At 45.9% G+C, this 142,748-nt stretch overlaps 3 protein-coding genes and 1 long non-coding RNA gene across 11 annotated transcripts; 1 reads left to right on the forward strand and 3 right to left on the reverse strand.

The window, feature by feature from the left end:
- Window positions 1–14,520: 14,520 nt before the first annotated feature.
- C6H8orf89 (chromosome 6 C8orf89 homolog) lies at window positions 14,521–55,905 on the reverse strand. 5 transcript variants are annotated; one of them, XM_051843837.2, is made up of 8 exons: window positions 53,763–53,863; window positions 36,906–37,099; window positions 33,148–33,314; window positions 29,324–29,477; window positions 27,026–27,122; window positions 26,238–26,292; window positions 17,734–17,769; window positions 14,521–14,811 (listed from the first exon to the last, which is right to left on the reverse strand). In XM_051843837.2, exons 3-8 carry the CDS (start codon window positions 33,272–33,274, stop codon window positions 14,663–14,665), a joined length of 618 nt encoding a protein of 205 aa, XP_051699797.2. In that variant the 5' UTR covers window positions 33,275–33,314; window positions 36,906–37,099; window positions 53,763–53,863; the 3' UTR covers window positions 14,521–14,662. The 5 variants fall into 5 exon arrangements, with proteins under 5 accessions (XP_051699797.2, XP_051699793.2, XP_051699795.2 ...); XM_051843833.2 differs by lacking the exon at window positions 36,906–37,099 and adding an exon at window positions 43,592–43,630 and having other exon boundaries at window positions 53,763–53,861; XM_051843835.2 differs by lacking the exon at window positions 53,763–53,863 and adding an exon at window positions 40,051–40,707.
- Window positions 55,906–58,557: 2,652 nt separating this feature from the next.
- RPL7 (ribosomal protein L7) lies at window positions 58,558–63,531 on the reverse strand. Of its 4 annotated transcripts, none has more exons than XM_051843838.2 (7): window positions 62,662–62,801; window positions 61,760–61,865; window positions 61,304–61,470; window positions 60,687–60,824; window positions 60,468–60,577; window positions 59,945–60,154; window positions 58,558–59,179 (listed from the first exon to the last, which is right to left on the reverse strand). In XM_051843838.2, the coding sequence occupies exons 1-6, from the start codon at window positions 62,673–62,675 to the stop codon at window positions 59,946–59,948; spliced, it is 744 nt and encodes a 247-aa protein (XP_051699798.2). In that variant the 5' UTR covers window positions 62,676–62,801; the 3' UTR covers window positions 58,558–59,179; window position 59,945. The 4 variants fall into 4 exon arrangements, with proteins under 4 accessions (XP_051699798.2, XP_069931276.1, XP_069931275.1 ...); XM_070075175.1 differs by lacking the exons at window positions 58,558–59,179; window positions 62,662–62,801 and adding exons at window positions 59,563–59,630; window positions 63,034–63,531; XM_070075174.1 differs by lacking the exon at window positions 58,558–59,179 and adding an exon at window positions 59,563–59,630 and having other exon boundaries at window positions 62,662–63,518.
- Window positions 63,532–63,635: 104 nt separating this feature from the next.
- On the forward strand, window positions 63,636–92,341 carry RDH10 (retinol dehydrogenase 10). Its single transcript, XM_002710636.5, has 6 exons — window positions 63,636–64,608; window positions 66,217–66,452; window positions 87,773–87,871; window positions 89,054–89,199; window positions 90,746–90,877; window positions 90,985–92,341. Exons 1-6 carry the CDS (start codon window positions 64,320–64,322, stop codon window positions 91,106–91,108), a joined length of 1,026 nt encoding a protein of 341 aa, XP_002710682.1. The 5' UTR covers window positions 63,636–64,319; the 3' UTR covers window positions 91,109–92,341.
- A 39,667-nt stretch (window positions 92,342–132,008) lies between these two features.
- Window positions 132,009–138,339, reverse strand: LOC138849923 (uncharacterized). The gene is made up of 2 exons (XR_011389135.1): window positions 137,992–138,339; window positions 132,009–134,276 (listed from the first exon to the last, which is right to left on the reverse strand). It is a non-coding gene; the product is annotated as an uncharacterized lncRNA (long non-coding RNA).
- Between the last annotated feature and the right edge of the window lie 4,409 nt (window positions 138,340–142,748).

Below are 142,748 nucleotides of genomic sequence, written 5' to 3' on the forward strand. Positions count from 1 at the left end.
AGCTGTGAACACATACGTTTTCTGTGTTTAGCTTAATCCTCTGGTGGGATCACCAGGTACTGATGGCAATTTCTATATTTCTTTAAACACGAGCATCAATCAGGGTGCAGACTGTAAGCATTTTTGAAAACACCATACATTAAGAGACAAGAACTGCTTGAGGAATCGCAAATATTTATTCTAAAGCAGGTCTTGTTTCAGCTTTCTTCTGACTTGGGGCCGACTGTTGACATGAACCATTTATTCGGCACCCCGAGCCTGTTCCGATAGGAGCCAGCTCTTCTACTGCAGGTGGCAGTTTCCCGTATTTGCAAGTGCAGAAGATCCCAGATAGAAAAACCAGAGAAATGTTAAGCACTTGAAATTATATGGCTGCTTATATGAGTCTACAATGGGCCTAAGGGAAGTTTATAAGGTGCCCATGAGGACAACGTGTTGGGGGGAGCTGCCTCTTAGAAACAGTGTTACCTGGAGGGAGCCACTTGACTTGGGGACCCTCTGTTGTCCTCATCCACAAAATGATCCCCATGTCACATCCACACGTCACTCCATCTTCCAAGGCTTACAGGAAATCGGTGAGTGCCACAATTTGATTATGTTCCCTCCAAAATCCTGGTGATGCCAATGTAATAGTACCAGGACACTTTCAACAGCACTTGAACAAGTGGAATTAAAAGATCCATTTGTTTTGGTGAAAAAATTTTGAAATCCGTGCATTTTTTTTTTTTTGGTCACAATAGACATTTTCCATGAACTTTGAGAAGACCTCCCCACATGCATGCGTTTCAATGTTTTTGCACCAAACTAATCTTTTTATTCCACTTTTCCACAAATCTTTTGGAGAACACTCATATTAAGAGGTTGGGGGGGGGGGGGGCCGCTGTTGTGGCAGTGGGTTAAGTTGCCACCTGAGACACCTGCATCACATATGAGCACCAGTTCCAGTTCCCATTGTTCCACTTCCAATCCAGCTCCCTGCTAATGCACCTGGGAAAGGAAAAGAAGATGGCTCAAGTCCTGGACTCCTGCCACACACATGGGAGACCCAGATGAAGTTCCAGACTCCTGGTTTCAGCCTGGCCCAGCCCTGGCCATTGCAGCCATTTGGGAAGTGAACCAACAGATGGATGCTCCCTCGCTCACTCTCTTTCTGTCTCTCCCTCTCTCTGTGTAACTCTGTCTTTCAATTAAATAAATGAAATCTTTTAAAAAGAGAGAGAAGGAGCCTTAAAAAGTGCTGAGGGTTCTTCCCTTGTGAGTAGGATTAAGTGACTTATAATCTCTTATTTATAATTTATTTATAATCTCCTATAAAAGAGATTGGCAGAGGGACTTCATTCCTTCTGCCCTTTCAGCCCCCATCAGGCAACAACAGAGCAATCACCACCTACAAAGAACAAAGCATCGCCTTGGAAACAGAGAACAGACCCTCACCAGACACCGACGCTGCTGGCGCCTTGATCCTGGACTTCCCTGCCTCCAGAACTGTGAGCGATAAATTTCTGTTGTTTATGAATCTCCCAGGCTCAGGTATTTTGTTGTAGCAGTGCAAAATGGACTAAGACACTGAGTGAAAGCATTTATGCATCCATAAATCATTGCACAGATGCCAGGTGTCTTTACAGTTTTAGATTATCAGCGTTCTACAATATTTCTGCTTCTTTTCTGAGATGGGAACACCAGGTCTTCCCTCTGCTGAAGCTTGAGGTCCATGGCGGGATGAGGAAGAAGGAACTGGTGATAATCAGCTTTGTGTAGTTCTAATCCAGTGTTATACACACACACATATACACACGTCAATGAACGATGGATGAATCCGAGTCAGGAAAGTAGGGACCCATTCACAAGCCAGGGATGCAGAGGACGACTCTTTGAACTGGAGGGACATCAGAAATGATACATTCGTGAAAGTTATCAGAATCAAGATGGAGTTGCCTGTGTCATCCCTACAAAAAATTAAGGGGTCAGTATCGTAGCTGAGAAAGCTGCAGCTCGTGATGCAACGCTAGTATCCCATATGGGTGCCGGTTCGTGTCCCAGCTGTTCCACTTCTACCCCAGCTCCCTGTTAATGGCCTGGAAAAAGTAGTGGAAGATGGCCCAAGTGTTTGGGTCCCTGACACTCACATGGGAGACCCAGACGAAGTTCCTGACTCCTGTCTCCTTGCTCCTGGCTCTTGGTTTTGGCATGGCCCAGCACTAATCATTGCGGTCATCTGGGGAGTGAACCAGCAGGTGGAAGATCTCTCTCTGCCTCTGTCAGTGTCTCCCTCTCTCTAACTTTGCCTTCCAGATAAATAAATAAATCTTTTTTAAAAAATATTAAATAAAGTGGGGCTGGTGCTGTGGCACAGTGTGTTAAAGCCCTGGCCTGCAGTGCTGGCATCCCATACGGGCGCTGGTTCCAGTTCTGGCTGCTCCATTTCCAACCCAGCTCCCTGCTAGTGCTCCTGGGAAAGCAGTAGAAGATGGCCCAAGTCTTTGGGCCCCTGTGCCCATGTGGGAGACCTGGAAGAGGCTCCTGGCTTTGGATCGGCGCAGCTCCGGCCGTTGCAGCCATCTGAGGAGCGAACCAGTGGATGGAAGACCTCTCTGTCTCTACCTCTCTCTGCCACTCTGTCCTTCAAATAAATAAAATAAATCTCTAAAAAAATTAAATAAAGCCAGGAGATTATGAAGAAAAGGTTCTTAGGCATTACGGCTAGTCAGTAAGGATCACAGAAGTCTGCAGAGCCACAGGCTTGCACAGAGGCCACTGCCACCTTACACAAAAAGTACTACTGGGACCTCTGCCCAGCTGTTAGTCATTGTGGCCAGAGATTATTATTTCAAGATATCTGATGGACTCTTCCTTATTTTTGTCTTTAAAGACTTCTCCTCACCTCAACCTGCTTTGAATGCACCCATAGTTCACTGTGGTAGGCAGACTCCCACTGCAAGTCTCAGCTGCTCCCAGACAAGTATCCTGGCTCTCTGGGGACTCTCTTCCATCTTTCTGCTGTGCAGGTTGACATATCCAAGGAGGAGTGTATCGTCTCAGACAGACTTGGACTTCGGATGCAGGCAAGCCCAGGTTCAAATCCTGTTTCTACAAATTACCAGCTGTAGGAACTCGGGTAAGTTATTCAACCGCAAGGTCTTTGTCCAGGAAACAGGAAAATAAGACCTTGACTTTATCAGTCCTGGCAAGGATTAGAAAGAATGTGTGTAAAGCATTCATTTTGGATTTCTAGAGGTGCCTAAAAAATATGGCAAACCAGGTGGCTTAACAAGGCAGGAATCCCTTCTCACAGTCCTGGAGGCCGGAAGTCTGAGCTCAGGGGTGTGGCAGGGCCGTGCATGAGGGGAGCAGCACCTGTTGCCTCCTCCAGGTACAGAGGGCACCAGGAGATCATGGGTTCATAATTGTGAAACTTCAACCTCTGCTCTTGTCTTCATGCAGGCTTCTTCTGTGCCCCTTTCTCTATCTTTCATAAGGACATTGTCGGTGGATTTAGTACCCATGCAGATAATCCAGGATGATCTTGAGATTCTTAAAGGCATTTGCAAAGATCCTTTTCCCATATAAGGTCACAGTCGTATCGTAGGTCCCAGGGCTGAGGACACAGACATACCTCTCAGGAGGGCAAGGAAGTAGGAGCAGTGAATCCCATTAGCATGGGGTGGGGCTGACACTGGTGGTTGGGCCATGAAGCTACCTATGTTCCAGCAATGGCGGCAGGGGCTAGAGCCTAGGATGGTGTCAGGGTATAGATCGCACCATAGATAAGACTGCACCATTTTCCTAAACTTCCCCCTTTGTTTTTTACAAAGCAGGAGTTGTATGGGTTTACATTAGTCCCAAAAGTTCTGGGGCTATTTTAAATGCTGCTCTGTGCCCGCTGATGTCCACCTGCTGACTCCAGAGCCACTCTCTGTTTACCTTGCCCTGTGCCCAAGAAGCTGATGCCCCCATCCCCATTACCGAAGGACTTTTTAACATTTACTTATTTATTTATGTATTTATGTATTTATTTGAAAGGCAGAGTGCCTAAGTGAGAGAGAGTTAGAAACAGAGAAAGAGAGAGAGAGAGATCTTCCATCTGCTGGTTTATTTCCCCAAATGGCTGTAACAGCTAGCGCTGGGCCAGGCTGAAGCCAGGAGTCAGGAGCTCCATCAAGGTCTCTCTATGGGTGATAGAGGCCCAAGTACTTGGTCCATCTTCTGCTGATTTCCAAGGCATGTTAGCAGGAACCTGGACTTAAACTGGCACTCCAATCCAGGACGCCAGCATCACAGACTGCAATTTAACCCACCAGGCCATAGCACCCACCCCCTCACAGACTTTCAATTGGGACAAATGGAAGACACTTGCAGGAGGTAGAAAGTGGGGGTAAGGCCAGCGCCGCAGCTCAATAGGCTAATCCTCCACCTGCAGCACCAGCACCCCAGGTTCTAGTCCCGGTCGGGGCACCAGATTCTGTCCCGGTTGCTCCTCTTCCAGTCCAGCTCTCTGCTGTGGCCCGGGAGTGCAGTGGAGGATGGCCCAAGTGCTTGGGCCCTGCACCCGCATGGGAGACCAGGAGAGGCACCTGGCTCCTGTCTTTGGATCAGTGCGGTGTGCTGGCTGCAGCGCGCCGGCCGCAGCGGCCACTGGGGGTGAACCAATGGAAAAGGAAGAGCTTTCTCTCTGTCTCTCTCTCTCTCACTGTCCAATCTGCCTGTCAGAAGGAAGGAAGGAAGGAAGGAAGGAAGGAAGGAAGGAAGGAAGGAAGGAAGGAAGGAAAGAAGGAAGGAAGGAGGGAGGGAGGGAAGGAGGGAGGGAGGGAGGGAGGGAGGAGGAGGGGAGGGAGGAAGAAGGGGTAGCCAGAGCTGGGCACTTGATCTGCTCTCCATCGTGCCCTCTCTCGGGCACCCCTCCCCCTACAGCTCGGCTGAGCAGCCCCTCCTCCGGAGCCCCTGATCCCAATTCCTTCCTCTGAGTCCCTCAGCCCTAAGGGTGGAACCCTTTTCCACCGTTAGTCTCTGGGTACACGGCAATCTCGTGTGCTTAACGCTGTCCGTGGAGTCTCTTCATTTAGCTGTTTCCTAGCGGCTTTATTAACACATGGTCCAGCCACTTGCTCCCTCCACTCTGGGTGCTACTCCTCATGTCATACCTAATGTTCGGTTTCTCTGGGGAGAAGGCTGGGGGGTACTGCACTGCACCAGCCATGGCGCTGCCGAGAGCGGCAGCGTTTGTTCCGCGGTCGCAGACAGTGCTCACAGCAGACTCCTTGCCCACGGCAGAAGACAGCCTCCTTGCCCACGGCCGCACCCTGCCCGAAGGCAGCTCTCCTCCTGGGATCCAACCTCAGGGCGGAATTAGGGTGCAGCTTAGACAGGTGGAGCCTCCTTGCTTTAGAGTGGAACAGCCCTGAAGGGCGTTTCCAGCTCCGTCTTGGGGACTGGCGGAAGCCTCCACAGAGACACTTCGTTGCTTTGAAATCCTCGACCCCATCCTTCAGCGTGCTCCCCTGCTTGGATACAGCTACAAGCGGCATTCCCGTAAGCTTCCTGTACACTGTTCTCCAATTTGGGAGTCTACTTGCCAGGAGCTGTCCTTGGACAACGGGCTCCTGACCAAGGATTAGAAAGCAATCATCTCGGAACTACCTGCTGTGAGCCTGGGAGACAGTGCCTGCCAGACAAGACGCAATTTCCCTCTTCTGTCAAGTCCTAGCCGAAGTCTGCCACTTACCTGTCTGATGGTCTCTTATGTTCCCCACTGCTGGGAAATTCCGTCAGTTCATCCTTTTGTGGGGGTGGGGGACAGGCGGGGAGTCAGAGAGGGATAGGTAAGCTGGAACTTCTGCCGGCCTTCCATTGTAATTCTATCCCCTTACCCGTCAATCTAACACGCCCCCTTTCCCATGATGCACTTGTGTCTCATCAGGGACCAGGAAGGAGGGGATGGCCATGTGGAAGTTCAGTTCCATGTGGAGGTACCATGAAAAGCCCAGAAAGCTTCAAAATCACTGAACTCCACCCAGACCCCACCCTGCTTTTTTTTTTTTTTTTTTTTTGACAGGCAGAGTGGACAGTGAGAGAGAGAGACAGAGAGAAAGGTCTTCCTTTTGCCGTTGGTTCACCCTCCAATGGCCACCGCACCGCGCTGATCCTATGGCAGGAGCCAGGTGCTTATCCTGGTCTCCCATGGGGTGCAGGGCCCAAGCACTTGGGCCATCCTCCACTGCACTCCCAGGCGATAGCAGAGAGCTGGCCTGGAAGAGGGGCAACCGGGACAGAATCCGGCGTCCCGACCGGGACTAGAACCCGGTGTGCCAGCGCCGCAAGGCGGAGGATTAGCCTAGTGAGCCGCGGCGCCGGCCCCACCCTGCTTTTGCATTCAGTTAGGGCGCCACCCCCTATCACGGAAAGAGACTGATAATGTAGGCGGGGCCCTTCTTGTGCTCTTGACCCTGCTTAGGCATAATTTTCTGGACCTCCTCTTCCTCTCCTCATAGGCAGCTTTCTGGCCCACTCATGACAGGTATCTCTCCATGTGGATGGCTCATACTCACGCGGGAATGTATGTTCACTCTCTCTTTTACCTGCTGCCTTCGCTTGTGCACTGTATTTATGCTTCTTATCTCTGTGGAGATAAGAACATAGAATGAAGAATAATATACACAGTCCCATAACACCTTCTGCTTCTCCTCACCCCCAGAGTCCAGCATCTCTGGTCCGAACCATCTCGTCCAGCTGACCCCTCACTCTGGCATTCTTTCTTACATGGAGCATGGTGCCAGGCACTAGCAGCACAGAAATGAGGAGTTCAAATCTAACCTATGCCGCTTTACTAGCTATGTGACTTTTTTTAAGGAGACAGGGAAGACATGGCTAGAAGGATGGGAGCAGGACAGAAAGAGAATAAAGCTCTAGCAGCCGCCCTCAGAGAGGAGGGAGAGAGCCATTTTGGCGAATGCTGCTTGACAGTCACAGAAGGTAAAGTCTGAGCACTGTCATTGGCTTGGGCTACCGGGAGGGTACTAACACCTTGACAAGAGCAGCGTTAGTGCGGTGGTGAGGCCAACAGCTTCCATGGACTGGGTCCAAGAGAAGGAGGAGGTCAATGAAGCGGTGACTAAGTACAGACCACTGTCGCTCCCCGTCTTCGTGGAGGAACGACACAGGACCCTGCGCTGTTCTTTCGTCTGCTTGGCCCTCCCCAGGTTTGCTGCTGGTTCTTCCCGGGTTGGCTACCGACCCTTCCACCTCCGTGGAAGGGCGGTTCCCCCTAGCCACTTTCCCCACTTCCGCGGGGGAGCGGCACACCGCCGGCCGGCTCTCTCGGGGGCTGCTCAGATGTTCCTCAGGTGTTCCTGGTGCATGTTGTCTCTCTCCTCCTTTATAGTCCTCTTCCGCCAATCCCAACTCTGCTACCCACACGCCGAGTACGCTGCTCTCCTCCAATCAGGAGCAGGATCAGCTCCTGCAGGTCATCACTCAAGTTGGCGAGAGGCAGCTGCGTAGAAGTTGTTACTCCCTTCTCAGCGTCATATTGTGGGAGAGCAGATGCATAGAATAAGTCTTAATTCCAGTAACAGTCTAGTCCGAGTTGCTCCCCACAACCACTTTTTGAAGGAGTTCTAGTGTGAGGGGAACAAAGAAGGAGCAGCAGATCTCAAGAATATGTTGGGACGTTTGTTTCAAGACAGGAGATTTTGTAGCAAGTCTTCATGCTGCTGGGCGAGATCCAGTGAGGAGGAACTCCTGTGATGCTGTGGCGCCGGATCTGCTGCATCCGTGAGGGGAGTGCTCTTAGAAACAGGGATAGAACCCATGTGAGCGCAGGTCCAGGTCGGGCCATGGATCAGGGATGGGAGTGAATGATATTCTTTCTGATTGCTTCTGCTTTCGCAATAAAATAAGGAGGGTCATAAGCTCAGAGTGAGAGGTTGGGAGAAGGCATTGAAAATATGAAAAGAGATGTGAGTGACAGTCCATGGAATGAGACTGAGCTGACTAGGGACTGTAAAAGTCGGATTGTTGTGGCTGATGCTGTGGTGTAGCGGGTAAAGCTGCCACGTGCAGTGCCGGCATCTCATACGGGCGCCGGTTCAAGTCCCAGCTGTGCCACTTCCAATCCAGCTCTTTGCTAATGCGCCTGGGAAAGCAATGAAAAGATGGATCAAGTGCTTGGACTCCTGAACCCACATGGGAGAGCCAGAGGAAGCTCTTAGCTCCTGGCCCAGTCCTGGCTAGTCTCCCAATGTGGGAGACTAGGAAGAAGCTCCTGGCTCCTGCCTTTGGCCTGGCTCAGCCCTGTCTGCTGTGGCCATTTGGGGAGTGAACCAGCAAATGGAAGCGCTCTCTCTCTCTCTCTCCCCCTCTCTCCCTCTCCCTCTCCCTCTGTGTGTGTGTGTGTGTGTGTGTGTGGTTCTCACCCCCCCCATCTTTCTCTCTCCTTCTCTTTCTTTAACTCTGCCTTTAAAAAATAAATCTTTGTAAAAACTGAGTTGAGCTGATAGATGAAAAGCCTTCAGCACAATGCCCTGTACCTAGAAGCATGTAGAAAACATTTGGTACTGTTCAATCAACCTGGTGATGGTGATGATCATGATGCCTATAACCAGAGTGTTTTTGAGAACATAGAAGATGAGCCATTCTACAAGAGTTGAGGACTAACCCCAGAGGCAGTGAATTAAGTAAGGGCCTCTCTGAAGGAGGAGAAGGAGGAACAATTGCTTAAACAACACCATGTACTAAACATAGAACTGCTGCTGAGAACAAACTAGCTAGGGCCTTGTTTGTGTACATAAAAGTTTATAGGAACACAGTCATGCCCATTAATCCACAGATTGTCTGTAACTATTTTCATGGCACAATGTCAGAGTTAAGTAATCGCTCCAGGGATTATGTCTTGCAAAGCCTAAAATATTTGCCATACAGGGGCCAGTGCTGTGGCATAGCGGGTAAAGCTGCCGCCTGGGGTGCTGGCATCTCATATGAGCACTGGTTCAAGTCCTGGCTGCTCTTTTTCCCATCCAGCTCCCTGATAATGTGCCTGGGAAAGCAGTGGAGGATAGCGCAAGTACTTAGGCCCCTGCACCAATGTGGGAGACTAGGAACAAGCTCCTGGCTCAGCCCTGTCCGCTGTGTGGCCATTTGGGGAATGAACCAGCAGATGGAAGATTTTCTCTCTCTCTCTCTCTCTCTCTCTCTCTCTCTCTCTCTCCTTCCTCTCCCTCCCTCCCTCCCTCTATGTCTGTGTCTCTTTGTAACTCTTTCTTTCAAATAAATAAATAAATCTTTAAAATATGTATTTACCACCTAGCCTTTTACAAATAATAACTTTCTTTTAGAGATGCTACCTATTCGATACTAACCTCCTATGCAAGCCAGCTCTCCTCCCAGGCCACCTAGGTAATGGAAGTCAACATGGTGCCTTGCCTAAGGAGGTTCACACTTCCCTTAGGATATCTCATCCAGTACTGCATGTGAAGAGATGGATAGGTCTGGATCTCACATATTACCTGGCCATGCTTTAATGCCCACCTGATTATTTTCAAGCCCCTCCTGTCCGTTTCTGTTTGCTTCTCAATGGGAAAACTCCCTCCTGGTTTGGATGGCACCTTTCTTAGATTCTCTAATGACTCTTTTGTTTTGGACCCTGTGTATTTAATCTGCTTGTTAAATTCGTTTGCTTCAGGCAGTAAAATTCTAGATGGTCATGCACATGAAACCTCTAGTGGAGACACTTCCTGTGAGCCAGTGCTGCAGCCCCCTCAAGAGGCCACCTGCTGGAACCCTGCCTTGACCTTGGGTCCCTACTCCGCCCCTACTCGGCTTGAAGAACTCAGCTTCAGCCCTTGCCCAAACCCCTGACAGCAGCCAGGGTTTCCTTAAGTAGAAGGAGGAAATGACAGCCCAGCACTAGAAGCAGGCCAGACTAACTCCATCCCACGGCTCCTTGCCAGCACGTACACACTAACAAAACAGGAGTGTTCTTTCTCTTTGGCAACCAGCCATGTGGCCAGGACTCTTCTTTTCTAGCTCTCCCTTGGTCCTCATTTTGGCCATCTTTTCCACCATGGGAAACATTTCTAATTTCTCCTTTTATCTTCATAATCATAGTGCTCCTATCCTACCATGTATAATTAACATATTTCAAAAGTCCTCACAGGAGGGAATCACTGCTATATCCCAAGCAATCATGCAAGAACAACACAAGATTGAGATTCAATCAATCCGATCCCAAGTATGGATATCTCATCCGTGTCAGTGCCATGTATCAGCAGGAATTAGCCAGAAAGAAATCGGCACCCCATCTCCTTATCTATACTCAGAGTCAGGATTGATGGGGCAAGGCCATAAGCCTCAGCCATCTTCAATTTCTTGTTAGCCCTGCCTTCTTTCAAGAGACCAGTTCAGCCTTACACCCTGTATTGTTCCCCACCCCACCCCTGCATTCTTCCCTAGGTTCGGAAGCCAGTGGGCCAAACTTGAAGAACCAGTATGGAGAAGCTCATCTCTGCCTCTGCCCTCCGCCCCCACTCTTAGCTCACCTGAGATATAAAAAGGCCCAGGCTGCTGGGGTCTGGGCCCTCTGCCATGGGTTCGGGCTATGTACATGCTGGCAATCGGCCAACCTCTGGGAGTATTTTCTCTGAATAAATTCCGTCTAGCTATGGGAAAAAATAATAATAACAAGAAAAGAATTTGCTAATCTTTGGGGACATTGAATTAGATAAAGTTATTGTAGACAAGAAAATAAATAGGAGGCACAAATAGTATCATTATAGAACTAATAAATTAGGAACAGCAAAGAAGAAAAGAGACACCTCAGGGCCGATGTTGTGAAGCAGCAAGTGAAGTCAGCACTTGCAAGGCCAGCAGTCCACATCAGAGTACCCGTTCTAATGCCATCTGCTCTGCTTCCAACACAGCACCCTACTAATGACTCGGAAAAGTAGTGGAAGATGGCCCCAAGTGCTCTGGGGTCCTGTCACCATGTTGGAGACCTGGGTAGAGTTCCAGGTTCCTGGTTTTCGCCTGAACCAGCTCTGGCTGTTGCAGCCATTTGGGGAGTGACCAGCAGGTAGAAAATCTCTCTGTCTCTTTCTTTGTATATGTGTGGATGTGCCTGGCCCCCACCCCCATCCCATAACTCTACTTTTCAAACAGATAAATCTTTAAGAAAAAAAAAAAGAGAGAGCGACATCTCTGGAAACTGACCTGAAAAAAAATAAAATTAAAATAAAAACACTAAAATAATTAACAGTAAATGCACTTGGAGGAGGGAAAAAAATTAAAACAATCAAAAACAAAGCCAATATTATGAACAAATACCTATCTATCTTCCTACTCTCCAGAGACATAAAACAGATGAAGATGACCCCAAATATGGAGAATGATTACCTTTAGAGAACTCAAAAACATGGCAAAGAAAGAGTAAGTGTCTGAGACTGTAGTAGAAGACAGTCTCCCCCAAATGCAGAAAGAATCGAATCTGCAGCCCTGAAAGAACACTCCGTGTCCCAGGAAATGCTTGTCTGGGACAAACCACAATGAATCATATTCCGATTGTTTCAAAAATCAAGCAAATCTTCAAACAGAAGCAATGGGAAATAATCTAAAAAGGACCAAACATTGTGGGGAACGTTATTTGGATCTCTGAATATTTTGCACAATCCCTCAACCTTAGAAGAGTATTGCTCACACCTGGCTGCACCTGAGGATCCCTAGGGTTTTCACACATTACTCTCCTTCAGGCTGCCATCCCAAGCCAATTAAAACAGAATCTCTCAGGGTGGGCCCAGGCATCAGCAATTCTCAGTGATTCACCAGTGACTCTGAGTGTAGCTGACTGGGAGGTAAGGGGGCTGAAGGGGTGGCTGGGGGACCAGCTGCAGCAGGAGAGCAGCGCCTGGGAGCTTGTTAGAACCGCCAGTTCTCTCGGGGAGGGCGGTTGTCACAGCAGTTGAAGTCCCCGCTTGGGTGCCCACATCCCATGTTGGAGTCCCAGCTGCTCCACTTCTGACTCAGCTTCCTGCTAATGTGCACAGATGATGACTCTAGTACCTGAGTCCTTACAATCCACATGAGAGACCTGGATGGAGGTCCTGGCTCCTGGCTTCAGCCTGGCCCACCCCTGGCTGTTGTCGGAATCTCTCTCTCTCTCTCTCTCTCTCTCTCTCTCTCTCTTTCTCAAAAGCCAGTTCTCAAAGCCACTGCAGCCCCCACAGGGATCTGATGGATATTAAGCTCTCCAGGAGCTTTGGATGTATGCTTTAGTTTGAAGAGCCGGGCAGGGGACTTGTGTAGCAAAGACTACATCTAGAGATAAGTCTAAACAGATCCAAACACAGGTTTACAATACATGATTCTTTTTTTTTTTTTTTTTTTTTTTTTTTTTGACAGGCAGAGTGGACAGTGAGAGAGAGAGAGACAGAGAGAAAGGTCTTCCTTTGCCGTTGGTTCACCCTCTAATGGCCGCCGCGGCCAGTGCGCTGCGGCCGGCGCACCATGCTGATCTGAAGGCAGGAGCCAGGTGCTTCTCCTGGTCTCCCATGTGGGTGCAGGACCCAAGCACTTGGGCCATCCTCCACTGCACTCCCGGGCCACAGCAGAGAGCTGGCCTGGAAGAGGAGCAACCGGGACAGAATCCAGCACCCCGACCGGGACTAGAACCCGGTGTGCCGGCGCCGCTACGCGGAGGATTAGCCTGTTGAGCCGCTGCGCCGGCTAATACATGATTCTTTAAATTAACATTTGAACTTAAACAAGGTCCTTCATTTTACTGAAGTTGCTTTTTCTCATATCAGAGTAAAAATTGAGTTGAGTCATTTTAAATATGGCATGAATAGAATGAACCCATTGCAGCAAGTTTTTCTCTAGCTCTCTGCGCTGATGCAGAGGAAGATGTCCACCTGATGTTGCTTCTGAGTGGTGAGATTTGAAGTGCTTTTAAGACTTTCTTTTTGTACTTATCCACTTTGTTGAAATTCCTAAAAAGGCATATTATCTTTTCCGAAAGTACTAACGTGCTTTTTTTAATTTAACAGAACCAAACTTTCTCATGCATTATTTTTGACCAGGATGATCAGGATCTGTGCACCATTTCACCCCAACCAAACTCACAGAACAGTGATGCATAACTAACATGGCCTTTCCCCTGTTGTCTTCAGAGAGGGCATCTGCTTCTCCGTGGACAGAGACACTCGGGAGGCTACTCTCTGTTCTTGGGCTCCACGAGCAGAGAATTAAAGAAAACGAGTGAGTCTTGTTAGGAAATTTCTTTGAAACTATCATGGACTAGTGATTTGTCCTTCACTGCGGTAATAACTCTTTGTAAAGAATGGTTTTCTCAGCCTAAAATCAGGACTCCATCAACCCATCCCAAATATTTATCATAAGGCACAGTTTCTCATGGTTATGATTGATACTGCTTACACTGGAGGAACTTCCACATCACAAATACCAAACGCTCATTTCTGGCAAGATCGTCTTCAATCCCATCCGTGCAAAGCCACAATTTCAGAAGTCAGGCTTCTCGGCCGGCCTCTAAATCTTTGCTTTATCTCACCTAGGCATGATCTGAGCCTTCTGTTGACTAAGCACATACTGGTTTTTCTAAGAGCTGCAGAGGATAAAGGAGTAAACCTCTCATAAGGCGGTACAGCCTGTGGGCTTTCTTTTAAAAGAAAAAATATTTAATGAAAGACAAAAGTTAAAGTAAATTCAACCTCAAGGCTAGAAGGGTGATTAATTTTGTCAGCACATCTCATTTATTAAAAAGAAATAAACATTCCATAAACATTCCACTTCTTTGTTAAATTGGCCTGAGTTGGACTTTTTCATAGGGGAGTCTGGCGGGGCAGAGAGAGCACACACAATTATCCATGGACAAGATCCCAGCTGCCTACTCTGCTAGTGAAACTGTTCCATGATGTGTTAACGTCAGGAACTTGGGCTGGCGTTGTGGCGTAGCCTGTGACACTGGCATCCCATATGGGTGCGGATTTGAGTGCTAGCTGTTCCACTTCCGATCCAGCTCCCTGCCAATGGCCTGGGAAAGCAGCAGAAGATGGCCCAAGTACTTGGGCCCTTGCCACCCATGTGGGAGGCCTGGATGGAGTTCCAGGCTCCTGGCTTCAGCCTGGTCCAGCCCTGGCCATTGCAACCACTTGGGAGTGAACCAGTGCATGGAAGATCTCCCTTTCTCTGTCTCTCCCTCTCTCTCCATAACTATGCCTTTCAAATAAATCTTTAAAAGTAAATAACTCAGGAACCCAAATCGGTATTAACATATTTTTGTCTGTGGAAGTACTATCCTGCCCTAAACTTAAGTAATTAAATCATGATTTTACACACACACACACACACACACACACACACATATATATATGTAGCAACCAATTTTAAGGTTTCAAAAATCATTATTCCATGGAGTTTATGTATATGAGATTTAAATATAACTAATGTACATAAAATATTTTCCCATAAACCATAATGTAAACTGCTTTGAAATCTTAACAAAACACAAATGATTCCATATATAACACAAAATATTTATTTCCTATTTACATTTCCATTTTCATATAAAGCAGTTTGGTGCATCATACCACATATCAAAAAAAAAGGAAAAGAAAAGAAACATAACTCTTAGGAAGCAGTGAAGGAGTCCTACTGCGTGCTGTCAGCAGTCTCGTAGCTCTTGTCGCTTGCCTTTTTTGGATTTTCTGGTTGTTTCCTGACGAATGGTGTCATATTCCATTATGGCCATTTTTGAAAGTCTCTCTAAATATTGAGATGGTGCGCCAGTGAGAGGGTCACTGAAGGCAGAGCCTGGGTGGGGAGGAGGAGAAGCGTAGCTATTGAAATCACAAAGTTAAATCAAGGACACGTGAGTAATACTCATTCTAGAAAACACAGAGTAACAGAGTTATCACACAAATGACTTTTCAACTGTGCTAGTTCTTCATGTTTAGCAACACCAATGGTTACCTTCTTAAATGATCCAATACAGCACCCTACTAATGACTCGGAAAAGTAAATGATCATGACTATAATGCCAAGTCTAAAAAAAGTATCTAAAACTGTATCTACCTGCTGGTCACTCCCCAAATGGCTGCAACGGCCATAGCTGGTTCAGGTGAAAACCAGGAACCTGGAACTCTACCCAGGTCTCCAACATGGTGACAGGACCCCAGAGCACTTGGGGCCATCTCCCACGTGGGTGCAGGGGCCCAAGGACCTGGGCCATCCTCCACTGCCTTCCCGGGCCACAGCAGAGAGCTGGACTGGAAGGGGAGTAACCAGGAAAGGATCTGGCACCCCGACCGGGACTAGAACCCGGTGTGCCAGTGCCGCAAGGTGGAGGATTAGTCTAGTGAGCCTCGGCACCAGCCGTGCTTGTGTTTTAAAAACAAACAAAAATTTTAAAAGTTAAAAAAAAAAGTTTTAATTTAAAAAAATTGATAATGATATAAAAACATTTTGTATAGCTATACAATGTGAGGGGTTTTTTTTGTTTTTTTTTTTTAGATTTACTTATTTATTTGAAAGTCAGAGTTACAGAGAGGCAGAGGCAGAGAGAAAGAGGTCTTCTGTCTGCTAGTTCACTCCCCAAACGGCTGCAGCAGCCAGAGCTGGGCCTATCCGAAGCTAGGAGCCAGGAGCTTCTTCTGGGTCTTACACACAGGTGCAGGGGCCCAAGGACTTGGGTCAATTTCCACTGCTTTCCTAAGCACATTAGCAGGGAGATGGATTGGAAGTGGACAGCTGGGTCTCAAACCAGTACCCCACGTGGGATGATGGTGTTGCAGGCAGTGACTTTACCCACTATGCCACAACGCTGGCCCCTGTGTTTGTGTTTTAGGCTAAATGTTATTACAAAAGAGGCAAAAAATTTTAAAAATATAAAAGTTTATAAATTAGTCACAGTAAGCCATTAATGTATTATTATTGAAGATAAACTTTTTCTAAAGATATGTTTATTTATTTGAAAGAGTTACAGAGAAAGAAGGAGAAACACTAAGAGAGGTCTTCTATCTGCTGGTTTATTCCCCAAGTGGCCGCAAGAACCAACGCTGGACCAGGCCAAAGCCAGGAGCCAGGAACTTCTTCTGGGTCTCCCACATGTGTAGCAGGAGCGCAAGCACCTGGGCCATCCTCCGCTGCTTTCCCAGGCCATTAGCAGGGAGCTGGATTGGAAGCGGAGTAACCAGGACATGAACTGACACTCACATGGGATGCTGGTGTCACAGGCAGTGGCTTAACCCACTACACCACAAAGCCAGCCCCAAAAGAAAAGTTTTGAATCAGTGTAGTGTAGCCCAAGTGTACGGTGTTGATGAAGTCTGCAGCGGTGCACAGCAAAGCCCTAGACCTGTACATTCACTCGCCACTCACTTACCCACTTGCCCGGCGCAGCTTCCACTCCTGCAAGCGCCAGTCATGCTAAGCGCTCCACGCAAATATACCACTTTCCATCCTTTATACAGCAGCTTCACTGCACTTAGGTTCACAAATACTTACCATTGTATCACGATCGCCTGCACTATTTAGTTCAGTAACACGGTAGCCGAGAAGCTTATGTTAGTCTAGGTGTGTAGTAGACCACACCATCTAGATGTGTGTAAGTATACTCTGTGATGTTCACGTATGTCTCACCTGAGGAGACATTGCTTACTTTTTTAGTGTGGATTTTCCTTGTTTTGGTTTTTGTTTTTGTAGTTAGCATGCATTTCTTAGAATGTGCCCCCATTGTTAAGTGACTCACGAGTGAATGTACCGATACTTTTCTTTAGAAACATAGGGCTTTGAAAATACTATACCGACTCCAATTGTTTTAAAATACTATTGTTTAACTTCAAGTATCAGAAATACTGTCTTCAGTTCTCCAATGTGGTTGTCATTTTCTATTTTTTTTTTTGTTTCTGGGGGCAAAGAGTGAGAAGTCATGAGAATTAAGAATGCTTGTATGATGAGGATTCCTGTTCTTAGCAGTACAATGGACCTAATACTTTAGGAGACCCTCTGGCAGCAAAATTATGCATTTCCAGGAATCAAGCTAACCTGAAAAACTTTAAAGAATCAGTACAATACAGACAATTGCAATTAAGTTGAAGTTGTTGGCAATAAGATAAAAAAATTATCAAATGCTTAGTAATTTATGTACATATTCTAAATTATTCATCAATCAAAAAAGAAATGATAATAGACACTAGAAATATGTGTACATAAACAATAAAGAAAAATCAAAAAATGTGTGCAGAACAGCAAAAGTTGTACATTTAGAAGTGTATACCCTAAAAATTCCATATATATGTGTATATATATATATATACACACACACACATATATGTGTGTACTTAAAAAAGTTTGTAGAAAATGAAATTAAAAGATGCTGGTGCAAAAAAATTTTGAAATCCATGCAATTTTTTTCGCAATATACATTTGCTATGAATGTCCTGAGACCTGTTGTTCATCAGGAAAATAATAAATACTAAGAAAATAGAAGAAAAAAGTAATATCACAAAGAGGAAAAATCAAGTAGAAAACAGTATTAAAATAAAGAAGAACTTTTAAAAAGACAAAAGTTCTTCCTTGGAAAGACTGACAGGAAGGAAAATCTCTGGTGAGATTAATAAAGAAATAAAAAAGGTAAAAATATATAACACTAGGAAAAGAAGTAAAACTGAGCAAACCTTCTGCCACTAAGTCTGGAAAGAAAAAAGGCAAATATTTTTGGAAAACACAACTTACCAAAATTGATTGAAGGATGAGAACGCCTTAAGAGTCCTAAAATTAAAATGATTGGTGGGGGGAGAAATGATTGAATCAGAGTCAGACAATTTCCCCCCAAAAAACATATAACCCAGATGACTTTATAAATCAGTTCTCTCAGTCTTTCCAGGAAGCGAGCACTCCAATTTTAGACCGTATCTTTCAGAGACAGAAGGAACAGGAATACTCCCCAATCCATTCCATGAGACCACTACAATCTTAACACTCCATCCATCCAGACAAGGACAGAACTAAGAGCAACATGAATGACAATCTCATGCACAAACATAGATTTTTTTTAAAATCTCAAATAAAACATTGCCTAATTAAATATAGCAGTATGTAAAATAGTAAGTCAGGCCTAAGCCGGTTGGTCCCACGAAAGCAAGAGCAGCTTAACATGACAAAATCTGTTTACTATTGTTCTTCACATTGAAAACATAGGATATCTTAAACAATTTATCAAAATCATTTGATAAAATTCCACTCTCATTTATGAAAAAAAACTCAGTGAATTAAAGGGAACTTCTTTAACTTAATAAAAGATATCTACTCAAAACCTAAAGCAAGCATCCTTCATTCTTCAAAGACTTATTTATTTGAAAGGCAAAGCAACATACACAGAGAAAGGAAGACACATACAGAGAGAGAGATCTTCCATCTGCTGGTTCACTCCCCAAACAGCCACAACAGCCAGGACAGGGCCAAGCAGGAGCCAGGAACCTGGAACTTTTCTCCCACACGGGAAACAAGGGCCCAAGTACTTGGGCTATCATCTGCTGCCTTCCCAGAAGGGAGTTGGATCAGAAACAGAGCAGCCAGAACTCAAACCAGTACTCTGACATGGGATGCTGGCATCACAAGCAGCAGTTTAACCTGCTGCACCGCAATGCTGGACCCACAAGATCGATCTTTCTTTCTTTCTTTCTTTTTCTTTCTTTTCTCTTTCTTTCTCTCTTTCTTTCTTTCTTTCTTTCTTTCTCTCTCTCTCTCTCTCTTTCTTTATTTTTTTCTTTCTTTCTTTCTTTCTTTCTTTCTTTCTTTCTTTCTTTCTTTCTTTCTTTCTTTCTTTCTTTCTTTTAAAAGATTTTATTTATTTATGTATTTGAGAGACAAAGAGAGAAAGAGGTCTTTCATTCACTGATCTACTCCCCGAATGACCACAATTGCTAGGGCTGGGCCAGGCAGAGGCCAGGAGCCAAGAACTCCATCTGGGTCTCCCATGCAGGTGGTAGAGGCCCAAGTACTTGAGTCATTCTCCACTTCTTTCCCAGGCACATTAGCAGGGAGCTGGATCAGAAGCAGAGCAGCCAAGATTCAAATTAATACTCCTAAATGGGATGCTGGTGTCACAAGTAGCAGTCTAATCCACTGTGCCAGAATTCTGGGTCCAAAAAATAACTTATTTTAATTTTATATTTTTGAGAGGCAGAGATGGGAGGAGAGACACAGACAGAAATATAGATACAGACACAGAGAGAGACATTTCCCATCTACAAGTTTATTCCCCTATAGGCCACTATGGCCAGGACTGAGCTATGCTGAAGCCAGGAGCTGAGAACTCAGTTCAAGTTTCCCACATGGGTGGCAGGAACTCAATCGTTTGAGCCACCATTGCAGCCTCCCAGGGTCTGTCTTAGCAGAAAGCTGGAGTCAGAAGCCAGAGTTGGGAATCAAACACAGATACTCTGATGTGGAATGCAGGCATGTCTATCACTGGGCTAACACCCATTCCCTCAAGTATCATTCTTAATGATAATAAGTCAAAGATGCCCACCATTCCTTCTTATTTTACATTGCATTTGTGTTTCCAGTCAGCTTAGTAAAATGATAAAAATTAGGGGATAGGGTTTGGAAAGGAAGAAACAAAACTGACATTATTGACAAATGAGTATGATAACCTGCATAGGCAATCCAAAATAACCTATATGTTAATTAAGAAAGAGTAAGAATATTTGGCACAGTGGTTAAGCTGTCACTTAGGATGCCTGCATCTCATACCAGAGTGCCAAGGTTTGAGTACCAATTCCATTTCCAATTCCAGCTTCCTGTTAATGTGCACTCAGAAGGCAGCACATAATGGCTAAAGTATTTGGGTCCCTGCCACCCACACGAGAGATGCAGACTGATTTCAGGCTCCTTGGTGAGATGTGGCTATTTCTAGCTTTTGGAGAGTAAACCAGTGGATGGGAGATCTCACTCTGTCTGTCCTTGTCTTTGTCTCTCTGCCTTTCAAATAAAAATTAAATTTTAAAATTCTTAAAGAAATACCTATGTGGAAACTATAAGATCAAAATACGTGTAATAGAAAGTTAAAATTTTAATTTAGAAAGAGAACTGTGGCAAACTACTAATCATTTTCCCAGAATTTTTTTATCTCCTTTCTCCATTACTGAAGTTTGGCTAAGCACATTGTCATTCAGGTTTAGATTAGATTTCTCAGCTAGTGCTTCAGAGCTAACCATAGCTTAGTTACCAATTTACTAACAGAAATAAATTTCTATAGTTTATGAGCTACCCAGTTCATGGTTTCTTGTTCTAACAGCCCAAGCAGACGAAGCCATCTGAATCATTTGTGGGTCAGCTTCTATTATCTGTTTCTTCTCTTGGCTTTTGTTGTCCTTCTATGCCAGGTAAGTTTTGACTGAATGTTAGACGCTGCATATGGAAACCTGTAAGGCTCTTATTCATCATACAGACCTCCAGAGAGAATCTTATTTCCTTCTGGAAGGCAGACCACTTTAATTCAGTCAAGACTAGGCTTTGGGCTTTTTTTTAAAAGTGATTCTATTCTTGATGTGCCTCTCTTCATACACAACCTCTTCAAGAGTTGCAACTGAAAACCTGGTGTTTACCAAGGGTGTTCCAGCTTGGCAGGCTTTAAACTGTCTCCTCGGTCGCTGCAGCAAATGCTAAGTTACTGAAATCTCTGCTTAGTTCTTTAGCCTCCAAGAAGCTGATTTCTGCTTTATCTCTTGAAATACTGTCTAGCACGCATGCCACTTGGGAACAAACACGTGGAGGGAAAATGGCTCACAGAATGTTGGGCTCTCAGGTCCTCTCTGTTGATCATGTTGCTGTGATAGAAGCTATTCCATCAGAGCCAGGGGTGGAGGCTCTCAGGGTGAATTTTTTTTAAGGTGTAACTATTGAAATAATTGATGGCTGCCACAATGATCCTTCAGAAAGTAAAATCATATTAATCATTCTTTTGTTAAAAGAATTCAGTGGCTCTTCATTTCAATGAGTCAGGTAGCAAGTCCTTATGAAGGCCCCACGTGATCAGACACTCTATCAGTTCTCTTTTCTCATCTCCAGCTAAGCCATACTGGACTCCTGATATTCTTCCAGCAGGCTGGGCCCCATCCTACCTTGGGTCCTTTGCTGGTCCCAAGAGAATAACTTAAATCCCTCACCTCCTTCCTCATTGCCCAATGACTACCTTGTCAGTTAAACCTATGCTGACCACCCTATTAAAATTGTAAAACTCCCTTTTCTGCCAGATCCCCTGATTTCTCTTATCCTGCTCTATCTCTGTTGTTTCTATCATACTCATGTACTCTTTGATATCTAAGTTAAACAGCCCTTATCTAAATTTCTTGGGACCAGAACTGTTTGGGAATATTTTTTTTTATTTTGGAATATTTTCACACACACCAAGATTTCTTGGGGATGTGACCCAAGTGTTAAAAAATTATTTATATTTCATAAGCACCTCATACACATAGTCTGAAGGCAATTTAATATACAATATTCTTAGTACATCTGCATTTTGATTGCAACCCCTCACATGACATTAGATGTGGAATTTTCCACTTGTGGAATGATGTTGGTACTCAAAAAGCTTCAGATTTGGAAGAATTTCAGATTTCTGGGTTAGGAATATTCAATCTCTTCTATATGGTGTACTCACTAATTATATTTAGCATTTGTTGGCTGTATTCTCTCACTAGAATGTAAATGCCACAAGGCCAGGGATGTTTGTCCTACTCAGGAATGTGTCCCTAAGTTCAAGTGCTTAGAACAATGCCTGGCACATAGTAGACACTCAATTCATATTTAGTAAATAACGAAATAAAACTGCCGTTTCACGTGAGCTTAAAGGAAAAGAATTTTCAACAAGTATTTAATAATGACTCAATCTGTTACATAAATTGATATAGGTATTGCAAGAGATACAGAGGTGAAATAGACACCTCACCTGTGTCAGCCTTCCTGCCAGTACCAAAAATAAATAAATAAATAAATAAATAACAAAACAAAAAAACTTCTACTGGGTAACTGATAAACAACAGAAACTTATTTCTCACAATCTGGAGATGAAAATTCCAAGAGCAAGGTACTAGAAGATTCAGTGACTGGAGAAAATTATTGTCTACTTCCAAGATAGCACCTGCAGCTGTGTCCTCACATGGTGGAAAGGCAGAAGGGCAAAACGGGGACACACACTTTGTCCTCAGAGAGCAGGAGAGAGGGAAAGGGAAAAGGTCAAAAGGGGACAACTGCTGTGTCCTCTTGTGATGGAACAGATGGAAGGGCATTGGGCTTACCTGTCAATCTCTTAAAAAAAAAAAAAAAAGATTTATTTATTTGAAAGGCAGAGTTACAGAGAGGCAGAGAGAGAGAGAGGTTGGTCTTCTATCCACTGGTTCACTCCCCAGATGGCCACAATGAAGCCAGGAACCAGGAGCCTCCTCCAGGTCTTCCCACATGGGTACAGGGACCCAAAGACTTGGGCCATCTTCTACTGCTTTCCCAGGCCATAGCAGAGAGCTGGATCAGAAGTGGAACAGCTGGGACTTGAACTAGCGTCCATATGGGATGCCGGCACTGCAGGCAGCAGCTTTACCAGCTATGCCACAGTGCCAGCCTTGTCAATCTCTTTTTATAACAGCACTTATCCATCCATAAGGGTGGAGTCCTCACTTGCTTCCCCAAAAGCCCCACTTCTTATCACATTAGGAATTAGGTTCCAATATGTGAGTTTTGGAGGAGCATATACATTCAAATCACAGCAGTACTCATTCTGAAAGACCCAAAAAAATGAACTACTAGAAAATAGGCAACTAATTAGCATTCATATTTTTATTTCAATTTAGTTTATTTTTAATTTCTTTTTTAGATTTATTTATTTATTTGTAAAGGCAGAAGAAGAGAGAGAGACAGACAGAGAGAGAGAGAGAGAGAGAGAGAGATCTTCCATTCACTGATTCACTTCCTAAATGGCAACAACAGCAAGGTCAATACCAGGCCATAGCCAGGAGCCAGGAACTCCATCCTGATCTCCCACAAGGGTGGCAGGGACCCAAGTACTTGTGCCATCTTCCACTGCCTTCCCAGGTGCTTTAGCTGGATAGGAAGTGGAACAGCGGACTTGATAGGAAGTGGAACAGCGGGACTTGAACAGGTGCTCCAAAATGGGATGCTGGCATCAAAGACAGCAGCTTAACCCACAGCACCACAATGTCAGCCCCTATACTTTTGTTTTATGCTGCCTGTTGTCTATAAAATATGGAAATTCAGAGAAAGAATATATCCAATGAAAAGTCCATGAACATTTAGATCTTATGAACTTTCAAAGATTGAACTTGCAAAGCTACTATCAAGTCAATACTACTATCTTAATTTTTTTTTAATTTGAGAGGCAGAAAGAGATGGAAGGGGGTGGGGGAGTCACATCCACTGGTTAACTTCTTGTTCCCACAATGGTCAGAACTGGGCTGGCCAAAGCAAGGAGCCAGGAATTCAAACACATGTCTCCAATGTATCAGGAAGCCAATCACTTAAGTTATCACCACTGCCCCCCAGGGTCCACATTAGCAGGAAGCTGGAGTTGGATATCAGAGTCAGGTACTCCAACATAGGATATGGGCATCTTAACTGTCATCTTAACCACTAGGCTACATGCCCACCCCCCAGTCAATTCTGACTGCTACCAACAGTGTAAATAGGGGCCTTACTTGGTAATTTTTTTTTTTTTTTTTTGACAGGCAGAGTGGATAGTGAGAGAGAGAGACAGAGAGAAAGGTCTTCCTTTGCTGTTGGTTCACCCTCCAATGGCTGCCGCGGCCCGCGCACTGCAGCTGGCGCACCACGCTGATCCGCTGGCAGGAGCCAGGTGCTTCCTCCTGGTCTCCCATGGGGTGCAGGGCCCAAGCACCCTCCATCTGCACTCCCGGGCCATAGCAGAGAGCTGGCCTGGAAGAGGGGCAACCGGGACAGAATCCGTGCCCCAACCGGGACTAGAACCCGGTGTGCTGGCGCTGCAAGGCAGAGGATTAGCCTAGTGAGCCGTGGCGCCGGCCTAAAGGTAATTTCAATTTTTATTATTTTTTGAAGTGATAAACGCACCAAGAGAAGACTACTATGATTATGATAAAAATAAAACAAAAATAAGGTTTTAAAAATCTTAAACTTAAAAACTAATCTTAAAAAAATCTCAAACAGAAAGAATTTCTGCACATAGGAAAGAATGAGGGGCCAGCGTTGTGGCATAGTGGGTAAAGCTGCCTCCTGTGACACCAGCACCCAATATGGGTGTCAGTTCATGTTCCAGATGTTGCACTTCTGATCCAGCGCCCTGCTAATGGCCTGGGAAAAGCAGTGGAAAATGGCTCAAGTGTTAGGGCCCCTGCACCCACAAGGGAAACCTGGAAGAAGCTCCTGGCTCCTGGGTTTGGCCTGGCCCAGCCCCAGCCAATGTAGCCATCTGGGAGGTGAACCAGTAGATGGAAGACCTCTTTCTCTCTCTCTCTCTCTTTCTGTAACTCTGTCTCTCAAAGAAATAAATCTTTTAAAAAATAAAAACATTTTAAAATTTTTAAACAAAGAATGACCACTTGATAATCTGTAGGACAACTAGCAAGTAACAAATCATGTTAAAGATGTTATGTTTAAACCAATGTTTTCTCAACAGGGGGTGATTTTACTACCCTGGGAACATTTGGCAATATCTGGACGCCCTTTCTGGCTTTCACAACTGGGATGTGCTAGTGGTATGTTGTGGGTAGAGGCCATGGGTGCTGTTAGACATCCTACAATGCACAGGCTAGATTCCCCCCAACAAAGAATTATCTGGTCCAAAATATTAATACTGACACTTGAAAAATCCTGGCTTAGATGATAATCAACAAAAGACAAGGTAGATAAGATGAGAAAACACAGGTGATAAAATGGAAATCTTTTCACTATACAGCCCAAGAACCTTTACCATTAAACTTGAGTTAAATTACAACAGGAAATGGCTGAGTTTCCTGTAGAAATGAAGTCCTAGACAAATGCAGTATATCACATACGATCTATGATTCCCTTGGTCTAATGCCCCAGTGAGTCTGTGACACATTAACACAAGGGATGAGGCAGTGAATATAGCTCTCAATCTAGGAAATTCTCTAAAATCCATACACATCACAAAAGGTAAAATCATCTATCCCAATAGATTTTTCCCTGTCTACTTTAGGAAAACAATATTTTGATTAGATATGTCAGAAATGTAGAGGTGAGACTGCCTGATTTTAAAGCTGGGGTGGGCATTTGGAGCAGCAGTTAAGAGGACACTTGGAATGCCTGCATTCCATGTTAAAGTGCCTGCACTTCACTCCCAGAGTGAATTCCAATTCCAGCTTCCTGCTAATGCACACTCTGGGAGGCAGCCATGATGGCTCAAGTACTTCAGTTCCTGCTGCTCATGTGGGAGGCCTGGATTGAGTTTTGGCCTCCTGGCTTTGGCCTGGCCCAGCCCCAGATATTGCGGGCATTTGGGGAGTGAACCAACACAAGATTCCCTCCCCCCACCTCCTTTGCAATTTTTTTTTTTTAATTTGACCATAGAACAAACATCTAAAAATGGTAGAATGGTAGAAAGAAACACACCAAGGTGCCTACAAACCCTCTTCAGTCACTATGGACTTAGGAATAAAGTGACTTAAAAGTAGTTTTTTGAGACCCAACTGTTGGTATATACATAAGTTTCTGTATTTGGATGTCTTAATGCACAGGATTCACACACACATACACACACACAAACAAATAAAACTGGAAAATGAGGCTAGAAAGGAAAGTTAGAGAAAGATGATAAAGTGTTCAATGCCAGACTAAGGAGTTTGTACTTTAAGACTGGGGTAATGAGGATTATTTGGTTTTCAAGATGGGAGTAACATGATTAAAGGTCAAGGTTTTAGACTCTAGTCGTGGTGTTACAGGATTCCAAAGGTCAGAGACTCTAAACAGGAACACCAGTTTGCAGGCTACTGAAATGGCCCAAGCAAGAGCCAGTAAGGGTCTGTTCCAGAGTCCTGAGATTACAGAGATGTGCATATATAATGAATACACACCCATTAGATTTACAAAATAAATAAAGTTGAAGACGGTAGTAACAAAACAGACATTTCTATTAATGAAAAGAAAGTAAAAAAAAAAAAAAAAAGACAACTAGGTGACATGTTGACAAACAAGTGGTAGGGCTAAAAGGTCAGCTGGCTTACCTTTTGATCTCTCCTGAAGTGGTCCCATGGTGCATGTCTCCTTAGTCTTCTTTATCCTAAGATTACATATTATCTTAAAATCACTTGAATATGAATCCAGGGTCCATTAGTTTTAAGGGATACAAAAGGGGCAAGCAACAAACTTTCAGTGAAACTCATCTGTTGAATAGTATCACATGAAATAAATGTGAAAGAAAGAAAGTGCCTTCCATCACAGTTAATCCAATCAGAAGCAGATATGCACCAACCCAGTACTTTGGTTGTTAGGAAACTGGACCAGTGGATGAGTGCTGAATGTAACTTACCCCACAGCATAACTCAGGCAATACTAACAGGAAGGCAATCAAGATTAGTAAATAACTGGATATTGCCTACCAAAGATCACTGCTTGTGTATTTTTTATCCATCACCCTCTACAATCTGAATTTTGTCACAATTAACTTTTGCTCCTGCTGGAGTACACCTAGACTAGATTTTAGGGTCAATACATCATGATTGAGTCTGCTGTGGGTGAGATAATTCACTGTAAGAACTCCAAACATCCTACAACCTTATTAAAATTTAAAACTCAGCAGCAGTTATCGAACAGTCTTCACCTATACGATTGCTATCAGCAGTTATATTACCAGGGCATACTTGGAGATTCACTGGACAGTTTTTATTACTGTTAAAGACATTGGGAGAAATATTACACTTTTATAGGAATCTTTAAATCAAGTATCTACATATAGAGGGGGAATAATGGAGGATAAAGTGTTGTAAATAAAGCAAACAAAAATGAATACTTCCCTGTTTTGCCAAGGCTGTTCTTTCACAGGGCATTGTGCAACACGCAGAGGAGAATAAAATACTGGCAGGTAACTTTGTACCTTCTCACCAGAAGGGCTAAAATAAAGAGACTTGTATCAAAGGCAGGAAAAAAGAACCAATATTTAGATTGCCAAACACTTCATAGAGATTATGTTACTTAGTCACCACTATTCTACTTTATGTGTGAAGAGCACTTGCCAATAGGTATGTAAAATGTATTCAGATTATCCTTCACTGACTTAAGTAAATTCACACTCATGTTAACTTGAAATGTTTCAGAGTAATTTCACAAACAGATAAACCACAATGAGAAACAAAAAAAATTGAGATGGGTGGAAACAGTAGGAAGCAAAAATGATGACTCAAAACTAAGGGGCGGCCTGTGCCTCAGCTCAATAAGCTAATCCTCCGTCTTCGGCGCCGGCACCCTGGGTTCTAGTCCCAGTCGGGGTGCCAGATTCTGTCCTGGTTGCTCCTCTTCCAGTCCAGCTCTCTGCTGTGGTCCGGGAGTACAGTGGAGGATGGCCCAAGTGCTTGGACCCTGCATCTGCGTGAGAGACCAGGAGAAGCACCTGGCTCCTGGTTTCTGATCAGCGCGGTGCGCCGGACGCAGCGCACCGGCTGCAGCGGCCATTGTGGGGTGAACCAACGGAAAAAGGACGACCTTTCTCTCTGTCTCTCTCTCTCACTGTCCACTCTGCCTGTAAAAAAAAAAAAAAAAAAAAAAAACTAAGGGGCAAAATGGGCTAATACAGAGTGCTTTCCAGTTCCCAGGTTCTTTAAGATGATCAAGTATATTGAAGAACGGCAACAAGACTGATCTGTACTGATACAAAGTTCATTGCCACAAGCAGCCCTACACATTCTACTCCCACACTCTCCAAATTGTACTGTGACCCCTGATGACAATGACAAGAGTAAGTTGTGAGGGTCAGGGACTTTAAACCTTCAATGCTTAGTAGTAGGTTTTATATTCCTGTTTCAATGATCCCTCCTCTGTCTGCATCCCTGCCATCCCTCCACTTTGACTTTGGCTACCATCTGCTCTATTAGTAACTACTATCTCTCTTCCACCACCACTGATTCCAGCTTGTCTCATTATAATTGTATTTCAGAAAGAGTTGCTTTTTACTTTTTTTTTTTTTTTTTTTTTTTTTTTTTTGGACAGGCAGAGTGGACAGTGAGAGAGAGAGAGAGACAGAGAGAAAGGTCTTCCTTTTGCCGTTGGTTCACCCTCCAATGGCCGCCGCGGCCGGCGTGCTACGGCTGGCGCACCGCGCTGATCCGATGGCAGGAGCCAGGTACTTATCCTGGTCTCCCATGAGGTGCAGGGCCCAAGGACTTGGGCCATCCTCCACTGCACTCCCTGGCCACAGCAGAGAGCTGGCCTGGAAGAGGGGCAACCGGGACAGAATCCGGCGCCCCAACCGGGACTAGAACCCCTTGTGCCGGCGCCGCAAGGCGGAAGATTAGCCTAGTGAGCCGCGGCGCCGGCCCTGCTTTTTACATTTTTATAGCTTGAAAATCTGTCTTCAGATTATATGAAATATGGTGAGCAAGGCTGTTCAAATGATATTATTTGTTGTGGTGCCATTTACACAACCTCAAAAGTCAATGATAAGATAATCTATGGATCCATCAATGAAATATGAGGGGCCTTCACAAAATTCATGGGAAATATATATTATGAAAAAAACTATGCATGGATCTCAACATTTTTTCCACCAAAATTTTTTTGCCATAAAACTTATACTACCTCATTGTAATAGAACTGAGCAGGATCTAGTTTGAGGCATTAAAAATATTAAGACATCAGTTTGTAAAGATGGTAATTTTCTGGCAGCCTTTCCTGGATGAATAAATCATTCCTGATAATCAAGGCAAGGGCTTAATTAGGCTGACATCTTATTCAAAATCTTCCTTCACTCTAATTCAGTTTGACTAGAAATAAAAGACAAGTTTCTATAGCCAGGGTACACACAACTGATAACATAGCAGAGTTGGTTGTTTCATTTTTAAAAGTTCCAGAACTCTCATGGAAATTACCTAACTTAGGGCAATCACGATTGTTAAAAGAAAATCCTCAAGTCCTTCCTGCCAATGTCACTTGAAGACAGAGAAAAGTGCCCACTTTTTCAAACTGAATAAAATGGCTAACTTGGAATCCAAATCAGTAGGCAAGGAAGAATTCCATGCACTAGCCAGAGAAACTTCCTCATTCAGCAGTATTACCACAGATAATATTCCACAAAGAAAGTTGAATAGCAGCCATCTACCTGAGTGTGGGCATTTCTGTGTCCGCTCGCAGCAGCCTTTTATGAACCTCTAGTGGAGTTGAATTTACATGTTTTTGGCAACTTGGAAATCTTGGTAAATATGGCATTTTGACACCTTCTTTGAACTCTTGTAGACCAAATGCTGTGGTGTATTCTAGTTGAAATATTATCATATTGTCTTGGTTAAATGAATACTTTTTTTTACTACATGCTAAAACATATAATAAAACATACTACATCAGTCATCAAGAAAATTAGTGAACTGTAAACCTTCTAGCATCCTTCCTAGGAGAATGCCTTCCGGTTCCTACCACAGGGCCTGTAGGCAGGAGCTGACTTAGAATAAGGACAAAGCGCAGCTCCACAGATCTTCCACAGCCATCAGCATCCTCTGCCTCCTTCATTTAACTTAATCAGAATTGCCATGGTATTAGATGCATTCACACCGAAATAAAAATCACTTTCAAGAATCCTATCTACTATTTTGAGTCTTTCTACCATCTTATTTTTATGTAAATAATCATGAAATATGAATATATAATCATTTGAGCTGACAAAATGATACAAAAAGTTCTACTTCAGGCATTGATTTTCATTTTTTCTCCACAAAATTCCATATAAAATTAATAAACAGCAAAACTGAAGCATCAAGATTGCTTCTTCTACAGACCTCACATATCATTAGACAAAAGGATTGCTGAAATGTAATACACACACAGACACACACACTCAATGTCCAGTGTTGTGACACAGCAGGTTAAACCTTGGAACCACGTTTTGCATCCTGTTTGACCCACTTCTGATCCAGCTCCATGCTAACATGCCTGGGAAAGGAACAAAAGATGGCCCAGGTTCTCTGGCCCCTGCTACCCACTCGGGAGATGTGGGTGGAGTTCCAGGCTCCTGGCTTCCACCTGGCCCAGCCCAAGTTGTTGTGGCAATTTGGGGAGTGAACCAGGGGGCAAAAGATATCTTCCTTTCTCTGTCACTCTGCCTTTCTTTTCTTTTTAATGATTTATTTATTTGAAGGACAGAGCTATAGAAAGAGAAGAAGAGAGAGACAGAGAAAGATTTTCCGTCTGCTAGTTCACTCCCCAAATAGCCATAATGGCCAGGGCTGGGCCAGACAGAAGCCAGGAGCCAGAAGTTTCATCCAGGTCTCCCAAGCTGGTGGCAGGGGCCCAAGCACTTGGGCCATTTTCTGCTGTTTTTCTCAGGCCATTAGCAGGGAGCTGGGTGGTGTCGCTCCCCCTCTTCGTGGAGGAACGACACAGGACCCTGCGCTGTTCTTTTGTCTGCTCGGCCCTCCCCGGGTTTGCTGCTGGTTCTTCCCGGGTTGGCTACCGACCCTTCCACCTCCGTGGAAGGGCGGTTCCCCCTGCCACTTTTCCCCACTTCCGCGGGGGAGCGGCACACCGCCGGCCGGCTCTCTCGGGGGCTGCACAGGTGTTCCTTCAGATAGATGTTCCCCTTAGATGTTCCTGGTGTATGTTGTCTCTCTCCTCCTTTATAGTCCTCTTCCGCCAATCCCAACTCTGCTACCCACACGCCGAGTACGCTGCTCTCCTCCAATCAGGAGCAGGTCCTACAGTTTATTGGTTGAACTGGAGGCAGCTGTGTAGAAGCTGTTACTCCCTTCTCAGCGCCATATTGTGGGAGCGCAGATGCATAGAATAAATCTTAATTCCAGTAACTTAGTCTAGTCCGAGTTGCTCCCCACAGGGTGGGAAGTGGAGGAGCCAGGACACAAAACAGGCGTCCACAGGGGATGCTGGTGTCACAGGCAGAGGCTTAACCCACTACGCCACAGTGCTGGCCACAGTCACTCTGCCTTTCAAATAAATAAAACACATCTTTTTCAAAAATTTAAAATGCAAACATGAAGTGGAAAATAGTAGATAAAGAGGTTAAAGTTTTGGTGGTCTTTAAACTAAATATAGAGGTTTTTTTTTTTTTTAAGCTTGTTTTACTAAGCAGTCTAGCACAGCAATAAAAAATAGACTTGAGTAGGATTAGCGTTACAGTAAATTTTCAAAATGCTATTTTGCAACCAGTGATTTTTCCTCTTTTGAAAAAAAGAAGTCTCTCTTGATCAAACACTATAGAGATTCCCTTTTTTTTTTCTTTTTTTTTTTTTTTTTTGACAGGCAGAGTAGACAGTGAGAGAGAGAGACAGAGAGAAAGGTCTTCCTTTTGCCGTTGGTTCACCCCCCAATGGCCGCTGCGGCCGGCGCATCACACTGATCCGAAGCCAGGAGCCAGGTGCTTCTCCTGGTCTCTCATGCGGGTGCAGGGCCCAAGGACCTGGGCCATCCTCCACTGCCTTCCCAGGCCACAGCAGAGAGCTGGACTGGAAGGGGAGCAACCGGGACTAGAACCTGGTGTGCGGGCGCCACAAGGCGGAGGATTAGCCTAGTGAGCCGGGGCACCGGCAGAGATTCTCTTTTCAACAACTAGATTTGGTGGGCAGGGCAGTGGGTAAATGAGTATCTTCTGAGTATCTGGAATGGAATGAGTAGAATTTGTCACCCCAAAACTCAGGCAGCTATTTAAACCCATGTCTTCATGTTAAAGGTTGACTGATGAAGGGTGGAAACGTGATCTGATGCTGGTGTCTGAGTGGAGCCTGTGTGAAGTCTGAGTCACTGGGGCATGAGGGTGGTTCTCAGGAGAGAAAACTCAAGCTCAGCCTAGGCTCTCTCTGCTTGCTGCCTCCACCAAACGCCAGGCTGTGGGACTGCCTGACCCTGTAACATTCAACTCAGAGCTGAAAGACACCTGTTCTTTCCTAAGGAACCTCCTCTTGGGCATTTTGGTTAAAGTAATGGAAACATCACTTGTACAGTAATTTTACTGAGAACCTGGTAAGAGAGTTGAAAAAATAATAAAGCAACACATTCAAAATCAGGAAAGATGACATTGTTGAGTAGTTTGAATTTTTGAAGTTCTAGAGTTATATCTCCCTTAATAAAGCTGAAGGCAAAATCCAGAATGAACAAGGAACATAATTATAAATTAAAAGGGAGAAAGCTTTTAATATATATATATATATATCAAAGGTTCTCAAATCAGTCTATATTGAGCAATCATGGGATTTAAGATACTCTCCAAGTACGTCACAAAAAGTAAAGTTTGGGTCGAAATTAACTTAGTGGGGCCAGCACTGCAGTACAGCAGGTTAAAGCCCTGGCCTGAAGAGCCGGCATCCCATATGGGCACAGGTTCTAGTCCCGACTGCTCCTTTTCCAATCCAGCTCTCTGCTATGGCCTGGGAAAGCAGTAGAAGATGGCCCAAGTCCTTGGGCCCCTACACCCACTTGGGAGACCCAGAAGAAGCTCCTGGTTCCTGACTTCAGATTGGCTCGGCTTCGGCTGTTGCAGCCATCTAGGGAATGAACCAGTGGATGAAAGACTTCTCTCTCTGTCCTTACCTCTCTCTCTGTAAATCTGTCTTTCAAAATAAATTAGAAATTAAAAAATCTTTAAAAAATTAATGTTGTACGCCATGGTATTAGTAAAAATTGAGTGTCTTCAAATACAAAATCACCTTGAGGTATTTAAAAGGAAACACTATGGAAACGAGTGTGTTCCAACAGACAATACTGCACTTTACATTAAAAGATGAGGTTCTAGAAAATTTGCTTATATCATGAGTCACAGAATTACATTAATTGTAACTGACTTCCATTTTTCTTTTCTATAAACTTAAGATATTATCCATATAGAGATGTCACAGAAGTTACAAAATATTTCCTGACTGCTTTTTTAAAAATCATGTCAATTCTTTGTTTCCTTTAGCAAAATAAAAATAGAAATACAGTTACCTTTCCTTATCTTTTGTGTTTCTAAAGCTGCTTTCCTCCAACTACTCTCAAAAATAAAACAACTGTCAAGGGAACCTCTGATGACTTTAGAAGCATTAAATTTGATTTCAGGAGATAGCACGGACATTTTTTTGTCTTCTTTCAACGTTGTTGATGAAACGGAGATGCTGCTCCAGGTAAAGAACACAAAATACAAAGGAAACAGATATTGCAGAGGTGAGTATTTTTTCTAATTTGGTCTCCGTCACGTAGATTCAATATTCACAGAGATTTAAATGAAAAGTTAAAGCAAGACACGTTTAGGGACAAAGCAAAAATATGTAGCTGGAATTGTCTTCTTTTAAATTTTAAATATCTAAATGAATTCTTTCAAATTCCACATTACAAATATTTGGCAGTATAAATATGTATATTCCAATAGCAAGTCATATCTACAAGACCAGAAAATACTTAAGATTATCCCCAAAATATTACTATTATAAAATACATATGCACCTAAAAAACTCTATGCTCCAAGAATAATAAACATTTTCTCAATATAGTCATTACTTTTATTCTAAGCACAGACACAGAAGAATAACCAGTTATTCCACTTATTTAATATAGTAAACATATATTCAATTCAGTCATGTATATGAAGTGCTTATTATGTGCAAGGCATTCCTGAGGTCCAAACACAGTATAACCATGAGCAAGACACCGGCCCCTACCCTCATGAGTCCCAGTGGAAGAGTGAAGCATGACAACCACCACTAGAGTTATAACTTACTCAGTACATGTTGTTCCAGGCTCCTTGCTAGGAATTCTATCTCCATTTTATCCAATTTTCTCAATAAAAGGATCAGAGATAGCCAGATTCAATTATGTTCACTCATTTGTACAAAATAAATAAATTACATACATCTACCAATGGCTGATTCTATGCCAAGACCTGCACAAGGCACTGGAGAAACATGATAAACAAAACAGTCCCTGCCCTTAAGAAGCTTACAGCTCAGTAAAGGAATTACAAAGAAATGGATGATACAGTGTAGTAAGTACATGATGGGGAAGAGATACAGAGTGCTATGGGTCTACTTTGGAGGGAACCCTAATCCAGTCATGGGCACTTGGGAAGCCTTTATGAAAGCAGCTAACAAAGCAAAGGCATGGATGATTCCTATAGAAGATGGTTCCTGTAGCATGAAAAAAGACCTTGTGATGAGAGACAACACAGTTCAAGAGTATAGTTTATGCAATGAGATATCACTCCAATCCCATGAGATTGGTTATTCTCAAAAACACACAAAAGGCTGGCATCGAGGCTCACTTGGCTAATCCTCCACCTGTGGCGCTGGCACCCCTGGTTCTAGTCCCAGTTGGGGCCCCGGATTCTGTCCCGGTTGCCCCTCTTCCAAGCCAGCTCTCTGCTGTGGCCCGGGAGTGCAGTGGAGGATGGCCCAGGTGCTTGGGCCCTGCACCCGCATGGGAGACCAGGAGAAGCACCTAGCTCCTGGTTTCAGATCGGTGCAGCGCACCAGCCAGCACAGCCATTTGGGGGGTGAGCCAAGAGAAAAGGAAGACCTTTCTCTCTGTTTCTCTCTCTCTCTCTCACTGTCTAACTCTGCCTGTCAAACACACACACACACACACACTATAACAAATGTTGGGGCCAGTGCTGCAGCACAGTGGGTTAAGCTTGCTGCCTGCAATGCTGCCATCCTATATGGGCACCGGTTGGAGTCCCAGCTGCTCCACTTCCAATCCAGCTCCCTGCTAATACACCTGGAAGGCAGTGAAAGATGGCCCAAATTCTTGGACCCCTGCCAGTCACAAGACCCAGATGAATCTACCAGACCCTGGCTTCAGCCAGACCCAGCCCCTCCCATGTAGCCATCTGGGGAGTGAACCAGCAAATGGAAGAGCTCCCTCTCTGCCTCTCCTACTTTCTCTCTATAACTCCTTCAAGTTAATTAATTTTTAATTTAAAAAAAGTGTTGATGAAGATATGAAGAAAAGGGAACATTTGCACCTATTGGTGGGAATGTAAATTAGTAAGCCATTCTGGAAAACTGTATGTAATTTCCTCATAAAACTAAGAATATGAGTCCAGCATTGTGACCTATTGGGTTAAGCTGCTGCCTACAGAGCTGGCAGTCCATATGGGCACCAGTTGGAGTCCCAGCTGCTCCACTTCTGATCCAGCTCTCTGCTGATGTGCCTGGGAAAGCAGCAGAAGATGGCCTTAGGGAACAGGAAGAAGTTTCTGGCTCCTGGCTTTGGCCCCAGTCAATGTGGCCATTTGGGAAGTGAGTCAGTGGATAGAAGACCTCTCTCTCCCCGTCTCTACTCTCTCTGTAACTCTGCCTTTCAAATAAACAAAATAAATTATTATAAAAAAGTTCTGAGGTTCTGTTGCATAGAAGGAAGACTACAGATAATGTCTACGTACTATATTATCTACTTTTTAAAAAAATAGCAGAGAGGATTTGGAATGTTTTCACCATAAAGAAATGCAAAATATATGAGGAGATAGATGTGGTTTCTCTGATTGGACATTACACAATGTATACATGTATCAAAACATCACAGAGGGGCCGGCTTTGTGGTGGAGAGGGTAAAGCGTCCGCTTGCAATGCTGCCATCCTTTATGGGCACCGGTTTGATTCCTAACTGCTGCACTTCCAATCCAACTGCCTGCTAATGGCCTGGGAAAGCATCAGAGGATAGGCCAAGTGCTTGAATCAGCAAATGGAAGATCTCTCTCTCTTTCTGTCTCTCTCTCTGTAACTTTCAAATAAATAAATAAATATTTAAAAGTCATAATACAGTTTTTCCCAAGATGTATGTGTTTATTTATTCATTTAAAAGTCAGAGACAGAGTGAGAGCGCGCGTGCGCAAGAGAGAGAGAGAGAGATCTTCCATCTGCTAGTTCACTCTCCGGATGCCCACAACAGCCAGGGCTGGGCTGGGCCAAAGCCAGGAGCCAGGAGCTTCAATCAGATCTCCCATGACAGTGGCAGGGACCTAAGCACTTGGGCCATCTTCTGCTGCTTTTTCCCAGGCCATTAGCAGGGAGCTGCGTGGGAAGTGGAGTGGCTGAAACACGGACCAGCGCCCATAGGAGATGTCAGCATCGCAGGTGACAGCTTTACTCACTACAACACAACACTGGCTCCCATGCCACTTCTTTTTTAAAGACTATTCAGTAGAACTGGAGAGAGGAGAAAACAAGAGAAGAGACAGGGAAGAAGGAGCGAAAGGGGAAAAGGAGGACGCGGGGACGTGGGAGGGAGAGGGAAGATGAAAGGAGGGAGAATGGTGAGGAGTCGTCTCCAAGGAAAGCTACTCCTGAAGACCCAGCTGCATCCAATCCTGGAGAGGTCAGTTACTGAGACAGGAGAAAACGAGCTAAGAAGGGAGTTCAAACGTTCCCAACACAGAGACGCTAATTATTGTGATTTGATCATTACATGTTATTTGTACGTATCCAAGTATCACACTGTACCCCATAAATATGGGCAATTGTTATGTGTCAACTGAACGTGTTAAATAAATACATAAATGAAGGGAAGTCTGGATCTGCTGATGAGATCTTTGTTCTGCTCAACATGGAAGGGTTGGCAGTTAGAGGCGAGGGTGGAGACCAGGCGGTAATGGGCTACAGAGTGTGGGTGAAGTGCAGCAGAATGCAGTCAGGGATGGCACAGGGAAGGGGAGACCAAAATCAGCAGGGTACCAGGGACCCGTGCGGCTTCTCCGCCCTGCCCGGCCTCACCCGCTGGCCCTGGCCCGAGCTTCCTTGCCTGCAGCAAGTGTCAGAGGCTTATTCTCCAATGCTGCCACGGCCTCTCTCCTCTTGGAGCTGATCTTCCTTCCCAGCAACAAAGAAAGAGAGGCTCATCCTTTCTTTGATGTTCTTGAGGACGGGCTCTTAAGCTCTTCTGATTTCATAGAATTTGTTGCGAAAGACTTGAGAAAACAAACAAGACAATCAGAAGGGTGACAACAGTCACGAAAATGACTTCAAAACAAAGCTAAAATATGGAATAAATTATAATTTCCAGTCTTAAAGGACTCTTAGAATCAGGAGCCAGCCTCCATGCTAAGCACCTCTCTCTCTCTCTCTCTCTTTATTTGATGAGCAATTTTCTTTCAGCATCCAGGCAGCTTCTCCATCTTAGAAACTCCTCTTCCGTGACAGAACAGGGGCTAACAGCAAATGCCTCCTACCCTTCCGGGGACACTTGCATTTCTGAACATTCCCAGACAGGTTTTGTAGCAAAAAAAAATAGTCTTCTTGAGGTATTTTGTCCTGCCAGCTCAAAAGTAAGCCTTCTTAATACTGGAGGCTTTGTGTGTTTGTTGTTGTTGTTGTTGTTGTTGTTGTTAGAAAGTTCACATGAAAAATACTTGAGATTCAATATACTGTTATCTCTATGCTTTTATGTATGTTTGGAGTGTTCCATAATAAAAAGGCTTTCCTTAAAAAAAAAAAAAGGCCCACATCTGCAAAACTGCATAACTTAAGGAATGTGCTGAAATAATGAAAAACCAAATGTTTTTGATCTGATGTTTCCCCTAAACATGGTCACTACCTATTACTAAGGGAAAGAGAAAAGTTAAGGATACTTTATAGGAATAATAAAAGGACTATTAAAAAAATATGTAGGAAGAGATAATAAAAAGAACAAAGTACATATTTTCTAGGGCAGGCAATAAAGAACTCAAAATACTTTCTCAAATTAACAGTAAAGAGAATCAGAGTTGAGATAAAATAATTGCTGAAAATTAATAGATGTGAAATATTTACTACATTTTCAAGGCATCCCCAAATATAGGTGTATTTAAACATTTTTTGCTTTGAAAATATACCAATTGTTTCTAAAGGAAGATTTTCAGAGCTAGAAGGATATGTCAAATATTCATTGATTTGTTATTCACCCATCCACTGTACATTCACTCATTTGTTTCAAAGATTTATTTATTTGAAAGGCAGAGTTACAGAGAGGCAGAGGCAGAGAGAGAGAGAGAGAGAGAGAGAGAGAGGTCTTCCATCCGCTGGTTCACTCCCCAGGTGGCCACAAAGGCCAGAGCTGTGCTGATCCGAAGCCAGGAGCCAGGAGCTTCCTCTGGGTCTCCCACAAGGATGGAGGGGCCCAAGCACTTGGGCCACCTTCTACTGCTTTCCGAGGCCATAGCAGAGAGCTGGGTTGGAAGTGGAGCAGCCAGGACTCGAACCGCTGCCCATATGGGAGGCTGGCACTGCAGATGGCAGCTGCACCCACTATACCACAGTGCCAGCCCAAATATATTCATTCATTTAACAAAAACATTGAATGTCAATCATGTCAAGGCACTGAGGATACAACAGTAAACCAAATTATATAAGGTTCCAGGTCTTCTAACATTTACAACATCAATACAGAACCTTGTTTTATGTGTGTTTCTGTTTAAAGACCCCATATTTGGGGCTGGTGCTGTGGCAGGTAAAGCTGCCACATGCAGTGCCAGCATCCCATATGGGCACAGGTTCAAGTCCCGGCTGCTCCAATCCAGCTCCCTGATAATGTGCCTGGGAAATTAGCCGAAGATGGCCCAAGTCCTTGGGTTCCTGCATCCATATGGGAGACCCAGATGAAGCTCCTGGCTCCTGGCTTTGGATCAGCTCAGCTCCAGCCATTGCAGCCATCTGGGAAGTAAACCAGCAGATGGAAGACTCTCTCTCTCTCTCTCATTCTCTCTCTCTCTCTCTCTTCCTCTCTCTCCTCTGCCACTCCTTCTCTGTAATTCAAATAAAATTAATCTTTAAAAAAACCACTTCCTATTTAGTAGACATTATTGATCATTGACTTTGCTTGTGATGCTGCACAATAGTTGTACATTGGTGGCCACAGATGAGATCTCAGTGGTGGTATGGACTTGACTGATCTCTGCAACTGTGCACAGCAAGAGCCCTGGAAGAGGATAACCAGATCCCAGCATAAGGGCGGGGAAGGCAGAGACATCAAAGCCCAGGAAGGAAGGGGTTAGAGTGTAGGATAGTTAAAAAATAATAATAATAAGAGTGTAGCTTTTTGCTCCCTCTTTTTTAGGAATTCAGGCCCCTAGCACTGTGTTGAATCTGATCCGCCGCTGACAGACCAAAGGCTGAGGAGACCGGTTTCTAGCAAGCTTGGTCAGACATCCTCCATCACATGAGAGTAATTATTTGACTCTCTCCCCACTATTTCATGTTCCATTTCCCATGAGAGGTGAGAATGGCAAAGACCTTTCTCTTCTAACTCCTCTTGAGGGCTTGAGGCGCCCCCAGGAGAAGGGGGGGGGGGGGGATGTGATGTCTCCTGTAACACTTCATACCCCGCAGGCAAGGACTAAGAATGAGGATTACACAAATACACTAATGGAAGAGCTCTAAACCAGGATTAACTAGCATATCTGGGGCAAGATTACCTGGAATCTGGGGCCCTGGCAGTGAATGCTGGGACTGCTGGGAGCTCACTGAGATTCAAGTTGAGGACTTGTAGGGGAAGGGAGATAACAGACTCCCAAAACAGGCAGTTTTCCATGAGAACAAGAGGAGGAGACCAGGACCAAGATGCCTGGCTCCCTGGAGAGAGGAGAGTTTTGGGAGGAGGTGTGAGAGCCTGGGGGAACCCAAGAACTCTGGTTCTGGAACAGCCTCGAGTCAGAATTGCAGGACCCAGGTTCCTGTTCCCTCTATCGGCAGAAAGGCAAGAAGGAACGAAACCATCGAAACCATCGGTGTGGTCTCCAAGTAACCCGGGTATGCATTCAGGCCCAGACAATCAGGATTGAGGAATTTAGCACAGGATTGAGGAATTTAGTGCTGCATTGCCTGGAGGGGGTCTGGAGGGTCGAAAGGCTGGGGCAGGGGGTGGCGGCCGGTCCTGTACACAGACCCTGTCTACGGCGGGCGCGTGAAGGCCCACAGCCCTCCTCCTGCTCGTCTCTCGCTGCGGAGCTCTTGCCACAGGTCCCTCACGAGCGCCCAGCGCCCCCTGTGGTGGTGGACCACAGGGCCAGTTGTCCATTTCACCTTTTCCTCCCGCTTCTGTTTCCGAGGTTTCGGGCTGGGCGCGGGTTCCGGCTCGGTAGTCACGGTAACGGTCGCCTCAGCGACGCCCGGCTCGGCCGACCCCTGCCTGTGGCCAGGGGAGACTGAGGGGAGGCAGGAGCGAGGGGACCGAGGCATCGGTCCCTTGTGCTGTGTCTTCAGACTAAGAGTCATTAGGGGATTCAGAGTGGATTCTGCCTTCCCTCTTCCTCCGGGGTCTCCACTTCCCCAGTCCTGGGGATAACCTGTCCAACCGCCTGATTCATTAACATTGAACTTCCAGCCTTCACTGAATGAAGCTGATCTAACCCATGCACTGGCTTCACAAGGTGCACCACTTAGAACACGGGACAGCCAAAGGAGCCAGAGACCGCTGGGTGGGCAGCATGCTTTGAAAGACAACAGTGCATACAACGGCCCCCAACCCAGAAGGGGGTGGGCGTGTGCTGAGGCAAAAAGATCTGTAAACAGCTGTGGCACCCAGTGTGGCAACCACTGGCCCTATGTGGTTGCTATGCACTTGGCATGTGCTAGTCAGAACGGAGATGGCGCTGTCAGTGTAAAATACCCACATTCCAGAAACTTCGTGTGGGAGAAAAAGGAATGGAAAAAAAAATCTCAATTTCTATATTATTTTCATGTTGACGATACAGATTCGGATCTGTTAAATTGAAATAGATTTAAAATCACTTCAGGGGCCGACGCTGTGGTGCAGCGGGTTAAGGCCCTGGCCTGAAGCGCTGGCATCCCATATGGATGCAGGTTCATGTCCTGCCTGCTCCTTTTCCGATCCAGCTCTCTGCTGTGGCCTGGGAAAGCAGTGGAAGATGGCCCAAGTCCTTGGGCCTCTTCTGCACCTGCATGGGAGACCCAGAGGAAGCTCCTGGCTCCTGGCTTTGCAGCGCAGCTCCAGCCATTGCAGCCAATTGGGGAGTGAATGATTGGATGAAAGACCTCTTTCTCTCTAATTCTCTTCTCTCTGTGTAATTCTGACTTTCAAGTACATAAAATAAATCTTAAAAAAAAAAAAAACACTTCACCCTTTTCTTTTTAATTTGCTAGTGTGACTTCTAAGGAACTTAAGATTACATATGTGGCTTGTGAAAGCAAGAGAAGAGTATGAAGATAAGGTTCAGGGCCAGTGCTGTGGCATAGTGGGTAAAACCACCATCTGCATTGCCGGCATCCCATTTGGACACAGGTTCTAGTCCTGGCTGCTCCACTTCCAATCCAGCTCTCTGCTATGGCCTGTGAAAGCAGTAGAAGTTGGCCCAAGTCCTTGGGCCTCTGCACCCGCATGGAGGACCTAGAAGAAGCTCCAGGCTCCTCGGCGCAGCATCCAGCCAAAGGAGACAATTAGGGAGTGAACCAGCAGATGGAAGACCTCTCTCTCTCTCTCTCTCTCTGCGTGTAACTCTGATTTTCAAATAAATAAATAAATCATTTTTTAAAAAAAGATAAGGTTGGAAAGATAGCTATATCAGATATTTTGGAGCTATATAAGCCATAATAGTTTGGATTTTATTCTAAGCACATCAAAAATCTATCAGAAGGTTTTTAGTAACAGGAAACATATTGAAGTTGGTTTAAAAATAAATCACAAGTAAGAAGTTGCATAAAGGGTACTGTGGAAGAAGAAAGAAAGGTGTGGTTAATTCCCAGGAAAGACTGAATTCAAGGAGATGACATCCTTCAGCCCAACCAGCCTGCCTTTCAAAAACTTATCAGCCGTGGCTCACTTGGCTAATCCTCTGCCTGCGGTGCCAGAATCCCATATGGGCACCGGGTTCTAGTCCCGGCTGCTCCTCTTCCAGTCCCGCTCTCTGCTGTGGCCTGGGAGTGCAGTGGAGGATAGCCCAAGTGCTTGGGCCCTGCACCTGCATGGGAGACCAGGAGGAAGCACCTGGCTCCTGGCTTTGGATCGGCGTAGCTCCGGCCGTGGTGGACATTTGGGGGGGTGAACCAGCGGAAGGAAGACCTTTCTCTCTGTCTCTCCCTCTCACTGTCTGTAACTCTATCTGTCAAATAAATAAATAATCTTTAAAAAAAAAAAAAAACTTATCATCCAGGTCTCACTATTACACCAGCCTACTTCTTTTTTTTTTTTTTTAATTTTTTTTAAAATTTTTTTGACAGGCAGAGTTAGATAGTGAGAGAGAGACAGAGACAGAGAGAAAGGTCTTCCTTCCATTGGTTCACCCCACAAATGGCCGCTACGGCCGAAGCCAACCTGCACTGATCTGAAGTCCGGAGCCAGGTGCTTCCTCCTGGTCTCCCATGCGGGTACAGTGCCCAAACACTTGGGCCATCCTCTACTGCCTTCCCGGGCTACAGCAGAGAGCTAGACTGGAAGAGGAGCAACTGGGACAGAATCTGGCGACCCGACCGGGACTAGAACCCAGGGTGCTGGCGCTGCAAGTGGAGGATTGGCCAAGTGAGCCGCGGCACTGGCCCAGCCTACTTCTTAAGTTCCCTCCCCCTCCCCCTTCTCTTCCCCTTCCCTCTCTCTCTTTCTCTTTCTGAAACACACACATACACACATACACACATTTCCTCTTGGCCCTGTCTAGAGAACTCTGATACTACAATGACCATCATTGACAGCTCAGAACACAAAAGGAGAGGAGACATGATGTGTTGACGGAACACCTCTACTACAGAGGATTCCAGCCAAGATAAAATCAGTCCTGACTCAGATCAAGCCTTTAGATCTAACTCCTGATTTAGAGGAAATATGGGGGACAGAGCAGCACACTAAACAGTACCATGGAGATGCAATCAGCAAAATCAGACTAGAGTTTTGACCTAGGAAGAACAACCTCCTGGTTGTTTTAACAAATAAATTGACTCAGTCAGTCATCTCATCTTGGGGGAAGGGATCATCTACAGATTATAAGAGATTTAAGAGACATAACAAACAATTGTAATGTATAGATTTGGGGGGAATAAATTGTAAAAAAAAGAAAATAAAAGCAGATACTTCATCAGGGAAATTTGAGCAATGACAACATTAGGGAATTATGATTAATGTTTTAGGATGTCATAGTGGCTTGCATTTTTAAAAGAGTCTTATCTTGGAAATATTTATAAATAAAATGACATAGTGCTTGACACACCCTTCAAGATAATGGCCCTGGGAGGAAGAGGGTGGTGGTGAGAGTCCAGATAAAACAAGATCATCCATGACTTGATGATGGTTGCAGCTGGGGGACTGATACACTGAATTACACAATTCTTTTAACTTTGGGATGTGTTGAGAATTTTTCCAGTTAAAAAACAAAGCAAATCTGTTGTAGTTCCAGACTCCAGCAAGAAGTAAGAGAGGGGAGAGGCCCTCTCTTTCCAGTGCGGGTCACTTCCCAGCAGACACACACAGTTCTACTTACCTTCTACTTGCTATCATTTAGCCACATGGCCACATTAAGCTGCAAAAGAAGGTGGAAAATATATGTAGTCTGTATTCAGGGCATTACATACTCAGCTAAAAATAAATTCTTTCACTAAGAAAGATGAGGGAACAGCCACCATGAAGAAACTTTAGTAATCCTTGCTACACCGGCTAGGACAAAATACCTATTAAAAACTTAGTCCAAACACTCCACCCCCTCCCTCCATGTCTGACAATATAACACAGAACATACTTAATAATGATCCTGCATAATTTGAACAAAAGGGATTAAGTCTGATAGATTTACAGTTGTTAGATCTCGATTCTCCCTAAAAATCTGGCAACAAGTATTGCTCTCCTTAAATTTTATGGCAAGAGGGAAAACTCTCAGTTAACAACTGAATAGGTCAATTACCAGTAAAAAAAAATCGCACTGCAACAATAATCTGTGATACACACTGATGGTAAGAAGTTGAGGCAGGTGCATTGCCTTCCACTAACTTGGGCCACTTACCCTTATAGGATCCCTGGGCGGCCAGATAATAAATCCAGCCAGCCAGCAAATCCTCAGAGCCCTTAACACACACAAATAGATGTAAATAATCATCTGAACATCACTCTTGCAAACTGTAAGCTCAGATATGGCTATCAGCCTTTTCCAAAGATACATTCACAACAACCCAACTCTTTAAGGGGATCACATGACATAATCACTTAATACAGTACCTGGAACAAAGCTTTATCTTTGAGGCAGGCACATGGCTTAGGAGTTGAGCTCCTGCTTGGGACATCTGCATCCCCTATCAAAGTGTCTGGGTTTGAATCCTGACTCCATTCGCAATTCCATCTTCCTAATGTACATGTACTCCTATGGTGATGGCTCAATGAGTTGGGTCCCTGTCACAGATGTGGGAGACCTAGATTGCATTCCAAACTCCCAACTTTAGCTTGGCCCAACTTTGCTGTCCCAGGCAATTCAGGGAGGGAAAGAGTAGCTGAGAGATTTTTCTGTCTCAAATAAATTTAAAATAAAAACTTTTTTAAAGATTTATTTATTTATTTGAAAGGCGGAGTTACAAAGAGGCAGAGGCAGAGATAGAAGTCTTCCATCTTCTTGTTCACTCTCCAGATGGCTGCAATGGCTGGAGCTGAGCCAATCCAAAGCCAGAAGCCAGGAGCTTCTTCCAGGTCTCCCACATGGGTGCAGGGGCCCAAGCACGTGGGCCATCCTCTATTGTTTCCCAGGCTATAGCAGAGAGCTGGATCAAAAGTGAAGTGGCCAGGACTCAAACTGGTGCCCAGATGGGATGCCAGCACTGCAGGCAGCAGCTTTACCCGCTATGCCACTAAAATAAAAAATTCTTAAATCCTTGATTGTTGTTTTAAAAATTAGCAGTATTTAGCTTTTGAAGCATACTGCTTTAAAAAGAGAATGCTTAGTTTTTGAAATGAGTAAAAGGTGACTTCAAAATAGAGATTTGGTTAGATCTATCTATATTTCTGGAGGTATTAAGGTAAGTGGTGCCTGTTTACAAGAGATTAAATTCACTGAAGCAGCCCAAGTAAGTTAATGGAAAGTTGTTTAGATTAATACAAGAACCTTCTTTAGAAACTTGTGGGAGTCATATGTTGCACCATGGTGTTACAGTCAGTCATGGATAGCAAATAGGACAGGGTCCCATAAGATTATAATGGAACTAAATATTCCTATCTCCTAGCAACATCCTAGCCATCCTAACATAGCAGAGTAATGCATTGCTCACGCATTCGTGGCAATGCTGGTATAAGCAGACCTATTGTGCTGTCACTTGTGTCAAAGTATAGCACATGTAATCAGGTCATTGTCATACTTGACAATGACCACTAAAAAACTGCAGTATCCATTTATGTATTTACTATACATTTTATGTACTTTTGGAGTATTTAATTTTATTTTAAAAGCACTAGGTAGGTCCTTCAGGAAGTGTCCAGAAGACAAGATTATCATAGGAGATGACAGCTCCACACATGTTACTGCCCCTGAAGACCTTACAGTAGACAATATCTGGCGATGGGAGTGAGTGATATTGATAGACCTGACCCTGTGTATGCCTAGACTGTTGTGTTTGTGTCTCAGTTTTTAACAAAAAGTATAAAAAATTCTAAAAAGTAAATTTTAAGATAGGCTATATCATATAGCCTAAGCGAGTAGCAGCCATTTGGGGAGTGAACCAGCTGATGGAAGACCTCCCTCTGTCTCTCTGTAACTCTGCCTTTCAATAATAAATAAATCTTTAAAAAATACTGCTGTCTGAATTGAAGCACTTCCTTGAGAATTAAATGAATGGCTCAAGAGAAATTGATGTAATTTTTAGACCTGTAAGAGACTTAATCCCTTAATTTTTAAATTAAACGAACTGAAGTTTGGGGGTAATTAAATGGTTTGCCTCAATGCAATAGGCAGCAAAAGAATAACTACCACTTTGATCAAATCGTGTTTTTTAAGGGGAGGGAAGATCAGCAAAGAAATAACAAAGAATGATTAAGATGAGGACCTGACAAAATTCACAAAAGATGCATGCAGAACATTAGGAAAAGCAATTTAAAATTGTTTTTCATTTATTTAAGATGCAGAGAGACAGAACTCTCATCTGCCGATTCATTCCTCAAAGGCCTGCAACTGCCAAGGCTTGGCTGGAGCTGAAGCTGGGAGGCAGGAATGCAATCCAGGTCTCCCACGTGGGTGGCAAGTAACCCAATCACTTGAACCATCACTGCTGTCTTGAGGATCTTCACTAGCAGGAAGTTAGATCCAGGAGCTGGAGCTGGGGATCAAACCCAATACTCTGACCAGAGAGAGATGGGTATACTAACTAGTGTCTTAACTACAAAACTTAAACACCTACCATGGAAAAAAAAAAAAAAAGTAATGTTAAAAAACATATAAGCAGCTACTTTGGTCAAGAATCAACTAATGGCTGTGGTAAGGGAGGTAAAGCTAGACTCAATGCCTCCTCCTCGCCTCTTTCCTTTCCTTTCAGATGAAGGTGCAAATCCTCTCTTTTTTGCCCCCCCCCCTTTTTTTTGACAGGCAGAGTTAGACAGTGAGAGAGACAGAGAGAAAGGTCTTCTTTCTGTTAGTTCACCCCTCAAATGGCCACTGCAGCCGGCACGCTGCACCAATCTGAAGCCAGGAGCCAGGTGCTTCCTCCTGGTCTCCCATGCAGGTGCAGGGCCCAAGCACTTGGGCCATCCTCCACTGCACTCACAGGCCACAGCAAAGAGCTGGACTGGAAGAAGAGCAACCGGGACAGAATCTGGCACCCCGACCGGGACTAGAACCTGGTGTGCTGGCGCCGCAGGCGGAGGATTAGTCTAGTGAGCCACGGTACCAGCCTGTTCTCCCCTTTTACCTGTTGATACCTCATTTGATGAAACTTCCTGAGAAAAGGGGACATAGTAACTTTTTTTTTATGAACAGGTGTCAGCAAACTGTCTACATTTTACCCTCACACTTAATGATAACTTGAGATGGGAATAGAATCTCACATTAGAGATGATTTGTCCAAAAATTTTGAAAGGGCTGTTCTATTGTCTACATTTCCAGTGTCACTGTTGAGAAGTATAGCACCATTCTGATTCCAGCTTCCAAAATTTTGTTGAGATTGTCTCCTCTATCACTTTGAGGCCCCTATGAACTTATGCCATTGTAATTTTCTGAATCTTTCTCCTATCATTCCCATCAGTTTTAGGAGGGAAGGAGTTAATTAATTAATGTATTCACTGACTTTAACCAGGTGTTATCTGAGTTGTCTATTTACAATCCCTCTTACTTTACTCTATGGGATATCTCAAGCCCTACTGGCATTTAGGCAAGACAATTCCTTGTTACGTCAAACTGTCCCAAGTATTATAGGACATCTTGCCAACTCCCCAATTTTTTTTTTACTCTTGTTTTCTTTCACCTTATGTTTTCCATTCCTTCATTTCTTTACTATTAAACTAAAATTTTTTGACCATGCCATTCTATTGGTTTCAGTTTGGGGGTACACATCTTCCATTTGCTACATCTGCCAAGTTTCTTTCCTTGCATTTATTCCCTTACATCATTTGTAATCTTTGTGAATTCATCCTTGGAGAAATTGTTCTCTACACGTCAGGTGTTCCTAGAGTTATGGACATTTTGCTAAAGAGAGAGGCTTTCCACTGGTCTCTCTCTGGCTCTGAATTTCAGGGGTATCAGACCAGTTAACATGACAAGTTCTTGGGCTGTGGTCCCTGATCATGGAGTAATGTGCACTCTGACCTCGGATTTGAACTGCAAAAGGATATCAGCCTCTGCTCTCTAGCAGCTGACTCTCACTATGGCTTGGATGATAGCAAGCATCCTTATAGTCTCTTCAGGCCAATGGTGGATATTTTTGGAGTTATCATCACAGGGTCAAGATCCTTAGGACAGATTGTACTTTTCAAAGATGGATGCACTCATATATATCCAAACCCACATGCTCTTCCTCCAATGTGATGTCAACACTTTTCCATCAGGAGATGAGATCTGTGTCCATTCTCTGAAACTGATTTCCTCACTCAAAAAGGTACAGTGGAAGTCATACTGTGATTTCCAAGGTTAGGTCATAAGAAAGTTATATGTCTTCCATGTGACCCTTTCTGGATAGTCACCTTTGAAACCCAGCCACCATTTTGTGAGGAAGCCAGAGGGCATGAGAGGCCACATATAAAGTTTCCTACTGACATCTACAGTTAAGGTCTCTGTCAACAGCCAGCATCAATCACCAGATATATGAGTGAATAAGCCTTCAGGTGATTTCAGCCCAGAGTCTTCAAATCTTCCATTTGAGGCCCTAGACATAATGAAACAGAGCCAAGCTGTCCCTGCTGTGCCCTGTCCAAATTCCTGACCCACAAAGTCCATAAGCACAACGAATAGTTGTTTTGTACCACTACGTTTTGGAGAAACTTATTATGCAGTCATGGTAACTGGAACAGTGTTCCTTTGTGACTCCAAAATTTCAGCAGATGGCTCAACGGTGGCTTTCCATGTGAGCATTCCTTCATTCCAGGCACCTGGTGACTTCTTCCTTTTGGTGCTTAGCTCAGTCACATACTCATAAATTACCTTATTGTATTTAACTCAGCTCTTCATACATATTAAAGTAGAATGGAAGTTCTTCCATGTCAGCTCACTCCACCACATTAGCACAGAAGTTTCCAGAGTAACTTTTCAAATGATGACATAAGGAACTGAAGAATTTGATTTCTATGCAAAGATCATAAAATCAAAAAGAAAAAGAATCCTAAAGGGAGGGACTTTTTTAACACCAATCAAAGTGTACAATGGGATTCTAGGAAACAGATTCTTTCACAAGGTCCCAGTGTGTGCATGTATTCATATTTCCAGAGGGCAAACTTATCAATATGTATGTCTTCTTGTTAAGATTTTTATTTACTTCAAAGGCAAAGTGGCAGAGACAGAGAGAGAAAGCAATCTTCCATCCACTAGTTTACCTGCCAAACAGCCGAATACTGGGGCTGAGCCAGGCCAAGCCAGAAACCCTGCTCCATATGGGTCTCCCATGTGAGCAGCAAGGGCCCAAGCACTTGAGCCATCTTCTGCTACTTTCCAGGTGCATTAGCAGGCAGCTGAACCAGGAGTGAGCAGCTGGGACTTGAACCAGCACTCCAATATGGAATGTTGGTGTTGCAAGTGGCAGCTTAAACCACTGAGCCACAACAGTACCCCAAACATATCAGTCTTTATGATTTTATATACTTATTTTTTTTGACAGGCAGAGTTAGACAGTGAGAGAGAGAGAGACAAAGGTCTTCCTTCCGTTGGTTCACCCCTCAAATGGCCGCTACAGCTGGTGCACTGCGCCTATCTGAAGACAGGAACCAGGCGCCTCCTCCTGATCTCCCAAGCAGGTACAGGGCCCAAGCACTTGGGCCATCCTCCACTGCCTTCCTGGGCCACAGCAGAGAGCTAGACTGGAAGAGGAGCAACCAGGACAGAATCTGGCACCCCAACCAGGACTAGAACCTGGGGTGCTGGCACCTCAGGCAGAGGATTAGCCAAGTGAGCCGTGGCACCGGCCTGATTTTATATACCTTTGATCCAGAATTCTACTTCCATGAATTTATTCTAAAGGAAAGATCATTAACACATATAAATACTTGAAGGATGCAAATTTCTGTATTTTTTTATAATAGCAAAGAGGCTGAAAATAACCCAAGTATCAAATAGCAGATGGTCAATTCATCCTTATTTTTAACTTTGTCTGAACCAAAATAATTATCAAGTGAACAAAAAGACAAGACACAGATTCACTGAGAAAGCTATTTATTTATTCATAATGCCAGGCATTGTGCTAGGAGTTGAAATACATGAGTGATGAGGATACAAAGGCATGCAGTCTATTGGGGGAATAAACCAAACAATGAGAGTTCATCATGACAAATTCTAATAAGAAAGCTAGGTTCACATCCTTCGATACAATAGAGCCTCGGCTGACCTAATGAGAATGTGGAAGCAGGGTTTTGGCTTTGCTTTTTGAGTAAGTGATATACAAGTTGTGAATGCTGCTCATTGGAAATGGTTGCCTCTCTGTGACTGGAATGTGAGGGTGTGCTAACTTTTTGTAAGAATCTTCAACAAAGATCTGCTTTCTCCTTTCCCTTTCATTGAATTTTTTTGAATGTATTGTGCTTGTTTAAGGTATATAACATAATGTTGTAAGACACATGTATGGAATAAAAAGGGTGATATGTTGACTGCATTCAGACCAAGAGTGGAGCACAGGTGAATGGCAGAGCCTGCGTCCTTCTACCAAGAGGAAGAAAGCTACTGGCTGACCAGGAACATTTACCTTGGAGTTGTTATCATGTGATCAAGAAGTAATTTCTACATGTTAAATCACTGAAATGTTGCTGTTTGCTTGTCACTATAGTCAGCAATGTGCTAGCTACAACATTATTTCTTTATTAGCTAACTTACTCAAATATACACAGTAAGCCTGTTCTATGTACAAATAAATGCACCATGTGACAAATACAAAGATAAATGTTCTGCCTTGATTTAATTTCCAATGCAGACTGAAAAACAGTAGCCTTATAATATAGAACATATGAGAGTAATGGAGATGTTACTTTCAGGTAGAGGTTCATAAAGACTTGGAAGACACTAGAAAATGACATTTAAATAGGATTCAAACAAACAGAAATGTGGATAGAGGCATTCTAGGAAAAGAGATAGGAAAGATGTCATGGAAAATGAAATATAAGTGGAGAAAGGGGATTGGACCAGGGTATTTCCAAGAATTAATGAAATAAGATTGGAGATTACAGACAAATCTGAATGCTGGGCAAAGTGCTTTGTATTTTCAACTTTGTGCAATGGGTAGCCACTGAAGGTTTTTGAAGAGATGTGTGGCACATACTCATAGCTACACTTCAGGAAGATTAATCTGGCAGGGACTGGAGACAAGGAGAGGAATTAAAGGGCTATTATAATAGTCCAGCGGTTTTAAATTAGAGTAGCAGCAGTGAGAACGCAAGACTGATGATTGAATTTGGAAGGTTTGACAACGGAAAACGAGTCAAAGATAGCTGAGATTATGAACTGGGATGACTAAGGGAATTACAGAACCATAAATTACAATTCAAAGAGAACAGGCTAGTCTGGGGCTGGAGGGCAAGGAGGAGCCTGATTTTGAATAAAATGAGTAGAGGACATCAATGAGATACATAACCTGGACCCAAGGAGCAGAAATTAAGGGCTACAAATGTGGTCTGGAGACGAAAGTGTGGGGCGTTATCTATCTACAGGGAGAATGAAGGCCAGAGGCTGCTTTCCAGACGGTAAAGGAGATCTGAGAGAATGAAGAAAGCCAGAGATCTCCTTTACAGCAGGAAGACAGGGAAAGGGGGTGACTTGGAAGGCAGATGGTCCAGAGGAACAAGCATCATGGTAAGGTTGGACCATGTCCAGTTCCACAGGAGTCAGTAGAGAAAGGAATTAACACCTGTAATACCAAATATATGATCTCACTTAATTCCCAAACGATCCAGTGAAACACAGCTCCTGGTCAGTGACTGAGCACACAAAGAACACAGTACACTGAGCCTGCATTCTGACCTTGACTCTGCCCTTCATCCTTCAATAGCTCTGCATAACCAGAGCATCCTGAAGAAAATAGTGCCTCTGACTCTCATGGGGTTTGTGGGGGTTAAATTTTAAAATGCATGTAAACTGTTCAGCATAGCACTTAGTATGTGATACTCAGGAAGAGGAAGCTAATGTTTAAATAATAACGAAGTTTTTTCTCACCACAGCCTACTGATGAAAAGGTTAATCAGGAAAAATCTATCACACTGTTTAAATTGACATACATCTAATTTAGCAATTCTCCCTCAGAACTGTACCCATGTGTAAGAACGTTCATTGTTGGGGCCGACGCTGTGGTGTAGTAGGTTAAGCCTCTGCCTGTGGCACCAGCATCCCATATGAGTGCCAGTTTGTGTTCTGGATGCTCTTTTTCTGATTCAGTTCTCTGCTATGGCCTGAGACAGCAGTAGTGCTTGGGCCCCTGCACTCTCATGGGAGACCCAAAGAAGCTCTTGGCTCCTGATCAGCCCAGCTCCGACCATTGTAGCCGTTTGAGTGAACCAGCAGATGGAAGATCTTTCTCTGTCTCTTCCTTTCTCTAACGCTACTTCTCAAAAAAATCTTTAAAAAATGTTCATATAGTGTTCATAAAAACTGGAACCAATCTCAATGAAACTATTATATTTCTACAGTGAAATACTCAGTTTAGACCTAAATAAACTGATTCAAAAGTGTTCTTTGTATCTTAGTTTTAAGAAGCAATTTCTTAAAACAATCAATGTATGATTCTATTCATGACCGAAAAAGTAAAGGAAAACAGGATGAGCACGAAACAGGGTTAAAAACGGTTGGGGCTGGTGCTGTGGCATAGTGGGTAAAACTGCTGCCTATGACGCCAGCATCCCATATGGGCATCGGTTTTTGTCCTGGCTACTCCACTTCCTATCCAGCTCCCTGCTAATGGCCTGGGAAAAGCAGCAAAAGATGGCCCAAATATTTGAACACTGCCACCCATGTGGGAGACTCAGATGAGGTTCCTGGCCCAGCCCTGGCTGTTGCAGCCATCTGAAGAATGAACCAGTGGATGAAAGATCTCTGTCTCTCCCTCTCTCTGACTTTTAAATAAATAAGTAAATCTTAAAAAAAAAAAAAAAATTCAGGGCTGTGTGTGTATATATATATATACATATTATATATACATATATATAATAGGAAATAAACACAATATACTGCTGTGCTGTTTCATAAGTATTAATGCATTATAATGTAATTTCAAAAAGGAATAACTTAAAGGGGAATGTTAAATATTTTTGACGAAACACCATTGTAACAGGAAATTTTAGCAACATACATAAAAAGCCAGTAAAGATGTGGAGCAAGGATTCTTGTGCTTCCTAAAATTGCCTGCAAAACTGTTTTGCATTTCTCTAAAGGCTCTAGTTTTCTGGAATCCCCATTCCATAGAACACACCACCCCACTGACCTTATGTACATATTTTCTAGTAGTTTCAACCCCTAGTGAGAAAAGTTAACACAAAATCCAGGTGAATCAGAAATGGCACAAAGCAAAACTGGTGATGAAGACAGGATTAAAACAATCCAATTAATAGGGTTGGCCTCCCAGGTCCTGTCCATCCGGCTGGGCGCAAATGCGGAAGAAAGGAGGAGAGTCAACACAAACACACCCCTTTCAAGGTTAAGTCTGGGGAGGGTTAGAGCAGCCACCTGTGAGGGGGTGTCTGTCCGTCCACTTGAGGGATGGATGTGTGTGGTTGCAGGAGCCAGAACCCAAGCAGTGTGCAGAGAAAACCCACATCCGGCAGGCAGGCCTCCTCCCCTGGGGTTCAGCAGTGTCATCTCCGTCACTAGACCCCGCACATGACGGCCTTGCTCTGGTCCTCATGCCAGGCCTTGGTGCCAGCTCCCCTTACCAGGTGTGTCCAGAGAATCCTTGGAGTCACCCACCTGCCTCTCCAGGCCTCCGTTTCCTCTTCTTGGGAGAAGGCCCCACCTCCCTCCCAGCCCTGCCTGGGCAAGGTCCCCAGCCTGCCCGGCCACCCTCACTCACTGTCCCTGCAGTTCCAACGAGGAGAGGATGGGCTTCTTTGTGTGGTTGGCCTGCGGCAGCAAGATCCGCGGCTCTGGCAGCTTTGGCAGAGGGAGCAGTGGGGGCAGCGGGCAGCGCGGGAGCCAGCGGCGGCCCAGCACCAACCCGAGCCCCTGCCCCAGCCTGGCTGCGTCGCAGTGTTGGCCGCGACAGCAAGCATGCTCCGTGGACGGCAGCCCGGCGACGCTCTCTCGAGCGGTGCGCCGCCCGGCCCGGCCCCGCGGCTCCGGCTGCTGTGGCCCCGTGCGTCCGCCCGTTGCTAGGTGCCAGAGGGGCCAAGCCAGCGGCCACAGTGCAGTGGGGAAGGGACCCCGTTCTGGGTGCGGGCAGGGCTGGGAAGCCCTCGTCTGTGCTGTGGAGCTGCTGTCGACCCATGGTGACCAGGCAAGGGGGAGCCCTAAGGTACAAAGCGCCTGTGGTAGGTACAGTGTGGGCAGGGGGCAAAGTCGGTGTACTTGTTTTCTGTCTCGTGTGTGCATCAGCTTGTATCAAGGACTCCTTTTCAAAGCAACCAGGCTTTTCAGAGTAACAAAGTCTGGACCGTTCAACACCAGGCAACACCCGACCCACAGTTTTAGCGACAAGACCGAATTCTTGTCCCAGTTCCATGTTCTGACTCGTTTGTTAAAAGGTTGGGTGTGTCCCCTCCGTGGCTTGGATGGGATCTTAGCACCAGTACTTAATCATCTCCATGTACTTCAAAGGCAGCACCAGAGATCCTTCCATCTGCTGGTTCAGTTCCTGAATGCCCACGAGAGCTGGGCAAGGGAGGAGCTAGGAAGTAGGAACTGCATCAGGGCCTTCCATGAGGGTGGCAGGGGACCAAGCACTTCAGCCATCATCACCTCCCAGAGTGCACCAGCAGCTGAATCGTGAGTGGGGCTGGGGAGCAAGAGGACTAGAACTGGCACTCATGCGATGTATGCCCCAAGCAGTGGCTCAACCCACTGGGACCATTCTGCTGATCATTTAGTGACAGTTCTCATCACTTTAGTTTCTTTCAAAGACATGTGTCCCATCTACTGGTTCACTCCCCAAATGCCTGCAACCTAGTTAGACCAGGCAGGAAGCTGGGAACTTAATCTGGGTCTCCTAGGTGATGGCAGTCACCATCTGTTGCCTCGCAGGGTACACATGAGCAGGAAGCTGGAAAAGGTGGGGCAGCTGGGACTTGGGACTTCAACAGAGGCGCTGACATGCGACACGTGTCCCAAGCATGGCTTAACCACTGTTAGGGGCAAACATCTGCTCCTATCAAATTATGTTCTAATACTGTCATCTCTGGATGCCCAACTGGAGTTGCAAGCTTAGCTCTGGTAAGATTCAGATCCCACAAAAAAAAAAAAAAAAAAAAAAAAAAAAAAAAAAAAAAAAAAAAAAAAAAATCCTCAAACAGCTCAACACTTTCCCAGATTTTCATTTAGATGATATTAACTCTTCCAAGCTGCTCTGGTTAAGAAAACCAACTCAAATTAGACCTGGTATTTATTACTGGCTCACTTTTTGTTGTGATCCCGAGTAGGGAGAGCTAACCTCTCATTGAATAAAAATTGGGATCAGTGAGAGGTAAAGGCTGTGCATTAAAAAAAAAAAAAAAAAAAAAAAAAAAAAAACTTGGAAGTGTTAAGTCTAGGGCCCATGCAAAACCAATTATAAATTCAATTCTGGGGTTGCAGTCAAAATACACGCCTCAATTTGAAGTCTTCCAAAATCATGTGTGTACCTCATAAATTTACATGCCAGGCCCTATTCCTCCTCTAACCGCACCCCACTACCACAATGCAGGAGACACTACTCCCTAGTGCTACAAGAGGCTGAGACTTAAGCCTTACATTGCACAATAACGTAAGTTCCAAATAGCAAAAAATGCTATTATCTAAAAAACGTTATGTAGAGAGGTGTCAGGAAAAACCTTTTGTCCAAAATGAAAAATCAGCATAGAGACCTGCGGGCTGTACATTCCACATGTAGATTAAAAGTGATCACAAGCATGAGACCTGCATAGAAGATTGCCACTTTTGAAGAATATAGCCAGAGCCAAAGGTGAAAGATCAAATGGCTTTCCCAAAGATTTCCATGCCCTAGTTTTTCTTAAAAAAAAAAAAAAAATTGAAAGGCAGTCATAACCAGAGGCAAAGTTCTTCCATGTGGGTTCACTCTCCAAATGGCCACTACTGAGCCAATCCGAAGCCAGGAGCTTCCTCCAGGTCTCCCATGCGGGTGCAGGAGTCCAAGGACTTGGGCCACTTTCCGCTGCTTTCCTAGGCACATTAGCAGGGAGCTGGATTCTAAGTGGAGCAACCAGGACTAGAACTGGTGCCCATATGGGATGCTGGCACTACAGGTGCTAGCTTCACCCACTATGTTACAGCACCAGCCCCTCCATGCCCTAATTCTTAAAATCTGTTAACATTACCTTAGGTAACAACTAAAGGAAATCTACAGGTGAGTTTAAATAATTTTAGAGGGAATACCCAGGTGGCCCAATATAATCTCAAGGATCCATGTTTAAAAGGCAGGAAGATTAGAGTTCAGGATGGAAGCAGAGACTGAGTTTGAAATGAAGTCTGTATTGGTGAAGCTGACTGGGTTTCTGACCTCCAGAATTGTTAAGACAATACACTTGTCACTTGCTTGTGGTTCTCCCATTACTGCAGCAGTAGGAAGCACACACTTGTATAACAGATACTGAGTAATCCCTATATGCCAGGTCCTCAGGGGTGGTTAGTAGGCTTCACCTTAAAAAGTTTATCCAACAGGAAGAACATGTTTTACTGTTTTGACACAAAATCTGTCACAGAACACTGGGAACAAAAAGCAGCCAATCCTGTGGAAGTAGGTCCCCAAAGACACCCCAAGATTTTCACATTCTATCTCTACAGCGCTCACTTGTTTTTGTGTTGTCTTGCCTAAGACTGACACAAAAACAGGACATTTTATTGTTTGCTACTATATGCTCACAGTTTAAATCACATTTGAGCCAGGCACTGCTCTAAGCCTTTCATATGACTTTAAACACTTAATCTACATAAGAAGCTGATATTAGATGTAATGACTTCCTCCATTTTGCTGACAAGGAAATGAAGATTAACTTATTGGTTCAAACTATTAAGTGCATCCTGGACAAGAAACAAAACAGGTGCTGACACTGTGGAACAGATCAATAACCCACTACCTGCAATGCACGCACCCCATACAGCAGCACTGGCTTAGGCCCTGGCCAGCCTCTCCACTTCCAATCCCAGCTCCCTACTAATGCTGCCTGGAAAAGCAATGGAATATAGCTTGGACCCCTGCCACGATGTGGGAGACCTAGATGGAATTCTAGGGTCCTGGCTTCAAAACCAGAACTCTTACCTGAGGCCAACTACAACTTAAAATTTCAAGATAGACAACACTGAAATAGGGCTATTAAAAGTTGCAATTTTCAAAGAGTACACATGAAGTAATTATGAGCTAATTATTTTGTAGAAAGAGAGCCTTGTAAGCACCCAAACTCAAAGGCTGGCTTGGGCCTTCCAGTGGTCCCATGCAAGCAATGGGACCTGTGCTGTGGTGTAACAGGTAAAGCCGCTGCCTGCAGTGCCAGCATCCCAGACACCAGTTAGAGTCCCAGCAGCTCCTCTTCTGATCCCACTCTGTGTTATGGCCTGGGAAAGCACAAGATGGCCCAAATCCTTGGGCTCTTCTACCCATGTGGGGACCCCGGAAGAGGCTCCTGATCTTAGCTCTGGCATTTGTACCCATTTGGAGAGTCAATCAGCAGATGGAAGACCTCTAACTCCACCTTTCAAATAAGATAAATCAATCAAAAAAAGTGGTTTTCTCTGTAAAATGTTAACTTGCTTTACATTCCTACAGCTATTTCTAATCCGCTGACTCCTGCTCCAACTTCTCCCTAAGAAGAGACACTGTGCTATGTTTTCCCCATGGATCATCACTTCCTCAAAGTGCCTAGGTATTCTAGTTCTCCAGGCCAATCCTGGATCCGTGCACTCTCCCACATTTACTCACCCCCAAGCCCTACTTGGAAGGATTTGCCATCAACACACTCTGTCCATTTCTTCATCCTAGACAGCCTACAGAAACTTTGCTACTTTTGGGTTTCAGCACAGGCTCACCAACTTAACAAATGTAGCACAGCAGCGCTGCTGGGAAAGCCGGGCGTCAGCAGCAGAAGGTTGCTTGCACAGAGTATGTGCAAGTACTCACAGAGTACTCACTACTCTAGTTTGCTGCGAACCTAGAACTGCCTAAAGAAATTATTTTGCTAAATACCACTGCCTGTGTACACAGGGCCACTTCTATATTGTTTCTATTCCAGTGATATCTTTTAACATTTTATTCATCCAGCCCAACCACAGCTACACAGTTAGCATTATGCCAACTGTGTAACTATTCCATACTAGCTGTTTTTAATTCTGATCTCCCAAAGGCCACTGAAGGCACTCATCATTCCTCTGAAACATGGAAGCCAAACAGATTAATACCTCATGAGCTATAAATACCTTTCAGTACACTAAATGTGTAATGACTACTTTCTTTAAAATCTGCAAAGTAAAAAAATGGGAAATTTCAAACCTTGAGCTCTTTGGCTCCACTTAAAGAGATCCATGTACTATGTATTTACTGACCCAACAGCGCAGCCAATAAATTCCTGACAAAACACAGCACACTTACACAGGCATTTAACACGACTTTACAGAATTCACTGATGAAACACATTAACCCAGAAAACAGCTTCAAAGACCAGGAATAAAGAATGTAAAGAAATTCCTAAATGTATTTAGCAATTTCCACTCTTCACAATTCATTTGAGCCACAGCATAATCAACGAAGGATCACAAGAATTCTTCCATTGTACGAACTACCCGTTATACTCAGCACTTCAAAATTTTCCGTTCACTAGTATAGGTGAAATACATAAATAACATGCATGATTGTTACTTATAAAATATCAGCTTCCTAGTTCAAGTCTGTGCTCGGTAATCCCAGCACGAATGTTTAAAATGTTCCAAATCATTGACTTCTGTGAATCTAAATGTTTCTTCCCTCATAACATTTACAATATGTAATGGAATTCCTAACAGCTCACCTAAACATGGACAAAAGATGCAAAACCAGAAAAAAATAGAGGGAGCTGGTGCCGTGGCGCAGTAGGTTAATCCTGCAGTGCTGGCATCCCATATGGGCGCCAGGTACTAGTCCCGGTTGTTGTTCTTCCAGTCCAGCTCTCTGCTGTGGCCTGGGGAAGCAGAGGAGGATGGCCCCACATGGGAGACCAAGAAGCACCTGGCTCCTGGCTTCAGTTCAGCGCAGCTCCATCCATCACAGCCATTTGGGGAGTGAACCAATGGAAGACCTTTCTATCTATAATTCTGTCAAATAAATTCAAAAGCAAAAAAAAAAACAAACAAACAAACAAACAAACAAACAAAAAAAAAACCAGGAACGGAAAATAACACATTCATGCAGGCGTTTACGAAGCTATTGTTTCTGTAAATGTTGACTTTTATTGCCTTACCTACAAATTATGTACAAATGCCTCTAAGACAAGTTTCCCTTCTGATTTATAGCCTAATTCAAAGGTGAAAAATTAAACTTTTTTAATAGACAAAAAACTCAAGGTTTTTGACACAATACAAAGTGTACCCTGGTTTTGCAAGTGAGGGACTGCTAGTTTAATTCTACCACACACCACGATTTGCCACAATAGTTAAGGGAAGACAAAGGCAGGCCGACAAAGTCACCAATACAACAGTTTATTTCAAGTTGACTGTAGTTGCCGTTTATTATCTGACCAAATTACAAAAATACCATAGGAGACACCTGAAAGAAGGGAAAAAAAAAAATCTATTAAACCCTAGCAGCTAAGAATTAGTTGTTAGGCAGGAACAAACCAGCTTACGTTTTTAAATTTACCCACTTTGTTTTAAAGAGGGCTTCCCTCCCCCTGCAGAAATGTCCTCAAGGAGAAAAAAGAACTAAACGAACTGTAATCAAAAGAGCTGATTTCCTCTCCCTCCATCCCCAGAAACTACTGATCAGCTCCACATACTCCACACATATATAGAATCAAATCAAGACTCCCACTTTTCCCTATTATGAAGGTCATTTCTCTCTGGGTGGGTGCAGCATCTCACCTTAGTTCATCCTTCTAATAAGTCTGTTGATTTGGTCTTCCCTGTTGCCAGCATCCCCACCCTCTACAAAATGGGTGGTCTTTTTCTTCATCCCACCTCGGGGAGAAGATAACTTGAAGGGCCACAGGAAGTTATTTGCTTCCTTGAAGTGTTTCCCCACAGTATAGATCTCATGAATCAGATCCTCCATGCAGATGATATTGTATTTACCTGAAATTTCCAAGGTACTCAAGGTTATTCAAGCTTGAAAAGATCTTAAGGCATCCAAAAAAAACGACACATCTTTAGGCTGTGAGATAAAAGCTAATCAATAATATTAAAATATACAAAAGACAGTAAATAGAGAAATACATGGCTTTACTCACAAGTCAACAAAATCCTAAGTAAAATTTTCTTAGACTTAACTAAGGATTGTAGAGACAATATTTAGATTCCTAATGGTGAGAAATGTAGTTCCACAAGAAAACAGAAAATAATCACCTTTCTTAATACCAAACTTCCCCCCAAAACACAGAACACCTACCAAGAGAGCGGGCAATCAGAGTGTTATCTGTCAAAGCAATTCGCTTCTTATTGATTTTGCCATAGCCACGTTTGTAAATTAGTTCATTTACTGACTTCAAATTTGGGTACCTGAAGCAGGAAAAGCAGACATAAATGACCCAAGAGTAAGATCACTGTTAAATCACCTAAACTCCATCTTTCTAAACAACCAATGAAACAAAGGAAAAGGCAGACCTACCCCCATGCAATATATGGCTCCACAATCCTCAGCATGTTAATGGAGGCCTTGTTGAGCTTAACAAAGGTGCCATTGAAGATCTGGCGAAGGCGAAGAAGCTGCAGCACTTTTCGGACTTTGGGGCTCACACCATTGATACTGCAGTGAAAAGCGCCAACAGATTCATTTGGCTTTTACCAGAAATTTTTATCAGCAGAGAACCAGAAACTAACCATTATGACTTTAGACAAGTCCCACCCAGACACTGGCACTTTCATTTATTCTATAAACTACTCTCCAGCCTCCCACAAGCGCAGTGTCTGGACACATGCCTTCACCCCTTAGAACTGCCCCTCCCCCTGACATTTTCTGCCACCTCTTTTCTGTATGCTCATTAGAATATTTGCATCATTACACTTCTGAAATTAAACGCCATGACACTGAAGCCCTCCTGTGCTCAATCAGGGCACAGGACCAGCACCAAACAACTTAAGTAGCACCACTCCCCTCTTGTTCTAGCCACCCCAACACTTGTGAGTCCAGTGTTTCAGAATCAGCACTCCCAAAAGTAATCTAAGTTATGCTGGAATGGCAAAGCCTTTCTTTTAAAACCAGAATTCAGTAAAAACCAAACTTACCCTCTGATCCTGATGACAAATGCCAACTTGGGTTCTGCAGGTACATAGAAGTTTCCAGCTTTTCTTGCCATCCTCGCCATCCGAATTTCAGTTCTGTACATCTGCCTGTATTCCTTGTGATAGTGCTTCGCTTTCTCATAGATAAGCTTCCTCCTTGCTTTTCGAAGCTGAAAAATCAGACACGTATGACTTTTGGCTCCTAAACACAATCAGCTCCACCAGTTTCCGGTGGGGAGGGGGGAAGAGTTCTTGCTTTTAAATTTTATTTCTTGCTCACCAAGCAATGACATCCCAAAAAGACAGATACTACCTCCTTTTGGGAGTACCATTCATATTAGGAAGCTAAGCAACTTCTTGATAACAGCCGTTAAGGAATCAAGTCTCATTAAGAAGTGGCCAACTCATTCTCAAGTTCAAACACCGGGCTTCTTGGATGTTGAGTGTTTTTTTACTCACCATCTTTTGGGCAAACTTCTTCCTCAGGCGCTTGATCTTCAGCTCTGCGAAATTCCTCCGCTTTTTCTTCAGGGTTTCTGGCACAGCAGGAACCTTCTTCTTCTCTCTGATGTTATTAGCAAACAGAGACCATCATCAACAGCTTAAACCCTTCCGGCTCTTCGGTTACCCCGGGACCCCCATCGTACCAAGCACTCTGCTGTGTGACAGAACAATTGTCGCTGGTCACTGCGACTGTGTGAGGACAGGTTCAGAGTTTGTACTGTCTGTCTGCACGCCAGTAACTTTCACTTTTAACACAGCCCACTTCGAGGGCAATTACAAACGTGGCAATGCCTCAAACCCAATTCCAGGCATCTGTCCGTGCCTTCGGAGGGTAGTTTAAAAAAAAAAAAAATTAAAAGTCCAGACAAGTAAGTAGGCGCAGTGTATTGGAAAACTGCTTAAAAGACAATGACCACGAGACCCTCAGAAGAGGGCCCAGGATTCCCCAGGAATCGCTGAACCACACTTTGGCTCAAGTCTCGATCTCGAGCCCCAGACGCCGAAAGACACGCCAGACGGTAAGACCGCCCGGGCCGAGCGCCAGCCAAGAACAAATTCAAAATCCGGAGGTTCTGCACACTCTTCCAAAGCGCTTCCACAGAGGGCTGACCCTCCACTGCCAGTTCCCCCACACATTCTGCCTTTACACCTCCTTCCCGGCACCTCCGAAACCTCCGCGCAAGGGCCGCTCGCATCCCACCCCTAGCCTGGGGTCCCCTCTGGTGTCACAGAGCGTCACAAACGGAGAGATAAATGGGCAATGGCAAGAGCTACAGTCACACAGGGAAAAAGCGAGACAAAACGCTTCTGGCTTCGGGGATGGAAAAGGATCCTGCAGAACAGAGAGACGGACTTACTCGGCACCCTCCATGGTTCCAGCCGGAAAAGAGGAAGTTAGCGCATGCGCACTGCCCACTTAAAGTCTGCGGGAGTGAAGCCCCAGAATTCATAGCTGTCCTAGTATAAGCCAGAAAAGAACCCAGAACTGAGAACCCACTTTGCAGACGCTAAATTTAGAACTGCCTGAGGCAGCCTCTTTCAGTCAACTTTCGGGTAAATTTTCTATGGCAAAAATATGTGCATTGATTAGACTTTTTAATCCATCCGAGAGCAAACAGTGCTGACACCTTGACTACCGGGGTCCTCATCCCTAGCCTGCGTTGACAGCCTTAGGCTCGTGTTCCCATAATGTACTCAAATCACACGCTTCCGGGCTGAGAACTACAAACCCCAGCATGCATCACTTCATCTTCCACAGGGCGGGGGGGGGCGCCTGCCGGGGACTGTAGGCAGCCGCCGCTCTGGTGAGTCCAGCCAGGACAAGAGCCTTTGGGGACACGTCCCAAACGGCCAGCTGCGACTCGGAATCCCGTTTGGCCGCCGCCCTGCTCCTGGCAGCCGCAACCTCCGACAACCGCACCCCCAGCCGCGCCGCGAGGTCCTTCTCGTCGTTCCGCCAGCCTGCGGGGCTGTCTTCCGCAGCGCCTGATTGCAGGCGGCGACGTCCGGAGTTCCCCCTGGTTGACGAGACTGGGCAAAGCGAAAACTGGACGGCTGGAGGATGGCCGGCACTCTGCCGACCGCTGGGCCGTGGAGGCGGAGGCCAGGGCAGCCCACGGCAGGGGGCGTGAGCCGCGAAGGGAGGTGAGACTGGAGTTGGCGGCTGCGGCCACGGCCATGTGAGAGGGGCTGCCCCGCGCCACTCCGCGGACGGCGGGCGGGCGGGCGGGGGGCTGGGCCGGGGGCGGGGTGCGCCCGGGGGCGGGGAGGGCCGAGCGGAGGGAGGGCCGATGCCGATGCCGCCGCCGGCTCTTCCCGGTCGCGGGTTATATAGCGCGGAGAGTGGATCCCGCTCACAGGCGGCCGGGAGCGTTCCGACTTGCGAGCTGCGCTGCGGAGCTCGGTGCCCGAGTGACAGCCGCGGGGAGTGGAGGGCTGGGGCACACGAGACCGCGGGGGCAGCTGCAAGCCGTTGGGCAGCGCTCGCCTACGCTGAGCGAGTCGCCCCTTCCCGGCTCTCCGCCGCCCCGCACCCCACTCTCCCACCCTCTCGCAACTTGCGTCAAGTTGACAACTCCTGCCGCGGCCGGCCGGCCCGTGCGATCTCCGCCGCGTACCCCTCGCCCGGGCTGAGAGGGGTTCCCTCCGGCGGCGGCGGTGGCGGCTTGGCCATGAGGGCAGCGCGCGTCGCCTAACTCGGCGGCTGTCACCGCCGCTGCAGCGGGACCGGCCGGCCGGGCGCTCCGGGACGGACGGGCGGGCGGCCGCCAGCAGGAGGCGCCGAGCCGGGCGGCTGCGGCGGCGGGCACAGCCCGGGGCCACCGCGCCGATCCCGGGCGGGAGTGGCCCCGCGCAAGCAGGGAGCGGCGCCGCCGCGCGCACTCCGGCCGGGCGGGCACCTCGGGGGTGGGCGCGGGGCGCTCTGACAAGCGCCCCGGGGCGGTGAGCCGGGCTGCCCGGCGCGGGGTGGGTGCGGACGCGGGCGCTGGACTGGCGCGGGGACCTGGGCGTCGCGATGAACATCGTGGTGGAGTTCTTCGTGGTCACTTTTAAAGTGCTGTGGGCGTTCGTGCTGGCCGCGGCGCGCTGGCTGGTGCGGCCCAAGGAGAAGAGCGTGGCCGGCCAGGTGTGCCTCATCACGGGCGCCGGCAGCGGCCTGGGCCGCCTGTTCGCGCTCGAGTTCGCCCGGCGCCGGGCGCTGCTGGTGCTCTGGGACATCAACACGCAGAGCAACGAGGAGACGGCCGGCATGGTGCGCCACATCTACCGCGACCTGGAGGCGGCGGACGCCGCGGCGCTGCAAGGTAACCCGGACCTGCGCCCGGCATTGTTGGGTCGAGCCTCGCCCCGCGCGCGGCGCCCGGATCCGAGGGCCCGGGACCCCGCTGTCACGGTCCGCCCGGCTCTCGAGGAAAGGAACACCCTCCACCGCGCTTGTGGAAGGGAGTGGACTGTGTCCCCTGGGAAAGGAGCACGATCGCCTCCCTGTTAGAGTGCGGGGGGGGGAAGCGTGCCAAAGCCAGTCCATCAGAGGTCCCGCGTCTTCGGGGTGGAGGACGACCCTGGAGTCTCCCCGCCCGCCGGGGGCCGGGAAGGCAGAGGGAACTGGGGACGGCAGGTTCGCGTCCTGGAGGAATGGCTCGGTGACCTGCATGGACGCGATGGGAAACTCGAGCGGCTTCGGGAAGTTGCTTCCAGGCTCGTCGGACGTGTGCGTGTGCGTGTGCGTGTGTGTCCGAAGCGCGGAGACTCGGACGATGTTGCGGATTTCACCCTAACTTGGGCTGCGGGGGCGGGGAATAATTACATTGTTTCACCAGCAATAAGTGCTTTAGTCTCCTTACCCTGAGCTTGATTGAGAGATGCCCTGCCTCTGAAGAGAAGGTGCTTTTAAGGATTTATAAGCCACATGGTAAATTTTTGCCATGTTTTTTGGTCACCCCAGCCTGCTTTTCTGTATAGTTTATTAACTAGCCTGAATCTGAGACTTAAAAAAAAAAAAAAGATAAAGCGGAGAATAACCCATCATGAATAATGCTTCAGGAAATTTGATAATGGCTCTTGGTTTTTGACAAATTTTCATTTTCAAGACAAACATTGAACTTTAGGGGAGAAGATTGATTTGAGTAGCACGCCTCCCCTAAATTGATCTTCTGTCACCCCACTTACTGGCACCGGCCTCTTTGGCCTAAGGTTGAAAATGTTAAGATTTTCAATTGGGTGGCAGATACGCTTTTGTGCTCTCTGCCAAAACTGGAAAGATAAGGGTATTCAGTTTCCAGGGAAGAGATTTTGGTTTTTGAAATGTTTGAGTTCTTGTGTGGTAAGATTGCATATTTCCCTGTAAACTTGATTTGTGAGGGTCCTGTTTAGGAGTGCCAGCTTCCCCCTCTAAGGACAAAACAGTGACCTCTACTTTTTTATGAGAGACTTTTTAGTTTCTTGGCTTTGGATGAATTCAGATTCTTATAATTTTGATTCGGTGAGCCTTGAGGTTAGTTTCCATTTGAAGGGTACTCATACTAAAATCAAGAACTATTTCTCAAAAGAGCGAGGGAAAGTGAGAGAGGAAGGAAGACGAGTGTGCAGTGTGTGTGTATTATTCTCTGGGCTGAGATCAGCTCTTTGCAGGTGTCTTTAGCTCCAGCAGGCTGATCCCATGTGGTCCACTTGTATTGGGCTTGTCACAATTACATGACTTTCCCCGAAGCAGAGCTATCCAGTAAATTGCTGTAATTCCCAGAGACTTTGGAGGGACGAAGGCAGCTGGAAGTTCAGTCATTGGCAAGCGTTACGGTGTTAGAAATTTGAAGCTCACTGTAGTGTTTTTGTTGTGTGTGATCTGTGTCCTGCGGGTTACCATATAACTCACTTTCTGCACCCCCTTTTTCTATTCTTTCTTCTGAGGACAGCTGGGAATGGCGAGGAAGAAATTCTGCCCCACTGTAACTTACAGGTTTTTACCTACACCTGTGACGTGGGGAAGAGGGAGAACGTCTACCTGACGGCCGAAAGGGTCCGCAAGGAGGTTGGCGAGGTCTCAGTGCTGGTCAACAATGCCGGTGTGGTCTCTGGGCATCACCTTCTGGAATGTCCTGATGAGCTCATTGAGAGAACCATGATGGTCAACTGCCACGCACACTTCTGGGTAAATAGAACCGTCCTTTTTATTACTGGGCCCTCCTCGGTGAGAAGGAGTGAGGCTTCAATGCCAGCCTAAGAGCCACCTGCACTGTTTCAACAGTTTCCTTCTAATTAGCTATTCCCCATGGTGAATTACTGTGTACAGCAGTTATTATTAAGTAGTTGTTTTCTACATCCCCCTCCTCAATTCCGTTTTCTTGCGAGGGTTGAAGACTGAACATTTTGAGCTAGTTTGAAAGATTGCCATAAAAATAACAAGAGGGAGTATAAAACCCTGGGTTTGTTTATTTTACTTTCTGTTGAGTTTATAAAACATTTGGTTGTTCTTATGAATTCCTAAAGTCGAGGTTTAGACTTCCAAATTACTGCTCAGCCACATTTTAGAAAGTGCCAGAGATTCTGAGATCAGCATCTGTGGCCCGCTGGGAGTGGTCAGGCCACCCTGGCAGACACTGAGCATCCATTGACCATCTCCAGGGTTCCACGGCATTGTCTGGATCCGAGGTTGTCTCAGGACTGGCTTAGCGTGGAAGATGTCTCTCAAATGAGAACAGCATCTTCCTGACAGGACCATGGGGCCGGCGGCAGGGGGGCGGGTGGATCCCGGGAGTGAGGGATTGAGGCAATGTCAGCTGGTCCTCAGAGCTAACACAGCCTCCAGGGATGGGGGGCAGGGCAGGGCAGAAGTGAACCCAGTTTTGCAGCTGAACTTAACCTTCACTAAGGGTCAGTATGAAAGTCTCCCGTCTAACTGTACAGCGTTGTCCACTGTATGCTTTTATTCCTCGTCGTATTTCCCCTTTACTTTTCATGCGCAGGTAGGAGCCAGTCATGAAGGGGTAAGGAGAGAGGGTTCTTTTCCTCCATAGGCAGATTAGCCTTGTAATAGAACACAACAAAGAACTGTTTCTCCTAAATAGGTCACATTAAACCTCATTAATTTTTTAGCAACTGCTTAAAAACTTAATCTGGCTTTAGAAGTACTTATTCCAGTGTTGCTCTTTGACCATCAAACCTTTTCTCTGATCCTGGAAGAAGCTTATTTTAATGTTTTATTTCAAAACATGAGCTTTATGTAATTTCCAAATCTCTAGAAATGAACATATAAATGACTTGAGCTAACTCATATCTGTTTGAAATGAATGAGGGGATGACCACATCCACTTTGAGAGAACATAAATATGTGTATGCACATGCATGTGAGTGCGTGTTGGCTACATGCACTGGGAGGAAGAAACAATTAAAATTTTGGCAGCTGCTGGGTCCACAGGAACGGCAGCAAATAGCACAGAGGTCGGCTAGGTGAGCAGAGGCCAGGCCCACTGAATAAACTTGGCAGTCGATTCATCAGGAGTCTTGTATGTTTGTGGTTCTGAGTAGAACAAACGACTACCGTTTGAAATAAAAGGCAAACTGCAGGGGGAGTACAGAAGACTAGTAAAGATGAAGCTGCCATAGAAACTCCAGGTGATCTCACTTGACTCGTCAGCCTTAACCAGATACACAGCCGTCAGTAGTGCATTGGTTATGCACCATACACCAGGATTTTGTTTTTTTCCAGTAACCTTTGACTGAGATTTTGCAACCTTGCCTAACCATAAACTTTTACCTGTATCAGGTTCTCTGAAGTTTAGTAATCTTGCCTGCTTTCTCCTGTGATTATTTTGCTGAATTAAAAAATCTCAAATGTAACTAGATCTGAAACCCCATACAATCTGTGATTGAATATAACAAGAAAGCAGCCTATCTTCTCTAGCTATTATAAAGTAAATATCTCAGCTTTGAAAGTGCACTCAAATTAATATGCTATACTTCTAACATTAGGCTACTTTCTAAAACAAGGGGGAAATTGAATCAGATCTCTAGGAGAAAAATTGTTCTGCAACTCAATCTGTATACCAAGGAAGAACATACACCTTCCTAGAGCCCTCACTGTGCTTCAAGATGTTGCTTAACACACAATTTAGGGAGTTCTTGGAAGCCTTGACAGTAATGACGTCACTTCATATTAAAATATGGGAGGCTCCTGAATTCTCCAGCTGTTTTTCCCCTAAGCATCTAAACTTAAGAATTTATTTTCAATATTGAGTCAGAAAATTCATTTTGGGGTTGGAATTTCTGACTTTTTGCCGAGACTTACAAATCTTTTGAGAAGTTGAGATCTAGCCACTGAAGCTTAAAAGAAGGCATACCACGTAGTGCTGCTCAGAGACCCCCTGAATTCCATTTCCTTTCCAGTAGCCCTCGAGGTGAAAATGTTGGTGGTAGCTGTGCTGTTTTCCTTCTAGAAAAAAATAGAGTGTGTCTTTGACTATTTCTGGGTAGGGAAGAGAACTTGCCCCATACATTCAAAACAGTAAATCAACTGAGCACAGATTTGTCCAGTTATTTGAACAGATCATCTTAAGCAAAACTGTAAAGTAACAGTTAATGCCTTTTCATAAAATAACAGTATGTTGATCCTGACTCAGAATTAAAGTCATTTACAGTGAAATAGAAAACCATGTAGACTCTCATTGAAAAGCTGTGGGTGTTCCCACTTCCAAACCATTCTTCATGCTACTGCCTGGAACACCCTCTTCCTCCATTCTGTAGATCTATTTATTTATTTGAAAGACAGAGACAGCGCTCACATTCACATTGACTCCCCACAAATTCACAATGGCTGTTCAGGGCCTCAATCCAGGTCTTCCGCAGTTGTGGCAGGAACCCAACTACTTGAGTCATCACCTCTGCCTTCAGAGTCCACGTTGTCAGGAAGCTGAAGTCAGGAGCCTGAGCTGGAACTGGAATCAGCAGTCACACCCAGGCATTTGAGTGTGGGATATGAGCATCCCAACAGGTGCTTAACTGTTAGCCTAATAGCCCACCTCTCCATCTGCCTTTAAGGCATAGTTCAAGTTCTCAATTTAACCTTTCCTCCCTACTCCAGCCATCCTGGCATTTTTTGGGTATCAGAATAGAAGGATCCTAGAGACCATCTTGTCCAGCTCCTTGTTTTCCAGCAAATCTGCAGTTAAATGATGTGGTTATGCTTCTCTTTTTCTTTCCATTAATTTCTGGCAACGTTTGATGTCATCCCCATCCTTTGATGCCTAATGTGTGCTCTTTGGTGTTACTTTGTGTATATTGCATCCTGCATCCCAGAGTAAATAGAAGCAGTCAAGGCAGTCTGTATACTTCTGTTTGTGCCTGGAATAGAACTCTATTCTTAATTCACTCGATAAATTTTTTTTTAAATTGTATTTGAAAGAGAGAACAGGAGAGAAAGAGAGAGAGATATACTATCCACTGGTTCACTCCCCAGTTGGCCCCAATAGCCATGGCTGAGTCAGGCAGGAGCCAAGAGCTTCTTCCAGATCTCCCAGGTGGGTAACAGAGCCCAAGCACTTGGGCCATCTTCCACTGCTCTTCTCAGGCCATTAGCAAGGAGCTAGATCAGAAGTGGAGTAGCCAGCACATGAACTGGTGCCCATATGGGATGCTGGCATTGCAGGCAGTGACTTTACTTGCTATGTCACCAACGCTGGCATCGCAATAAATATTTGATAATATGTAATAGGCTCCTGCTTAAGTATTTAGGAGATAACCTATTCAGAGACCACTCACATGGCGGGTCCATGTTGCAGCATTTCAAAAGGTAAGCATTATATTGGAATAACTCAAGTTGTGTAAATTTTAAAATGGAGCTGTCTCATATTCATTATTGTTTGTAATCTTTAGTTTCCTATATAACTTTTCCATTCTTTCTGCCCCACCAGTATGCTCATTTTTACTGTAGAGTATTAATTCTGCTCATTGATGACTGCGGCTAGCAACTTTGAGAAGTCTAACATTGATATGCCAGTTTGAACCAAGCTCAAATTGAAAGTGTGGAAACCATTCATATTTCTCAATGCCCAGGCCTCAAAGAGAGGATCCTTACATCAATCCTTTGGTTCACAGTCATGTGCCATTTCTATACACTTTGGAAATGTTTATGACCCCTGGCATTATTCTATTCTACAAGCCTTCCAGTGCACTATGACACTTCACCTCCCGAGTCTCAGCAGCAACCATCCCAGGAACTTTCTTGTGGTTACCAGTCTAAAAGTGATAGACTTGGGGTAGGTTCTAATCAGCGTACTGTGCAATGAAACAGGACAAGACTATGAACCATGGGTGCTGTATCATGTACTTTAGCATCTAGGAAGCATTTGCATAGGCTTTCTTCATATCTTGGTGAGATGTGTTGAAAATTTGAAAATATCTCTCTACTCTACTTTGAAATATGGAAAGTTGGCCTCCATTGAGGAAGTATACTCGTGACTGCCCCCCCCCCCAGAATAAAAGATAAGATTGCTTCAGTTGTTATTTTTTGAGAGGGAGTAGAATCCTAGCTTGCCATTTGGAAAAAAAAAAAAAAAACCCTGAAGTTTATCTGTAGATCCTTTTTGACTAGAGTTGCATGTGGCCTTTATACGTGAGTAGCAAATTGATCCCTGATTAGCCAAAAGGGGGAAGCAAAAGCATTTAACTGCAAGCCTTTTATGTTCTAAAGAAATTTTGTGTGGCAGAGGACTAAATCTGTCAAACAGCTAGTCAGTAATTTACTTCTATTGATATGGTAGTCAGACAAGATAATTGGTAGTTAATTAATAGACCACTTAACTTAAAAGGTTTCACAGTTTTAAAATACTAATTACTGAATTAGGCATTTATCTATATCCAAATGTCTAAAGTCTATTTAGTTAAAATCCATCCAGGAAAAGTAAAAGCCCACCAGCTAGATCTGAGTAATGTAGCACTTAAAGACATTAGTGCTACGGTTGTACCTAATATCTCATGAATGGTCCCTAATCATTAATGTTTAAGATCCTATGTGATTTACTGGTTTTTAATCTCACTTACTGTATTCCTCTGTTCTCTGGTTAGAGAATCTAGTTTTGTTCAAGTCCTCTTAGGTTCACAATTTTTTGAAAATCATTTATAAGCTATTATTCATATAAAACTGTTTGTCTAATACTTGGTCTTCCATGCCATAATATTAAGAATTGTAAGGCTAAATATTTTGTAGTGTAATGCTTCCCCAGCTCACAGAATAGCTATTAAAAACAGAATTTGTGGCCTATTTACAAGCTTTAAAAATAAAGACTTCTTATGTCTTACAAGGAGTTGTAAGTTGACATGAGGTAAACATACTGTCTATTACTAACTTTCATGGTTATGGTTGAAAACTGGGGGAGAACATCTGTTGATAGCAACTGCTTGGATATTGGGGACTGTGTTCCAATATGCACTAAATAGGGTCACATGTTCTTTGAACTCTGAGTTTCTGTGTTTGATATATCACATGCTGAGCCAAATCTACTGTGACTAGAAATGAAAATGTATAGCATGATAAAATGTCATGTCACATTACAGTTGTTAGCAGAGAACCAGATGCTATAGCATATAAAAAAGATGTTGGGAACATCTTTGCTATATGTCCCAATCTGTGTCAGATTATCTTGCTTGTTCAGAAAATACTGCTAAGTCAATAATGGCATAATTTCTAAACTATATGAGAAAATAGCTGTGTTTCCCTCACTGCCAAATCCAGTTTGCAGCTTGATTTTTCTGCAGAACTTGACCCTCTTGACCCTCTCCTTGAAACTCAAGTGGTGATAAACCACCCTTCTGCTGTTCTTCCTGTGTTCCCAATCCCTGTAGCCTCTCCAACGTTGAAATGTCATAACTCTTTAGTCTTGAGTGCTCATACCTCTTCTCACTGCGTACCTATATCAGGCGGGGTAACCTGTTTCAATGACTTCAACTATGATTTCTAGGACATTCCCAGTTCACACATAGTCTTGACTCCCCACACATTACCCAAAGTCAGCATGTCTCAAGACTAAACTGACTCCCCTTTTTGCATTCCCTGCGGTAGCCAGTCACCAGACTGGGAAATATCAGCCTTATCTTCAATTCTCTATCCTGCACACTTTTGTGGGTCACCAAATCCTAAGCATTATTTTGCAAACATGTACTTTGACCCCTCCTGTCCATTCCCACCTTCTCATGTGCACCTACATCACCTCTTGCCTGGACTCAGAAGAGCTTCTGGGTTTCTTTGTTTCCATCTTTGTTCTCCAGCCCAGAATTATCTAAGCAGACTTGAGTTTGTTGTATGCCTGCTTAAACCCTTGCATGACCATATTGCTCACTGTGTGAAGTCCAGGCTCATTAGCTTGGCATCTTGGGCCATCCACAGCTTATTTCCACCTGCCTTCCCAGCACAGCACTTATGACGTCCCCTGGGTACTTTCAACTCCTGTGTCCTGAGAAAGCTCTGAGTGCCCATGCTTCATACAAGAACCTCTGCTTTTTCTGCCATTCCAGTCTTGTTTTACTGGAGACAACAGAAGTTTAATATGCAAGAAAATGTGTATCACTACTCCTGAGAAAAGAAAAACACCAATTGAGGATATTTTCCTGTTGACTTAATAGTATCTTTATATATTAAGGTGATAGTCCCTGTGGATTAGTCACCAAATCACTGCTTCAGGGAATGGCCCTTTCTTGTTTCATCATGGACCAAGTTATGCTATTTATCTCAGTTCCTGAAAGCAGAGTTGGTATTTGTTCTTTTCTTCCTCATTATTTCTACATCCAGGGCTTTATCCGTTATCTGCCCAAGTAGAAATTAATCTATAGGACATGTCAGAGTGGAAGCATTCTTTAGCTTGTGCTAATGCTAACACTGATTGAATAGGTTTTTCAGAAAGACTGAATGGAAAGTGCCCTGGCAGAGTCCTTAGCCATTCATTGCAGGATTGGGTCACTGGGCCTTGAGAAGGGATACAAACCCCGTGTTTAAATACATAACTGCTCACATTCTCTTGGTTCCTTCCTTTCCCTTAAGTTTGTTTTTACTCTAATCATTTTTCAGATTTTCTAGATCTTTGGGAAATTCCAGTGAATTGATTTAATGGAAAAAATGCCCCTCAAGCAATTTAATAACTTCATTTGAGAGAAAGACTTTAAGTAGGAAACTATTTTTTTTAAGTTTTTCTTGAGTTAAGGAATATTAACAGATTAAAACATTTCTGCTTTAATTCTTTAAGGAATGAAGGTCAGGCCTCTTTTAATTATAATAAGTTGCCCTTTTGCCTCTGTCTGAACCATATAGCTGCCTATCCAGACACATGTATGGATGACATCCTTTGTTTATTTGCTTGCTTTTGGTATGCTCAGTAGTAAGTGGGAGGTATGTGACTGTGGGGCGCTTACAACCCTCAAGCCTGTGTAGGTCATGAATATAAATTGAGCACCTCAATCTGAAAATCTGAAACCCTCCTAAGTCTGAAGTTTTTTTTTTTTTTTTTTGAACGCTAACGTGATGCCACAAATGGAAAATTCCTGACTGACTTTATGTGATGGATTACAGTCAAAACATAGCAACATTAAAAATACTGTATAAAATTACCCTCAAGCTATGTTTATAAGGTGTTTGTGTGTGTGTGTGTATGAAACAAATAAATTTCATGTTTATACTCGAGTCCTATTCCAAAGATACCAGAATACCTCATCATGTATTTGTAAGTACTCCAAAATCTGAGAAAATCCAAAATCCTAAACACTGTGGTACCAAACATTTCACATAAGGAATACTCTTCCTGTACCCAGGATGTTTTTGGACCCCCAAAGTGTAGTATACTGAAGTTCCACTAGGGGGTGTACTGGCAGGGTGGATTTGTATCCTGTTTCCTAAACACACCACCAGTGTTTTCCTAAGAGAAAGGGCCTTTTGTAACTAATCTTTGGAGTATGACAAAATTTAATAGTCCTTAAGAAATAAGGAATTATTCTCTACTTCAGTTCAATGAGTTAAATCCAATGTTTTGAGCCTGTAATTCCAGGGATCAGATTAAAATGTGTTAATCTCTTTTGGTTTAATTAGTGATTTCTTATCTTAGAGGTTAATATAGTGGTTAGTTATTCCAAGGAACTGTCCCCTTCAAGTTTCTATCAACTAACCTAGAGGCTCCTGCCCGTGTGATCAGAAAGTAAGCCAAAGGACAGAGGCGTTTCATTTTTTTCTTTGAAAATGTTTAACAAGTAGGTGAAACACAGCTGGCCCTTGTGATAGGGAAGCCTTAGAAAACTTCTTGAATTATGATTTAACACTCCCTTGAGGTACTGCTGTTCAGAAATATGGGTTGGCAGAATATGGCCTCAGAATTTAATCAGGTTTACCTTGATTTGCCTGGTCAGCCAGTTGCAGTCACCTGCATCCCTGGTTTCACACAGGCTTCTGCCATCTCGGCACTGCTGCAGAAGCCAGATGCTAACATCTTTTACTTGATGAGCTTACCCAGCATGGCCCATTCTTGAATCCCTTTTTCTTTTTCACTTTGTCATTTCCCTTAAAACTCAAGTTCACACCTGTCAGAGACCATTTTCCCTAAATGCTCTGAAACTAAAATTAAGTGAACCACGGGAAGGGAGAAGAAAAAAATAAAAAAAATAAAAAAAAGAACATCCTCTCATAATGATCATAAAACTTTCAACACGCAGCAAATGCTGCTAGAATATTTAACAAGTAAGGGCAATTATTGCTGAAAAAAACGTTGAGTGCTGTCAAATTAGCCCCTTACAATGACAAGCCACTTACAATGAATTCACATTTGGAAACAAAACATTACTTGGTCTGTGAAGCTTCCAAAGATCACACAAAGATGTGGGAGAGGTGGCAGTGGAATTAACATTGTGTTTTTTGGTTTGGGGAAGCCATAAGTGCTTCTCTCTTACTTGCTACTTGTATAAAATGTGAATTTCTTGCCTACGAATAGCTGAATATTGGAATTTTTGAATATTAACATGGTTTAGCTTCTTAGTGTTATTCCCAACAATGAAGCTCAAAATAACACTTCCTCAATCAGGGTAGCTGGGAAAATATTTGTAGTGTAAGTTATGTAAACACGTGGGTATTTTGAGGACAAGTGGAACTTAAAATTCAAAGCTTGAATTTTCCCACCTACAAATTGTAATTAACATACTGCCCCCTACTGATTTCTCTAGGATTTTTTTTTTCTTTTAAACAGGATAGTTCTACAATCTCTTGGGAAAGAGAAACCTGGGGGTATAATAAGTTATTTCAAAATAATTCCATCCTAACTTGTAGTATTTTTACTTTCGCTGAACTCTTCTTAAAGCAGTGTAATTTATATTCATATTTAAAGCTGTCACTTTCTGCCCTTAATAAAACAGGACTGAAGAAGAGGGTTAGAAGAGAAGTGTTATAGGAAAAGTGCTTTTGTGGCTTCCTAGCATCCAGGACTCTGGAGGAAAGGAGATAGGCAGCTGAAGCAACTGCTCAACAATATGTTGTGGCAGCTTCGGTTGGACCCTGGGTTTTAATGGGAAGTGGGATCTGCCTCAGTGTGGAGGGCAGCAAGGACTATGATCCGTATATAGCAAGAACCAGGAATTAACAGGTACTTGAAGAAACAACCTCACCAAAAATAGATAACATTTATAACCAAAATAGCCTGTAAATATGTACTCCTTGAGCTTTGTGTACATTTCCTGTATTTTTATATATAGAACTTAAATTTACAAAGCATTTTCATAAAAAATCTTTTCTCGTTTGAGCCTCGGAGCAACTCTGATTAAGAGCTGTTACCTCCCTTTGTATGGATGAAGCAACAGAGAGGTTATGGACCTTCCCCAAGGGGAAAGGAAGAATCCCAGATCCATGCCCTCAGCATATGGCTCCAGGTTAGAAACCTGGACAAATCCTTGGCTATGTGTTCAGTAGATTTTCCTGTGAATCACTTATGGTTTGTGCCCTCTAGCAGAATGTAAGAAATAATCTTCTAATGTTTTTTTTTTATATTATTTAGCATGGTAAATTTAGCAATGACCGATTTAACCCTCAATTAATATCCCCAGAAAGTTTGCTCTACAAATTAGGCAAGCACATAAAATTCTAGCCTGCACAACCAATACCACAGAAGAGTTTTATTACCAAAGCCCAATTAATGTTTTTTTCTGTGTGTTTTCCATCATTTTTCATGGTCTCTGTCAGAGGTGATGATTTCCTTGAGGATAGTATAGTACAGCCTTGGTCACCTGGCTTCATTTCTTCTCTTTCTGGCTTGCCTGTCAGCATTGATGAACTGAGTGCAAGAAGGTAATGAAGGAAAGGGACCTTCTACCAGCACTGACCGAACAAAGTTCTATAAATAGTTGGTATCAAACTTCCAGGAACAGTGTGGATTTGTTTGTTTTTGTTTTTAAGATTTATTTATTTGAAAGGCAGGGAGAGAAAGAAGTCTTCCATCTGCTGGTTCACTCCCCAAATGGCCACAGTGGCTGGGGCTGGGCCAGAACAAAGCCAGGAGCCTGGAGCTTCTCTCATGTCTCTCATACAGGTGCAGGGGCCCAAAGACTTGGGCCATCTTCTACTGCTTTTCCCGGGCACATTAGCAAGGAGCTGGATCAGAAGTGGAGCAGCTGGGTCTAGAACTGGCCCCCATATTATATACCAGAGTTGCAGGCAGTGGCTTTACCCGCTAATGCCACAGTGCTGGCCCCAACAGTATGGTTTTACTTTAGTTTGTTTTATTACCTTATCTTCTGGAAAATGTAAAACCTTTATTCTGTTATGTAATAATCTTACGGGATCAGAATTCCAGATAGCTTCATTAGCTTTGCCTTTGAAATGTTAATCATGGGTTTTTGAAATTGTGCAGTTTGGGCTGGCTGATCACGTGTCTAAACTTACATTCCCAGCATCTGATATGTAAAGGGGTAATATTTTCCTAAGCAGGATTTACTCAGGCTCCCCAGAGCATAAGCACTGCTATGGTTCACTTGTCCAAGGTAAAGATGGATCGTGAAAGAGGTAACTGCTAACAGGATCTGCATTCCGTATCTTGGAAGCAAAGTCTTCAAAGCTAGTGGGTGAGGAGGGAAGGGTTTTTGAAGTCTTTTAGGTCTCCTTTTGAGAGCTTTTTCTATTGGGGTTGGGTTGTCCGGGGAGTACTTGCTTGTGCTGAAAATGGATCCTGGGCAAATATGCATACAGTCAGTCCATAAACTCCTTCACCTGGGAACTCTTGATGTGATTTGGTCCAGCCTTTACCTGATAAATGGGGGGAGAGGTGGGGACAGAGGGGAGGAAAAGTTGTTTGCCTCCTTTCCTGAAGCTTTAGGAAAAATTGATGTGAAGCCACTTGAGATTGGAGTGGACAGATTCCCCAGGTTCACTCTACAGCCTTGGCCTTGGTCTAGGACCCAGAGGACTGCAGTGGCACTCCCTGGGGGCCTGTCAGAACCTCCATTTACTTCCCATCCCAGGCAATCCTTGTGCACATCAGAGTTTGAGGAGAAATTGTTCTGCTACACTTATTTTCCTTCCTGCTTTCTCAAAATATCTGCCCCCAACACACACACCTTTAATTTTCCCTGAGCTAGCCAGCCCTTTAGGAATCTTGTAGGCTAGGAAAATATTAGGCCCTGCCTTCTGGGGGGAGGATTCAGGTCTAGTGTCTAAAAGGAAGAGTCTAGGTGCCCTCTAGCTTACTGTTCCTTGCTGCTGTGCCCAGGATGGAGTTGCCACAGCCACAGTGCAGTCAGGACCCTGCACTGTGGAGCTGTGAATGACTGGCAGGAGTTAAGATGAGGCGGGAGAGCTCCCCATCCAGTGCCTGAACATTGTCAACATTTAGTATTGTTGGTTGATTGAAACAATGTGTCTCACCTGAATTTGCAACTCTTAAAAGGAGATTTCCTTTTTTGTTCTCACAATTAAGTACAACATTTTTGGTGGTGCTTTAGCCAGAGTTGTGATTGCTCAGTGATTAGAGTCATCTTCTGTTTTATTTTGATATTATTCTTCTGTGAGGTCCCTAGCCTGTAGCAGACTGGCTATTAGGCCAGCCCTGTTGTCCTTCAAAGATATTTCTTACCAGTGGAATGGTTGTTTGAGGTATAGAAACTAAAAGTGATGAGATTGTTGAGCCCATGTATAAGTCGTGGTTTTTTTTTTCCAGACAAGAATGTATTGCAGACCTAAAATATGTCATTCCAATGTGAGAACTAGAGCTTAGGAGAAAATCACACTGGAATATATGGAATTTACTTTGCGAGTATGCATGTTGCCTCTAGAGAGAGGTTCTCTTGGGGGTGATTTTGCCCCCGGGGATGTTGGCAACATCTGGAGACACTTTTCTTGTCAGACTGGTGGAGCTGCCTCTGGCTTCTTTCGAGTGGAGGAGAGGCCAGGGTTGCTGCCAGACAGCGTGGGGCACCCAGGACAGCCCCATGACATAAAACTACCTAGCTGGAAATGTAATGGTGTTGACACTGAGCAACTCTGTTCTAGAACACTGGTTCTCCAACCTGGCTGTATATTAGACACGGCCAGGGCATGTGGCCTCCATATGCCTGATTCTCTCCCATGCAGATTCAGGAATGGTTGGTGTGGGATGTGGCCCGGGCCCAGAGTATAAGCGTCCCAGGTGATTCCAAGAACTACTGACTTACAGAAAAGGCTTCTGTCATCCTTAAGGTTCTTTAAGAGGCTCACAAAGTTTGTTTTTTAACAATTTAATTTAATATGTATTCCTCATAGACCTTTGGGTGAGTCCTATGTTGCTGTTGTGCATGTTTAAGGACAAAGTACATTCTCAAGAGTAACCTCTTGATTATATTGGTCCTTCATTTAGGTAAAAATTTTAATATTTTTAAAGGCCCCACAGATAGCCGAGAAGAACCTGAACTATTTACACTTACGAATTATAAGTGATGTGTCAAGGGGATGTTGCTAGACTGTACTGTTGAAACAGGGGCAAAGGAGCCATGCCACTTGGGGCAGCCTAAGCAGTGGCTACACTTATGCACAGGTGAGTCTGCCCCATGGAAGTGGTTCCTTTGACTAGAGCAGAACCAAAACCTCTGCCCTTGGAAGATTTTTTTAGGGCCTATTTATTTAATTTATTTGAAAGGCATAGAGGTGGATTTTTTTTTTTAAGATTTATTTTATTATTTAAAAGGCAGAGTTACAGAGAGAGGGAGAGACAGAGAGATATCTTCTATCCACTGGTTCACTCCCCAAATGGCTATAATGGCGAGGGCTGGGCCACGCCAAAGCCAGGAGCCAGGAACTTCCTCTGGGTCTCCCATGTGGGTAAAGGGGCCCAAGAACCAAGGCCATCTTCTGCTTTCCCAGGCACATTAGCAGGGAGCTGGAATGGAAGTGGAGCAGCTGGGACTTGAACCAGTGTCCATATGGGATGCCAACACTGCAGGCAGTGGCTTAACCCTCTATGCCACAACACTGGCCCCCAGAGATGGATCTTTCATCCACGGGTTCATTCCCAGATGCCATCAACAGCCAAGCCAAAGCCAGGAGCCAGGAACTCCATCTGGGTCTCCTATGTGAATATCAGGAACCCAGGTACTTTAGCCATCATCTGCTTCCTACCAAGCACATTAGCCGGAAGCTGGAATGTGAAACAGAGGAAAGACTGGATTCAGGCACCCCTATATGGAATGCAGGCGGTCCCCAAGTGATAGCTTATCTGTCTTTATAATAATTTCTGAGCTGTGATTTGAATTTGCAACAGAGCAAAGGGATTAATGACAACTTGTTGTTTGGCAGGAACTTTGCACTGTTGTAGGTTATTTTCATTATTCCATGAAAGTTATTAAATAGAGGGAAGGGCCCGAGCTGAAGGGAAGTCACTGAACACTCTTTTGATCATGTAGGGCCTCGTCAGGGCACGGGTCAGGGGAAATGGCATTTCACAGTGCTCAGCGTTCAATGTTTGATGCCTTGAGCTTCCACAGACCCTGCTAAAGCCAAAAAACAGCAATTATTTTTTATAGATAAGAAGCATGGATTCAAGTTATAGTATGCTAAAAGGCGCAGCCATAACATCATATGAATATTTAATGAGTAGATATTTTTACTGATCACCAAATGCTGCAACTCACTAATGGAGCTGGTACCTTACTCAGTCATTTATGAGAGTCTTAGGCAAGTAATTACCTCAGTGTTACGACTTGTATTTTGAATGCAAAGTAAGAACAGAAGAAAAGAATTACTGAATATAAATCTTAACATTTTGACCTAAAAGACCCTGGACACCCCTCTTTTTGTCTCATTCTTCTTAAATGAGTTAAATCAAGAGTCGAGAGGTCAAGTAACAAAAGGAAGGTTAAGTAATTGGCAGTCAGGACCACATGGATTTCTGGATTCCAAAGCCCAGTGTACTTTCCAGGCAGATTAAGTTTTAAGTCACCTCATTTCTGGTATTTCTGTATTTTGAGCCCTAAAATGCAAGAGAATGTTGTTATCTGAGTGGCAGTCTTGGGGTACATTCACTACAAGCTTTCACAGTGGGAAGACAAGTTAATGAAGCATTTATTTTTGCTGAATAACTGATGGTGTCATCATCTAGGTGTCCATTTGAAAGGCCTGGACCTTTTATTAGCTTCTTGGTTGCAGGGCAACCGTAGGAGTATTCCTGTGCATGTGTGTTACGTATTAACTGCTGGTGCCATTCAAATGTTAAACTAATGCCAGTAACCTCACAGTAATTTGTGTTTTCTTAAAGGATTCTAAATATAACATTTGTACAAATTTGACTATTTAGACTTTTTTTTAAGTCTGTTCTTTATCAAAAGAGAATGTCTTTTCTCAGTCTGATAGAAATTAAGATGAACATTTTGTTAAGTCTGAGAGAGTAGTTCCAGGCTTTAAATGGGGTTCTATTGCACAATAGGCCAGGGGCCTTTCTGTCTACAAACATACCCACACAGCAAAAGGGAAGAAAGGCTGTCATGATATCATGCAGCTACAAGGATGTTAGAATTTCTGCTGTCAGCTGCAGCTAAAATCTAAGTCAAAAAAATTGCTAGCAAACATTGGTTTAAGCTTTGTCTCCTAATTAAAGATAATTTGGTAATAAAGATGGTTCTTTTCAAATAATACTTTCTATGGTCAAATTAAAACTTTTAAAGTCCAATATATTTATTAAGTAGATACCTTTATATCTGCTACAAATAGAGTATTTAGCCGCATGTTCCTTACCCCAGTTAGCTGGTGGCACGTCATGGCACCATCTTTAATCTTTGAACACATAAATGATTTATCCTTTTTGCCTTTTTAACACAGTTCACTGTAATTCAGCACCTTCAAAAGTTTGTCCTGTTGAATCATAGTTTTCCAGGAGCCATGACTGAGCTCTCAGAGAAGAAGGCCACCAGATGTCATTTTATATGTATAAATAAGCTTTGCCACAAGGCAAACCCTGAGAAAATCTCTTGGTCTCTTCTAATTCTAAATTCTCTGAAGTCTCCTGGCTCAAATGTATTATGAGTCACCCTTTGTGTTCCTTTGTGATTCTGGTAAAGATAAGTTACTCTGGTAGCAACACTGACAGAAGGAACAAAATACCAAAGGAACATTGTATGAGCATTTGGAGGGGTGCTCTTCGCATTTCCAGCTGGAGGTGCTTTGTCCTGTACTATCTTGACTAGAATCCTTTATTTCAGATTGTATAGATGATGTTATTTGGAGATGCTGAAAACCATCGAACTTACACCAGAAAGATGTACCTTGTATGTGTCAGTGGTGTTAATCCTTTCCCTGGCATAATTTATGGTCCTCTTTGGAAACAAATGTCTTCTTTGTTTCTTGGACATTAAAACAAGAGATAAACACTTAGGAACGATTTTCATAAAAGATACTTTTTCTTGAATTGATCACAGGAAAGTTGTGCAAATGCACATAAAATACAGTATGAAATCTTTTCCTACTAGGAGAAATTAACTTTGCTTCTCCCTTAGTGTCTGTGAAACTGGGATTGCTTACAAATACTGATTGTTTACATACACCTTTAAGATTCCATCCATCTAAAAATTTCCAGTCAGACTTTGCCTGATACCACATCTCTTCACATTCTCTTTTGTTTAACTTTAGGCTAATTTGTCCTGACACTGCAGCTGCAGGCTGCACACAGGCCAGTCTGTCATTAAGAGCACCAAGAATGATCTGGAAGTCGGAACTGTTGGAAGTTAATCTGGCGTAAACCTAACTTTCAAAGATTTCTCGAGCTGTGACATGTCACGTCTATGTGCAGTCACTTACACTTCTGTTTAAGAAATTCTTGCTGATACTATAAATGTGACCTTTACAGTTATCTTTCAAAGTGCCCGGTGCTTTGAAGAGGAACCCTGAGGAGCTGTGGAGGTATTCAACTGGTTAAACATGTTTCCTAGGAATGTCAGTGTCCATTCGAATGTCCTCCTTTTATTTTCTTAATCACATAGCAACCAGGCAGCTGGTGGCCAATTATAGTATTGGAACCTTGTGATAAAATTAATCACAAATAATCAGAGGTCTAGCTCAATACTTTATACTTAGTAATTAAGAGGATTTTTTTTCTTTTGCAAATAAAATGTCTTTTTTAAAAAGATTATTTATTTATTTGAAAGGCAGTGTTCAGTGAGAGGGGTAGAGATGGGGAGAGAGATCGTCATCCATTAGTTCACTTCCCAAATGGCTACAACTTTTGAGCCAGGCCAAAGACAGGAACTTCATCTGTGTTTCCCACATGGGTGGCAGGGAGCTGCTGTTTTCTTAGGCACATTAGCAGGTAGATGGATTGGAAATAGAGCAGCCAGGATCCAAATCAGCACCCATACATGCTGCTGGCATCACAGGCAGCAGCTTAACCTGCTTTGCCACAAGGCAAACCCTGAGAAAATCTCTTGGTCTTTTCCAATTCTAAATTCTCTGAAGTCTCCTGGCTCAAATGTATTATGAGTCACCCATATTTTCATAAAGACAAACTAGATTTCTGTCTTTGTTTCCTAAATGTTCAAATAAGAGAACATAGCAATGGATTGCAATTTCCTAGCCTAGCAAACCTAGCAACATCTAGCAAACCTTGCCAACCACCATGGGCACCAACTAACTCTGGAGGCTGATTTAATGTACTGCCTGTAGAGATCCATTAACTAGTTGGTAACTCCTAACCTAGATTATCCATCCTTAAAGTTGACATAATACAACAGTCCTGTTGATTGATGGGTTTTCTGAGTTACCCTCTCAGATCCCCCCATGAAAGCACATGCATGAATTTATACTTAAGCCTTCTGGGTATGCATTTCAGATTTGCCTTTAGTGTTCATCTAATGATTCTCTGAGACAAAGATCATGAACCTTAGCATGAACTGACTGGTGTCATGGCAACTAGCACTTCACCTTTTGCTGGTCCCCACCTCATACATGCTACAATATTTGTGCACATTAATAATTCATTGCAACGTGCCAGATTTCTTTGTGCTGTCAAGCTATGTCAAGGACAGAATATGCTGTGCTATCTCAGATGTCATCTACCAGACTGTTGAGGGCAAGACTAATTAGAAAGGAAAACTGGTCAGGTTACTTTGGAAAATCCCTGAAAATGTGATGCTTTCTAGTTACCCGTTTATAGCATTTTTTCTTGCAAAGTTAGGAACAGAATTAGTGTTGATCAAAGTTTGTTTAATAATGCACTGTAGACCTCAGGCAGGCGTTTGCTTGTGAAAATGTCATATGAGCAGTCATTGCTTGCGTCCATTCAGGCAGCAAAGAAAATGATTAACAGCCTTAGTCATATGCACAAGGCTCCTACGGGAACCCTGAGCACAGGCTGCAGAGAGACCTCTGTGGTGCTCAGGCAGATGCGCTCATCCCAGGCTTGCCTTTGCCCCCAGACAGAATTGGGGCCCAGGACGTGTTTGAAGTGAGCCTTGGAAAACAAGCAGTCTGGGTTCAAAGACTGATAGGTACACCTTACAGTACCTTCAACAATTTGTGTGTTGTTGACATCATCATCATAATTGCAGCATTAACCTTTCCAAATAAAGAATATGGGCCTTTGTCTTGATGTAGAACATGCACAGCCACATTGGCTTGCATTTGTACAGAAAGCCACATGTGTCCCTGATTAGGCACACAAATGACACAGTCTTAAAGTGAACACTGATCCACCATTACTTTAGAAAGAAACTGAAACAAAAACCTCCTCTCAAAAGAAACCAACCGACCAACCTGTGTCACACTTTACTAGCTACTTCAAGTTGAAACATATTTCCCTGAAAAATATGTGTATAAACTGCAATTAGAAAAGACTTTAGTCCCATAGCCATATTTGGGTTTTTCTTTTTTCACCCCATTTTCTCTCTTCCTTTGAATATAAAACTGGTAGTTTAACTGCCCTCTAAACAACCTTTGGAGGCAGGGACACAGGGCAAAGCAGCCCCAAATCACATTTTGGAATCGCAACTACAGTACCCTGCTTATGTGACAGATGCATTGGAACTGCCATACATTTGATGCACGGGCTTGACCCAGTTAGCTCCAGGTGAGTGTGAAAGCTGTTCAGAGACAGGAATGGGACCAGCTCCTGTGGTACTCTTTATGCACCGGCAACCTGGATGTAATGGATGTTCAAGAATTATTTGTTGAATGGATAAGGGGAGGAGAATGGGGACATTAATCAGTTTCAAAAATTGCAACAATTTAACTTAAAAACATTTACAGACTTGTTAATCTATCACCTACCTTTATATGGTGCCAGGGATTTAGGTTAGTTATTTAATACCTGTTGGTCGGTGGGTGGAGACCAAAGTGCCTGAATACTGAGAAATCCACTGAGCTGCAACCCAGTGGGATGTCTGTGTTTCTGGTCAGAGCCAGCCACCACCTAGAATTAGAGCAGACACTGGCCACAGAAACAAGCACGGGTCAGAGATGCAGATTTGTCAGGAGGCCAATTAGCAAACTCTTGCTAGTATTTTAGGTTGTACACAGTTTCTTAGAGTTTCATCTTGAGTCCTTGTACTTACCTATATTGAGAACTTTTATGATAAATAGGATCCTTCATGTTGAGTTTACTCTCATCGTCCAAGACTCGGTGAGCTTTTTTTTTTTTTTTTTAAGATTCATTTATTTATTTGAAATGCAGAGTTACAGAGAGGCAGGGGCAGAGAGAGAGAGAGGTCTTTGATCTGCTGGTTCACTCCCCAATTGACTGCAACGGCTGAAGCTGTGCCAATTTGAAACCAGGAACCAGGAGCTTCATCCAGGTCTCCTATGCAGGTGCAGGGGCCCAAGGACTTGGGCCATCTTCTGCTGCTTTCCCAGGCCATAGCAGAGAGCTGGATTGGAAGTGGAGCAGCTGGAACTCAACCAGAGCCCATATGGAATGCCGGCACTGCAGGTGGTGGCTTTACCCGCTACGTCCAGTACCGGCCCCAGCTTACAATATTTTAACTTAAATCAACTGTAAGTTGAAGAGCATCTGTACTTAGAAATGAACTCTGGTTAGCATCAAGTATAAATATTACAGATGTTAGCTAATCTGGAAATAATTAGACTTGATTACTTAAGGATACATTTTCTGGTTTAGTTTGGAATATATAAGCTTTTTTGTGGTATTAACTTTACTTCACTTCTGTGATTTAATGTAAGTTATGGAACCTAAAGTTGAATCTATAATGAACTCAAGTACCATTTCTTTCTGGTACTTTCTGAGTATCAGGTAGACCAAGATAATAGCTTCTCACAGTTACGCTAACCACCCCTGTTTACTCTTACAAAGAAATAAAATCAAGCGGACATGAGTGCCTCTCTTACGTCAGCATTGTGCCAAGACCGTGCAGCAATGGGAAGTGTGTTTACTTGCTTTCCTCCTCAGTGCCTACCTCAGTACTTGGAAGACTGATCTGTGTCTTCCAGCTTTAGCTGTAAGACGGCCAAAATCAAAGCATCATAAAACATAGTTACATGATATAGACAAGGTCAGATTGGTCCAGAATAATATTAGGTAAAGGCTTAATTCTCAAAGAATTATTGGGAGACTAGTGATTATAATTACTATAAAACACTTGAAAAGTTTTTATTAAACATTATTAATACATGATTAATATTGCACTTTGATTTGAGAAGTGCTGGAGGTTGGACTGTCAGAGTTCCTGGGTAAAAATGCACAGGTGGGAATAAGCATGATATGAGCTACCGATAAGAGACTCAGACAGGGTATGAGTTAGGGGTAGGGGGCCATGTGAGGACCTAGGAGACAGGCCAGGAAAAATGTGAGGCACTTCCCAGAGACTCATCAGGCAACTCTGCATCCTGGACCGGAGCAGGGAGAAACTTCAAAATTAATAGAATCCCTGTTTCTGGTCTTGTATGTGTAGAAGTCATCGTAACAAATTGGATATTCATGCAAAAACTCAGGGATGCCTTTATAAAGCCCGGAAATCCTCTGGGAAGGGAACGCAACTCTTTTTTATGTCTGCTGTGTCGTGTTTTGTTTTCTTTTTTAACTTCATAAATCATGGGAAGCTGTGTTGGCAGCAGGCTATAACTCAGCTGTAGACAGATTGCTCTTTGCTGCTTTCTTTTAAGAAGCAGGTTATAAAACTGTTGGGAGCCTGGTAGAGTAGTTAATAGATCATCTTAAGCAATTTGAAGTAATTTTTTTATACAGTCTTGCATTTTGAAGGCAGGATAGCTAGAGGGGGGAAAGGGAGTTTAGTGAATAAAATAATCATTGTTGCCTCTGAGTTCACCACCTAGAACTTACTTCTACATGTTCTGTACTCCAAGTGGCTGGTCACCTGCCTCTGTGGGAGACTCTGCGGTGAGCCCCACAGTGGAGCGGGAGCCTGCAGAATGCTACAAGCTCTTGTCAGTGCAGAGTTGGCATTGTGACACATGTTTCATTAACATAGCTCTGTACTTTTGCTGTTTCTTGGCATCTTAAAATACTTCACTTCCTGCTAATGCACTTTGGCAGTAAGCCTTTGGATGCTGGAGCATGATGCTGGACTATCCCTTCATTCATGGGCCTGTTACCATTTAGACATTACCAGAGGTAACGTTAATGCCAGGCACCTGTTCCTGGGCAGGCAGGAGAGTCTCTCACAGGCAAGGAGATCGCCACACCGAAGTCACCAGCGTGTGAATAGATCTGACCTGGGAGTAGTTTAGATTAGCAGATAACTCACGTGAAAGGTCTGCTTTTCATCTCTGGACTTTGTCTCCAAAAACTTGTATTATAGTCTTGTTGGTCAAGGCTTACAATAGGCCTGACATGCCAAAGATATGGTGCTAAGCTAATCAGCTACTTAAAAAGAATCTTCTCTTTTGGGTTAATGTAATATATTTTTAAACAAATTGGGAAACATAAAATTGTGTGGGTAATAAAAGTCAATTTTATGATCTTGGACTGAGTTTTAAATGAAACCCATGCTATTGCTTCTAAAGTTTAAACTCTTTTTTTTAATTTTTTTCAGACCACTAAAGCCTTTCTTCCTACAATGCTGGAGATTAATCATGGTCATATTGTGACAGTTGCAAGTTCCTTGGGATTATTCAGTACTGCTGGAGTTGAGGTTTGTCAGATCGAAAGCATTTCCTTCATTCAGGCGGTTTATCTTGTGATGAATACACAGGGATCCTAAGGAGTGTACCTGCTGCCTGTGCATTCCTAAGAGCACTCTGCCTGTGTGTAGGATGCTCCCCAGTAACCCAGGGCCAGCTGTTGAAATGGAATTTCACCTTTCCTGCCATAAAAGCATTTAAACTAGTTTAACAAAGCAGCAATAGCAGGAGAAGTAGATGGCACAGTCCTCGGTAAGCCCCATTTTCACTAGCAGCTCCGTCTGGTGACAGTAGGAGGCACAGGGTCAAGAATAGGACCAGGGAGGGCCATGGCAGTGCTATGGGGAGCAGATAAATGAGGCCAAAGGTTCACATTCTGTTTTGGTCAACTTGCCAAGAGTGAGCTATCTCCTATTAGCTCATCAGATGAGGTAGTTATAGCCCATGTCAGGTGTCCTGCAGTGGAGGATTGTAGAACTGGATTTCATCAATCCCTATTCTTCAACATTTTTGGATTATATAGCGTGTGTGCAGGATATGTTCTGTGCTGTTTGTCCTATGGGTGTCTGTAAAATGGAAAACATCACTCCTTGCAAGTATGCATGGGGACGTGGGATAGATAGCTTCTACACCCAGAGGATTTGTATTTCCATTCTCAATCTGAAAACAGGTCATGGACAAGAGCTTTCTGTTTGGTTAAGTTCTAGTTTAAGTTTGCAAGGTGTAGTTACATTTGATTTCACCCTAAAAAAGAAAGACCATAAATTATAAGTAAACTAGACTTGCCTTTGTTCTTCTTGCATTAATTTAGCCAAACTGGTTTTGCAGTCTCCTCTGCTGAACAAGAGACCATTTGTAAATTTTCCAGACACTTCAAAGTGAACCTCTCTCCGTTTTTAACTTCAGCTTGTTAGCTCTCACAGAATCCTTTGTGTTGACCTCCCAGAGTAATATGATACTCAGTTGATGTGGCAAAAAGTGTTCATCTGTTTCTGCTGTTGCTCTGAAAATATTATTTCTGCACTGAACCACATCAGATACCTGTCCTTTAAAATGGTTTCGCTTTCTCTCCTTAGTCACCTGTAACCTTTTGTTTCAAACATCTCACCATAGTAGTAACGGGACCAGGGAAGCTGCAAGTTGGTCACTGGCGGTGCGTCTCTTAGTATTTCTATTCTCTGTCCTCCAACCAGGATTATTGTGCCAGTAAATTTGGAGTTGTGGGTTTTCATGAATCCCTGAGCCACGAACTAAAGGCTGCTGAAAAGGATGGAATTAAAACCACCTTGGTTTGCCCTTACCTTGTAGACACTGGCATGTTCAGAGGCTGCCGAATCAGGTCAGTGTGAACCTATCTTATTACTGATTAAAAAAAGAATAATACTAGGAGAATATGTGGAATTGGATCTTCAAACATAGTCAGCCTTGTCATTTGTCCATTAGCCTTTAGTTTTCACTGGTCAGGGTGGGGAAGGTTTGTCTAATGGGTGTATGAGATTGACAAGTGTGGCACTGCTGCCACACTGATACTATCTTGCAGAAATTAGTCGACTCATGAGACAGGAAGTGTCTTCTCTACTCCTTGAAGGAGAAAACAAATAGCTAGGGGGCCTTAGAAACTATATCTTTAGGAGCTTATTTTGTTGATTTAGTACGAGTGTTGGTAAACAAAGGCTCCAGAAGAAAATCCGTTGGTGTGGCTTTGGTTTGGATATGCAACAGTGTCACCGTCAGAACTAACATGCCTTTTTTGCAAAAAGACCTTCAAATATTACACTCCAGATTTGGAGACATCCTTTTAGTGAAAAGTGTAGATTCCCTCTGACAGAGTGAAGAAACCGTTAAGATTTAGCGAAAATGAAATAAAATATTCACATGCTTAGAAAGGAGAGGGGAACTATAAATGTCAAGTTACAACTGACTGGAGCTCAGCAGAAAAAACAAAACCATGAATCATTAAGAGGACACTTGTGAAGACATGCTTACTTTGAGATCTTTGCATGGGTGAATTTGAAAGGCAAAAGCAGATGACCAAACCAGTTCCCTGTTGGTCAGGAGCCATTCTTAACACGCACTGAGCTGAACAGGCAGCCGAGGAGGAGGAGGAAGGTGATTTGAGTCACTCTGTCTGAGGCTGGCCTCAAGTCTGAACTGCAAGATGAACTCCAGCTCTGCTTCCCATCGGCACAGGTGCATGCATGTGCTGGTTTGGTTTTCCCCCCTTGTGTCCCTGAGCACCAGTTGCTGAGGGACTTGAGGAGCTCTGTGTCCTATTTAGCTTAGCAACAGGTGCAGGCGTCCAGAGCTTTGGTGTGGGACAAGGAAGGGTAAAAGGAACGTATTGCGTTATTGCATCATTTTCGACATGTAACTTCAGTGAATGAAACTGAAGGTAGGATGTCTATATGTTCTTCATGTAGAGAATTTATCTCAGCATCCCCTAGTCACGCATCTTGGAAAGTGTACAGCTGACTTCCTCAAAGAGGCTGTGCCAGTATTTATGTACCCATTTTAACCACACCTCACACTGAAAGCTTAGCATCCAGTCTGGGTTTAGCGTTGGCTGTGCCAAACACCCTCTCTTTTTTATACTGAAAGCAAAAAATAGAAAAATAATATGAAATATGTTTTAAGAACATGACTTTCTTGACTCTGTGGGAAAGTAGGGAAGTTTTGCTTTTTCTTTCCTAACTTATTTTCCAGACTGCACAAATAGATTGTGTTCTTAGTAGGAGAATATGGAAAAACAAGACTATGAAGAAAATAAGGTGCACCCCAAATATCACTGGCTCAGTTGATAGTGCAGTCAATGTTTTGATGTGTATTTCCAGTGTCTTCCCTGTTATGTTAATTCTTCATTTCATTTTTGCATCTGGAACTTTCAGGAAAGAAATAGAGCCTTTTCTGCCCCCTCTGAAGCCCGACTACTGTGTGAAGCAGGCCATGAAGGCCATTCTCACAGACCAGCCCATGATCTGCACCCCCCGCCTCATGTACATCGTGACCTTCATGAAGAGGTAAACGTGACAGTTCCCTCGTGGATCGGGTCTTTCCCTACCTGCCCCAGTAATCTTAAGCAACGCAGGACGACAAGTTTACTAACAAAGGTGCCTTTCCTTTCCAGCATCCTTCCTTTTGAAGCAGTTGTGTGCATGTATCGGTTCCTAGGAGCGGACAAGTGTATGTACCCTTTTATTGCTCAAAGAAAACAAGCCACAAACAATAATGAAGCAAAAAATGGAATCTAAGAATCTTTTTGTATGGAATATCATTTCTATTAGAAGACGATCAAGATGTTTCAGTCCAGTGCACATCAGCATTACTGACATTCTCTGGATTCTAATCCTGTGTTGACTTTTTTTTTAATCAACTTTTTAAGAAAAAATAAAGTGTAAATTAACTGACTAGAGTACTCGGAAAATGTGATCAGTAAAAGTGAGCTTAGGTTATTGCCAGTTAGGGTCCTTTAAGACAGAACCCTAAAACGAGTCCAATCTTTACACAAGCGCTGTGTGACATCTTTGGACTATCATTCTTTTTTAATGAACAGAAATTCTAGAAGTGATAACTACAGTGTGTTTCACTTGAGTGATTTTTTAAATTTCCGTAGAGTCTCTTCATTTTTGTTAAACTCTCACCAGCTGACATCCTTGGGACTTCAAGGACTGGTAGTGCTGTACTTTCTTCTGTTTTCTAAGTTTCAGTTTTGCAAAGCCTATGTGGCTTTTCCCGGTGTTTGTGTGTTCAGCTGTTTTAAAAAGGAGTTCTGAAATCTCCATCCATTCGGAGTAAATGGTGTCCGAGGGTTACAGTGAAGGTAATCATGTCTCTCTCTTAAAAGTCAGAGTGACTGAAGCATTAGCTACATTTTAAATTTTCTCTCCGAGATGCTTCATGGAGTATCTGGAGACCTAGGTATCCGCAAAGATCATACGTTTTCTACCTATGAATTTTGCTGCATACAGAAAGTGCCCTTTCCTCAGGAAGCTGGCTGTGTTTCCTTTCTTCGAATGGACTCTTACCTAGAATACATAGCAGCTCTGCAGAGAAACGGTTTCTAAAAGTGGGAACTTTGACGGTGAAAAGTCCCCATTTCTGTGCCAACTATGATCAGCGAGGGGAAAGTCTCATCCTGTGGAGTATGTATGGAAGGGTGTAAAGATTCTTTTGAAAGGTTTATTCACATTGTAGAACAGCAAATGACATTTTTACAGTATTTTTTTGTAAAGCAAACTATTTTGTGCCTTGAATTTGGTATATGTGTATTAGTGAAACATTGTAAAAGTGAACTTCTACCTCTGTATCTAAATGTATACCATCCACCTGTAAATTACTATAAACTATTATGTGATTGCTTTTTTTTTTTTTTAGAATGTCTTGTTTAAATAGTGACCAATGTTTAAGGCTATTAAAATAAGCCAACTTTTACTAATTGGGAAGTTTTATAAAGGACTGATTAAATTTAAAGAATTAACTTACAAGCCACTGACTGAGTGATTATTAGCAACGTTATATGGAAAATCATTGTGCTGTCTTTTCTGTGCCCTCTCCTGCCTTGTGTAAAGGAAAAAAAGTTTAACTAGGACAGACGTTAACAATGTAGGGTGCCATGCACTCAAATTTCCGACGTGACACCCACCTGCATGAGAGGCTTTATCCAGGGCTTGCTTATGCCGAGAGCAGGAAAGCAGGAAGACTCCACTACCTGTGCCTTCAGCTGGCTACACCACAGATCACATCTGCACTGCGTCCACACACAGGAAGGTGCCGGCTCACTGCTCACACTCATCTTAAGGACCAGTTATTAATGATAACCCAGCCTTGAGGCTGTGGTGCCGATTGAGGCATTGCCTGCCTCTTAAGTTTCAATCATAGATGTAAGTAAGTACTTTGAAGTAGTCTTCCAACAATGTGGGGTGGGAACAGACATTCGCAGAGGTTACCCAGGTCTGCCTCCCAGCTGGCCTGGAGCACATGCAAACCATCCTAGAGAAATTGGTCTAATTTAACAACCCATTTCTCAACACAAAACTCTTTCATTTTATTCTCTTGCATTGTCATTTCTACTTCTACATTTTTGTCACTACCCTTATAAGGTTATCCATCTCCAAGTTCAATAAGCCTAATTCATTTAACTTTTTTCGTTGCCACATTCTGGCTCAGTTTAATTACTTCTGTGGCTTTCCCTTGTATGTGGTCTAAGTTGTCTTTCCCATCCGGAGCTGTGGAGTTTGGGAGGGGATACAGTTGATGCCAGTTTAGAATTATGGGATTTCTATTACAGTGTCATGTCCCTAGTGGAGTGCTGCCATGCTCTGGGGTGTGTGTGTTGTTGTTGTTGTTGTTGTTCCTGCATGAAATCTTCCAGTCCAGCCTGCACACTTACGTTGAGAAACTCGTAATTGCCAAGGTTACTTTTCTGGCTGGTTATTCGTCTACACACACACCCCACCCCCACCTCAACATGAATGCTGACTTTAAATCTGTTCTCTTTTCTGTCATCTGGCCGTTCATGTGAGTGTTCAGGGCCACTGGGCTCAAGGCTGACCCCCTCGGGAGCACGGTTGCTATCCCCCTCCCTCCCCTACCACTACAGGCTCTGTCCTTCTCTCTAACCTTTCAATTAGTTTAATGATAATCATATTGAGTGGAACCCAGGAATCAAAAGTTTTCGAAGCCAGCAAAGATAAGTTCCAACTATTGTTTTCCCCCTTGATCTACCAGGTCTGCCGCTGTCACAAAAGATTAGATTAGCCTGACAGGACTGAGCCACATAAAGCCAGGCTGCTTTTTTGTGTTGTGTGTGTGTGTGTGTGTGTATGTGTGTGTGTTGAGTATCCTATTTCCTTGAAAGGCTATAGCTTTCAATCTTTTTTTCCCAAGTTAAATGTCTTTTTCAAAGTTTTCTTTTCCAGCTGGCAGAAATACTTCTAAATTGATGTTGACCTGAATCTTGGAAATTTGCTTTGTCCTCCAACAAAAAATAAAATCAGCAGGATTTGGGGAGGAGGGTAGTTCTTTCCATGCCAAATGTATTGCTTGTGTCTGATTTTAAAAAAAGGAGTGGGGAAATGAAGGCTGTAATGGGCCAGAAATGGCTGGGACACCGGTCCAGGGAGCACATAGTCGGCATTCATGCACGTGGGTATTGGCCGGGCCCAAGGGCCTATACCAGGGACTCACAAGGATGTGGGTGCACGTACCACAGGCAAACCTCAGAGGGCATAAGGTCTCTGCAAGGCAGGGAGGAGGCAGGTGGCACTTGGACAAGCCTGGCAGGCTGATGATGCAGCCAGTGGAGTTAGGAATAGGAGTTTAGCCATCCCAGGGAACCAATCCTCAGGAAAGCCCTAGAGGTCAGTAAAGGAAGATTTATACACACTGTGGCTACAATCTAGAACAGGGAAGAGAGATGGCCTTCACTTGGGGATGAGGAGTGGGGTCTTCAGTTGATAAAGAAGACGATGCTACAGAAGTTGTTCCAGCAGAAAAGCACCATGCACAGAGTTGTGAGGTAATGGGGCCAATTAAGCTGGGGCAAAGAGAATTTCCAGACACAGGAGGGAGACCAGTGAGGAAGAGGCGCTGCAGCAGTGGCGCTGAGAGGTGACAAGGGCCTGCAAGAGGGGGAGCAGGAGACTCGGGCTGAACAGCTGCTTGCACAGAGAGTTATCCACCCCTCAGCTGGCTCATGCCTCATCTCCCAAGATAAGCCTAGTTGTCCTAAGTGGGAAGAGCCAAAGCCGAAAGCAGCGAGGTGCCGGGTGACAGTAACTGGCAGACAGGTGGACATCCAGCTCTGGTATGCAGCAAAGAAGTTGCTGCTAGGATTCTGGAGCCATCACCGAGAAGCCTGAAGTGAACAAACATGGTGGGGGGAGGGCGAAGCACAGACCGCACAGAGATCCAGGGACCCGACTCGGGGCACACAAGGGAGCAGCAGCAGCAGAAATCATAAAAGGTAACAGAGTACAGTCAGGAGGGGAACTTCCTCCTCCCTCTGAGAAACCAGACTAGAAACAATTATCTCCCCCGCCTGGACCCAATCCCCAGGCTGAGTCACACTGTAGAAACCTCAGGAAGGCCCAAGGAAAAGAGTCTGTGTGGCCAGCCCTGGGGCAGAGGCCCGCAAGGTGAAGGGCAGTGTTAACAGATAGCACATGGAGTCTTGAACCCCACTCGGGTTTCTAGTAACTGAATCCATTGTTAAAACGACCAAAGGAAACCTTCTTCCTAAGTGAAACCTGGAAACTGTTGTTCTTTGGCAGTTTTGTCTGCTTGGCCCCAGAAGCACGGGTTGCTTAAATGCACAAGCAGTGTTTCGTGAGAACCTTGGGGGAAAAAAAACCAAAAGGCATTTCTAGTATCACCAAATGGATACAGAGTCAGTCAAATGAGCTGTTTTGAAGTATCAAAGAGACCAGACAGGACCAGCTTCTATCAGTCTGCTCAAAGAGATGGGCCGCCGTCTGCTCCCTGAAGCACTGAACTCAGGCCAGCCGAGACCTGCTCCGGGCAGGTCGAGGTCAAGGTGGACATGCCCTGTGCTTCCCAGCACGAGCTGCTATATATTAGGACACTTCATGGGGCCTGCACGTGTCTCCCAGTTCAGCTCTCTGGGGGGAAAGCCCTGGGAACGTGCACCCTCATAGACCGGGGCTTCTATTCATGGAGTAATTATTTTGCATTCCGTTTTGCTCAGTGTCTGGGGAGAATTCACACATTGTGTTTCAGGAGCTCCCAATAACCTCTGTAGCGGTGACTGCTGAAACCTTTGTTACCATGAGGCAAAAGCAAGGGAATTAATTGATTAGCAAGAAAAATAAAGCATCTTCAGTCCGGATTCTGAGTTTGAGCTTTTCTTGTCAAGGTGATTGAAACCATGCTGCAGGGAGAGATGCCTGTACATAGCCATGAAAAATGCCCTGTGCCTTGCCCGCACATCCTGGGTGGTCCACCTGGACACCACTCCGCAGGCCTCCCCTCCCCTCCCCTCAGGGGGAAGCTGAGCCTGGCTCCTCTGTCCTGGCTCTCCCGCCTGCCCGTGCACCGTCTCTCTGCCCAGCTCAGCTCATCTGAGTGGTCCCTGAGGCACTGTATGGAACAAAGATGAGATCCTGTTAGAGACAGCCCCATATCCAATCACTTGCTGTCCATATGAGAAGAGACACAGAAACACACAGGAGGTTGATGGCACATAACAACAGAGGCTGAGACTGGAACTGTACCAAGGGCCAGAAGCTAAGACAACAGGCAAGGGCCAGATTGTCCCTCAAAGCCTCCAAAAGGGAACAGATCCTGCAGCCCCCTGCATTTCAGAGTTCCAGCCTGTGACTATTGAAACCTGGGAACTATTGTGAAGCATGGCGTACCATGACTTCAAGCCACTCATTTGTTGCTCCTCTGCTACGGCCGCCTTAGCATGCTCACACACTCCGGCTCGGCCGTGAGACAGCCTGAGCTCAAATCCGGCGGGGCACCCTCACGAGCCATACGTGCTGGGCCCTGGTTGTCACCTGCAAGTCTGCGTCTCCTCGTGCATCAGCTGGGAATGACAGCAGTGCCTCTTTCAGGAGTTCCAGGAGGACTAGGAGAGGATACACACAGAGCACTTAGCCTGCGCCTCCCACACCTCATAAGTGTTCAGGAGGTTGCATTAGGTTGAATCATGAAATTGCTGTTACTCAACTGTTTTGACCCAGAAAAAAAAGCAATGTCATGTACTAACAGGGATGATGGGGAGTGGGGGTGGTGACAGTTAATGGCTCTGTTTTGTGTTTCTGACAACAACGCTATGAACCAGGCCAATTCGGACACTCCTCGGAGTCAGCATAGGCCCTACAGGTCAAGGGCCCAATCCCACAGGACTGCCCTCACTTTAAATGCCCACCTGCAAATGAGGTCTTCTGGCCCCTGGAACATCTGTCTGGCTGACTACAAACTCGGGGATTCCCACAACCCCCCACTCAGATTCAGTAATTTGCTAGAGTGACCCAGAACCGAGAAAAACACTGTCCTGAGCATTACAGTTTGTCATAAGAGAATGCCGATGAGCAACGGGGTGGAGGCAATGCACAGGGCAAGGTGCATGGGAAAGGCCTGGAGTTCTGGGCCCTCCTGGCACCTCACTGTCCTCACCAACATAAGCTCTGTAGACCGCTTCCTAACGAGCGTGTTTTGTTTTCTATTTTTATTTATTTATTTTGAAAGGCAGGGAGAAAGAGAGAGAACAAGAGATCTTCCAGCTGCTGGTTCACCAGCTACAGCCCGGGCTGGGCCAGGCTGAAGCTAGGAACTTTATCTGGGTCTCCCATGTGGGTGACAGGCCCAAGCACATGAGCCATCAACTGCTGCCTCCCAGAGTGTGCATTAGCAGGAAGCCGATATTGGAAGCAGAGCCAGGACTGAACTCTAGGCCCTCCAATATGAGATGCGGGTACCCCCAAGCTGCATTAGAACCGCTGAGCCAAAAGCCAGCCCCTGTTCAAGAGTTTTAAATCAACATTGTATGACATAAACCTGATTGAGCAAATCATTAGCTCCAGGTGGATTAATTCCCTCTCCAGCCCCTCTACTCTCACCAATGGTGGGCTGGGAGGGACCTGTAAACTCCAACCCCTCCCTCGAAACTCTCCAAGGGCCCACCCAGTCAGGTCATTAGCATAATCTCAGGGATGGTGGGAAGAGACTCCCTGTGAATAATACAGCCACTCCCAGAAAATCAAAATGTTTTAGGAGCTCTGTACCAGGACCCAGGGCCAAAGACCAAACACATTGTTTTATTCTACCACAAACACCTAGTGTGTTGCAAAGAGTTATTTGTACATCTGAGGACAACGGTCCTAAAACCCCACATAGAGCCAAGCACACAGTAGGTGCTCCATAAATGTTGACCTGCATAACCCTGTGTGCTCTTCAAATACCCAGAGACCATCTTGTCTGGAAAAATGAATAGGTGGGGCCTGCGTTGTGGCACAGCAGATTAAGCTGCCACCTGTAGCACCCGGCATCCAATATGAGCTCCAGTTCCAGTCTCAGCTGCTCTGCTTCCAATCCAGCTCCCAGCTAATGTGCCTGGGAAGACGGTGGAAGATGGCCCAAGTGCTTCAGCCCCTGCCACCCATGTAGGAGACCTGGATGGAGTTCTGGCTCCTGACTTCAGCCTGACCCAGCTCCAGCTGTTGCAGCCATTTGGTAGAGTGAACCAGAAGAAGGATCTCTCTCTCCCTCTCTCTCTCTCAAATAAATAAAATAAATCCTTTTTTAAAATATATGAATGTGTTCAATTCTGTCTTACTCACTAGGAAACCAGAAACCATTCCTTGTGCTCTGTTGCTTCTAAGGGAGCTGGGAGAACAAGGGGATTTCCAACTGACTTGCCCTTTGACCCTCGACTCAGGTCAGCCTCACCTGGAAGAGGAAGGTTGCCAGGACAGCCCTCTCCCACCTGCAGCTGCTGCAGAGCGAGTCCTCCCACGTCCTCAGAAAGTCTGGCCGGACTTGGGAAGTTCAGTCAAGCCAGAGTGAGCCAGGTTCCAAGAAGGACAAGCATTGAGGCCACCACAACGCCAGAGAGCTTCAGTCTGACCCCCATAAACACCATTCTCTCCTGGCTTGAAGTGACACTGCAAACTTTAACCTTTCAGGGAAAACAAAAAGAGTAACCAGAAGCCTCTCTCTGCCAGAAGCTACCTCCATTTTCTAGCTGTCTGCTCTGACCTTGCCAAAGGCTTGTTGGCATCACCCGTTTCCCTGGGATTCGCATGGGCTGCGCAGGGTCTGTGAAACGACCCTGCAAGTGGAGCCCCAAGCCCGCTGCCCTCAGCATTCCTCCGGGGAGGCCCTGGAGGCGGCGTGCTGGTAAACGCAGAACCTGGCCAGGGAGGCAAGAAATGAAAACTGCTGTCGCGGAAGGAACTCACGGAGCAAAAGCTGCGGCCCCCGGGGACATCCCCTAACCACAGTTCCTCCAGCTGCTCTGACTTCCTGCCCCAGCACCGCCTGCTCCTGTCCCCACAGGCCTTTCTCCTTACCTGCTGCACACGCAACAAGGGAGCCCCAGAACGTTCCGGACAAGAGGGGTCGGCCAGCTTTCCCGGCTGTGCCTGAGCGCCTGGGGACGGGTTTCATTCGCACCTCGCTGAGCTGCACAGTAAGCAGTGCGGGCACTCCTGGCTGCTGCTCCGGGAGGAACTGTCGGTTGGAAATGATCTGCCTCAGAAGGGGAAGAAGTCGTATTTTGTGAATGGGGGGGAAGTGAAGTAACTTGGGGGACCAGTTAAATGCCAGCTGCGAAGGAAAGGCGAAGTTCTGGGAGACTCGAGGAAAAAAGCACAAAACAGCAGGCTTGCCAGGCTGGCCTGCTTTGCTCTCCCTCAGGGCCGGGGCCTGCAGGCCAAAGATTGCATAATCAGCTTTTGGGTTTCTAGTACATTCTTGTTGTATCAGGCCTCTAAAATCAAATGCATTTGTAAGTAAACCAATTACACATCGGAACATTGGGGAGGCAGAAAGATGAAAAAGGAGAGGTGAAACAGGCCTGTATTTCCAACTTCAAGTGGAACCTATTTAGGGAACACACTCTAATCTTGGGGTGGGGAACCTTTTTTTCTGCCAAGGGCCATTTGGATATTTATAACAGCATTCCCGGGCCATACAAAAAATCATCAGCTTACAAGTCTGCCTACTATAGAGATATTGCATTTTGAGTCTGGCGTGCAGTTGCCTTGGCAGGGCCAGGGTGATGATTTCGTGGGCCTTATACAGCCTGCGGGCTGGACATTCCCTGCCTGCCTTGAAAGATCAGAACCCCAGGAGACAGCCGTCTGGCACGGTGCTGAAAATGCTGCTTGTGACGCCTGCATCCCATTATCAGCGTGCCTGGGGGTGCCTGCCCGGCTTTTTTTCTCTTAAGCTTTATTTTTGTTGGGGCTGGTGCTGTAGCATAGCTGGTAAAGCCGCCGCCTGCAGTGCCAGCATCCCATATGGGCGCCAGTTTGAGTCCCGGCTGCTCCACTTCCAACCCAGCTCTCTGCTATGGCCTGGGAAAGCAGTGGAAGATGGCCCAAGTCCTTGGGCCCCTGCCCACATGGGAGACCTCAGAGAAGCTCCTGGCTTCGGATTGGTGCAGCTGCGGCCATTGCAGCCATTTGGGGAGTGAACCAACAGATGGAAGACCTCGCTCTCTCTGCCTCTGCCTCTTTGTAACTCTGCCTTTCAAATAAAAATAAATCTTTTTTAAAAAATATTTATTTTTATTTGAAAGGCCAGGTGATAGAGAGGGAAAAGGAGAGAGAATGAATGAGAATCTTCCTATAACAGCTATGGCTGGGCCAGGCTAAAGCCAGGAGCTGGAAACTCCATCTGGGTCTCCCACATGGGTAGCAAGTACCCAAGTACATGGCACTACCATCCACTGCCTCCCAGGCACACGAGCAGGAAGCTGGATCGGATGCGCAGAGTATCAGGGACTCACCAGGTACTCTGACATGGAATGCAGGCATTCCAAGTATCAGCCTAATAGGCTGCATCTCAACACCGCCTCCCCTGCCCCTCATGTCCACGCCACTACTGATCCAGCTTCCCTCTAATGCTCACCCTGGGAGGCAGCAGATGACGGCCCAAGTACTTGGGTCCCTGCCACCCTTGTGGAAGACCTGAATTGAGTGCTTGGTTCCTGGCTTTGGCCTTGCACAGCCTCGGCTGTTATGAGCTTTTGGGAAGTGAATCAGTGCATGGAAGAGCTCTGTGTCTCCCTGCCTTTCAAATAAACAAACATTTTTTAAAACAATAAAATAAGAATCTAAGGCCCTTCTGCCCTGCTGGTGGTGGTGATGGTGGTGGTGGTGTAAGATGGCACAGCCCCTATGGAAAGCAGTCCCTCAAAAAATTGACAAGAGAACTGCCATGTGAGCCAGCAATTCCACCTGTGTGTGTGTGTAGCGGAAAGAATTGAAGGCAGCGTCTCAAAGTGATCTCATGTTACAGCAGCATTACCCATGATTCAATGCTGCAAGTGGATGTAATGCAAATATCCAGCAATGGATGAATGCCTGAATGAAACACAGTGTACACAGCCAACTGACATGCTGTTATTCAGCCTTAAAAAGAAAGGAGAGGCTGGTGCTGTAGTGTAGCGGATTAAAGCCCCAGCCTGCAACGCCAGCATTCCATATGGGTGCCGGTTCAAGTCCCGGCTGCTCCACTTCCGATCCAGCTCCCTGCTATTGCGCCTGGGAAAGCAGCAGAGGATGGCCAAAGTCCTTGAACCCCTGCACACTCATGTGGGAGACCCGGAAGAAGCTCCTGGCTCCTGGCTTCGGATCAGCTCAGCTTCGGCCATTGCAGCCATTTGGGGAGTGAACCAGCAGATGGAAGACCTCTCTGTCTGTCTCTACCCTTCTCTGTAACTCCTTTCTTTTTTTTTCTTTCTTTTTTTTTTTTTTTTTTTTGACAGGCAGAGTGGACAGTGAGAGAGAGAGACAGAGAGAAAGGTCTTCCTTTGCTGTTGGTTCACCCTCCAATGGCCACCGCGGCCGGCACGCTGCGGCCGGCGCACCGTGCTGATCCGAAGGCAGGAGCCAGGTACTTATCCTGGTCTCCCATGGGGTGCAGGGCCCAAGCACTTGGGCCATCCTCCACTGCACTCCCGGGCCATAGCAGAAAGCTGGCCTGGAAGAGGAGCAACCGGGACAGAATCCGGCGCCCCGACCAAGACTAGAACCTGGTGTGCCAGCGCCGCAAGGTGGAGGATTAGCCTAGTGAGCCGCGGCGCCGGCCTCTCTGTAACTCTTTCAAATAAATAAAATACATCTTAAAAAGAAAAAAAAAAAGACAAGGTACAGCATGAATGGACCCTGAGGACACTATGCAAAGTCACAAAAGGACAGTGTGCAATCCTATTTATATGAGGTACCTACAGTAGTCAAAAGCATAGCAACAAAAGTAGAATGGTGGCTTCCAAGGGCTGGTGGGAGGAGTGAGGACTGGGGAGACTCTGGGTAGTGGGAGAGTTTCAGTTTTGCAAGATCAAAGGTGCTCTGGGGACTGATTGCACGACAGTGTGAATACTACAGCCCTATACACTTTAAATAGTCAAGAATGGTAAATTTTATGTTACGTATATTTGCTACTATTTTTAAAAGACCAGAAAGGGGGTTGGCATTGTGGCATGCTGAGTGAAGCCACTGCCTGAGGCACTGCTGTCCCATATGGGTGCCAGTTTGTGTCCTGGCTGCTCCGCTTCTGATCCAGCTCTCTGCTGGTGGCCTGGGAGCAGCAGCAGAGGATAGCCCAATTGCCCGGGCCCCTGCCACCCACATGGAAGACCCGGATGAAAGTCCTGGCTCCTGGCTTTGGATTGGCCTGGCGCTGGCCATTCCAGCCATCTGGGGAGTGAAGCAGAGGATGGAAGATCTCCCTCTCTCTCTGTGATTCTTTCAAACAAATAAATCTTTTAAAATGTTATATATACTTTACTACTATTTGTAAAAAGCCAGAAAGGCCTGGCCTTTGTGACCACTGTGGAGAAAGCAGTTTTCCATCGAGAAGTAGCCATAGTAGATGGTCTCCTCATCCCATGTGACAAGACAGGAACAAACACGGGGAGTGGGGGCCACGTGCTGGACACTGAAGACCCACAGGTCCTGGGTCTTCAGGGAACCAAAGACCACAACTTGTAGATGCAACAATTTCTCTATGAATAAGGCAAAGACATAAGTGACCTGGCAACCTTGCAATGCCTTCCCTGGCTCAGCATGGCCTCTCCAGCTCCCTGACCACACCCAGGCCACACCAGGACACCACGTCAAATGTGAAGCAGAGGCCAGAGGTACCACTTCCAGGTGTGGCCTTTGGAATTTTAGCCTCATGAGACACTGCTAGGAGAGCACTCCATGGCCAAAGACAATTCCCAAGAGCATGGTTAACACAGTCAGTGCTGAGGGTGCTCAGTTCTGGGCAGGCTGGGAAGGTGGCTGTTACTCCTGCTCCACCATGGCTCGATCCCAGCTGGGCCAGGTGAGCTCCTTGCATCAGAGTTCAGTCTTGATTTTCTTCCTCCCCTGGAGTGCTTGGCACTCAACAGACACTCGAGGTGCATGAGCTCTTGCACTGCATATTTGTCCTCCTGACAAAGCCCCGTTGGGAGGCAGCTCTCTGATTGGCCGTGGATAGAAAATGCTACACTTTCCCCCAAATCTTCCTAACCTTTGCCTCCACAATAGACAACCTAAGTTATAACAAGAAACCACAAGGTTGCGGGCACTGATAGGCAACTGACAATGTGCAGAGAAGCTGAGAAGAGATACCAAGAGCAAGGAGTGACGTCACCAATAGACCCAGGCCCTGAAAAACAACTCAGCCATTAATCAGACACCACCACCCCCCCACCCAGGAGAAAACAGCTCACCCCTGGGCTCCACAATCTTTGGGCTTCCTTTTCTTTGCACACTCACACACTAGAGTAGGAGCAGCCCCACTATGCCTTGGTACAATCCATGGGTTGCTGCATGTATGGACAATTCTTGCGGGGGCACTTCTGAGGTTCTAGTCACTTACAATCATCAGGTTAAATGTCTCATTCATGTTTGTTGGTTTACATGTAGTAGTTTTGTGTTGTCAGTTTCTTAAATTTTATTTAAAGAGAGAGCTTTGGGGCCAGTGCTGTGGCGCAGCAGGTTAATGCCCTGGCCTAAAGTGCTGACATCCCATATGGGTGCCAGTTCAAGACCTGGCTACTCCATTCCAATCTAGCTCTCTGCTATGGCCTGGGATAGCAGTAGAAGATGGCCCAAGTCCTTGGGCCCCTGCACTCATGTGGGAGACTCGGAAGAAGCTCCTAGCTCCTGGCTTCAGATCAGAGCAGCTCCATCCATTGCGGCCAATTGGGGAGTGAACCAGTGGATGGAAGACCTCTCTCTCTGCCTCTCCTCTCTCTATGTAACTCTGACTTTCAAATAAATGAATAAATCTTAAAGAGAGAGAGAGAGAGAGAGAGAGATTTCCCATCTACTAATTCACTCTGCATATACCCCCAACAGCCAGGACTGTGCCAGATCCAAAACCAGAAGACTGGAACTCAATCCAAATCTCTCGTGTGGGTGGCAGGGACCTAAGTAATTGAGCCATCAAGTTCTGCCTCCCAGGGTGTGCATTAGCAAGAAGGTGGACTCAAAAGCAGAGCAGAGACTCAAACTCAGGCACTCTGATATGATGTCCCATTGTGCCAAACACCCACCCCCTGTCAGTTTTCGGTTGTGTAGTATCTTGTCCGTGCACTTCCCTCCCACTCACATGCTTCCCCACCTCCACTCTCTACATTCTTCTGAGTCACCATTGCCCTGGGGATCCCTGGGCACTGGCCAGGCCTTCCTACTGCTTTCCCACCTCCAGCAAATCCTTCCAACTTCACCCAGCCTCCATTTTCCTGGGCTCGGCCCAGGTCTTACTCCTTCCTCTGGGCCCCAGAATTGCCCGGCTGGAGGCGCTGTCTCCTTCCCTTCACTGCACTCTCAGAGTGTGGCTTCCAGGATTGGGCACTCATTGTTCCCAGGACAGCGGAAATAAACCGCAGGCAGGGGCCTTACCGTATTCACCTTCCTATTGCTCCTCCCAAGTGTCATAGCCCATACCTGGCATATGAGCTTTAAAAATTTTTCTTTATTTATTTTCATTTTCTTTTAAAGAAACCGAGAGAGAGAGAGAGATAAAAAGAGAGAAGCAGACAGAGAGAGCTCTTTCATCCACCGCTTCACTCTCCAAATGTCCTGAACAGCCAGGACTGGGTCACGCTGGAGCCAGGAAGTCAATGTGATCCAACAATTCTGCTCCTACATATTTACCCAAAAGAATGTAAGAGATATTAAAACAAAAACATGTACCCGAATGGTCATAGTACCACTATTCACAGTGGTGAAAAGGTAGAAACTATCCAAATACCCATCGTGGATGAAGGGATAAGCAAAATGTTGTATATCCATTCAATGGAATAGTAGTTGGCAATAAACAGGAATGATGTACAGTGCATGCAGCAACATGAGTAAGCCTTGACAATACTATGCTCAGTGAAAGAACGGCCACACAAACCCACATATTATGATTCTATCTACATGAAATATCCAGAGTTGGGAAATCTATAAATACAGAGAGTAGATCAGTAGTTGCTTATGACTGGAGGTGGGGATGCGGCTCTGATAGCTGAAGGGTAGAGGGTTTCTCTATGGGATGATAAAAGTGCTCTAAAATTGACCATGGTGATGGTTGCACATATCTGTGACTATGCTAAAAACCCACATATTTAAGTGGGAAAATTATATGGTTTGTAAATTATATTCTAATAGAGCTGCATTTTATTTATTTATTTATTTATTTAGAAGGCAGAATGAAAGCGAAAGGGAGAGACAGAGAAGAAAAGATCTTCCATCCATTGGTTCGCTCCCCAAATGGCTACAACAACCAGAATGGGGTCCTGCTGAAGCTAAGAGCCAAGAACTCCATCTGGGTCTCCCACCTGGGTGGCAGGAGTCCAGGTATTTGAATCACCATCTACAGCCTCCTCAGGTGCATTAGCAGGGAGCTGGATTGAAAGAATAGCTAGGACTCAACCCTATCTTCCAATATGAGATGCTCAGTGTTGCAAATTATGGATTACACTGTGCCACAGCATCGGCCCCAGAGCTGCTTTTTTTTTTTTTTTTTTTTTTTTTTTTTTTTTTTTTTTTTTGTAAAGAATTAATGGGGGCCAGAGCTGTGGCATAACAGGTAAAGTCACCACCTGCCGTGCTGGCATCCCATATGCATGCCAGTTCCAGACCTGGCTGCTCCACTTTCAATCCAGCTCTCTTTTATGGCCTAGGAAAGTAGTAGAAGATGGCCCAAGTGCCTGGGCCCCTGCACCCTCATGGGAGACCCAGAAGAAGATCTTGGCTCCTGGCTTTGGAAGCCCAGCTCTGCCCATTGCAGCCATTTGGGGAGTGAACCAGTGGATGGAAGACCTCTCTCTGCCTCTGCCTCTGCCTCTGCCTCTGAGTCTGTAACTCTGTCTTTCAAATAAATAAATACATTTTCTTTAAAAAAGAATTAATGAACATATTTAATAAACTTTAAAAATATTTTATTTATTTATCTGTGAAGTAGAGTTACAGAGAGAGAGAGAGAGACAAAGAGAAAGGTCTTTCATTCACTGATTCACTACCCAAATGGCTGCAATGGTGGGAGCTGAGCCGATCTGAAGCCAGGAGCCAGGAGACTCTTCCAGGTCTCCCATGTGGATGCAGAGGCCCAAGCACTTGGGCCATCTTCTACTGCTATTCCAGGCCATAGCAGAGAGCTGGATTGGAAGAAGAACAACCAGTACACAAATCAGCGCCCATATGGGATGCCAGTGCCGCAGGTGAAGTCTTAGCCTACCATGCCACAGCACTGGCCACTTAATAAACTTTTTAATATTCAGGCTTCAACATTCATGCCTGGTTGCTCCAATTCTGATCCAGTTCTCCACTAATGGCATGGAAAAAGGCAGCGGAAGATGACCCAAGTGCTTGGCCCCTGCTACCCATATGGGAGATCTGATTGAAGCTCCTGGTTCCTGGCTTCAGCCTGGCCCAATGCTGGCCATGGCAGCCATCTGGGGAGTGAACCAGGAGATGGAAAAATCTCTCTTTCTCTGTGTGTCTCTTCTTTTCTCTTTTTAACTCTTTCAAAATAAATAAATAAATCTTAAAAAAAAAACCTCATAAGTAGCCTGTGTTAGGTATTTTGTTACAGTTATGAAAAAAATGACTAACATAATGCACATACTGCATTAAACAGCAGTCCTCACATGGGCACCAATAGGATGTGAGCCAAGAAGGTCATCGTAGTATGTTTGTATAGATAAACTGGAAACAGCTTAATTGTCCATTAAGAGGAGAACAGATATGCTGTGAGACATTCAATATATGGATTATAATAAAGCAGTGAAAAAAATGGAGTGAATCACTGCTATATACAACATGTATCAATTTCAAAATATATTGTTGAATGCAAAAATATTACATAAGAATACATTATATATTTACAATTCTAAAGACATAAAACTTTTATTCATTAAATAAAAGTATAACAGCACACAAGAGAGGCTGGTGTTGTGGCATAGGGAGTTAAGTTGTTGTCTGGGCATCCCATATGAGCTTTGGTTGGACTCCCAGCTGGTCCACTTCTAATCCAGCTCCCTGCTAATTTGCATGTGAAGAAAGAATCAGATGGCCCAAGTACCTGGGTCCCTGCACTCATGTGGAAGACCTGGATGGAATTCCAGGCTCCTGGCTTTGGCCTGACCAAGCCCCGGATGTTGCGGCCATTTGTGGAGCGAACCAGTACATGGAAGGTATCTCTCTCTCTCTCTCTCTCTCTCTGTAACTCTGCCTTTCAAATAAAGAGATAAATCTTTAAAAATAAATAAATAGAGGCCACACTGTGGCATAGTAGGTTATGTCTCCGCCAACGGTGCCAGCATCCCATATAGGCGTTGGTTCATGTTTGGCTGCTCTTCTTCTGATCCAGTCCCCTGCTATTACCTGGGAAAGCACTGGAAGATGGCCCAAGTGGTTGGCCCCTGCACCCATGTGGGAGACCAGGAGGAAGCTCCTGGATCCTGGCTTCAGATAGGCATAGCTTTCACTGTTGCAGCCACTTGGGAAGTGAACCAGTGGATGGAAGACTTCTCTCTCTCTGTCTCTCCCTCTCTTTCTCTGTAACTCTGCCTCTCAAATAAATAAATAAATCTTCTAAATAAATAAATAAGTAAAAGTACACAAGAAATGGTGAGCACAAAATTCCAGATATGCTTACCTCTCTAGAGGGAAAAGAACATGATCAGATGAAGAATAAGTATACAAGGTCTTCAACTGCATAAGGTTTTGTTTTTCTTTTAGAAAGTATGTATATATGTGCAGTAAATGTAGCAAAATACTCAGTTCTAACAGACTGACTGGTGGGGAAATAGCTATTCATTATATGATCTTTTGTTCTTTTTTTGCATTTTTTATTTTAAATATTTATTGATTTATTTATTTGACAGGCAGAATGACAGAGAAAGAGGGAGAGATGCAGAGAGAGAAAGATCTTCCATCTGCTTGTTCGTTCCCCAAATAGCCACAGTGGCTGGGGCTGGGCCAAGCTGAAGCTGGGAACCTGGAACTCCATCCAGGTCTCCTACATGTGTGACAGGGACCCAGGCACTTGGGCCATTCTGCTGCCTTCCCAGAAGTGCTAGCAGGGAGCCGGATCAGAAATGCAGAGTAGCTGGGATTCAAATTGGCACTCTGATGTGGGATGCTGACATCACAAACAGTGGCTTAACTTGTGTGTCCCAACATTGGCCCCATTTTGCATGTTTTTAAGATTTATCAATTTATTTTATTTTATTTATTTTTTTGACAGGCAGAGTGGACAGTGAGAGAGAGAGACAGAGAGAAAGGTCTTCCTTTGCCGTTGGTTCACCCTCCAATGGCCGCCGTGGCCGGCGCGCTGCGGCCGGCGCACCGCGCTGATCCGATGGCAGGAGCCAGGTGCTTTTCCTGGTCTCCCATGGGGTGCAGGGCCCAAGCACCTGGGCCATCCTCCACTGCACTCCCTGGCCACAGCAGAGAGCTGGCCTGGAAGAGGGGCAACCGGGACAGAATCCGGCGCCCCAACCGGGACTAGAACCTGGTGTGCCGGCGCCGCTAGGCGGAGGATTAGCCTAGTGAGCCGCGGCGCCGGCCAAGATTTATCAATTTATTTTAAAGACAGGGTTACAGAAAGGCAGAGGCAGAGACAGAGAGGTTTTCCATCTGCTGGTTCACTCCCCAGATGGCCACTACAGCCAGAGCTGTGCTGATCCGAAGCTGGGAGGCAGGAGCTTCTTCCAGATCTCCTACGTGGGTGCAGGGGCCCAAGGACTTGGGCCATCTTCTACTGCTTTCCCAGGCCATAGCAGAGAGCTGGATCAGCAGTAAAGCAACTAGGACTTGAACCAGTGTCCACATGGGATACTGGCACTGCAGGCAGCAGCTTTGCCTGCTATGTCACAGCGCCGGCCCCTCATAGTCATTTTTTTTTTTTTTTTTTTTTTGACAGGCAGAGTGGACAATGAGAGAGAGATAGAGAGAAAGGTCTTCCTTTGCCGTTGGTTCACCCTCCAAGGGCCGCCGCAGCTGGCGCGCTGCACTGATCCGAAGGCAGGAGCCAGGTGCTTCTCCTGGTCTCCCATGGGGTGCAGAGCCCAAGCACTTGGGCCATCCTCCACTGCACTCCCTGGTCACAGCAGAGAGCTGGCCTGGAAGAGGGGCAACCAGGACAGAATCCAGTGCCCTGATCAGGACTAGAACCCGGTGTGCCGGCACCGCAAGGTGGAGGATTAGCCTAGTGAGCCGCTGCACCAGCCACCTCATAGTCTTCTAAAAGTCAAAAGGTAGGGATGGGTTAAGCTGCTGTTTGGGATTCCCGCATCTCATATTAGAGTGCCTGGTTCAAGTCCCAACTACTCCACTTCAGATCCAGCTCCCTGCTAAAGTGTCTGGGAAGGCAGTGGATGCTGACCCAAGTGCTTGGGCCCCTGCTACCCATGTGGGAGACCTGGATGGAGTTTCTGGATCCTGGCTTTGCCCTGGCCCAGCCCTGGCACTTGCAGCCATTTAGAGTGAACCAACAGGTGGAAAATTCTGTCTCTCTCTGCCTTTCAAATAAATATACATTTGAAAACTCAATAAAAAAGAAAAAAGGTAAAAAGAGAGAGAGAGAAATAAAGAGGAGGAAGGAAAGTATAAATTTTTCCGTATGTTTGCCTCTAAAACCCTAAGAGCTTAAAAACTCCTTAGGGAAAAGGAAAAACATAGGAAATGTTTCTGGGTTTGTGGGGTTTAAGGAAGACAAAATGATCCCAATCACCCTTCACACCATAAAAATATTCCCAGGGTGGGAGATGTGGGGAAGCAGCTGGAGAAGAGCCATGGCAGGGAATGTGGGTTTGGTGCCTCTGAGATGAAGTCCCTGCCCCTGTCCCCTCCCGCTGTGGAACCCGGGGAAGTGGCAGCAGCCAAGACAGTTTTTGGAATTCGAGCCCTACGCCAGCTTTGGGAAGCGACCTATCCCCCTCTCCCCGGGGGGGCCTTCGGGGCTACCTGCCCCCTACCTCATCGTCGTGGTGCAGAAGCAGTAAATGACTTCCAGGATCCGCGTCAGTCTCTAGTTTTCTGGGTTCTGAACAGGGAGCTAAATAAAGCGACTAGAACAACGCAGACTCCAGCCTGGTGCCGCTCTTTTGCAGAGTCGTGGGCCCACTACACAGGAGGAATAAGTGAGGGTGGGACATGGAAGGGGCTTCTGAACAGAATCAGGCACTCAATAAATAAAGTGAAGCAACCAGATGCGAGACTTGGGCAGTGGAACACCTTGAACCCTAGAGCTTCCAACTCCCTCGAGAGGCCCGAGCTCCTGTTGCGAGCCTCCCACTTGTCAGTGAGTGTCACCAGGAACACCGGATCTTGCGTCCACAGCTCAATCCGCGGCATCGCCTCACTCCCGCCAAATGGAGACTGCAGTTTGCTTAGTTCAACTTAATGGTTTCCTCCACGAGTATCTGTTGACTTCAGAAAGGTTCAGATTAAGTATAAATACTTTTCTATTAAGGTTAGCAAAGGTCTGTGTATATTGGGGATTTGCGTGTTTGTTATGTTTAAGAGGAGGTGGCATTAAAGATTCTAATATATTAGCCTCACGATTCCAATTGAAAATGTGTCGTTGAGTAATTGTTTAGATTTCTGATTTTACTGGGTTTGTAAACAATGCTGGAATGTTTATGAGAACTTGAGACGTACTCTATTTTCAGTGTAATGTATTATGCTTAAATTGTTTAAGGGTTTGGGAATGTTCTGATCGTTAGGTATTTGAAGTGTTTATAAATAAACTCAGATCTACTAAATGTAGAAATCTAGTTTAAAATATGTAAGGTATTTAATTAACAAAAACGTAAAAAGCCCCTTTAAAAGTGATTGTGAAAATTCACTGGATTTATACAGGGCAGGCATTTGGTGTGGCCATTAGGATGCCATTTGCGATTTCTGCCTCCTGTGTCAGAGGCTCTGGGTTTGTGTCCCTGTTGGCTTCCAATCCGACTTCCTGCTCATGAGTACTGGGGGGCAGCAGGTGAGGGCTCCAGCACTTGGAGTTTCTGTCACCCATGTGGGACACTCAGATTGAGTTTCAAGCTCCTGCTTCAGGATGGCCCAGCCTTGGCTGTTGTGGGTATTTGGGGCATGAGCCAGCACATGGGAACTCTCTGTCTTGTCTCTCCATTTTTCAAATTAAATAAATAAGCAAACAAATGTAATTTTAAAAAATTTACTGGGTTTAGGGGCTGGCAGTATGGCACAGCAGATAAAGCCACTGCCTGGGGTACCGGCATCCCATATGGGCGCCGGTTCTAGTCCCAGCTGTCACTTCTGAAACAGCTCCCTGCTAATGCTCCTGGGAAAGCAGTAGAGGACAGCCCAAGTTCTTGGGCCCTTGCACCCACAAGGGGAACCCAGAAGAAGCTCCTGGCTCCTGGCTTCTGACTGGTCTAACTCTGGCCATTGCAGTCATTTGGAGAGTGAACCAATGGATGGAAGACCTCTCTCTCTGTCTCTTCCTCTCTCTCTCTCTCTTTCAAATAAATAAGTAAATTAAATAATGACAGCTGTCACTTGAAAACAAAATTTTAAGGGCTGGTGCCGTGGCTCATTTGGTTAATCCTCCACCTGCGGCGCCAGCATCCCATATGGGCACTGGGTTCTAATCCCAGTTGCTCCTCTTCCAGTCCAGCTCTCTGCTGTGGCCCAGGAAGGCAGTGGAGGATGGCCTAAGTGCTTGGGCACCTGCACCCGCATGGAGGACCAGGAGGAAGCACCTGGCTCCTGGCTTCGGATCGGCATAGCTCCTGCCTAAGCGGCCATTTGGGGGATGAACCAACGGATGGAAGACCTTTCTGTCTCTCTTTCTCTCACTGTCTAACTCTAGCTGTCAAATTAAAAAAAAAAAAAGAAAGAAAGCAAAATTTTAAAGAAAATGAGCAATTTTAAAAAATATATTATTTAAGTAAATTGAAAACAATTTTTTAAAAGATTTAGTTTTGGGGGGCCAGCACTGTGACATAGTGGGTAAAGCCACTGCCTGCAGTGCTGGCATCCCATATGGGTGCTGGTTAGAACCTCAGGTGCTCCTCTTCCGATCCAGCTCTCTGTTATGGCCTGGGAAAGCAGTAGAAGATGGCCCAAGTGCTTGGGCCTCTGCACCCATGTGGGAGACCCAGAAGAAGCTCCTGGTTTCTGGTGCCGAACTTCAGATCATCCCAGCTCTGGCTGTTGTGGCAATTTGGGAGTGAACCAGCAGGTGGAAGATCTCTCCGTCTCTGCCTCTGCCTCTGCCTCTGCCTCTCTGTGACTCTGCCTTTCCAACAAATAAATAAATAAATAAAATATTTTTTAAAAATTTAAAAAAGATTTATTTAATTTTATTTGAAAGGTAAACTGCCAGAGAAAGGAGAGACAGAGGAAAGAGAGAGGAGAAAGACACACACACACACACGCACGCACATACACACACAGAAAGAGAGGAAGAGAGAGAGGTTGCTCTTCTATCAGTTGGTTCACTCCCCAAATGGCTGGGCTGGGCCAGGCCAAAGCCAGGGGCCAGGAGCTCCATCTGGGTCCCCCATGTGGTTGGCAGAACCCCAAGCCCTTGAGTCATCTGCTGCTGCCTTCCCAGGTGCATTACAGATGCTGAATTGGAGGGAGAGCAACCTGGACTCGAACCAGTGCTCTGGTATCCGATGCTGGCATTGCAGGCAGCTGTTTAACCAGCTACTCCACAGTGCCAGTCCCAGTTGGATACAATTTTTAAAAATATCCACAAACAGTGTTTCTTCTTCTACACATGAAACTCCCCTAAAGGACATGAAAATAAAATCAACTCACACTGAACCCAGCCTGTTCCAGGGGTGGCACAGGGGTTCCCAGGGCCTTGTGAGTGAGAAGCAAGAATATTTGAGGGCACCAGAATGTGCTGACACCAAACACGAAAGGCTCCTCTCCATAATCCCTGCACAGCATACGCTGGGAAGCTCCATGGAACTTTTTCTCCCTTTTTATTATGATTTTTTTTTTCTGACAGGCAGAGTGGACAGTGTGAGAGAGAGAGAGAGACAGAGAGAAAGGTCTTCCTTTGCCGTTGGTTCACCCTCCAATGGCCGCTGTGGCCAGTACGCTGCGGCCGGCACACCGCGCTGATCCGATGGCAGGAGCCAGGTACTTCTGGTCTCCCATGGGGTGCAGGGCCCAAGCACTTGGGCCATCCTCCACTGCACTCCCTGGCCACAGCAGAGAGCTGGCCTGGAAGAGGGGCAACCGGGACAGAATTTGGCGCCCCTACCAGGACTAGAACCCGGTGTGCCGGCACCGCAAGGTGGAGGATTAGCCTAGTGAGCCGTGGCGCTGGCCTATGAAAATTTTCAAACATACAAAAAGGTAAAAGCAAATGAGGGTACTTTGAAAAATCCATGAAAAAAAGTTTATTTTGATGCAAAAACTTTTTTAAAGATTTATTTTATTTATTTGAAAGAGTGACAGAAAGAAAGGCAGAGAGAAAAGGAGAAACAGAGAGAGAAAGAGATCTTCCATCTGCTGTTTCAGTCTCCAAACGGCTGCAAGAATTGGGGCTGGGCCAGGCCAAAGCCAGGAGCCTGGAGCTCTATGCTGCGGAACACCTATCCCACACGGGTGACAGGGGTCCAAGCACTTGGGCCATCTTCCATTGCTTTCCCAAGTGCATTAGCAGAGAGCTGGAGCAGAAATAGAGCCGGTGGGACTTGAACTGGCATTTTGATATGGGATGCCAGCATTGAAAGTGATGGCCTTAATCTATTGCCTCACGCCAGCCCCAAGCACAAAAGATTTTTAAGTCCATGTAATCTTTTTCATAATATGCATTTCCCATGAACTTTTTAAAGGGCACCCTATAAAGCACAATAAAAACCCATTATCCATCAGCTAGAGCCAACAGTTGTAAACTTTTTTGTTGCGTTGCATGACTTGGAGGGAAATAAAACAGAACTAGGTTATGGAGTAGGTCTCACTGAGGAAACTTCTAAGCTGAAACTTGTAGACTGTGAGAGCATGAGCCTTGGGGAAGTCCAAGGGGAGAGTATTCCAAGCAAAGGAAACAGCCAGTGCAAAGCCCTGAGGCAGGAGTGTGGCAGGCATACTTGAGGCGCTTTGAGCAGTACCTCTAGTCCTCAACCTTGACCTTATCCATCAGAGGTGTCCCATCACAGCTGAGCCACGGACAGATACGAAGATGTATGGACATATCCCGTAAGAGGCCACGCATGGGTCCACTCACACCCCGTGGGTACACTTGTGTTCCCTCTTACCAATCTATCCAGAGGACCCTCCCGAAGCCCCCACAGAGAGTGTGTGATTCTCCCACACAACGCCCCTCGACAGAGATTTTGGACAAAGAGAAGACGGAAGGCAGAGGAGATGAGCACAGACTTGGAGATGAAGGCTTTGGAGCCAATGGCAGGGGTAGGAGATGGGCTGCCAGCCTCTTGCTTCCCCTCTCAGAGGCGTTCAGGTCTCCCAGAAGCTCCCACTCTGGATGAGAGCATCAGTTTGCCCAGCTCAGCCTGCGGTCCCTTATCGGGAAATTCTTGAACATCAGCAGGAAGACAGATGGGGCAAGCAGCCTTAACAATGTCATAGTCCCTCTAAATCAGTCAGTGGTTAGAGCTGAGCCTGGAGGGGAGCTTGGATTTGTGGGAAACCTGAGTCTCTAGTCATTACAGACCCACATTCCTGATTCACCCAGCTGAGGAGCGCTAGGCACAGCTGAGCATCGGGAAAGAAGCTCTGGAATATGTCAGTCAAGTCAGAAGCCTATGTGTGTCTTGGGCCTGTCCTGGAGGTGCCCAGGAATCTTCCTGCCTTAGGCTTGGGTTCTCCAGGTCAGATTTCCACACCTGTCTGCTGCCCAGGGAGCATGCGCTGGGCTCTCCTGAGTCTGCTGCTGGAAGGATTTGGTTAAAGCCGATCAAAGCTGGAGCAGCACTGTGCTGACCACAGCAAATGAGGACACATGGCCAAGTACATAGCCAGGATGCCCACCTGGGCCCCTGCTGCATGGCCTGCCTAGGGTTCCCACAGCTGGTGGACAGGGATCCCCACAAGGTTAGCCTGTTCCACTGGGGGCATGAAGGGCACCCCAGATGCTCCCCTCAGACCCTGACTAGTGACAGCGCCATGGATGGCTCCCCTTGCCCTCCTCGCCCTCCATTCAGAACCTCGCTTTCTCTCCTGGGCAGGAACACGGTTCAGCATCGCAAACAGGCTTTGCTCATGGTAGCTATGAAATCAAAGGGTCCAAGTGGGACGGTTAAAGGAGACGTTTGAAGTGACTTTGCTCTCTTCCTCCCAAATGAGACTTTTCCTGCCTCTGAGTTTTAAGGCCCCAAGGGAAAGCATGTGTGATTCAAAGGAGCTGAAGATGTGGCAGGGCAGTCATTCCTGGGGGAGGCCTCCAGTGGCTCTCCCTAGGAGGATTATCTGGAGCGTCCAGGTTGGGTTGGCTGAGCAGCACGCCAAAGGCACTGGGGCAGGGTTCAGAGACGACCCAGGGCGGCCGAAGCCGAAAGGAGAAGCAGGTTTCACCTCTGCCCCGCAGTGCCCAGGCAGTGCGCAGGCGGGGGGCACTACTTCCACAGTCCACTTCCTCCCTGCTGCGTTCCTGGCCCCGTGTCTGCTGATCAGAGATGCACCACGTTTCAAGGGGTCCGTCAAAGGCTTCCCTGGATGCAAAGGAGCCATTAAAGGACACCACAATCTTTTGCTTTGAAGACGGGTACAAAATAATAGATACGAGGGTTCTTGTGTTGTTCAAATGGAAGATGGTCCAGAAAGAGCTCTGAGGAGGCAGGCGTGGGAGCAGGGCAAGCATACACCCAACAGCCCCGTGCCCCTGACCCTGACACACAGACTGCCGACCATGATCATAGCTGCCTCCACCGAGTGCTGGCTTTCAGATCAGACCTCATCTCATCTTCACCATAACCCTCCGAGGCTGTTACTATTATTAAATCCAGTTGCAGACAGGAAACCGAGGCAGAGACGTTGGCTCATGCGGCTCAAGGTCACAGAGTCGGGCAGGGTGGAGCCAGGACAGAGGCACAGCCAGGACAGGGGCACCTGCAATCGGATTTGAGAGTCTGCATTCTTAGTTGCTTCTGTCTCACTTGCCCTCGCTCTGCGCCAGGTGTCTGACCCTGCTTCCTAGAGGAAGGTGGTCTCCAATTCCTGTGCCACACACAGAGGTAGACAGGAGCCAAGAAGCCAAGCCCATGCCCCAGGAATGAAGGGAAACGCAAGGGGAAGCGTCACGTTCTGCAAAGGCATTTTCCTGCACATCGCAGTCTCCAGCAAGGCCACAAACCAAGGCCTGCCTGTGCCTCAACTACACACAGAGAGGGAAAGTTGTCACTAAGGGATGCACATCAGGGGCTGGCGTTGTATCACAGGTGGTTAAGCTGCCACTTCGATACCAGCATCCCATGGGAGCGTTAGCTGCAGTCCCAGCTGCTCCACTTCTGATCCAGCTCCCTGCTAACGCACCTGGGAAAGCAGCAGGAGGTGGCCCTGCCACCCAGATGCAGTTCCTGGCCCCAGTGGCCAATAAGGGAGTGAACCAGGAGATGGAAGATCTCTTTCTCTGTCTCTGTCTCTGCCTCTCTCTCTCTCTGTAACTCCGCTTTTCAAATAAATAAATGTTTTTTTAAAATAAATGCAAATTAAAACCACCACGAAGGACTTCACCACATCCTCTAACATAGGACACTCTGCAGGAGTTCATACCCCAACTCAAATAACTCTGCTTTGCTATGGTGACGTTGACCATGGTGAGTTACAATCCCCATAATGAGTACTGACTGTGTGCCAGGCACCTGCGAGGTACTTTGTTTATTCACATCTTCACATCACAAATATTTGTCGAGCACCTACTACTGGCTGGTTCCTTTTCTAGGCACCGGGTGACAGTGTGAAGGAGACAGACCAGGTACCCGCTTATGGAGCTAACCTTCCAGGTGTTAGAGGCAATACATGAACAATTTCAAGTACTGCATCAGGTGTGTGTAAGGACTAAACCAGAAAGCCAGGAAAGCAGGTAGGAAGTCACAGGGTTGGGGGAGGTTAGTTTAAAAGGGAAATCCAGGGAGGCTGCATTGAGGAGGTGACATTGAGCAGAAATTTGAATCAAGGGAGGGAGAAAGATTTGCATAGGTCTTGGGCAAGAGCAGCCAGCCTCAGGAGGACCAGAAACACACAGGTCCTGACATGAAACACACTTGGAAGAGCAGCAGTGAGACCTGTGTGACTGGGACGGGGGGTCAAGGGGGCGGAGAGTGGCTGTGGGAGGTGGGGGCTGCACACAGCAGTCACGGGGACGTCCACGATGGAGGTCATTGTGTCTAATGAGAAGCCGAGCACTATCTCAGTTAATGACCCCAACCAACCTCCGGGGCTCAGATTATTATTGTCCTTGCTTCATTATCCTCCGAATCTGACGCTGCCAGTGGTGAGATAGTTAAGTCAGCATCGCACAGGTAGTAAATCCAGAGATGGGACTTAACCCAGAACTGTGACCCCAGAGCTCATTTCATTTATTTTTTCAAAGTTTTATTTATTTGAAAGTGCAGTGACAGAGGAAGGAAGGGAGGGAGGGAGAAGGAAGAGGAAGAGGAAGAGAGAGAGAATCTTCCAACTTTCAGTTCACTTCCCAAATGTCCGCAACCAACCAGCCTCGGCTAGCCAGAATCAGGAGGAATGGGAACTCCATCCGCGTCTCCCACATACAGTGGATTCAGCTGCTGCTGGGGATGCTGCCGTCCCCCATGTGATTCAGCTTCCTGCTAATGTGCATCCCGTGGCCCAGTGACTTGCGCCATGGTCCACTACCCCCCAGGGCGCATACTAGCAGGAAGCTAGTTCAAAAGCTGAAGAACCGGGACTCAAACCAGGCACTCCAATAGGCGAATGCCAGCCTCCCGAGCGGCAGCTTAACCCACTGCACCACAGTGCCTGCCTCAACCCACATCTTTAAACAAACAACAAAAAGGCTGCTACAGATCTCTTTCCAAAGTCAGTTCGGCCTCAGGCTGTACCAGTTCAAGCTCCCAACGGGAGTGTACCTGCATTTTAAGCAGAGATGTGAGGGGGGCCGGCGGTGTGGCAGAATAGGTTAAGCCACCACCTGCAGTGCCGGCACTCCATATGGACGCCAGTTCGAGACAGCATGCACCAACAGCTTCTTCACAGCTCAGTGCAAGTCGCTGTGGACACCGGTCACTCTTCCCATTCCTCAGTCCCTGGGAGTTCTAGGTCTACAAGGCAAAGGCCGTGTGTTTTGCCAGACCCAGGGTTCAAATTCCCGTATTGACACTCACTAGCAGTCTGGGACTGTTTGTTCAATCCCTCTAAGCCTTCCCTTCTCTGGCTGAGGTATAGCGGGAATAACACCATCCCCACATGGCCAGTGGAGGCATTAGCAGTGACACAGGGAAACCCAGCACAGGGTCGTTGTTTAATAAGCGCTTGCTCTTTTTTTTTTTTTTTTTTTTTTTTTTTTTTTTTTTTTGACAGGCAGAGTGGACAGTGAGAGAGAGAGAGAGAGAGACAGAGAGAAAGGTCTTCCTTTGCCGTTGGTTCATCCTCCAATGGCCGCTGCGGCGCACTGCAGCCGGCGCACCGCGCTGATCCAAAGCCAGGAGCCAGGTGCTTCTCCTGGTCTCCCATGCAGGTGCAGGGCCCAAGGACTTGGGCCATCCTCCACTGCACTCCCTGGCCACAGCAGAGAGCTGGCCTGGAAGAGGGGCAACCGGGACAGAATCCGGTGCCCCGACCAGGGCTAGAACCTGGTGTGCCGGCACCGCAAGGTGGAGAATTAGCCTATTGAGCCACGGCGCCGGCCAAAGTGCTTACTCTTAATACCTCGTGACTGTCCATGTTGCCTGCAGGGCCTTTCTCCTCAAATCTCAACTTCTTTCAGAGAGTACCTGAGCTCCAAGGGTTGAAATGAGTTGATATTCACCTGCCTTCCTCCATTGTCTGTTGTCACTGCTTCAGAGTGCATCCCAGAGTTGGCCCTGCAGTGTTGACACGCATGGCCCGTCGGGGTCTCCCACCCAACGCTCAGCTCCCGAAGGACTCAGTGTGTTCCATCCGGTCCTCAGCCTAGGCCCTGGCTCACCGCAGTACCTGGTCAGTGTGATGAGTGAAATAGAGGCTGAATCCTATCCTGAGCAATGTGGAGTCAAAGAGCAAAGGTGGCCAACCTGTGTCCCATGGTGGGCACAGGCCAGGGGCCCCAGGATCTGGGGGATGAGTGGGTGTGGTGGAGGGAGATTGACAAAGGTCAGAGCCACCAAGAAAGGGTGGAAAAAAGACAGGAGATTGGGAGCTCGACCCGCGATACCCACACACTGCCGGGATGGTGGGGTGACAGCATTCTTTCACAAGAAGCACCAAGTTTCCGTGAACATGTCCGCTTTATTAACGACCACACACACTTTTTAAAGGGCAGGCAGAAGGGGCATAACTAATTCAGGGCAACACTAATTCTATAGGATAGAACCGATATTGGCGCTGCTATGCTTCTCCAATCAGCTTGAAGGTCACATAGCTAGGCTAGCTTTCCAGGTGGTCCTAATGGGCCTGGGCCACACCCCGGAGCTGTTTACCCGATTGGCAATAACAAGGCCCTTTAACAGGGCGGGGAGGGGAGGAGTGCCTGGGGCTCCCGCCGCCTGCCAGGTTGTAGGGTCCCTTGGGGAGGAGGGGCATGGTGTGCCATGCCCTCTCAACAACCTCCTGTGTGGACAGGGCAGGCAGACTCCCCGCCCCGGTACAGGATCACCCACAGGAAATAGAAGGTGGAAATGCATAGAATAAGACATTTTACGTTGTCTAATCTTGTGACTTGCAGTCATTTTGTTTCACATTTAAAATCTTGCACAGGGCCAGCGTTGTGGCACAGTAGATCAAGCCGCTGCCTGTGATGCCTGCATCCTATATAGGAGCACGAGTTGAAGTCCAGGCTGCTGTTCTTCCAATCCAGCTCTCTACTAAAGGCACCTGGGAAAACAGTGCGAGATGATCCAAGTACTTGGGCCCCTGCCACCCATGTGGGAGACTTGGGTAGAGTTCCTGGCTCCTGGCAGCCATTTGGGGAGTGAACCAGCAGATGGAATCTCTCTCTCTCTGTCACTCCCTCTCTCTGACTCACTCTGCCTTCCAATAAATATATTAAAAAGCCCCAAAAGAAAAAATAAAAGTCACACAACCAAACTCACTGGAAATCAAAAACAAAAGTTAGAAGACACAAGAACTCAGAGTGGTAAAGAGGAAAAATGTGTGTGTCCCACTGGCAATGTGAACTGACTTTACATGCACATCCTTCACTTGGATAGTCTTACCTCTGGGAAATTCTCTCAAGGAAAATATCATACAAGTCAGTGCTGGTATGTACAAAAGTTTATTATAGCACCATATTTAATAATAGCAAAAATAGTAAACAACTAAATATGCTAAATGCTAAGATGCTATTAAATAAATTATGACAGGGCCAGCACTGTGGCGTAGCAGGTAAAGCCACTGAGGCAGTGAGTTTGAGTCCTGGCTGCTCCACTTCTGATCCAGCTTCCTGCTAATGTGTCTGGGAAAGCAGCGGAGGATTGCTCAAGTGCTTGGGCCCCTGCACCCATGTGGAAGATCCAGATGAAGCTCCTGGCTCCTGGCTTCTGCCTGGCCCAGCCCTAATTGTTGTGGCTGTTTGGGGAATGAACAAGTGGCTGGAGGATCTCAATCTCTCTCTCTCTCTCTCTCTCTCTCTCTCTGTAACTCTGCCTTCCACATAAATAAATAAATCTTTAAAAAAATTAATGTGATAAGTCTGTATTTCTTAACACTGAAAGGTGTTCATGGTGCAACACAAATGGAAAAAGGCAAATTACAAAATAAGATGGCCCTCTTTTTGTATTTGTATGTTGGTGTAGAGTGTATGTGACCCCTCAAAATTTGTATGTTGACATCCTAATGTGATGATAGTTCTTTTTCTTTAAAGATTTAATTTAGGGGCTGACACTTGTGGCGTACTGGGCTAAACTTCCACCTGTGCTGCCAGCATCCCATATGGGCATCGGTTCTAGTCCCAGCTGCCCCTCTTCCCATCCAGCTCTCTGCTATGGCCTGGGAAAGCAGTAGAAGATGGCCCAAGTCCTTGGGCCCCTGTACTGCATGGGAGACCCAGAAGAAGCTCCTGGCTCCTGGCTTCAGATCAGCTCAGCTCTGGCCACTGCGGTCATTTGGGGAGTGAACCAGCAGATGGAAGACCTCTCTCTGTCTCTCCCTCTCTCTGTCTTTAACTCTGCCTCTCAAATAAATAAATAAAATATTTTTAAAAGACTTATTATATTTATTTAAAAAGCAGAGAGAGAGATCTTCCATCAATTGGTTCATTCCCCAATGGTTTCAGTGGCCAGGGTTGGGCTAGACCAAAGCCAGGAATGAAGAATTCTATCCAGATAGATGAGCCTGAGTACTTGGCACTAATGCACTTTCCCAGGTGCACTAGCAAAAGCTGGATTGGAAGTGGAGAAGGGGGGACTTGAACCAGCATGCTGATACGGGATGTTGGCATCGCAGGTAGCAACGTAATCCCGTATGCCACAGCACCTGCCTCATGAGATGACATTTGGAGGTGTGACCCTTGGGAGTGATTAGGTCATGAGGGTGGAGCCATTGTGAATGGGACTGATGCTCTTAGAGACTCTAGAGAGAGCCTTTGCCCAAGTGCCATGTGAGTTAGAGTGAGGAGACAGGTGTCTATGAGAATAAGCCCTTCCAGGAACCCAACCTGCGCAGCCTCCACACTGTGAGAAAGAAGTTTCTATTGTCTAGAAGCCAGGACCCTGTCTGTGGTATATTGCAATGCCAGCCCAAACAGACTGAGGTACAATATGTACGATATATCTCTAAGCACAGGAAGTTTGAAAGCCTGGAAGGATATCTCTGGAGTGTAGTGGTTATTGACGCATACTTTAATTCTTCTGCAATAAAAATAAAATAAGCCGGCGCCATGGCTCAATAGGCTAATCCTCCACCTTGCGGCGCTGGCACACCGGGTTCTAGTCCCGGTTGGGGCACCGGATTCTGTCCCAGTTGCCCCTCTTCCAGGCCAGCTCTCTGCTGTGGCCAGGGAGTGCAGTGGAGGATGGCCCAGGTGCTTGGGCCCTGCACCCCATGGGAGACCAGGAAAAGCACCTGGATCCTGGTTCCTGCCATCGGATCAGCGCGGTGCGCCGGCTGCAGCGGCGGCCATTGGAGGGTGATCCAACGGCAAAGGAAGACCTTTCTCTCTGTCTCTCTCTCTCACTGTCCACTCTGCCTGTCAAAAAAAAAATAAAGAAATAAAGAAATAAAAATAAAATAAAATAAAAGTTGGCTTCCACATGGGCTGTAAGTGACCCGGCAGTCAGGCCAACCAGGTAACTGTCTCTCTCTTCTGCTATGAACATGCAATTGCCAGAGCCGTGGCCTCAGATCCCGTGGCGCTGTCCCCATCAGGATGTGAGCCCCCAGCCACTGATAGAGAATTCTTCCCAACCAGAGCGGGTCAGAGGGCGTGGGCTGCCTTTTGTCCTGTGTGCAGTGGGAGCCTAAGAGGGAAGGTGTTCCTTGGATGCACCCAAGTGGAGGCTGTCTCCGCAGCCCTGCTCTGGCATGAGCAGTGGGGACAGATCAGGCCCTGTGCACAAAGCAGGGGGATGCTGTGGGGGGGAAGGAAGGTCAGACCCCCTTCCCCAGGGGTCACCCAGGCAACACCTAACTGACAGGACTAAATGATACTTTGTCAGGCTCCCTCAACTCAGCGCTGGGAGAATTCCTCCCCACTCCAGTCACACGGAAAGAGGTCCCAGAGAAGCTGGCTCTACGCACCACTCTGTGTGTGTGTGTGTATACTCTTAATTTGGTGATTAGATGGAGGGAAGAGGGAAAGTGAGAGCTCACTAGTTCTGCCATCTGCTGGTTCACTCCTGCTTCCACATTTGTGGCAGGAACTCAATTACTGGAGCCATCACCATTGCCTCCCAGGAACTATGTTCACGGAAGTTGGAATTGAGAACCCGAGCTGGGAATCAAACCCCGGTACTCTGATGCAGAAGGCAGGCAGCTAAACCACTGGCGTTTATTTGAAGTAAACCCTTAATCAGACTTGAACTTGCTCCAGGCTGCAGGCAAATAGATACCTCTGGATGATCGGAGAAGCAAACACTACGAGTTCAGGGCTGAAGTTGGGAGCACCCTAACTAGAGCTGGGTCCTACTTCCTCTGACTCCTCCACAAGCTTTGCTTCTATTATTCATTGATAGTTGGCACTGCCAGCTTGGTGCTATTGTCATTTCATGTATTTCCAGGCATTTCTTGTCAGCTGCTCTAGTAGGCTGACCAAGTCCCAAGGGATGGGCCTCCTTATCCCACCCTTTCAGCCCCTTGTGCAGGGAAGTCTTCCCTTCTACCCATAGTTACTAAGGGCTGACAACATGCCAGGCACGATGATGGGCATTGGAGGGTTTGTAGCAAACAGGGCAGGAAGGCTCCTGACTCACTGAATACACATCCTACAAGATGAACGCCAGATACTGTTCAAATAAATGAACAGGAGACAAAAATACTTAGATGCCTATTTGGTCTGTATGACGCCATCAATGTTTGTTCAGCAACATAAGAGAGAAATGATCATGTAAATAAGACTAGCAATTGCACCTGCCTTTCCACTCAGTGAGCCCGAATCTAGAGAGAGCGTGAGATGGGAGAGATCAATCAATCCAGTGTGTACTCACTATGCTGAATTGGATTCTGATGCCAACATGTCTTCTTTTCTTTTCTTTTTAAAGATTTATTTTGTTTATTTGAAAGGCAGAGTTACAGAGAGGAAGAGGGAGAGGGAGAGAGAGAGAGAGATCTTTCATCCACTAGTTGACTCCCCAAATGGCCAAAACAAGCTGAAGCCAGGAGCCAGGAGCTTCATCCAGGTCTCCCACGTGGGTAAAGGGGCCCAAGGACTCGAGTCATCTTATGCTGCTTTCCGAGCCACGGTAGCAGGGAGCTGGATTGGAAGTGGAGCAGCTGAGACTTGAACCAGCACCCTTATGGGCTGCCAATGTCACAGGTGTGGCTTTACCTATTACACCACAGTGACGGCCCCCAACATATTTTCTTATAAACCATCACCTTTGAATAAAAGCTAACTTATAGTTGCCAAAGGAAACTCTGATCTGTTATAGCTTGGAGGAAAATGGCTCTGCCAAGCCTACTGACTGACAGTACGTGGTTTTTCAACATGGCGCCTCTCTGGGGAGGTTTTAAGAGTTCTGTCAATTACCTGTGATTTCCAGGGTCTCTGTGGACTTTAGAATCTAGTCCCTGGAGCTGGTGCTGTGGTGCAGTAGGCTAAGCTTCCACCTGTGGCGCCAGCATCCCATATGGACACCGGTTCTAGTCCCGGCTGCTCTTCTTCCAATCCAGCTCTCTGCTATGGCCTGGGAAAGCAGTAGAAGATGGCCCAAGCTCTTGGGCCCCTGCACCCACTTGGGAGACCTCGAAGAAGTTCCTGCCTCCTGGCTTTGGATCGGCTCAGCTCTGGCCATTGCAGTCATTTGGGGAGTGAACCAGTGGAGGGAACACTCTCTCTGTCTCTCTCTCTCACTGTCTGCAACTCTCTCAAATAAATAAATAAAATCTTTTAAAAAATGAATCTAGTCCATAATAAAGCTGGATTCCCCCTGCATGCTATGCTATCTGCTATCCACTACATTTATGGCATTCAATACCTCAATATTATTCATTATGAAGTCCCTGCTATGTGTCAGTAGCTACTTTACACACTGAGACTAGATGAATTCAGAGAAGTATCACTCTCAAAGGGTGAACCATATCTTATAGTTGTGTGTTTTATATCTATAGAATATTCTGTAATGCTGATCCAGTGTTGTCTGTCCAACATCTCACCTCTTTTTCTGGAATTACAATGCCATGTTAGCTTGGGTTTCTATAACAAAAGACCATAGACTGAGTGGCTTAAACCCCTCTCCCTCTTTCTATATTTCCCTCTCCCTCTCTGTAACTCTGCTTTTCAAATAAATACTTATTTCTCAGTTTCTGATGGCTGAGAATCCAAGATCAAGGTAGTGGCCGCAGATTTGGTCCTAGGAGGATTCTCTTCTTAATTTGTAGGTAACTTCTCATATGGCCATTCCTTGCTTACATGTGAGGAAACTTCTGTCTTCCTCTTCTTCTAAGAGCGTTAATTGCAATGATGAGGGTCCCACCTGAGGTTACCTAAACCTAATTACCATCCAAAGGTACCACCTTCAGATACCATCATATGGGTTAGAACCTCAACAAATGATTCTGGCAGGGGTGGGGGGGATACAATCAGCCCATAGCAGTCCCTTTGCACCCATATTTTTAGGAAATTCTCTTTCCCACTCCACAACCTGGTGTTTTGAATAGGAGCTACCATTGTTTCTCCAGTTGCTGCTTCCCTGATCATATCTGACTGATTCAAGAGGGGCTACCAGACTCAGTTTGAGTCTATCTCCCATTCATATGGACTGCTCAATGGAAAGGTGCCCAGCTCCAGGGCAAGCACCTGGCACAGCAATTAAGACACTGCTTAAGATGTCTGCATTCCATATCAGAATCCCTGGGGTAGAGTCCGGCTCTACTTCCTATCCAGCTTCCTGCTCGTGCGCACTCTGGGAGGAAGCAGATGATGGCCCAGATGCTTTAGACCCAGTCACCCACATGGGAGACCCAGAATGACTTCTGGGCTCCTGACTTCAGCCTGGCCCAGCCCTGGTTGTTGTAGGTATTTGGGGAGTGAAGCAGAAGATGGAAGATCATTTATTCTCTCTCTGCCTCTCTCTTGTGCTCTCTGTGTGTGTGTCTGTCTGTCTGTCTCTCTCTCTGTCTGCCTTTCAAGCATATAAAATGAATAAATTAAAACAAATGTTTTAAAAAGGAGTACCCACTCTTAACCCAGTCAATCAAAATTCTTTGTAGGATTTCCCCACTGTGTGTTAGTCTGTTTTCTGTTGCTGTAACAAAATCCCCGAAGCCTCCTACTCTATAAAGAAGCCTCTTGCCTCACAATTCTGATGGCTGAAGGGCTCAACCAGCATGGCCCTGGCATCCTGACAAGGGCCCCTGGCTGCACCCCAACATAGTAGAGAAACCAAGGGAGAGGGCTGAGTGCAGAGAGGACTAAGCTTGTGAGTTGGCTCCACCTATGACAGTCCCAACTCATGAGAGGTAACTCACTCCCGGAAAAACTACAGCCATGCCTTCAGAGGGCAGTATCCCTGCTTCCTCATTACCTTGCATGAGACCCTACTCTTAAAGGTTCCTCTGCCTCAGCACCGCCACCCAGGGACCACCGCATCCTCGCCTTGGCCCCAGCACCATGAGATTTCCTATACATTCTCCTCTTGCCTGAGCTGGTTCAAGGTGGCGTTCTGTCACTTGCAACCAAAGGGCCTCTGGTGCTCTTTTTAGATCTCTTCCTTCGTCTTGACCTTGAGAAAGGACCTTAGAGAACTTACAGGAGCTAACATCCCACTGATACGTGAAAGCTGCAAGAATTCATTCATTCATTCATTCATTTACTTGAGAGGCAGGCAGGCAGAGTGTCGCTCCCCCTCTTCGTGGAGGAACGACACTAAACCCTGCACGGCAACATTATGTCGCTCCCCCTCTTCGTGGAGGAACGACACTAAACCCTGCCTAGGCTTCATATCCGAGTCACGGCGCCATTATGTCGCTCCCTCTCTTCATGGAGGAACGACACAGGACCCTGCGCTGTTCTTTTGTCTGCTCGGCCCTCCCCGGGTTTGCTGCTGGTTCTTCCCGGGTTGGCTACCATCCCTTCCACCTCCATGGAAGGGCGGTTCCCCCTGGCCACTTTCCCCACTTCCGCGGGGGAGCGGCACACCGCCGGCCGGCTCTCTCGGGGGCTGCACAGGTGTTCCTCAGGTGTTCCTGGTGCATGTTGTCTCTCTCCTCCTTTATAGTCCTCTTCCACCAATCCCAACTCTGCTACCCACACGCCGAGTATGCTGCTCTCCTCCAATCAGGAGCAGGTCCTACAGTTTATTGGTTGAACTGGAGGCAGCTGTGTAGAAGCTGTTTCTCCCTTCTCAGCGCCATATTGTGGGAGAGCAGATGCATAGAATAAGTCTTAATTCCAGTAACTTAGTCTAGTCCGAGTTGCTCCCCACAGCAGAGTCATCCACTGGTTCATTCTCCAAATGGCTGCAATGGTTGTGGAGCTAAAGCTAGGAGACAGAAATTCAATCCAGGTCCCCCAGTGGATGGCAGGAACACAAGCACTTGAGCCATCATCTGTTGCCTCCCAGGAGATCAGCAGGAAGTCATCAGTAGTGAGAGCTGGGAATCAAACCCAGGCACTCCTAGGAGAGATGTGAGCATCCTAATCCCTAGGCTAGATGCCTGCCCCAGCGAGAGTTTCAATACTGCTTCAGACTCCAGTTCATGCTCTCTACCCTTCAAAGACATGTCCCTTGGGAGGGTGTGGGGGCACAGCAGGTTAAGTTGCCACTTGGGAGGCCTTTCTTGGAGTGTCTGGTTCAGGTCCCAGCTACCCCGCTTCCCAGCCAATTTCCTGCACATGTGCCTGGAGAAGCAGAGGATGATCACCCAAGTGCTCTAGTCCTTGCCACACATGTGGGAGTCCCAGATGGAGTTCCTGGTTCCTGGCTTTGGCCTGGCCCAGCCTCAACTGTTGTGGCCACTTGAGAAGTGAACCAGTGGGTGCAAAATCTCTCTCTCTCTCTCTTTCTCATTCTACCTTTCAAGCAAGTAAGTAAATAATTCTTTTTAAAAAACGAAGAAAAGAAGTTTCCCTGCCTCTGATGCTTTTCACAGCCCAAAGCCCCACACGGTGTGTGTATGTGCCAATCCTGCACTGACTCATGGTCACGTCAGGTCAATGTCACAGGCCCTTTGTGATCCGGCTCCTGCCTACCTTGCCTGCCTACCTTTCTCCATCCAGCTTGTAGGGGTGGGGGTACTCTCCCCACATAACTCCCTTCATGAGTCATATGCAGGGACCTTGGCAGAGAGTCCTTGTTTGGCTGCCTGCAAGGCCAGGCACCGTGCTCCCATTCCCAATCTGTTTTCTAGTTCCCACCCTGTGCTTTCGGGAAGACAGGTTCATGGGGACAGGTTCGGTAACTTCATTTCTCTTTGGCCGCCCCCCTGCCCCCACTACAATACCTGCTACACAGTAGGGACTCAGTGTGTTGCTGAGAGGCCCAGAAAGTGCACTAGGAATATGAAGGTCAAAGCTCCTGTCCAGAGTTCATGTCTCCTTAGTAACCGGCATCAGTTTGGGAGTTGACGGATGTGATATTTTGAAGCCAGACGTGGCTGAATGGGTGAATCTGAAATACCTTCTCAGAGATTCATCTGTACTCTGTGTGCCCAATTAATGCTGAGCCATTAGTCCTTTCTGAAGCTGCCCGGATCTATTAAGCCATTTAACTTATCCCCCACACTTCAGGATCACTCCCAAGGGCATGTTTTTCAGGCCCGGGCAGCCAAGGCAGAAATGACTTAAGTGGTGCGTGCTTCGATCCCTCCCCCTGGGAAGCTGGCTCTCCACAGTGGAGCTGTAATAGATGTCAAGCACAGTGAGGCAAGAAAGCTCCAGAACTCCCACAAGCAACGGCCTTGGCCCTCAAAGGTCCGGAGCCTTTGCTCAGGGCTGACCTTCCGAGGAACTGAACCGGAAACCACCCTCTGCGGGCTCATTGGCCTGGTACCAGGGAAGTCCCCAGGTCTGATGGATGCCCGAAATCCCCTCCGTCCACCACTGAGGAAGTGCTTACTGAGCACCTACTAGGTGCAGATGCAAAGAGATTCCTACAGGAATCATCCCGGATTTGCTGCTTTGAGCTCACGTAGACTCCCTGCTGAGCCCCCAAAGCACATGTCTCTTTGAAGGTAACCTACTATGCATGATCAGTTACTAACACCAGCCTTCTTCCCAAGCAGCCTGCTGAGCAGAGAGCAGCTGTATGGGTGGAGTCTCAGGACAGATAGGGATGCAAGTTGCTGGGGAGAAAGAGGAGGCGTGAGCCCGGTGGGACACAGGCTAACTTTGCATAGTGATCCCACCACAGATCACATTGCCACTTCTCTACCCTTCCGTTCCCCCGCCCCCGCAGCCCGAGGGAGGGTAGGTGCCCGCCAAATACCCTTCTTTCTGGGATCAGCCTGCATCCCACAGCCAGTTCCTACTTTTAGCTCTATCAAGAAGCAGGGTTGATTTGCATGTGGAGGGAGGAAGCACATTGAAATTTCCTGGTTTGGGCATGTGAGTAGAACTCATTTAGCCAGGGCCAGCTCCAAGCTGCAACAAGTGATAACAACATAATGGCAATAGCTCTCAAGTATCAAGCACCTGCTAAGTGTCAGGCCCTGTACCAGATGCCCTTTGTGATTCGTTTTTCATGATAACGTCAAGGGCATGTGTCTAAGAAACTAAGACAAGATCTATTTTGTTCAAGTCAGACGATTGGTCAATAGATGAGGTAAGACTAAATGAAGCCCCTCCCTGTGCAATTCCAGAACCTAAATCCTTTCCTGTTATGTGATTAAAAAAAAAAAAAAAAAGCTAGGAATGGGTAAAGCTCATTTTTAGTGCCACTGCTTACTTATGAAGGAGCCAGGAGAAACCACATCTGCCATGATCTGAATATTTGTGCCCCCTCCAAAATGCCAGTTGAAATGTTTTGGGAAGTGATCAGGTCACCTTGTGAATGGGATTCATGCTTTATAAAAGGGGCGTCACACGGCATTCACTGCTTTGGTCTTTTTGTCTTCCCCACGTGAAAACACAGAGCACAGGTGCCATCTTGGAAGCACAGAATAGCCCTCACCAGACACCAAACCTGCTAGTTAGTGCCTTGACCTTGGTCCTCCCAATCTCCAGAACTGTGAGAAATGAATTTCTATCGTTTATAAATTACTCACTAGATGGCATTTTGTTAGACTAACACAAATAGACTAAGACACCACCAGAACTTGGTAATGGGGAAGTAGGCTTGCCCTCTGAGAACCAATCTATAACTGAGAATAAGAAGAAAAGTTGGGGCTGGTGCTGTGGCACAGCAGGTTAAGCCACTATTCCTAATGGGCTCCAGTTCAAGTCCCGGCTGCTCCACTTCCAATCCAGCTCCCTGCTAATGCATCTGGGAAAGCAGTGGAAGATGGGCCAAGTCCTTGGGCCCCTGCACCTACGTGGGAGACCCAGAAGAAGCTTCTGGCTGCTGGCTTTCACTTGACGCAGCCCTGGTTTTTGTGGCCATTTGGGGAGCAAACCAGCAGAAAAGGAAGCTGTGAAATACTTCTCTCTCTCTCTCTCTCTGTAATTCTGTAGACAGTGAGAGGAAGAGACAGAGAGAAAGGTGGTCAGTGGGAGAATCCCACCACAGGTGAAATTAGGGACACATGCTTCTGGTTTTTGGCCCTGTCCTCTTAATACTAAAAAGAAAGTCATGTGCAGTCAAAGGCAATTTTCCCTCTGGCGGATGTTTGGGAATTATCACAGTGTCATGGCACTAGGCACCATCTTCTAGATTCTTGATTCTTCTAGATCTTTCTCTTCCCACCCGGTATTGGTTCTCCACTGCTGCTCAGCAGTCATGGATATGATTCTTGATGGTTACAGATCATGGTCAGTTGACACCCTGGAGGTCCTGCATTGTGGCACAGTTGATTAAACAACTGCCCGTGACACCAGCATCCCATATCAGAGTACAAATTCAAGTCCAGGCTTCTCTGCTTCCAATCTAGATTCCCACTGATCAGCCTGGAAAAGCAGTGGAAATGGCCCAAGTACTAGGCCCCTGCCACTCACGTGGGAGACCCAGATGGAGTTCCTGGCTCCTGGTTTCTGCCTGGTTCTGTCCTGGCTGTTACAACCATTTGGGGAATGAACCAGCAGATAGAAGATCTCTTTCTCTCTGTATCTCTGTCTGTCACTGGTCCAGGAGCCTGGAAACCCATCTGGGTCTCCCACATGGGTTCAGGCACCCAAGCACTTGGCCATCTTCCATTGCTTTCCCAGGCACATTAGCAGGGAGCAGGGTTGAAAGTGGAGCAGCTGGGACTTGAGCTGCCAGCCATATGGGATGCAGACATTGCAGGCGGCAACTTAACCAATACGCCACAATGGCAGCCCCAATAAAATAAATCTCTTTTAAAAAATTTAACACTTTGGATTGCGAGTAACCACCCCCTCTTGTGAACTGAGGACTTGTTGCCTCTAATCACACCAATAATATTTCCAGACTGGAGCCCTGGTGCCTGTCTGTGGGCTGGGCTGGCCTGGCCCAGGCTGACCTGCTAGCTTAACTCAGGGTTTCTTTAGAAGGTCACAGGCCATGCCAATCCTCCTCCCTCCTTGGGAAGCCAGGGCCTTTGTGCTGGCCGTTGGTCAGCCCACGTATCTTACATGGAACAGAGGCGCAGCTGCTACCGCAGGGTCTCAATCAAGTGAAAGTCTTTTCTGGTTTCTTCCCTATTCCATTTGGACTCTGCCTTTTAAGGTTTCAGCACAAGCACTGGGCAAACCAAGCACGCGTTGCCTTTCCCAGGCACAAGACATAAAATTAGGGGCAAGCCTTTGGCCTACCAGTTGAGACGCCTCTTAGGACACCTATATCTCACATCAGAGTGCCTGGATTGAGTCTTGGCTGCAGGTCCTGAATCCACTTTCCTGCTAATTTTCATCCTGGGAGGCAACAGGTGATATTTAAGTACTTGAATCCTTGCCACCCACTTAGGAGACCCATATTGAGGCCCTGGCTCCTGGCTTCACCCTGGCTTAATCCTGGCCATTGCAGGCATTTGGGGAGAAACCAGTGGGTCAGGAATCATTGTCTGCTGTCTGAATCAATCTCTCGCTCTTTCTCTCTGCCTCTCAAAGAAATAAAAATTGAAAAATAAATAAAAATAGTTTCTGAGGCATCACAATTCTTTGTGATTTATTATTATATAAAGTATATTTACAAATACATTAGTAATACAGCACTACAGTATAGAAACCTATTATATATTTATAATTAAATTCTACAATTTTTAATGTACAAAAAGTAGAGAGAAGACTGTAACGAATCTCCACAGCTTTATTACTTCCTCCTAACTGTACTCAACTCTGTCAATCTGGTTTCATCTATCCCCCATATGGTCTTACTTGGAACATATAAAGTAAATCCCAGAGAACATACAATTTCACCAACAGATACTGGTGGTGTCCCCTTAAGAGACAAGCACATTTTTAAAAAGCCTAGCCACAATGTTATGGTTACCTTTAACAAAATAAGCAGTAGGCCCTTAGTATGATCTAATACCCAGTTCCAAAGATGCAACTTCCCAGATTGTTGCAAAAGTGTCTTTTTATAACTGGTTGTTCAGGAAACAAACAAGGTTTATATACTGTATCTGATCTTCACATTTATTTTAATCTAAAATCACATCTCTTCCTTATTTGTTCTAATACTATTTACTTGTTGTAGAAAGTAAATCATTGGTCTGATAGAATTCCCCCACATTCTGGACTTGTTTCCTCTTGGCATTGTTCAACTAGTTCCACTCGAGCCAGAATTTTCCATAAACTGTGAATTTAGACTTAGAGCTGTCCAATGGAGATACAATGCAAACCACATAATTCATGTTAAATATCCTGGCAGTTAGGGCCAGCATGTGGCACTGCAGTTAGGATGCCACTTGGGTTGCTGTATCCGTATTAGAACACCTGGTTCAAGTCCTACCCACTCTGTTTCCAATCCAGTTTCTTGCTGATGAGCACCCTGGGTGGCTCAAGCTCTTGGGTCCCTGCCAACCATGTGGGAGATCCAGATATGAGTCCTGGGCTCCTGGCTCCAGCCTGGTCCAACTCTGGCGGTTGGCAGGCATTTGGGGAGTGAGCCAATAGACAGAGCATCTTTCTTCCTCTGTCTCTCTGTCTCTGTCTCACTTTCTCTCTGCCTTTCAAATGAAATGAAAATAAATAAATAAAAATTTTAAAATATATATCCTAGGGGCCGGCGCCATGGCACAGTAGGTTAATTCTCCGCCTGTGGCACCGCATCCCATATTGGTGCCAGTTCTAGTCCTGGCTGCCCCTCTTCCAATCCAGCTCTCTGCTATGGCCTGGAAAAGCAGTAGAAGATGGCCCAAGTCCTTGGGCCCCTGCACCTGCGTGGGAGACCAGGAAGACGCCCCTGGCTCCTGGCTGAAGCTCCTGGTGCAGCTCCAGCATTGCGGCCATCTGGGGAGTGAACCAATGGAAGGAAGACCTTTTTCTCTGTCTCTCCCTCTCACTGTCTATAAAATCTTTAAATATATATATATATATCTCCTAGCAACCACATTTGAAAAGTTAAAATACGCTTTAATAGTATATCTTATTTAATGTAAAAGTAGCTCAAATACTATCATTTCAAAATTTGGTTAATATAAAATATTATGAGATATTTACTTTTTATATTCAAAATTCGGTTGCATTGTGTGCTTAAAGCACATCTCAATTCAAATTGGCTGCATTTCAGTGTTCAAGTACCACACGTGCCTACCATGTCAGAAAGGGCAGATCTAGAGGCTTCATTAGGTTTCATTTAAATTTTTATGTGCAACCAAAACTTCATAGGTGCTGTCGCATATTTCCCATTGTAAGGCTCCTTGTCAATATTGCAGCAATTAAGTTTTAGCATCCTTCGATGATTATGTCCAAATCCAGTACTGTGAGGGATTGCAAAGTCATGATTTTCTAATTTTCTTTTATTCCTTCTGCCTCTACTAGGGGCAGTTCTTATATAAAGACGACCTTACTTTTTCGTTCCTCTGACACACAGTTCTCAGGGGGAAAGCTAGAATACGTGCTTAATCTTCCCTCTGTCAATTTTTCAGAGAAGAGAGTTAGCACCCAAACAACCTCTCATTTTGACTGATGGGAGGAGGGTCTCCTTCTATCACGATGGATTTCTGTACTTGCTGCTTTTCAACACATTGCAGTCATTATTCTTTTTTGAAGTTATTAAAAAAAAAAAAAGTCCCTGTCTTTGGTCAGCAGGACTCTCCAGCTGGCTCCTGGGCAAGTTTTTGATGGCTTCCCTGCTTTCTGGCACAGTCTCATGTCTCAAGCTCATCTTGGACATTTTCCGTCCCAATTAGCAATTGGCTATTTCTCCAAAGGAGCCCTTGTTCCTTTTCATGTTCCAGGCATCTGTAAATGATACCACAGACCAGATGAACAGGAGGAAGGGAGTTAGAACACCAAGATGAGTCAACAGGACAAAGATTTCTTCTGTTTGGATGGAGAAGGTAGGGTGAGAAGAGGAAGCCGGATTTCAGGGGTTCTTGCACGGCCCCACCTGCACTGCCTATCCCTTTCTCGAAATCTCTGCTCTCCTTGCCCGCTGTGCTCAGGACTAGAGCGTCTGTTGACTCAAAGGGCAGGTGAAAGTTCAGCCAACTCGGAACCCAGGGGCTCCACCTCACATCCTTTGTGAAGAGCCAGGAGCCTTGGTCCAAAGCTGCATCACTTCCCACCCAGCCCTTCCTGAGCCAACTCCCCGAAGTCTCCGGGAGAGCGCAGTCGGCATCAGCCCAATGACATCAGGGAAACTCCTACTTCCAGCAGATCCTCCTTCAGCTGCAAAAGCGTGCAGCGGTAGACCGGGTGTGGGCTTCTGAAGTCTCTGCAGGAAGCAGAGTTGTTTTTTCGGCACCACATCTGAGTGCATCTTCTCAGGAGGGCCGACTGTGTGAGAGCTGCAGGACCTCAGCTGGTGTGGAGCCTCCCACCTCCCCACCCCCACCCCTGTCCTCTACTGTTACACCCAGTCAGACCACGGAGGGGCTGGCAAGGAAGATGGGGGCCCAGCACATAGGCAGGTGAGGGAGATGCCTGCTACTTTCCTGGTCTTCCTTGATGTTCTTTATTGCCCCTGTTCAAAAGCACAATGAATCTCACTGCACTTGCATCTGGATCCGTTTAAAAGAGCTCCCCCACCCCCACACCCCACCACCACCATGCTTACTGTAGCCCACCAGTGTGATCATGAATCCAGGATGGCTATTTTATATCACTGCCACAGTCCCCTGGTGCTGCCAGCCACCCAGAAAGATTGCCATAACCTCTTCACTGGGCTGCCATTCCCAGAAGACAAGGGGAAAAAGCAACCCAGCTTAATGGCACCTACTAATACCTGCTAATCCTGGCACATAGCTCAAAGCAGAGTCACATCACTAGTGAGCCTACTGCATACCCAGGGTGCTTGCCTGTGAGTTTTGTTTGATTCTTTGAACAGTCCAATGGCTAGGCAGTGTTAGCCCCATTGCACAGTGGAAAAAGTTGAGAATCCCCAGAGGTTAAGTAAGTCACTTGGTTGGCAAGCAGCACAGCCATGCTCTGAGTGCTATTCAGGTGTGAATGTCTCTAAGGCCTGGCTTTATGGCAGCCCCAGCACCACCACCACCACCTCCCAAGCTGCTGGCAGCACCATTTGAGCCACTGAACCTCTTACTTGGGACTCGGGGGTCTGCAGGAACAGGAAATTGGATAATCACCATTGCAGAATTAAAACTATGTACCCGGGCTGGTGCTGTGGCACAGCAGATTAAAGCCCTGACCTGCAGTGCCAGCAGCCCATATGGCAGCCAGTTCAAGTCCCGGCTGCTCCACTTCCCATCCAACTCTCTGCGGACGGCCTGGGAAAGCAGCGGAAGATGGTGCAAGTCCTTGGGCCCTTGCACCCACATGGGAGACCTGGGGGAAGCTCCTGGCTTCTGACTTCAGATCCACCTAGTTCCAGCCATTATGGCCATTTGGGGAGTAAACCAGCAGATGAAAGACCTCTCTCTCTCTCTCTCTGCCTTTCTGTAACTCTGCCTTTCAAATAAAACAAATCTTAAATAAATAAAACCAATGAGGTACTTTAGCCCCTATTTCAGACTTAGAGAACTAGACGTTAGCTCGGTTATACTGCTAATAGAAACCCTGAAAAACACAAGTCAGATCACAGCCTGCCTCTGCTCAAAGACCTTCAAGTACCTGCTCGTCTCAGGAGACTCGTCGGGGTCCTTGGAACTGCCTTCAAAGCCCTGCACTGTCTCCTCCCAGCCCTCATCTGCCCGACCAGCTCCCACCTGGGAGCCACCATCCCCATCATGTCCTCTGCAAATGCCACCTCCTGAGTGGGGTGTGCAGGGCCTGAGGTGCAGCAGCTCCCTCCCTAACTTAGTCCATTCCAGCCACAGCAGCCTCCCTGCTGTCTCCTGACTTCACAGCTACACTCTCACCCCAGGACCTTTGCACTTGCTGTTCTAGGGCTAATGTCAAACCCAGACATCGGGTCTAGAGTCAATACCGCTCACCACGACACTGCTGCCCTTTCCCACTCGACGAATGTTTCCACACTGAACTTCACCTTTCCCCTTTTCAGGAGAGATCCAAATATTTCACCTTCTTTTCTGACCCCAGGGCCACCTGCTGGTTCCAGCATGAGGACATCAGGAGGGGTTATTCCTGCTTCCTCCATAGTCAAAGCCCTCAAAGGCAGATGCCTCCCAAAGACCCCAAATGGGTCCCCAGTCATGTTCCACTTTCTTATCACGAATCTCAGCAGCTTGGCCTTCTCGTCACTTGAAGCCTCCTTCAAGGGCTGTTGGTTTTTCAGTTATCCTCAGACGCTCTACAAGAACGAGCAAGTGTACCCGGTCATTGGCTGGACTCTGTGCTTGGGTGGCTGTCACATCCACACTCGTTCTGAAGGCCGTGCTGGCTGGCTTGGGATAGGGACTCCTTCCCTCAACCAGACACTTTATTATCTCACTTAGTCTTCACTCCACTTTATAAAGTGGTTCTTGATACGCTCCCTTTATAAACTAGGAACCTTGTCCAATGTCACTAACACACACACCTAGACCTGACTCTGCAGTGGATGTACTTCCCGTTAAGCTACTCTACCTTTCAAAAAGTGGGTGGGCTTTTGACCTGGCAATTAGGATACCACTTGGGATGTCTCCATCCCATAGCAGAGTACTTGGGTTCAAGCTTTCAATCCCAGCTGCCTGCTAATGCACACTATAGGAGGCAGCAGTGATGGCTGGAAAGGTGTGGTCCTTGCCACCCACCTGGGAAATCTGGACTGAGTTCCTGGTTCCTGGCTTCCATCTGGCTCAGCCCCAGCCAACACAGGCATTTGGGAAATAAAGCAGAGGATGGAAGATTTGTCTGTCTGCCTCTCTCCCTCTTTGTCTCTCTGCCTTTCAAATAAAATAAGTAAATAATCCAAAATATATAATTCCTCCATCCCTTCCAAACCCCAAGTTCAGGACCTCTAGTATACTAGATGCGGAGACCAATGGCAGTTTCTCTGTGTGTGGGGTCGTCAGCCAGTGAGCAGCCTCAGAGTGTCTCCTGACAGCGGGCTGGAGGCTGTGATCCACAGTCATCAGGTGTCTGGCAGATCACACCATTATTCTGGACTCCAGCGCATCCGAGGTGGCATGCATCATTTAAAATCTTGCATTAGAAAACATACAAACAGCTCATCCAACCCTTTATTTAAGGTAGTCATTAGGATGAAGTTATGTTAAGCATTAAAAATAAGAAGGAACCCATTGTCCAAGCGGTTTGCAGATTTGGCAACAATCCAGGCCGTCGACGACAAGTATGAGAGCTGTGTCCACGCCAGCGCGCCGTGAACAAACAGTCCTCCTGTGTGCTCTCAGCCGCAGCACTGCACCGGCTTTCAGAGAGGTCAAGGCTGTGATCGCAAAGCAGCGCTGGGTTCCCCGGTTGGAATTCTCTGGGGTTGCTTTTCCCACTCACTAAAAATAGGGCTATGGCTTCCTTTTTTCTGGCACGTTGAAAAGAAGGAAGGTAAAAGAGAGACCGTACTTTCCCCTGCTTGAAGACACCCGAGGAGACTTACCGGAAAACGTACCTCTAACGCAGCGAGAGCTTATGGGAAACAGTAACCCGCCCCCAGGATAAACAGGCAAGGCGATGACGACGTTCTAGGAAGTGCTGTGCAAGCCAGCCGAGGGAGGCTTTCTGGCAGCCCGGGAGGGCGGCTGAGGGCTGTGACCTCTGATGAAGGAAGCTCCTCCGCTTATCTCCATGGGAGGGCTTCCACGACGCAGCGGCAGTCTGCCCCGGCTGGGGATTTCCTCTGGCATTACAGAAAATGATGTGGGGGAAGCCTCCATTCCCCGGAATGGGTGGGGGCCGCGTGGGGTCGCACCCGTGGTCATTCTCCTCCATGTTGACTCAGAAACCTGGGGGAGCTGATTCCCCCACTGCCCTGGCACAGACTGGCCCGCAGCTTGCCGCTGAGCTTCTGAAGCTGGGTCCCCCTGCCCACACGTGCCTCTCCCTTCCTAAGTAAGAAAGCACAGTGGTTCATGAATCTCTTCAGAAACTCAGTTGCTCCATGTACACGAGAGACTCGCACACAAAGTCCGGCTGTGGTAGTACTGGGGGCGACAGCAAAACTTGGGAGATTGTGGTATGTCTGCTATGAGGTCTCAAGGATGACAATGAAGCTATTTTCAAAAGATGACAGCACCTCTGTGTGCAAGGACAGTGACAGGCTCGATCAGCTTACTCAGCTTACGCAGGAAAGATAAGCCACAGCCCCAAGTCAATTATGCGCATGCGAATGCCAAGGTGTAGAGAAAGGGCTGGGCAAAAGCCTTGGTGTTGGGAATGGGAACGGGACTGCGGGATGGACTTGGGGTGGGGGTGCCCGTATGAGAGGTGAACCCCTCCAAAGATACTGCTGCTCCTTCCCTGATTTCCTGTCCTGTAAGAAGAAAAGAAAGACTCCCCCGAAGAGCAGAGGGTGAGAGTAGGTAGCTGAGCCTGTTCCCAGGATCTGCTTTGCCAGGCCTGGGGAGGGCCTGGCCTTGGGCTCCACCAGAGGACCTCACCCGTTGTCTTCAGAGAGGCTCAAGCTCGCTGTGGCCCTCGGGCCAGGCAGCCCAGGGTGAAACTGAAGAGGCTAGTCTGTTCCTTCCCCGGCTCTGCCAGGACCAGGACAGCTTCCCCTTCCCTTCCCACAGTGCTCAGGGTCCCTCATCCTGCCCTTGGCTTTCCCAGGGTCCACGCTCCTCCCAGGGACTTCCCCTCCCTGTGTCTTGCATCCTCCTGAGTCTTATTCCTCTAAACCCTGATCCCTGGGAGGAAATCAATAAACAGATTCTAGGCCTCTCTGCCAAGCAGCACATTTGCATTTTGGCTGGGATTTTCTGGAGGAAAACTCCTTACCTGGGAACAAATCCCTTCATTCTGTGAACACACAGGTGTAAGCACCTGCTCCCATTGGGCATTGGGAAGGAACAGTGAACCATACGGGTGGAGGACATCCTGAAGGCTGGAATCTAACCGGGGCGGGACAGGTAAGGGGAGGGATTCAGACAAAAGGTAAGCAGGTGCAAAAGATGTTTTAGGGGAAATGGATTTCTGTAATATGGTCAAAGCAGACCAAGTAGGCACCGCCTCTCAGGCTCTGTGGGAAGGTTTGTTCCTGTTAACTAGCAAGGGGTGGTAGAAGGGGTAGTGAAGGCATGGGGCCGGCGCTGTGACGTAGCGGGTAAAGCTGCCACCTGCAGTGCTGGCATCCTATATGGGCGCCAGTTCAAGTCCCAGCTGTTCCACTTCTGATCCAGCTCTCTGCTAAGGCCTGGGAAAGCAGTAGAAAATGGCCCAAATGTTTAGGTCCCTAAACCCATGTGGGAGACCTGGAAGAAGCTCCTGGCTCTTGGCTTAGATCGGCACAGCTTCGGCTATTGCGGCCAACTGGGGAGTGAACCATCGGATGGAAAATCTCTCTCTGCCTCTCCTTCTCTCTCTCTCTCTCTCTCTCTCTCTCTATGTAATTCTTTCAAGTAAAATAAATAAATCTTAAAAAAAAAAAAAAAGAAAGAAAGAAAGAGTGAAGGCAGAGTTACATGTGGGAGACCCAGGTGGAACTCCTAGCTCCTGGCTCCAGCCTGGTCCAGCCCTGCTCATTATGGCTATTTGGGAAGTGAACCGGTGAATGGAAGAACTCTCCCTCTCTCTGTAACTCTGCCTTTCAAGTAAATCTTTTTTTAACATTTTTTAAAAGATTTATTTACGTATTTTAAAGTTGGAGTTACACAAAGAGAGAAGGAGAGGCAGAGAGAGAGAAAGAGAGGTCTTCCATTTGCTGGTTCACTCCCCAATTGGCTATAATGGCCGGAGCTGCACTGATCCGAAACCAGGAGCCAAGAGCTTCTTCCCAGTTCCCCACAAGGGTGCAGGGGCCCAAGGACTTGGGCCATCTTCTACTGCTTTCCCAGGCCATAGCAGAGAGCTGGATTGGATGTGGAGCAGCGGGGACTAGAACTGACACCCTTATGGGATGCCGGGACTGCAGGTGGCAGCTTTACCTGCTACGCCACAGGGCTGGCCCCTCAAATAAATCTTAAAAAAACTAAACAAAACAAAACAAAAACAAGACCTGAGTAGTTCTTGTCTTCTCCACCTACTCCCTGAGAGGTTTATGCAAATGAAGTCACCAAACCCTTAATTTCCTTCTGAGTAGGACAGGGATAGAAATAGTGCCTGGGGCCCAGGCTGTGGCTTAGCAGAGTTAAATCTCCACTCCGCTCGCAGTGCCGGTTCCCCTCCTGGACTGCTGCTCTTCTGATCCAGCTCTCTGCTATGGCCTGGGAAAGCAGTAGAAGATGGCCCAAGTCCTTGGGCCCCTGCACCCACATGGGAGACCCGGAACAAGGTCCTGGCTCCTGGCTTCAGATCATCTCAGCTCCAGCCGTTGTGGCGATTTGGGGAGTGAATTAGCAGCGTTTTCTGTCTCACTGTCTCTCCCTCTCTCTGTCTGTAACTCTACCTCTCAAATAAATAAATAAAATCTTTTTTTTTAAAAAAAAGAAATAGTGCCTTTATTCTAACCCATAGGATCTTATCATTCTCACTTTCCATGTTGAAATTCTCAGATGAGAATGACTAAGATGCCTACAGTCTCTTCCCCAAGGCAGCCGTGCAGGGCTTGTGGCTCTGGGGCCAGCCTGTGACATAGCAAGTTGGCACAGTGGTCAGATGCACAGGCTCTGAGACAGGCAGCTGGGGTCCAACTCTGTAACCTTGGACACGTGACTTAGCTTCCCGGAGCCCCAGTTTTCGTGTTGGACAACGGAGACAATGTAGAACTCTCTATGTAGCTTGTGGAAGAGGGTGAAGTGCTTGTCGGAGCGGGTGAACCGTGCCTGACTCGGGCTGGCCCTGTGTGAGCTGTTGGCAGGGACCACCAAGGGGTGTACAGAAGTCATTCTCTCCCACTGAGTCACACGCTGGATGTTAGCCACTGGTGGGTGGGGGGTGCTCTCGGTGGGGGCTGTTAGAGTATGTGCTTCATTTCCTAGGAAGATAGCTGTGGAGGAGCCATGCCTGCCTGGGAGTCTCAGTCATTCTGAGTCTCCCACTGCACAGAGCCTTAGTCACAGATAAGAACAGGGCAGATCCCCAAACACGATGTTTTACGTTTTTTCTTTTCTGAAGCAAAAATGGGATCTAAATAATAAATCAAACACTAGGCTATTTAAAAGGAAGAAAGCTAGGGACTTCAACAGCTAGCTTGCAGAATAAATAAACAATCAATGCAAGATGACTATGCTAAAACGATTTTAATATATGAAGCTACTGGGTTCAGGGAAACTGGGTAGCTTTTCACTGATCCAGGCTGGAGGAGGAGGGGGTTCCAGGAATTCCAGCGTCATTCAAATAGTTTTGGCATCACATCTAGTCCTGCTGTTCCTGGACACGCATGGGACTAAAATCATCCTCTTCACAGCATCCGCCAGGAGCCGTGCGCCACGTGCTGGTGCAGGGTGCAGCTGTAGCACCTTTGGGATTTCAACGGAGGCCTGGAGTTGTGGGTCCTGGGCTGAGTACAGAGCATCGAAGGAGGGGATGGACTCTGAGTTTAGACAGCAGGATGAGAAGGGGGCGTTCTTTCTTCTTTTTTTAATGTTTATTTTTTATTTATTTGAAAGGCATATATACAGAGAGGAGAGGTAGTGGTTGAGGGAGAGAGAGAGAGAGAGAGAGAGAGAGAGAGAGAGAGGTCTTCTATCCGCTGGTTCACTCCTGAAATGGCTGCAATGACAACAGTTGGGCCTATCCAAAGCCAGGAGCCAGGAGCTTCTTCTGGGTCTCCCATGAGGGTGCAGGGGCCCAATGACCTTGGGTCATCACTGCGGGTAAAGCCCCAAGAAGGGGGTTTTCTCCAGGGAAAGATCTCTGATACTAAAAAGGACCCATCTTCCACCTCTGTATGTTTGACATGAGATGAGCTAGAATGGAGACAGAAGAGGAGGATTTTACCTGAAGAAGGGGTTGGGATAGCAGACAATTAGAGCACAAGGAGCTCTTGGTCAGAGTGGAACCAGAATCTACCCATTGGCGTTAACTTCTTGGGAAGCAGAAGACACAAGCAAAATACCACCAGGCTCCCAGCGAACTGCACAAAATCAGACAGGGGCCTATGGGCTTAACTGCACCTTTCTGGACCAGGATTCAGTTTATTTTCCAAAAATAACTTCTCAGATGTTCCAGCCCTTTCCAATGTCCTATAAACTTGGGAACAATTCAGAACATTCAGCAAAACTCCTTTGTGGGATGTTGTGTGATCAACAGAACATTTTA

Source organism: Oryctolagus cuniculus, chromosome 6 (assembly GCF_964237555.1).
Source record: "Oryctolagus cuniculus chromosome 6, mOryCun1.1, whole genome shotgun sequence".
Taxonomy (NCBI): Eukaryota; Metazoa; Chordata; class Mammalia; order Lagomorpha; family Leporidae; genus Oryctolagus; species Oryctolagus cuniculus.

What these genes read in the sequence shown, in the direction of transcription:
- RDH10 (XM_002710636.5), top strand. Translation starts at nt 64,320, where the DNA reads ATGAACATCGTGGTGGAGTTCTTCGTGGTCACTTTTAAAGTGCTGTGG. An exon ending in TTCAGAGGCTGCCGAATCAG is followed by an intron (nt 89,200 to 90,745) that starts GTCAGTGTGAAC and finishes TGGAACTTTCAG; the next exon opens with GAAAGAAATAGAGCCTTTTC. An exon ending in ATCGTGACCTTCATGAAGAG is followed by an intron (nt 90,878 to 90,984) that starts GTAAACGTGACA and finishes TTTCCTTTCCAG; the next exon opens with CATCCTTCCTTTTGAAGCAG.
- RPL7 (XM_051843838.2), bottom strand. An exon ending in AGAAGTTTGCCCAAAAGATG is followed by an intron (nt 61,471 to 61,759) that starts GTGAGTAAAAAA and finishes CTGATTTTTCAG; the next exon opens with CTTCGAAAAGCAAGGAGGAA. An exon ending in TTTGTCATCAGGATCAGAGG is followed by an intron (nt 60,825 to 61,303) that starts GTAAGTTTGGTT and finishes TTTTCACTGCAG; the next exon opens with TATCAATGGTGTGAGCCCCA.
- C6H8orf89 (XM_051843832.2), bottom strand. Translation starts at nt 54,280, where the DNA reads ATGCACACACGAGACAGAAAACAAGTACACCGACTTTGCCCCCTGCCC. An exon ending in AACAGCCTTGGCAAAACAGG is followed by an intron (nt 26,293 to 27,025) that starts GAAGTATTCATT and finishes TGTAATCTTAGG; the next exon opens with ATAAAGAAGACTAAGGAGAC. An exon ending in TCATCCTTCAATCAATTTTG is followed by an intron (nt 14,812 to 17,733) that starts GTAAGTTGTGTT and finishes CTCCCCACCCAG; the next exon opens with GCTCTGCCTTCAGTGACCCT.